This window comes from Artemia franciscana, chromosome 9, assembly GCF_032884065.1.
Source record: "Artemia franciscana chromosome 9, ASM3288406v1, whole genome shotgun sequence".
In the NCBI taxonomy this organism is placed as follows: Eukaryota; Metazoa; Arthropoda; class Branchiopoda; order Anostraca; family Artemiidae; genus Artemia; species Artemia franciscana.
Window position 1 is genome coordinate 12331449 of NC_088871.1, and position 144179 is coordinate 12475627.

The following is a 144179-nucleotide window of genomic DNA, read 5'->3' on the forward strand; positions in this document are numbered from 1 at the left end:
TTAAGGCAGGCAACAATCTGCTAATAGTACGAGTTAAAATCGAGGCGAGCGAAATTCGTTAAGACAGAAGTTTGCGATGAATGATATTGCACTTTAATGGTAGATATCATTGCAGTTAAAGTCACAATGAACAGAGTGCAACTGGCACGTTTTCAATTATAATTATAGAACCACTTAGATTTTGAAGGAGGGGGTGCACTAATCATTGGGCATAACAAGGACCACTTTAGAATCAGATGATCATCGCGAATTTTTTCATCATCAATGTCAACAACACAATCGATCAGGGAAGCACTAGATAAAAAAACGTGATCTAGGTTATATTTGAATCCCCCTTTACTGTGAATATACATGAAGGCCTGGTTTTTCATTGTGATTTGAAAGCCATTAAGAAGTAATTCTAACAAAAGGGTTGATCTGCCTGAATCCTGATACAAATCACAGTTCAAGTCACAGACCAAAAGCCAAATCAGTTTCTTGGAAACTAGACTCTCTTTGAGTGACTTAAGACAGGAGCATTACTTGGCAAATGCAGACAGAGAAGCAATATTGCGGTGAGCCCAAGGAACATAAATGTTCAAAAAGGCCTTATTATTGCTTTGGATAGCCAAGATGTTATCATCAGAATGAATCACACAAGGTTTAGATGTCTCTGCGGAAAAATGTTGCCAAGCCATCTGAAGGATGGCCTTTCGTTTTTTCTTGCCTCATGGTTATATAAATGGTGGGAGGAAGATTCTTTTAGATAGGAAATATTGGGCCTAGTAAGTGGATACTCTTGCAGAAAAATAATGTCATTAGCAAGTACATTATCTAGCTAAAGATCTTTGTCCTTCGTACCATTTATGTTCAGACATGAAAGCTAACGTAAGTCATTTTGTAGCTTTAGGCATAGCTTTCTTTAACACATCGTATCGCAAACTATATGACACAATATGATCTTTTCCGCAGTCAGCATACTTAGGCCAAGCATTGCAAGGCATATCTTTAGCATTGTTATGGAGGCCTGCACACCTAGAGCACTTAATTACAGAGTGGCCAAGCGGACAATCGGCTAATATGTGTCTGGTGCTTCGGTATCGTAAACAGAGCCTGGGAAAAATTTGTATCCAAGACAAGATCCCGAGTTAAGAGCAATATCATGGGCAGCCTGATCCAAAAACTCAAGCCCATAGGCACGTGAAGATCCGATTTGAGTAGCCTGAACAAGTTGTGGGATTACTGCTTCGAGATCGACATAAGTAGTGCCACTAATGACATTTCTTACTATACCGAGTAAATTTCAATCTATCATGAAAAGAGAAATCACCAATGCTACAGCACAAACACAAAAAAAAAAAAAAAAAAAAAAAAAAAAAAAAAAAAAAAAAAAAAAAAAAAAAAAAAAAAAAAAAAAGGAGACAGAAGGAGAAAAGGAAGACTGTTTTCCTAAATTAGTGATTAATATAGACCAGCACTTGAATGAGGCCTTAACCCTACTCATCCATACAATCACATAGGTCAAACAGCATAGCCACACACAATCAACCATAAAGAATAATCCATGGACAGGCAGTCATGTCGTCAATAAGTATAAGTCGTCATTTACCAAACCATAGAAAAAATAATATAGACAAATAATTCAGAGGCAACACCCAACATAAGGGCTCATCAGGAGAATACACTGGCCTATATAGGGTTTCGCCACTCTAAATTCTCTACCCAGCACAGTGTTGTGGCTACCACAGAATATCCATGGCATCCCCGCGTCAGGTATCACCCCCAAAATACATGTCTATGAAAAAAACAGCAAATGTAAAACAACCAAGTAAAACCAAAACAAGCTTATCCTGTTAATATATCCCTCCCTTTAGCAACAATAGGTAAACTAAATATTATAAATTTTACCAAATCACAAATATTAACACATTGCAAAAAACCTGAATGAACTAAACAATTATATAATTCATCTTTACCATGTGGCTAATTTTTTAAAAATTCCGCTCAAATAGAAACACAATTCAAAATAAATGGCGCTGTGACAACATTTCTCGAACCTCCGAAATTAGTCAAAAATTTCTTTAAGTATTTCTAGATGATTCTTTTGATATTTATTTAAAAGTTCGTTATAATGAAAACTAAATTTTTTAAATTGCCAAGTTAATTTATTTGCAGAAAAACCTCTTGATATCAATTTTTGGCTTAAGATTTTACATCTATTTTTAAAATCAATATAATTACTACAAATCCTTGCATAACGAAGTAACTGTGAGAAAAACGCTGAATATGTGATATTTGAGTGTATATTACTTTCAGGGAATGGGAAACTAATCACTTCAAAATCAAAATCATCCGTTTTATTATACATTTTAAAACTTAATTTATTATTATCACAAATATTAATATTTAAATCTAAGAAATGATCTTCATGACCAGCGCCATGACTAGGCTCAAGAATAAGCTCTGATGGATATATATTTTTAGAAATATCAATGAAATCCTTACAATTTAAGACCAAAATATCATCTAAATATCTTTTATTATTTGACAAAGCATGTTTTAAATTAATTGGGTTATTCTTATCCATCATATATTTATATTCTAGTTGACTTAAAAACAAGTCAGCTATAAATGGGCTGGCATTCCCCCCCATGGGAATTCCCATAATTTGCTTGTACAAATCACCCCCAAATCTTATATAAGTATTGTATAAAACAAATTCCAATAACTCAAAAATCATATCCAAGCTGTAACATCTCAAGTTAACTGTAGTATTAAAGCAGTTTGTCCATATGGCTTTTTTATTATAACTGTCTATTTTTAAGAACCTTTTACTAGATAAGAGGAAAGATTTCTTTATAACAGTTTTTAAATTATCTAACACTAAATTGAGTGATAAATTAGTATACATTGTCGCAAAATCGAAAGACTCAATTCTTTTAGCTGAAACCATTGTTAAAGAATCTATCACCTGCAGTGAATTATTAACACTCCAATATGGATTAAAATTCGAAAATTTTTTAATACCAGAACAATAGGTTTTAAGTTTATTTACAATTTCCTTTAAAATTAAAGAGAGGTCAGTAGCAGCAATGCGGGTTGGACATTTAGCTGCTCCAGCAATAAACCGTGGTTTAGGGGGATTCTTATGAAATTTTACAGTCCAATATAGGAAAGGGAACTTTTTATCATTGTCATTTATTTTAATATTAAAATTTTTAAAAAATATTTCTTCAGTCTTTTCAATTAAATTCTCATCCTCTATATTTACCTTTTCATAAACATTAGTTGTGCCTAACTCCCTTTTTAAGATATCACAATACAGCTTCTGACAAATTATGGCAAAATTATTATTAGCTTTATCCACTGGCACAATTACAAATTCATTCTTTAGATTAGCAATTGCTTGTTTAATCTTCGCATTATAAAATAATGATTTAGTGTTACTATTTTTTAAGTTAGAATATATTTTATTTCTTACTCTACTAATAATTAAATTCTTCCAACTTTGAAAACTCTCTTTATTTTTATTCTCTTTCTTACACCACTTATCAATAAATAAATCAAAATCATTTTCCAAGCCATCAAGAACACTCGATGGTTTCAGATGATGAGAAAGACGGAAATTTGCCCCTTTATTCATTATAATTTGAAGATCATCTTGCTTTATTATTGACAAGTCCCCTGTTATAACATGTTTGTAAGTAGGATTTACAAATGGGCCAAGTTGCTTACAATTACAAACCGGTTTCCAATTTATATCGCTATCTAGTTTTTTTAGTATTAAATTATAATTAAAAATAATTTGCCCAATAGTTTTTGAAAATTTATAAGTTAAAACTGGACTATCATTATAATTTAAATTACTAGGAAGGGCCTGTTTCACATGCCGCTGATTTAAAATTTCTGGTAAATTAATATCTTCAATCTGCTTACAAGTAAAATTAATAGGTAAATATAATCTGTTATCCTTATTACTAATCTTATCGAACTTTTTCTTTTTTGAAATAAATTTCGTTTTAGATAGAATGCAAATTGTATCACATATTACTTTAAAATTATAATCAAGAGCTGTATTATTCTTCACAATCCAGAAAAGTTTGATTAAATTCCTCTTGGATAAATTATTTAGACACTTTATTACAGAAATCATGAATTGTGATAAACTGTAAGCGAAACTAGTCTAGTTTTAATTATTAATAAAACAGTATTTTTAGACACTAGTGAATAGTGCATTATCAAATTGTATTATTAACAAGTAGCTTGGATTTTTCAATTGCTGGAGTTGATAGCTGTGACCTTTCAGTGAGTTACAGACTATTTTTGTGAATTAGTATATCAATTGACAAAAATATAGGAGGGTGTAGGCAACATGTATTTTTTAAAATCTAACAGAGATTTTTTCTTTCATTTATTAAAAAAATAATTCAAGATTTTAGCTTAATCCAACATATTATCTTTGGATAAAAATAGTAACTATGTTTTATTGTGAATGGGAAAATTTCAAAGTGAAGAAACTCGTGCAAAATCCCACAACTTATTCTGCTTAACTTTAGCTACTTACGGAATGTATATCAGGTATACTACCTATTTGTAAACAGTTGGCTTTTTACATTATTCACGGATTTCATCCTAGAGGCAACAGAAGAATTTTCATCCAAAAATGTATATTTACTGAGCTTAAGCAAAATGGATTTTTCGAAACTTTAACCTAGTGCTATATGGGTGTATTGTCAAAGAATATGGAAAGAAGGGTGCAGGAGGGAGCTGACTGCTTTTTAATCACATGTTTTAAAGGAAACTGTAAACTTTGATAGCTGATGGAATCGGTCTCTCTTGAAATATTTAAGATCACCCCTTTCCGACGAAGTGCCTAAGGAAAAATATACTGGAGGCTTGAAAGTTGCCAATGAAAGTCAAAGTTGGAATTTCTTAGGTCTACCTGTGATAGAAATCCACCCACAAAGTAAATGAAACAGCTTAGAATCTAGACTACATGTTTCTTTTGAGAAAAATTTCCCCTAAGAAATTTGACGGACATTTTTATAAAAATATGTATTTATTCGTGTATTGAATTTGTGATTTGGCTCATTCCTGGGTGTTGAATTCGTGATGACCGCGCAACATAGCCATCTATTTCTTGAGAAATGAAAGCTTTATATTTGGCAATGACGTATGTTTTGAATCAAAGAAGAAATTAGCAAAATCTTTGAAAAATGTCTAATTTACAAACCATAACCATGGCCAACAGGTCAAAGATCGCTGCTGAAAGATATCTAACTGATATTTCTTCCAGGTGTTGCATCCCTGGATGTCCTACAGGTATGGCTGTAAGGTTTTTTTTTAATGCAACCAGTTGTTTTACTCATTATTTTTCTCACCTGATTTATCAAGCTACTGCATACAATTCACATGAAAATTATTTAATTGACGATCAGGCCTCTTGGATCTAACTATCTAGCAACAATTTTCTTGAGATAATTAAAAGTCAGACCTCAGTTAGGGGAATAGGTAGGCATAGAAGAGTGAAAGTGACCCTGCACAATTAGCCTAGCCCTAGGTAACATTTAGTCTTATGGAATATTATGAAGAAAAAAAATATTAAGACCAAACAGTAGTGCAATTTGATTCTGAATCAATTCCCTTTCAATTCCTAGGTATACTGACTGCTAGGCAACCATGACAATTACACCCTATGCCCCCTAATAGGCTACTGCCAGATATAGCCATAAAGGTAACACTATAGGAGAGAGGCTGCTTTAAAGGAAACATATTAATAAAATAAAAGGGTATAAGTCCAGAATTAAGGCAGTTGAAAAGGAAACATATTAACAAAACAATTCTTACTTCATAATAGGCCTATGCAGAATAATTATAGTTAGTGCATTTTGAATACAATTCTGCTGAACTTTATCCTAACACTGCCCCCACAATATGCAAACATATAAGTTAAATTATATAGTCCCCATGTATTTTACCATATAACACTCTTGATTCAGTCTGTGTATCTAGCCTATAAATTGAATCAAGTGCATTGAAATTTAGAACCAGAAAACACATTGAAAGTATATAATTTCAGCACACCAAGCACCACCTCCCTTCTCTGAAGATCCCATATATACCTACCTAGCTTGAGGTAGCCTATATAGGCTATCTAAAAATCAGATTATCATGTTTCCATAGAGGAAGGCAAAGGGTAGCCTACTTTGTCAGAGCAATGACTTATATTGAAAAATAGCTTAAAACAAGGAATCTAACAGTACTACTTTTATTTTATTAAGATATTTCCTTTAGAAAAACCTCTCTTTTACAGTTTTATGACTTTAAATAAAGAACACTGTAAAACAGGAAAAAAGCCCCTCATCACATTTGTTAAGGATAAAATAGGGTCAAATACTATCTAAACTTTCAGGTACAATATTTAGAAAGATAACTAAAGCTTAAAAAGTAAATGTCTATTCTCAAATACACGTGTTTTTGTTTATGTTAATGTGTTTCTACAAAATTTGATTAGAATATTAAGAGGTAAATAGTATTAATCCATATTTTTCTTGCAACTTGAGTAAAATTATGTTTATAACCTTATCATTAATGAATAGGCTACCTGAAAATTTTCTTTCTTCATTACTTAGAAGGCAAGACTATAATCAATTAAAAAAGTAGTACTATTTCATTCCCCCATAGATAATTTCCAAATATCATAGTTGCTATTCTCACTACACCTCTTTAATATCCTAGATAGCCCTAAGTTATAGCCCAAAATAATATACATCTGAATTGTTGTCCATTTTATGTCATGTCATTTTTCCTAGTTAACAGGATAACACTGTAGAGTTACAGCTTTTCTGAAGGAATTGATGTTGAACAAAAAAGAGTTGCACTGTTTGATGCCATTGCATCAATTAGTGAAAATTGTTATTTTTCAATTTATTCAATCAAAATATTAAAAATGGAATTTTTCAATGAACATACCCCCCCCCCCCCCTTAAAAAAAGAATCTAGGGCGCATGAGTTCCTTTGCTCTCAGTTGATACCATTCATTTTGTAGATCTCTTTTGAATTGAATTATGCTGACAATATTTTGTATTTAAGTAATTCTTTTTCCCATTTTGAAAAGTTTTATGAGATGAAAAGCTCATATAAGAAAATAGGCCTGTCTTTCAACAAGACTGAAACAGAGTTTATTGTCTTCAATTGTAAAGAAAGTATTCCTGTCCCAGCAGCAAAACTTTATGACAAGACAATAAAATCTTTTGTACTTGTACATTATGTAAGAAACACGCAAGAATTTGGATTACAAAGATCAGATGGGACAATAACCAGTTAGTTTGTAATGTATAGAATATAGTGTCTCATCATGGATGCTCAAATTAAGGATTGAGATTTGCCAAGGACTGAAAAGCAGGCAATTACATTATTCCAGGATAAGGAGTTGTTGTCCAAGACAAAACAGTGCATCAATGGACACACCATGAATTTGTACTCTTACAAGAAGCAACATCTTTAGAAGTGTGACCTAACATTCATTAGAATTGATTAAGCTTCACTTCTCAAGTGTTTCTCATATAATACATAAGTACCAACTCTTTATCAAGTATAGTGAATCTTGGACTACCTGTGGATTGTAGTGGTAAATCAACTCATCTTTCATTAATAGGTGATTTTAATAGTAAAGTCTAAAAAGCTTACAGTAGGATTGTATCTTCAAAAGCTTCATACATGTCATGTGTTGATGTTCTCTCCTTTTTGGATTTTCCTATCTGATAAGAATAAATGTACAGTGCATTCTTGTTTCTGTAAAACATACAGTTTTTTTAAATCTGTTTTGTGCTTGCCTCCTTGGAAGCATAACACAGCTATTATCAACCAATATAATTTACCAAACCCATACATGGTTGTTCAGAAAAGACAAGAAAATTTTTATATGAGTTTAACAGAAAATTAACCATAGGATGCTTTGTGATATTAGAGTCCATTCGCTGTTCTCCTTCTATATATTTTTGCAAATTTTGTTTGATATTTTTTTGTACTCTACTAGTGACATTATGTTTTTTTGTGGGAAATAAAGTTCATTCATTCATAATGTCCACTACTCCAGCAATGTGCCAATCCTTGGACCACACTGCTTATCCTGTTACAGGATTTAATAGAGAAAAAAAATGGGTGCATTATATACTGTGTTTTCGCTGTTTATAAAAAATTTTCACTGTTGATAAAGGTCCTAAATGTGGAGTCAAAAAATAAAATATTATTTTATTTATATTATTTGAATTGTTTTTTTTCCACTGTTTTATTTAAGTTATACCCTTTTTTCTTTTAAATTAGGTTCCAGATGTAGCCCTAAGCTAGGCTATATATAAAACTGAATATATACAAGATTCCATTACTGACATAGGGACAAGGTGAACACTACTCAAGGGCTTTTTTATTCTGACAATGGCTTTTTTGTTCTTTTCTAGCTCAATGCTTGAAGCACTTGATGCATCTTTTAGTGCTGACTCAAGTTTATGGCCACATAGGCTTAAAGAACTGTTATTTTTTTTTATAGATTGGCTACATTTGGCAGTGTGAATTAATTGATCAAATGAACAAAGTCAGAAAGTTCTGTATATAGCCTAAGTACATGCATGGCTCTATTAGAGAGGGGGGACTAGGGATTACATGTGAGTGTAGGCTAGCTATTACTAACTATAGAAGTAGCATTAAAATGTACATAGGGTGGTATATTCATATTTTGGCTAGAAAAGCTATCTAAATATCAATAACTTTACTTGTATGTAATGCAAAATGCTTTAATAACAAAATTCTTACATCACAATATTTGAAAATTTCTGTTAATTGTGTTTTAAGGGTCTACTCAACTTGAATTTATGGGCTTTCACCATGTTTTCGAATTATCTGAAATAGTATAATTTGTCCATTATATCTCAAATTAAAAAATGAAATTTGGTTATCCTGGCTCTTCTGAAAGAAACACTATAATAATAAAACAAATCTACCTTGTAGTTCTGTAATCAGTAACTATTTCAAACACAATTCTTGCCATTGTGTCTTCCCTCTAATTGCATAGTTTGAATTGTAGAGGTCGTTCTTCATAGAATTAAAAAGGTAACAAGTTATAGAGATAAACCAAATTTAAATTCTTCCTAGACTTAAAAAAGTAACAAGTTATAGAGATAAACCAAATGTAAATTCTTCATAGACTTAAAAAGGTAACAGGTTATAGAGATAACCTGTTAGTAAAAATTAAACTATTAACAGCATGTACTTGAATTAGAAAAATCCTAAGTTAACCATGCTCTTGATCAATAACATAACAAATACACAAACTGTCAATGTTTTTACAATACATAGTTTGAGAAATGTGCATAGTTCAAGTTATAGAGGTTGTTCTTCATAGACTTAAAAAGATAACAGGTTATAGAGATAAACCGATGTAAATTCGAGTTACAAAATCACTAAATTTACTCCCTACAGCCACTAAAAAGTTAGGAATAACTTTATTAGTGTATTATAAACTTGACGTATCAAGACTTTACTTTCACAAGTCAAGATCTTATAAAGGGGTTTAATTAGTTTTCTTAAAATTGCAATGTATTCCCCCCTTTTCAAAAATTTGATTTATAATCTTCAGTAATTTACTTCTTACTTCACAAACACCATATTTAAACAAGAGCTAAGAGCTCATATGGCACTTATGACGAGGTCGGAAGAGCTCATATGGTATGAGCTCTAGCAAAATTCTAAGAATCAATACATTAATTTCAAAGAAAAATCAGAGGCTTAATACTGGTTGGGTTTTAAAATAAGAGCTCTGAGTCACAAGGTGCTTCTAAATATCAAAATTCATTAAGATCCAATTTACGCACTTGTAAGTTAAAACCACCTCATTTTTTCTAATTATTCCTCTCCCTTCAGCCCCCCAGATGGTCGAATCAGGGAAAACCACTTTATCAAGTCAATTTATGCAGCTATCTTGACACGCATACCCATTTTCATCGTCCTAGCACGTCCAGAAGCACCAAACTCGCCAAAGCACTGAACTCCACCACCTAACTCCACCAAAGAGAGCAGATCCAGTCCGGTTATATCAATCACATATCGATTTCCGATTTCCCCATCCAACTCCCTCCAATGTCAAAAGATCTGTTGGGATTTGAAATAAGATCTCTGAGACATGAGTTCCTTCTAAAAATCAAATTTCATTAAGATCCAGTCACCCGCTCTTAAGTTAAAAATACCTCAATTTTTCTGATTTTTCCAAATTAACATCCCCCAGCTCCCTCAAAGAGAACAGATTCATACCAATTATGTCAATCTTGTATCTATAACTTGTGCTTATTCTTCCCATCAAGTTTCATCCCAATCTCTCCACTCTAAGGGTTTTCCAAGATTTCTGGTTTCCAAGATTTCTGTTTCCCCCTCCAACCCTCTATGTCCTCGGATCCGATTCAAATTGAAAATGGGGCATCTAAGACATAAGATTCTTTTATATATCAAGTTTCATTAAGATCTGATCACCAATTCGTAAAATACCTCGATTTTCACGTTTTTCAAGAATTCTGGTTTTTCCCTCCAACTCCCTTCAATGTCACCGGATCTGGTCGAGATTTAAAAATTAGAGTTCTAAAGCACAAGATCCTTCTAGATATCAAATTTCATTAAGATCTGACCACCTGTTCATAAGTTAAAAATACCTCATTTTTTCTAATTTTTCAGAGTTACTCCCCCCCCCCCTACTCCACCAAAGAGAGCGGATCCGGTCCGGTTATGTCAGTCACCTATCTTGGACTAGTGCTTATTCTTTCCACCAAGTTTCATCCTGATCTCCCCGTATTAAGCGTTTTTCGTGATTTCCGGTCCCCCACCCCTAATGACACTGGATCCGTCAGGATTTTAAATAAGAGATCTCAGTTTCGAGATCTTTCTAAATATGAAATTTCATTACATTACGATCACTCTTTTGTAAGTCAAAAATACCTCATTTTTTCGATTTTTTTAGAATTAACCCCCCCCCCCCAACTCCCCCAAAGAGAGCAGCTCCGCTCCGGTTATGTCAATCCCGTATCTAAGACTTCTGCTTATTTTTCCCACCAAGTTTCACCCCGATCCCTCCACTCTAAGCGTTTCCCAAGATTTTAGGTTCCCCCCCAACTTCCCATTCACCGGATCCGCTCGGGATTTAAAATAAGAGCTCTGAGACATGATATTCTTCTAAACCTCAAGTTTCATTAAGATCCAATCACTCCTTGGTAAGTTAAAAATATCTATTTTTTTTAATTTTTCAGAATTAACCCTCCTTCCCCAACTCCCGCAAAGAGAGCGGATCCATTCCTGTTATATTTCAATCACGTGTCTAGGACTTATGGTTATTTTTACCACCAAGTTTCATCCCAATCCCTCCACACTAAGCGTTTTCCAAGATTTTAGGTCCCTCCCCAAACTCCCTCCAATGTAACTGGATCTGGTCAGGATTTAAAATAAGAGCCCTGAGACAGGATATCCTTCCAAAAATCCAATTTCATTAAGATCCCATCACTCCTTACGTTAAAAATACACCATTTTTTCTATTTTTTCATAACTAGCCCTCCCCTCCAACTCCCCCAAAAAGAGCGGATCTGTTCCGGTTATGTTAATCACGTATCTAGGACTTGTGCTTATTTTTCCCACCAAGATTCATCTCAATCCCTCAATTATAAGCGTTTTCCAAGATTTTAGGTTCCCCCCTAAATTCCCCCAAATGTCACCATATCCATTCGGGATTTAAAATAAAATATCTGAGACACGATATCTTTCCAAACTTCAAATTTCATTAAGATCCAATCATTTTTCCCACCAAGTTTCATCCTGATCCCTCCATTCTAAGCATTTTCCAAGATTTACCCCCCCCCCCCCCCAAATCCCCCCAATGTCGCCAGATCTGGTGATGATTTAAATTAAGAACTCTAAAACATGATATCCTTCCAAACATCAAATTTCATTTTTCTTTTAAATTAATGTATTGATTCTTAGGATTTTGCTAGAGCTCATACCATATGAGCTCTTGACTCTTCTGACCTCGTCATAAGTGCCATCTGAGCTCTTAGCTCTTGTTTAAATATGGTGTTTGTGAAGTAAGAAGTAAATTACTGAAGATTATAAATCAAATTTTTGAAAAGGGGGGAATACATAGCAATTTTAAGAAAACTAATTAAACCCCTTTATAAGATCTTGACATGGGAAAGTAAAGTCTTAATATTTCAAGTTTATAATACACTGATAAAGTTATTCCTAGCTTTTTAGTGGCTGTAGGTAGTAAATTTAGTGATTTCGTAGCTCTGTAACTCGAATTTACATTGGTTTATCTCTATAACCTGTTACCTTTTTAAGTCTATGAAGAACGACCTCTATAACTTGAACTGTGCATATTTCGCAAACTATGTATTGTAAAAACATTGACAGTTTGTGTATTTGTTATGTTATTGATCAAGAGCATGGTTAACTTAGGATTTTTCTAATTCAAGTACATGCTGTTAATAGTTTAATTTTTTACTAACAGGTTATCTCTATAACCTGTTACCTTTTTAAGTCTATGAAGGATTTACATTTGGTTTATCTCTATAACTTGTTACTTTTTTAAGTCTAGGGAGAATTTACATTCAGTTTATCTCTATAACTTGTTACTTTTAGTTGGGAGTTTTTTTTGTGCAAAAGTTCAGAGAGGTAGTAGACTGGTCTTGTATGCGGTATTTTTTAGCCTTAGAAATAGGGAAAGACTAGAGATTGGAACTTACCAAAACCTTTGCAGGATGTAAATTAGTTAAGTACCCATTTAAAACTTTCATTGACTGAACTCAACAGCCCTCCAAGATAGCAAAACTCCTTCATTTAGAAATCTGCTTTTATAATTTTTTTCTTTCAAAGGTTTTAAAAGTTTTGAAAGAATGTATTGAATTTATAAAGAAAAAAAATCTCCATATGGCTTAAAAGCTGCTCAGTCGTTGACATTGTGCTTTCAAAACTTAAGAGTCAAAGTAAAGTAGAATCAGAATTAAGGAAAGAATTTTTACTTGAAAATCTACTTTCTGTTCTGGACAGGAAATGTCTTCTATACAATCTTGAAAGCTTCAAAAAAAAGGAAAGGAGTACAATCCTTTCCTTCTCCCAAGAAAGGCGTTGGGTATAAGGTCTTTTATTCTAGTTTATTCTACATCTGGCCCAGAGCCAGATCTAGGTTTTTGTTAGAGAAAAGGGAGGGGGGGGCAAATGTGTATTTCACCGCCACCTGGCACACCGTCTGCACTGCAGATATTACAATTTCCATGCAGAGTGAAAGTTGAATCTATTTCCTGGGGAGAAATGTTGGTATATATTTATTAAATGTATGTTATTTGTTAAAAGGGCTGGTTTTATCAACTCACAGTTTATTTCCACGACTTTTGAAAGATGCTTAATATTATTTATTGAAAAAGAAATTTACTCTCTCAAATATAGCCAAAGGCTTAACTTATGTAAATTGCAGTGCGTTTGGTTAATAGAATGTGAATTGTAACATTTATGAATTATATATTTGCATATTACAATTATAATATAAAACACAACAAATGTTATCAAAAATATCAATTTCCGAAATGCATCTGTTTTCCTTTTTTGCAAATTCAGTGTTTTGTTCAGGAATGGATAAGGACACAATGACTTTTAACTTTTGCTTTAAATTAAAACTTTTCCAGCTTTTCTTCCAGTAAAACAAAAATACGCGTCTTTGGTACCCGAGTCAGGCCTCAATAGGTCTAGTGTCGGAATAATAACCTTACTGATTCTGGTACCTAAGAAAATTGAAGGTATCTAAAATCATGGTGTTAGTTACTAATTTGGGCGGTCTTGCAAATGGATAAAGTAATATAGGTAACATGATTGTACATTGGATGGGTACCTCTGGAATGACCTAGCCTACTTTTAAAAAATGGTTTGCTTGGAAAACATTAGTCAATAACGTAAATGGAAAAAGAAATACAGAATAACTGTTCTTTATGCACTGCCTCCCCCCCCCCCCCACTAAGAGGCGAAAGTTAAGAAACAATAAAAATTTCTGCCTTCTGCAAAATATTTGTGGTTGCTTCCACTGAGATCTAAAGTTGCTTCCATTGGGATGGTTATGCCAATTAAAAAAAAAAAAAAACTATTTGAAATGCACATTTCTTCTTTATCCTCATCCTAGGCCCTCTCTAACCCTAAGAACTTCTTAGAATAATATAGGCTTTAGATCCATCGCCCAAAGCCCCCCCTCGAACAACTCAACTACTTTCCAATGTAGCCAAAAGTCCTACAATTGGATTCTTTCCATTAGGCAGTATATCTGGGAACACTGGTAAGGGGGACGGTGGTGCCCCCCCCCCCGGAAAACAAAATACGTTAAAACAAAACACACAAAATAAGAAAATGCAAAATATTCCCATTAAAATCTAGCTAAAAACTATGTTTTTTGTAGCCCTTGCTCCCTTTATCCCTTATAATTTTTCCTTGGAGTACTCATAAGTAGAAAATATATTTTACAGAGTTTATAAACTGTTGGAAAATTAAAATTTAAGAATAAGTTAAGATCTCTACCTCCACACCTAGTCCTTTTTAAGGCAAGCTGGCAGTATCTCTTCCCTTTTTTTGTGAATTATTAATACATATTTGAAAAAAAATTGCTCACAAGTTTTTGTGTTTGTTTCAGCAAAAATTTAAAAGATGCTTTGAAAGATAAAAGAAAAACAAACTATAAAGCAGTAAGTTCACACATCTCTGAAATGCAACACTTAACCTGAAATTTGTTAAGTTGACTTCCTGAAATCAGTAGCTCCCCCAATAGAGTTGTAGATTCCCATCTTACTGTATCTACAATGAAAATATTGTTTTATGTAAAAAGATTGATTATGTACAATGGAAAGATAGGAATCAGGATTGTTTTCTCAAGCCTTTGCTTATTATTGTTATGGCTTTTTATTCTTGCAACCCATGATGTCATTTGCATTTCTCATTTGAAATCAACCCATCAGTGCATGCCTTTATTGGTTTGAGGCAAGATTCCCCATATCTTGGTGCACCCTGACTGTTCTATTCATTTTGACGTCCCTTGATGAGTTTTATCTGAAAAAAGTAAATGAAGCCAAGGTCTTAGTGGGACTTACAAAAATCTTTCTTTTTCAGGTAACAGGAATGGCAGTACTTATTACGAACTTTTTGACTTTCCATCCAACCCAGCAAGGAAGAATGCTTGGATTACAAGAATCAAATCCATTTATCTAGATTGGCGCTACCTCCCCTCATCAAAAGTCTGTGGGTTACATTTCCATGAACAAAAACCATCAGCTTTTCCTGAGCACAATGACTTTTGTCCCACTATTTTCCCAGTTCCAGTTGCTGATGAAAGGGATATACCATCTAATACTGAAGGGAATTTGATTTTAAACGAATCACAGGAGAATTGCAACTTATGTCAGTGTTGTCGAGGTAAAGATGCCAGAATACGAGAGTTAAATTCTGCTGCTTCCAGGTATATAGAAGCAAATAGGCAGCTGTCAACAGAAAACTCACAGATGGTGTGCGAGTTGGGCATGTTGAGAGAAAGAATAAAAACTTTTGAAGGAGCTATAACAAAGCCTTGTAAAACTGAGCATGTTCTGAATGTCAACATCAAAATGTTGAAAAAACAATTGATGGAAGAGAGAATGAAAGTGGCTGAGCTTGAGCAAAAATTCGCTCTGAAGCTAGTTGAACTTGGTGAATTGCAAAAAGAATTTGCTAAGTGTAAACAGAAAGAAGCAAAAGATCTTAAATTTGATGAGAGAAAAATGTATGAACTTGAAAATGAAAAGAAAAACTCAATTCAGCTGAAACTTGAAATTCAAAACTTAAAAGAGAATAAAAAAGTGTTAAAAGCAGAAGTGTCTAGCTTAAGGGAAACCATCACCATACAGGCTGATAAGATAAAAAATCTGGAAAAAGAGTATGGGTGCTTTAGTGTCAGATTAATGAGGCAAAGTCAGCCGAATTTGAGAAAGAAAAAAGTTGGGGAGGTCTCTTCAGGAGGTGTCAAAGGGCTAATGAAAAGAGGTATTGTTCTAGAAAAAATAGGAAAACCAACTCAACAATTACGTAAAAGGAAAATCAAATGTAATGATGATGCCGATGATGACCTCATGGATGATGTTGTGTTAAGTGAAATTGTGAAATCAAAAATTAAGAGGGATCCATCAGATGATGAAAGTGAAGACAATAGTCATGGTAAAGATAATTTCTTTACTAAACATGTAGATTTGTCGTTTGATGACAACTGAGGTATCAGTTTAAGTAACAGTTGTGGGTCTGAAGTTTTCAACTAATTTTGGTTTCTCTTTCCCTGCCTGATGAAATTTTATAGAGATTTCTATTATTATTAGTTTTTTTGTTGTCATTAAATAGTTTTGTGAAAAATATCCCTATGGGTTGTACTTCAGTATATAAATTATATATGTATTTCAGTATTTAATTTTGGGGTGTAGGGAGAGATGTTTTGCCCATCGAATGTAATGTACTGAAGGATAAAGACAAATGAAAAAGAAAAAATGTAAGAATAAAAAACTTTAACAAACACAGTGAAACTCCTATAATACTCCTTAGTACTTTCCCACTATCCTTACATATAAAATGCTCATTTGTCAATAGCAAAAATCTTTTGATCATTTGCTGGCAGAAAAAAAATCTTTTGCTCTTCTAATTCAATAAAAAATCAAATTCAAATGTCAAAAACACTTTAAGTGGCTTTCATTGTCACTTGTCTTCTAATCAAGGCTGTTGTCCCAGCGAAGAAGCCGGTTGATTTAAATCATCCTGCAATTCTTGCATTTTCTTGTAACCTTTGGCATACTAGATTGTGTCTCACAATATTTCTTCTAGGAGATCCATAAGGTAACAAGAGATTCAATAATTTAAAGGACGTATAAGGTGTTCTTCAACAGTTTCATAAGGATCTAAAATGTACATTTGACCACATGAAGGTAGTTCAAAATCACCTTCAGGGGTTTGTGATAGAAACGCTGCAAAATTGATTTTGTGATAAACTTTTTCAGCTACTTTGAAACCCAAAATCTTTTGATCATTTGCTGGCGGAAAAAAATCTTTTGCTCTTCCAATTCAATAGAAAATCAAATTCAAATGTCAAAAACACTTAAGTGGCTTTCACACTACTTACATAAATTTCTATATTAAGTGATTAAATTAAGTTACGTTAACCATTCAGACAAAATGAGTTCTTTCATCTTGGTCTTGTGTAAAAACCCATAAAATTATCATAATCATTGTCAAAATTGACCATGAGCAAATTATTCAAGAACTAAAAAAGTGGAATGGACATTGAGATGCAAGCTCTGATCCAGCATGATAGACCATCAAGGAAAAGTGTATTAACTTAATTGGAAAATTTGTTAATTGCTTGTGCAGACATTTCATTTGTTGCTGCTCAATTGACTTTGTCATGATGTAACATAAGCTTACATAGAATGAAGTTCTAAATAAAACTAGAGCAATAGTCGTTCTTGCCTCCCTTGTGCCTGGGCAAAATCTTGGTTTGCGCCCCCCCCCCTGTCTCCTACAAAATTTTCAGGCCAAATTATAGCGAAATTTTCATATAGGCCTATCCAAAAATTATTTTTAATTTATTAATTAGTTAATAATATTTTGTTTAGTTATTTTGCAGTTTATTATTTAAATGTAATTTGATTTTATCAGTTAATAATTTATTAATTATTTTAACTTGTTAATTGCACCCTGAACTTTATTTTAATGAAAAAAGAAATTCAAAAAATATAAAATGATTGTAATCAAAAATTATTTATTGAAAATTTGGCGCCCCTAAAATTTCTGTGCCAAGGGCAAGTACCCCCTCTGTCCACTTCCCTGAAACCTGCTCTGAGCTTAAGTCTACTTGTCTCTGTCTATGTTACTGACAAAATTTGCTCAATAAGATTACATAACGTAAATTCTTAATTTATGCTACTGTGAAAGGATTTACAGCATAGTCTGAAAAAACCATTAACATAATTTCTTTTGTTTTGGAGCAAGTTTGGGCCCAATGCAATAACTGACTAAGTACATTATGGTTTCCTCTATTTCTATAGTCTGCACTTTCTCTGTTCATGTCCCTGCACTTTCACTGTTCATTTGGCACTTTCACTGTTTCATGTCAATGTGCATGTTGTCTGCATTTTCTCTGTTCATGTGGTCATGTTACACTTTCACTGTTCTATATCACTGCTCATGTGTTTTGCACTTTCTCTGTTCATATGGTCATGTTACACTTTCACTGTTCTATATCACTGCTCATGTGTTTTGCACTTTCTCTGTTCATATGGTCATGTGGCACTTTCCCTGTTTCATGTCACTGCTCATGTGTTTTGCACTTTATCTGTTCATGTGGTACTTTCACTGTTCATGTGGCCTGAACTGTCACTGTTAATGTGATCATGTAGCACTTTCACTATTTTATGTCACTGTTCAGATGGTCTGCACTTTTTTTGATTGTGTCTCGTCTTTCCCTGTTCATGTCCCTTGAAGTTTGAATTTAAAGTATTATAAGTAAACAAAATTGGTGTCAATAACTTTTCATAAAAAATAATGATAATAAAAAAACAGCACTAAATATTGTCTTTTCTTATATTGGTTCACTTTCTTGATAGACTTTAAATTGGCTGCATACAGCAGTTTACAAAACCAGTTCATAATAATGTCGTGTTGTAGAACTAATTCGATTTAGGTTACTTTATTCTACTTTAATGTTTACTTTTATCATTCTGAAAGAGCACTTACCAAATTTTACTGCTATGATCTTCTGTAAATAGCATGCAAGCGTTATATATGCCATTTGTATTGAGGGGGCGGGTTCTCCCTTACATTGACGGGAGACCCGGCATAATTGCACTTTTTGTCAATTTTAACTACCACCCCCACCCCCTCGCAAAAAGTTTTCTTGGTGTATCCATTCCCTTTGCTCTTTAAATAGCAAAATAATCTTACCTTTTTCTAAAGGAAATCAAGTGTTTGCTTGCGAGAACTTTCTTTGGCACTAAAAGTCTGGACATTGATTAGTGCACAAATAGATGGAATTTTGAAGCCCGTGAGCACCTGAAATATAAATGCTAGGGTCTAATATTTCTATGGGAAATTCTTTTTGGCTGTAGACCCTCTTTATGCCTGCAAACATACATAGATCCAAAGGGTAGAGACAGGCTACCATAATGCAAGGTACAAGACAGCCAAGCTGCCAACAGAATGTGCTTACTTACTTTAATTTTGACAGGAACTAGACGCTACGCCGCCTCTCCTGGTATCCATAATTTCATTCCATGAGGCACGGTTATGTCTGACATGGGACAGGCTCGACATGGTTCAGTCAGTCACTGTCCCAGAGCTGACCGAAGAGGCAGAAGCCTCCGAGCGGCTCTACGCTGTTTTTTTCATCATTGACCAGCAATCTTTCTTCTGGCCTCCAGGTCTACGTTTCCAATTTTCAAGCAGAGGTGCTTTAATAGCGGACTTCGAGATGTATCGGTAGTCTTGGCAGGGTAGACAATGGCCCAGCCGCACGGACCATCTTCTCTTTACAATTTCCTAGACTGTGTACTGCTGTTTACAGCGGTCACGGATCTCCTTGTTGGGTACTCCTTCATGGCATTGAAAGTGTGGAATATGACAAAGACAGTCGAGATGAAATACAACAAGCTTACTACCATTTTGAGTTTTGACAACCCATGTTTCACACCCATATAGAAGAGTACTTCTGACGATCGTCTCGTCAACTCTAATTTTGTAGTGAGCTTCATGCTTCGACACTTCCATAGTGATTTATTGAGCTGAGAAAAGCTGGCAGAGGCTAGGCGAATATGCCTTTCAATTTCTTGATTAGATTCTCCTTCTGAATCCACAAGGGATTCAAGGTAAACAAATTCGTTAACTTGCTTTGTGCTGTTGCCATCTAAGGATGTAGAAGGGGGACTCTGGGAATGGGCACCCAACACTTTGGTCTTTGATGGATTTATTTTTAATATGACCATTGCAGAATAGTATGCAACTTCGCCCATTATCATTTGGGCTTTCAGTGGATCATCTTCAGCGAGGGAAATATCATCAGCATGGTCTAAGTTAGTGATCTGAACACCTTTTTCGACCGTTACTCCTTCGTGTGTGCTGGTAACTCTTTCCATAATCCAGTCAATTACATTATTGAAAAGGATGAGCGATAAGCCATCTCCTTTTTTTACTCCTACGGGGAAATTTTCAGAATCTTCACCATAAGTCCGTACCCTTATCTGCGTGTCCTCATAGTATGCTTTCAAATCGTGCACAAAATAAGATAAGATATTTAATTTCAAAAAATGACTTTCACAAGCTCCAAAAGACTAATTTGCATTTCGGAGTCACAAAACGATAAAATTAAAAAAGAATCATGAAAATAGCACGACAACTAAAAAATTGGCTAAACAATGTAAAAAAAAAAAAAATTAAGCAGCAAAATATCAGGAAGTTAAAAAAGGAAACTAAAAAAGAGTGAGATAAAATTAGCACTGAAGAGGTTTAAAGGAGAACATATAAATAAAGGAGAAGAAACAAAAGGATCAAACGAACAAAACTTGGGTATCACCAGTACTAAAGAAAAAAAGTAAGTAATTTATTGGTATCCACTCATACAACATGAAAAGTGGAGTAAAATAAAGAAAAAGATAATAATGTGACCTTAATACAGCTCAGCTTCAAAAATCGCAATCATACAAAATATATATCATACAAATATAAAAGGAAAAACTAGCGGTTTATCTTATCAGTAATGAAGGGGATAAAGGTTTTTTAATACCTGGAGGCTAAGCAACGGATGGGGGACAAGAAAGGACTAGGTCCAGAAACATTACGGGGCGGGCGGTGTCTAGATGGGAAGCGTCTTTTGAGCGTGCGAAGGTTTATTATTGCATTTTTTTTTTTAAAACGGAGGCACAAGGTTCCTCTCTTGTGCTCAAGAGTTGCCAGCTTGGCCTTTTTTTAGAAGGAGCGAGTATGGTACCCTAGCTTCTTTAAAAATTATTCTCAGAGTTCTTTTTGAATAGATTCAATTTTTTCTGATTCATCACGGGAGATGCCAGGATCCCAGACTGGACATGCAAATTCAATATGCTGGCAGATAAAGGAAGTATAGATTTGTAAACAATGGGATGGTGGGACGTTAAATTTATTGAAGAGCTTAAGGAGAGACATGGACGCATTAGCTTTATGGACAATATCTTTGACGTGGATATCCCACTTTAAATTGGAGGAATTTGTAACCCCAAGTAATTTAGAGGAAGACATAGAAATATCTGGGAGAGGGGGATAGGGTTGAGGAAAAGGGGTGAGGTTTTAAGGAAACATATTGGCATTATCATAGATTTAGAGGGGATAGACCGCAACGTCATCTGCAATATCATTGTGGATACTCATAGGGCTGCTTACTAAGTTGCAGTAGCAGGTTTCAACAACCGTTAGGTCATCCATAAATTTCTATCGGTCGGGAAATTCCTTAGCGAGGTTGTTTATCATAACGGAAGAAAGGCTGGGAGAGCACTTTGGGGTACTCCATTGTGGACAGGGAGGGGACTGGAATAATGATTCTGATATTTGACTACCTGTGATCTATTTGAGAAAAAGGAGGCAACCAATTTAACCAGGAAAGGATCAACATTGAGATCAGTGACATGTTTCTCAACTAAAATATTGTGGTTAATAAGGTCAAATGCTTTTTGAAGGTCAATAGAAATTAAATTTAGCAAGCAATTAGGCTTTTGAGAATTGTTCCAATTGAATAAATAAGAAAAACAAGGTAATGGGAAGTAGAAGTAGATTTGATGTTCCCGAATTGTCTCAGGTCAGTAAAAGGTAGGATTTTCTCCTTTAGCCATTCCGCAAGGAATCCTTCATATAGTTTAGAGAATATAGGAGTGAGTGAAATAGGACGAACACCTTCAAAACCAGGTTTTCTGTCTTCTTTTTTTTTCAGAAAACCATGTTTCCAAATTCGATGATATTGGCCAGACTCAGAAATCTCATTAAAAATAACAGATAAGGGCTTTGAGAGAAAGTCATTGAAAGCACTAATAAGAGTAAACAGGATATCTAAAGGGCAAACACTTGTTTTTCGTAGTTTCCGAATTTTTCTCTCGATCTGAGACGGAGATATGGAGGGGAAAGCATGTGGGAAAATATCAGTAGGTAATTGATAAGACAACATCCGAGGGCTCTGGACGATAGAAGCAAGGAACTTGTTAAGATTATTAGCAGTAACTTCTGGGGATTCAGGTAGGTTGAAATCAGGCTGGTCTAAACTCCTACCACACAACTTTTTTACCTCGGAATACTATTTTTTGGTTTATTGGTAAACAATTCTTTGACCTTGTTCTTGTAATAAGATGGGCAGATTTACGTTATTTTCTTTTTAATTGCTTTTCTTAGTTTACTAGCTTCATGTAGTTTACCATTTCTGAAAAGATTCAATTTTTTCTAATTAGAACTTTTATGGGCTGATTAATGAATGGTTTGTCACTGGAGCACTTTTTAAATCTTTTTTTCCCAGAAAGAAATTCGAAACTTATCGCCTAGCTTTTTGTGAAAGGTGGTGATTTTTTCATCAAGATCATCCAAGTTATAAATATCAGACCGTAACTGTGAGGACATTCCATTCTTTTTTAGGATACACTAGAGAACATTTCACTCAACTGAATCGAACACTGCCTTGAAATTAATGAAGGGTCAGTGGCAAACTGTATCAATAGTACTGCTTTAACAGTACCCTAAGGATAAAAATTTGCTCGGTACACGAACCCCCAATTCGAAAGCCATCTTGCTCTTTCCTCATTGTCTCTTCTCGGGCCTGTTTAAACCTATCGAGGAGAAGAATGACGAAGAACTTACAATATCGTTGAGAGAGATTCCACAGTAGTTCTTATATTCTGTTTTGTCATCCTTTTTGAAGAGATGAAGAAGGATTGAAACTTTTTAGTGCTTAGGGATATTTTTTCGGTCCAAGTTTAGTCAAACAATGGTTTGAGTTGAGCAGTGACAACCTCATCAGCAGCTTTATATAGATCTGGAGGCAGACCTTCGTCACCAGGAGCCCTGTGGCTCTTCGGTGAACAAAAGTTTTTTTATTTTTTTTATATCGGGGGGCTCGGGAATAGGATGCTCGAAGGTTCGCTGGAGGGGGACTTGGGATTATCCACGGATGATGTGACGAATTCAAGAGTTTTTGAAAATGTTAGATCCATCTTGATACTCTTGGAGACAGGTCCGTTATCTTCTGTCCGTCCTTCAGGCATATGATCTCGGAGACTTGTTGCTTCCTCACAACGGCCTATTTCAGCAACTGAGAGCTTACGGGTATTGGGTGCCTTAGACGCGACTTTCATGGAATCTACCATTTCCGTCCAGCAGTTTTGCCTATCTGTTCTATAAGATTTCTGAACTCTTGTTCTAAGCTTCTTATGCTCGGTTTTAAAGCAAGACGCTTGACATTTGTCGGTTAACTTGATGGTTTTTAGCCGATCCAGCATTTCATTTTTGGTTTTGATGTACCAATCACTTCTCTCGCTGACTCCTTCATTGCTGCAGCAAACTGCTTCTACTTTTGCTCACCGGAACTATGGGGAAATTCCTCGACGTTTTCTTAATCATTCATGGGAGACAGGGTGCTGAATCTATATGACAAGGCCAGGTGGAACATAGCCTTGGTTCTAGGGTTGCTCAAACCTGTGACATCTATTCTGGGGTATATACGGCTTGGTCGACAACCGACGCTGAATTCCAGTAATTATCAGTTCGCGATACGAATCGGGCTTGGAGTCTCTGTTAGCACCAAAATGTGAGTGGAAATCCAATACAGAATTTCTGAATCTAGATTCGACACGCATATAGTCTATCTGGGTTTTGGTAATTCCGTCATGTGAGGGCCACGTGATCAAATGAATAATTTTATACTGATTTGCCTGGAACCTTGGGTGAAAAGTGTCAAAGAAATCCAACACTGAGATTCACTAAAAGTTTGGTAGATGGGTACCTAAAGCTAAGAAGACTTTCCCATAGAAATATTGGACCCTAGCCTTTACATTCCAGGTGCTAGCAGGCTTCAAAATTCCATCTTTATGTGCACTAATCAATGTCCGGACTTTTAGTGTCAAAAAAATTTGGCAAGCAAATAGCCTACTTGATTTCTTTGAGGAAAAGGTTCGATTATTTTAGTGTTTAGAGAGCAAAGGGACACGTCAACAAAACTTTTTTGCTTGGGCTTGGCGGGTTTGTAAAATCAACAAAAGTGCATTTTAGGCTACTATTTTTCAATTACTCCTCGAGGGTCCTTCTCATCTATCTAAGGGGGGACCCCTTTCCCTTAACACACAAGGTATGTACGACGCTTGCATGCTATATACAGAGGATCATATACTTGCAAATTTTGCAAGTTCTCTTTCAGAATGATAAAAGTAAACATTAAAGTAGGCTAAACTAACCTTAACGGTATTAGTTCTACGACACGATATTGCTATAAATTGGTTTTGTGCATTAATGTATGTAGCCAATTTAAATTCTATCAAGAAAGTGAGCCAGTAGCTTAAAATACAATTAATAGTATTTCTTTATCATCATTACTATTATTAAAAATTATTGATACCAAAGTTATTTATTTGTAATAGTTTAAATTCACACTTCAAGGGACGTGAACAGGAAAAGATGAGACACAAACAGAGAAAGTACAGACCACGTGAACAGTAATTCACCGGGCAATTTGACCTAAAAGAGCAAAGAGGATTTTGATGTAAGTTTGGCAAGCACACTGACATCGGTGACAACCCCTTAGTCAGTAAATTTTCTGTGTTCATTCAAATTTTGTTTATCTGCCACATTCCTTTGCTACAGGGGAAAGACAATTTTCACTTCTGAGGTAGAATAAAGTACCACTGAAAAACATTGTGGATCAAGAGACGATGTTGGCGCTCATCAGAGTGAATCAGTGTATCCCCCCCTCACAAGTTTAATATACTTGATCGGCTGATTGGGTGTGTCCGGTGCTGGAAGTGAACAGGAAGGGACACCAAAAAAAATTGTTTAGTTAGGCGTGGTGAATTTTTGTTTTGCTTTTTCTTTCTTTGTTCTTCTTGTTGCCCGGACTCGCCGTGGATTGCTTTCTAATTTTACTATATTAACCAATGAACTATCTAAGATTGGACTGTCAGTTAATGCGTCTAAATGCGAGTTTATTTGTTTTAATAGCCCTTATGCGGTCGCTCCATTCGTTGCTGGGACTGCAGTTCTACCATGTTCTTCTTTAGTTAGTTAGCTGGGTCTGTGTTTCGGCCCAACACTTTCCACTACCTGTTCATCCCTAGTGAATCAAGCCGTGAAATACCTACGCGTCGCTTACGGAAAAATATCCCCAAACAAAAGCCGCTACAACCGCAACGGTTTGTGCATGATTTATAACACTTATTGCGCCCCTGTGCTTTTGTTTTTATCAGGCTCATCTGCTTTGTAAGAAAGATCGTCACCCTCTACGTGCGGCTTATTTCAGATATTGCAAATTCTTCCTCCGGTGGCACCTTCCTAGATGGCACCGAAACAAAAAAAATAATTGCTTGATTTGGCTTAATTGATTTGCCTTCTCAAATTCGGTCTTCCAGTGATTATTTATGTAAAAAATCTATCAACTTCATTCACGTTTATGAACCTCTGCAGCCTTTTTTCCATATTGATACTGGTTAATTAGTCCATGTTGTCTTTTGTTAGTTTGAATTTTTTTTTTCTTCGCTGTTTATCGTTTTTGTTTTTGTTTATTTATAATACTCCGTACTTTGTGTTTTTTATACTTTTACGGGTAATAAAGTTCATTCATTCGTTCTTTTTTTTTAGTCTCGAGTCTTTCAGCAATTAGGTTAGTCTAGCAATTCTTATTTTGTTTATCGTTATTTGAAGTTAACATAAAATTTCGATGTTACTTGGAATTCGAATACTAGTTGTATTCATTTTCATCATTTAGATATTTCCATTGTTTGCTGTTTAACGACCTTGGAGATTTGCTTTTTCTTAATTTAGCTCAAAATCTCTTAGATTAATCAAACATAAAAACGCTTCGTAGTACTTTCACAAATTTTGAGTAGATATCCTATTCTGGTTTAGAAAAAAAGCTAAACAGCAAACAATGATTATCATCCAACAAAATCAGGAGACTAGCGAAAACTGAAATGAAAGCCTTATAAGAGATATAAAAGCTAAACTTAGATTAGCTCTTGAAGGGGAAAACATTGTCTTAGGCACTTAGAAACACCTTAGTCAATCGGCACCAAGAACAGAGGAAGAATCTTTTTTTTTATCGTTCAATGGGTAAACTTGGTTCACACCGATGCGGTGCCGAAATAATGAGCATGTTTCGGTTTTCAAAAGTCATGTTTTTTGGTCAAATCTGAGTTCGCAGCAAAGTTGGTGCCGAATACATAGAAAAACTTCCTGCACCGGGCATCTCGCTAGATACAGAATCTTTCATCATTCGGGAGAAAAAATTCACCGCATCGGTAATAGGTATGTTTTTAAGAATCAAGGACTCATTCGCTGAAAAGTGCACCGCGAACGACGCAAAGCGTCGTGATTGGCAAATTTTGGTTAGCTTTGGCAATATGCGTGCCAATTTTTTCCTTGAGCTGATGGAAACCTTGGTTGTCTCCCACCGGTATAATTAAGATACTCCAAAATTTGTAAGAAAATTTCAAAATAAAGCCATTGAAAAATAACAGTGCTATTTAATGGTTCATGAAAAACAAAGTACCAGGTTACAAATACAAACGACCAGTCAGTCAATACCACTAGTTTAATGTAGCACATATCTAAATTGCAAAATAATTATTAAATAGACGAAACAAAGTCTTTTTCCACATTTATAAGGGGACCCCGGTCCTTCATTTGCCCTCCTTATTAGCTCTACTGAGATCTTTGCATCAAGGTGTGGGTCAAAGCAACCAAGCATGGGGGGAGGGAGATCCCCTCATTTAAACGACTCCTAGATGATACTATACGAATCTTGCAAATTTATTACACATTAATTCTTTATTTAATAATCTTTATTAATCCATAACTTATACTTATCAACGGAGACAAACAACAAACTAAAACAAGCTCATGGTTTATGTGTAACTAAGAACATATAAATTTGTTTTCACCTTTTCTTCAAAGTGGATCTCTGCTGGACCATCTTGTTTAAGTCAATGGCATCGGTGAGGCCGACAAAATGTAGAGTCTATTCGAGAATCAACCATGACAGTTCTCAGTAAATTATTGACAAACTTGAGCTTGTTAAATGTACTTCCCGCATCAGCAACTGCAACAGGTGCTGTCACGGCCAATTGTAAGACGAATAGCTTGCTTAAGCTAATGTTACCAGCGATTGCCCTCACCTAAGACTTCTCTGAAGCAAGTGGTGCCGTGGTAAAACTGAAACAGAACTTCAAGCTCTACTTGAAGAGCAGTAGAATTGAAAGTTTTTTCTTGGTTTTGGAAACATCATTGTTGTTAGCTCAATATATGCAACCAAAGCCCATTTTTTAAAGGAGGCTGACATAAGGAGTAAAATGGCTCAAAGTTGACAGGGTAAGCTCTGAGATTATCTTATATCATTGTAGTCTACCTATCAAGCAGGATTCTAAAATTTTGTCTATAGAAATGATACATTGAGATCTTGGCTTGACTCAGAGCTTGGCTGTCAAAACAAGATGGTTCAAGTCGCCGACGATGATGTCAGATGAAATCTACCCCTGAGTTGACTTCCGTCCATCTAGGAAACACTGGTACATTGTCAATTAAATTTTTTCGAAATGTTTCTTCATAGCTTCAAGCACCTCGATTGCATTTTTGATGTTGATCTCCTCTTCTCCAAATTTCTCTGTTACTATACTGGTCTTGTACTTTGTATTTTTCATAAACATGAGGCAGGTCGTAAAGTCTAAGTTAGAATCCTTTTCAGAAGGCCGCTAGCTTGTACCTTCGTCTTCGCATTGGCGTTCTTTATCTGTTAAAATTCGTCAATGGGAGAAACGATTGTTTCAAGCAAAGTAACGATTGCTTCGAGATTTTGCATGGTTTCTGCCCTTGGAATCCACTAAGCCATGAATTGCACTATGCTCTATAACGGTGTTTGGTCTGTAGGCCTGGCAGAGAATATAAGGCACACAGCAATAAAAAATTCCAGATACTTTCTGCTGGGCTCCATCATATTGACCAGACATTGCACTAGCATAGTCATAAGACTGGAAAGTCAGTTCATCCAAAGGAATTCCCATCTTTGTCAATGTTCCTATTATACTTTCTGCCATACCTTGCTCAGTTTTTTCATTAGCCTCACAATAATCTTTTTCTTTGTGTACCTTCTGAGCTGATAGTGCGGGTTACGACCACAATCTTATCAAAATTAGGAGCATCTGGTGTTGTATCCGCCATCACAGAATAAAATTTTGAATCCAAGACTGTGTTGAGGAACTTGTTCCTGACTTGTAAGTAAATGAATTCGTTCTGAGAAATTGTGCATAAATAGGCAAATTGGTATGGTCTATATTGGGTATCAAGAGCAGCCACGCATCTTATTAGAAACTGAAGAATACAAGCAAAAGATAAAGAGACAAACAGAAAAAATGCGAAAGTGTTTTGGACATCGCAAGAAATCTAGCGAGACAGGGCATTGCCTTTAGGAGAACTGAAGAACAAAGTCGCCATTTTGTCCCTTCGGTTCTCCTAAAGTCAATGCCCTGTCTCGCTAAAATTCTTAGGATGTCCAAAAAAATTTCACAATTTTTTCATTTCTTCATCTTTTGCTTGCTTAGACCTTAGACCTTAGATCCTCCAGAGCCAGGGGTGGCTCATAGGGCATCTACGAAACCTCGCCAGACATCTCGGAGCTGAGCTGCAGCCATGACGTCCTCCCACTGTGGTTGAAGAGACAACTCCGCATTTCTCAGGTCTCGGTCGTACTGTCATCGTAAGGTGTGTCTTGGTCGACCTCTTTTTCGCCTCCCCTCGGGACGCCAATCATATACTGTATTCGGGAGTCGACCCTCTGGCATACGGAGGACGTGGGCAAGGTCCACGGCATACGGAGGACGTCCCTTACGACCGCTGTTATTGACAAAGTGACAAATATTGCACAAAGCTGGTTTATGTGACTTGGAAGAGAAATTACTTGTCGTTATTCCTTTTTTCGCTTTTACTTTGCTCTTAATTTTGTGCCATTGTCACACACCGTCTTGCATTAAAGATTTTTTGGATTAGTTTCTTCAGGGACCAGTGGAGAAAAGGAAACACCCGAAGCGGGAAGAATCTTTCGCAATACTTGGACAGTCTTAAAAATGGCGGTGGAACCTTCAACCATTGGTATAATGTTTTTCAGCTTAGTAGCACAATTAAAAATACCTTGTTGGGTATTTGATCGGAGATGTCTTGTTCTATATTTGACTCCTTCTCATCATTTATGCTGATTTATGGCGTCACATGAAAAATTATCGTAAAGAACTGAAGGCACACATTTGGAATAATTTCTTATCTAATCTCTGTCTGTTATGAGTTTCAATATTGGTTATTGCTTTCGTCCTAGACAAAAATTACCGCCTGACTTGAATGAGCTATCCCAACTCTTCAAAAGCATTCCTGTCTTGGAAAACAAATACTGGGTATGTAGCCAAATCTTGCGTGTCCTTCTCAAGCGTTGTATCCGTCTGAGCCTCGTTTTGTAATCACGTTTTTCACTGTCCTGGATACACTTGCTTTGAAAGAGTCTCTTAGAACTCCTGTTCTTTAAATTATGATTACTTTTCCGTTGTGTTTGAAAATGTCGTGCCTTCTTTCCCACTCGTAGTTAAAGTTCGACAGACACTTCATGTAAGTAACCTGGTTTCTTGCTTTTAGTTTGTTCATACTATCTAGTCAGGCTTCACTTGAACTTTCCCAAGCTATTGAACAATCTAACAGGAATAAATCATATGTGAGTTTAAACAGAAGTTTTTTAAGGCGAGCTGCCAGTCCAGTCCCTTTGAACCTGGTTTAATTTAAACGAATCAATTTAAATTTGGAATTATTAAAAGTAAGAATTAAACGATAAAATAGAACGACTCTATTCTATTTACATGCAAATTCGGTTTTCGGTATCTACGACTGAAGCCATACAATGCTAAAATCTACTATTTCTCTACTGAAGTTAGGAAATCCCAAAGTCTATCCAGGAAAAGGAAAATACAACTTAGACTGTCTCTGACTGAATTGAGCGCCTGGGAACGAGACGAGACCACCATAGACGACTTCTGTGACTTCACAAAAAGTAGGGGCTAGGTCTGAACGACCAGACACAACAAATCATACTCGAGCATAAACATATTTTTATTGCGCTAGTTGCCACCAGTCCAGTCCCTTTAAAGCTGATTTAATTTAAACAACTCTGTTTATAAAGAAAATTATAAAGATTACAATTAAACAATAAAATAAAACAAGTTAATACTATCTATATGTTGATCCAGTTTTCGGTATCTATAACTGAAGCTGAGCATTTCTTTACCAGGAGGTTTAAACAAGCATAAGTCTTTCCCGGAAAAGGAAACTATAACTTAGACTGTCTCTGAATCGTGTATCTGGTACTCGATGAGGTCAAAATAAACGACTTTTCTGGCTTCACAAAAAGCCTTGGGGGGGGGGGGAACTATCCTCCCTTCACCCCTCTTCAAACCATCCTTGTTTGCATCCCAATTCTAGAACCTACAATCTCTGACGATTTGAAAGGAATACAGAGATTAGCCTAAACCTTATCTGTATTGCTACCTATTAAGTATCTGCATATTGGCACTATGTATCTTATCCAAATAGAATATAGCGGTTGACAATTTAGGAGGAATTTAATCAGGTTCATGGTTTGTTTAAAAGTTATGAAGCTTCCGTTGGAATACCTCTAAAGAAGATCTCTTATTTAACTGGCTTTTTAGCTAGCGTATAATCTTAAGCCTGATAAGTCAGTTTTCACAAATAAATTTAGCCTACACATCAATATAGGGTTTGTGAAAGTGTCCAAATCTGTTATTTCCTCCATCTAAGAAACTAATCCGGTAATATTCTAGTTTATCTTCTTTTCACTATCTTGGAAAGGGGTTATGTTAGTAAAATAAACCTTTCAGGCATGGGTCAACAGACTAAAGTATTGTAAAAGACCCTTTTCTGGGAAAGACCACTTTTCTTTGGCATTCAGGAAAAATAGAGATGGGCTTTTGACCATCCCTATTTTACTACAAAATTATTGTTTGTGAATGTAGTAACAAGAGCCCCCCTTTCTTAGTGAAATTTTCACCAATAATTTATCAGCATAAAATAAAAATATGGTCTCTGTATTGATAAGTAATTGAAAAGAAATAATTATGTTTAATATTTGTGATTTATAGAATAAATATCAAGCAATAAAATTTATACTTTTAGAACTGAAAGAAAATCAGCTTTCTGCTAATATGTGAATAAAACTGAAACACTGAAAGGATATAGGCCTATACATCAAAATAGCATTGTATTTTCAAAAAGAGGTCTTTGTAGGTAGCATAAGTCAATAAACTAATAATTTGAAGTTTTGATCTTAAGTAATTTTAATAATAACCATATTGATGCATAGCATAGATTTTTAGGTATTTTTTGATAAGGTATATATAATTCTTCACAATTCCTTTTTTGGTAAAGTGTGAGGGTTTTAGTTTTATATAATTTTGCTCAATTGGATACTGAAGATTTCACCCTAAGTACTGGGAAGGTATTTTGAAGTACCTATCTCCACTCCTTCTCTCTATAGAGGACAGTTACCTTTGATGACCTTTAAAAATCTTTGTGATATGAAGATAAAACCTTGCAAAACATGTGTTATGCTTAAATGAAGTACAAGAAAACTGTTCAGCTTCACAACTTGGCTCAATCTTAATTTATGAAGTTTCAAAGACCTGCAAATACATTTCCCAAATTTAGCAAAAAAAAACCATTGATATGGTGTAAAATTCTACTTAAATAACAGGAATTGTCTTTTCAAGAATTAAGACCAGAGAAAAAGAAACTGATAATCAAAAATTAAGGCAAAATGTTGTTTTGTCAAAATTTTAATTGGTATAGATCTATCAAGTAGGCAAATTTCTAAGACTTAGAAATCAGAACAGGGTTGAAATAGTAGCTTGGCAAAACTTTCCCAGAGTATGTTTTTGGCCCTGGATTTATTACTAAAAGTTTCGTTTCCTAACCTAACCCCTTTTCAAGATAGTGAAAAGTAGCTACACTAGAATGTTGCCATAATCCTAATTAACTTTATAAATTTATATATATGTATATTATATTAGAAGGGAATATATATTATAAATAATATATATATATATATATATATATATATTTACATATATATATATATATAACCTGGAATTTTTATGCATAGGCTATTATGAAGTAAGAAATGTTTTCTTAATATGTGTACTTGTAATCTTTATACACTAACACAGCCATATAGAAAATTCTTCAAAATTTAAGATACTTATGATTCCTCCCTAATATCATATTTACCACCCTTCTGTTACTAGTAACACAGTTCCACTAGTTAATTCTAGCAACTGACATATACTCCTTGCTGTTCAATATCAATAATTCATCTGAATCAGTTTTGCTTCTAAATCTACTTAAAACCTTTAAAGAATAGCTACTGTTTTCAACTGAACTATATAAACCCAGCAGAAATCCATAATATGGATAAAGTTATGTTCTTCCTAAAAGTTCCTAATGGGGCAATAGGCTATACAAAGAATTGACTTTAATGTTGAAAAATGTAAGGTTCTCCATTTTGAAAGAGATAACCCACAACAGCAATATTCAATGTTAATAAATCCAGTGAGATATAACTGATTTCTAAGAGTACCTCAGAAAGAGATTTGGGCATTGTTGTGGATGAAGACCCCAAATTCAATTGCAACACCTATGCTGCAATAGCAGGAGCTAACCAGACTCATGGTATCATTTAGCAAACAATGACTAGTAGATCCCCAGCAATAGTGACTAAACCCTATAAAAGCCTGATGAACCTAGTGCAACAATTCTTATTAATGCATTTATTTAACCCAAGCTCCTATAAAGAAAAAGCAAGCATAAGCATAGCACACACAGCAAGAATAAACACAAGCACTAGCAAAGCCAAGCAATCATAATCACTACATCTCCCTTCTTTTCACTTTAAACTAATTGGTTCACAATACACCAGTACTGCACCATATCATCACTATCTGAGATATCACTAAATTTATTTACATCCCGAGAAGGCGCTAGGCTCACTTCTCTATTGTGTATTCTAAGTACACATAAGGTTTGTTACACTAGTAAAATCTACTATCACACAACACTTTTTTTTTTTTTTTTTTGTTTTTTTTTTAATGAGTACATGAAGGTGCTAGGCCCACTTCTCTCATATGTACTCCTGGTATACACTTTGCATACTTTTCACTTCACACAACTATTTACAGGTTCAATCTCTTTGGCGGGTTGATCACTCTTGTGGATTGTGTTCTTGCACTGACTTGGGGAAGAGGTGCTGCTCCACATGGCTGAATTGAGGCTTCAGATGAGGTGAGCTCTGTCTCCATTGGGTCTAGTGGTGCTGAGGAGCACAGCAGTGATCTGCTGAGCTGATTTCCAGGTGGTGACAGTGATTTTTGAGCTGGAATTTCTTTGTTTGGAGTAGAGAATGGGGTCAAAGATATGATAGTTGGCCCACCAAGGTCTCTAGTCTCCGAGTCAATGCCAAGGCAGCTTGAGAGGTGAACTCTATTCTGTCTTATGACAGACCCGTCATCTGTCTCAACTATGTAGGATTGAGGGGCCTCAGACTGGACAATTACTCTTGCTGGGCTCCATTTGCCACCAGGAGTCTTCTGCACATATACTGATTTCCCTACTTCTACTGACGGAAGAGGCCTAGACGTCACATCATACTGACACTTCTGTTGTCTCCCGAGAGCTGTACGTTTCTCCAAAAACTTGCGATTGCTGACCACTTTCTTTTTTAGGTGGTCAGTGGTACATGGCAGAAGTGTCCTCAATTGACAACACATCAGAAGCTGGGACGGTGAGGCTAGTCCATCCATGGGTGTGTTCCTGTATTTGAGCAGTCCCAAGTATGGCTCTTCACCGTTTTCTAATGCCTTCGTCATGAGGCTCTTTGCTGTCTGGACAGTCTTTTCCACAAGGCTGTTGGACTGGGGGTATATTGCACTTGATGTTCTGTGAGTGAATCCCCATGTCCTGGCAAAATCTTGGAATTCAACCAAAGAGTACTGAGGGCCATTGTCAGATATTAGTATAGATGGGATGCCATATCTGGTGAAATGAGATTTGAGTTTGGAGATGATGGCCTTTGACGTAGTGGAACTGAGTTTGTCTACTTAAAAAAAACGGCTATGATAGTACACTGTTACAAGATAGTCATTAATGTTGAACATGAATAGGTTGGATGCAACTTTTTGCCAAGGAAGACATGGTATTTCGTGACTGATCATAGGCTCTCTTTGGTTTGATGGCATGTTTCTAGCACATGTTTGGCAACTATGAACATACTGCTCAATGTCTGCGTTCAGGCCAGGCCAATAAACCAGCATTCTGGCTCTTTGCTTGGTCTTTTCTACTCCAAGATGAGCAGCGTGGAGATGTCTGGCTGTAATATCTTGGGTATGACCAATCTCTCGCCTTTGAAGATGATCCCTTTGTTTGTTGACAGTTCATGCTGGATATTCCAGAACGGATGTGCCTCTGAATGGCATGTTTTTCTACTTTTCGGCCAGCCTTCATGGATTGTTTTCGCCAGAATCCTGAGTTGGCTATCTTTGGAAGTTTCTTCCTGGATTCGTAGGATTTTCTCATCACTTACAGGAAGATGTCTAGAGATCTGATGAACATACACGTCTATTTCTGTTGCTAGTTTCTCATCGATATCCGGAAGGTGGAGACGAGAAAGAGCGTCAGCAATTGGTATTTCTGAACCTGGCCGGAATTGCAGATGAAGATCATATGGTTGGAATTGTCTCTGTACCCTTGGAGGGGCCTTGTGGATAGGATTCCTGACTATTGTCTCAAGCGGGCGGTGATCAGTGATAACGTTGACGCGTCTCCCATAGAGGTAGTGGTGAAAGTGCTTGCATCCATAGACAATAGCGTACAGCTCCTTTTCAAGTTGGGAGTACTTTTGCTCAGTTTTGCTAAGTGCACAGGATGCATATGCTACTACCTCTCCATCACTACAGAGGTTTGCTCCCAAGCCATGGCTGGACGCGTCGACTTTCAGCTCCACATTCAAACTCTTATAGTTGAAGAAGGAGATGCCTGACATGATTGACTGCTTGAACTCTACCAGCGTCTGGTCATTTTCGGGACTCCAAGAGAGTGGCTTACATTTGAGTATGTCTTGAAGGCTTTTATTTCTAGTAGACAGGTCGGGAATGTATTTTGCGAGGTAGTTCAACATTCCAAGGAGGGTAAGCAGCTCTTCGCGACTCTGAGGTCTGGGCATCTCTTTGATGGCCTTCAGTTTTTCTGGGTCTGGTTTCATGCCATCGGCTCCAATTACGTGCCCAAAATAGCATACGCTGCTTGCACTGAAGCTGCATTTATCCTTGTTGAATTTAACACCCTTTTCTAGTGCTCTTTCCATAATGGCTTGGAGTCTTTCATCATGCTCTTCTTGGTTTGCTCCATACACTAGAATATCATCAATAATGATGGCTACTCCTTCCAGCCCTTCAAATGCTTCTTCCATACGGCGCTGGAACTCATCTTGTGCTGAAAGTAAGCCAAAGGGCATTCTTAGGAATCGATAACGCCCATATATAGTGCTGAATGTTGTCATCTCAGATGCAGTTGCAGAAAGGACTAATGACCAGTACCCTGACCGAGCATCCATTTTGCTGAACACCTTTGCACCATGCAGCTTGGCTGTAACATCTTCTAAGGTAGGTATGGGCTAGTAAGGGTGCTTTATGCATTTGTTGAGGTCTACTGGGTCTATGCGTAGCCTTACAGTTCCGTTCTTTTTTTCAATCATCACCATTGAATTTACCCATTCTGTTGGCCCCATGACTTTTTCAATGATTCCGTCTCTTTCCGTTCTGTTAAGTTCGTTCTGGAGTTTGTCTTTTAGTGCCTCTGGTACCCTTCTGGCCGGATAGACGGTTGGTATGGACCCATCTTTTAGATGGATGTTGCATTCCCCTTCAAGTCAGCCAATGCCTTCAAAGAGGCTTTTGTACTTCTCGTCTATGCTGGTTTGTTCTGCATTAACATTGAGTACCAGTTTGATGAGGTTCAAGTCTATGCTGGATCAATATCCCACTATTGGGGTTGATGTTGAGTCGACTATATAGAATCTGTGAGCACCCCTAGGATACTGTTTGTGGCTACAGGTAAGGTTACAAGTGCCAATGACAGGGATCCTAGCACCACAGTAGCTGGTCAGTCACTGATTAGTTGATTGCAGATTCGGTTTTGGGTCAAGCTTGTCGAAAATGTTTTTGGGAATGACATTTGCTTGGGCTCCTGTGTCAATTTTGAAGTTGACTGAAAGCTGGTTATTTAAGGTCAGTGGGACAAGGGCTTCATCTTTGCCACTACACTTGTCAATGGCATACAGGAAAATTGTTTCTTGATCATCGACTGCCTCTCTGAATGACTCAGTTTCTTCATCAGTGGTGTTTACGTTTTTGTTGCTGCAACAGACCCTTGCAAAATGGTTTGGCTTCTTGCACTGTGTACATATTTTCCCCCTTTGCTGGACATGCATGATTGGTCGAGTAAGATCCACCACAAAAATAGCATTTTCTACCCTTGGTGTGGTTATTAACAGAAGCTTTCTGATTTTGGAAGCTATTCCGGCTTGGACAACGTGTGATTGCATCAACTTCCTGCTTGATAGATATTGGTTTACTACCACTGAATGATTTTAGCTGAGCTTGGGTTGTTTCGTAGGTTCTACATTTTGATACTGCACTCTCAAGAGTTAATGAGTCACACTCGAACAGCTTGGTTTCGAATTCCACAGACAATTCGGTCACGAATCATTTCATCTTGTTCTGTGTACAGACATGGTTCGGCCAATGTTTTTAATTCTGTGATGTACCTTTCAATACTTTCGTTTTCTAACTGGTCCCTCTTCTGGAAGATGTATCTTGCAAACACAGTGTTTTTCTTTGGGCTTGTATAGTCTGTAAAGTATTTGATAAGGGGTTCAATTTTGTTGGCTTCACTCTTTTCCATTTCGAAAGCATTAAAGATCTCTCGTCCCTTTTCTCCCATCCAGATAAGCAGGTAGGCACACTGAGATTTTTCTGTCTTTTCTGCCATCAGTTCTATAAGCATCAACCAGGCATGCTGTTCAAATCGATTCCATTCATCTGCCAAGTAGGTGGCATCCCAGTTGATGGATGGCTGTTGGACTTCCATAGTGCTGTTAGTTTTCAATGCCAAGATCCTGCTTCTGACACCATGCAACAATTCTTATTAATGCATTTACTTAACCCAAGCTCCTGCAAAGAAAAAGCAAGCATAAGCATAGCACACACAGCAAGAATAAACACAAGCACTAGCAAAGCCAAGCAATCATAATCACTACACCTAGATTGGAGTATGGAATGTGCATTGCCACACCAATTAATAAATCAGATCAGATGGCTCTCAAATCTGTTCAGAGATAGGCAAAAAATGTGTAAAGAATCTGAAAGATAAAAAGTATGGATGTTGACTACAGAGCCTGAAGCTACCAACTCTGACATACTGTCAATAGAGAAATGATATGATAGTGACCTATAAGCTGCTCAAGTCTAATGACAAAGATATGCTGGAAACTGTCCAGTTGTCAAGCATGAGAGGTCATTCAGTGAAGCTGTTCTGCAAGCATGCTAAGACAAGAAAAAGAAGCAATTTCTTCTACAATCAAATTATAGGTCTGTGGAATAGTCTAAGCAAGAAAACAGTGGGATCTACAACAATTGATAGCTTCAAAACTTGACAAGGACTGGTTAACAAAACCATTGTTCGCTCAATGGGATGCAACAGGTGTCCCGCGGCCCCATCATCACTAACTGGCATACACTAGATTTGTCCATATTGCTAGCAAGTGTGATTTAATGTAAGTTCCTTATTTTGGTTCTATGGGTTTCATATGCTACATAGTCAAATAAAATGTATTGAAGGGTTTCATGATTACCACTGTTAATACATTCTAGATTTTCTCCATAACATAGGGAAGGTATTCTTTGCATCGACAGTTCTTGGATCTCACTCTAAATAAAAGACACCCCTCTTTCTTTGATAAGTTCTATAGAGTTTAAGGCTTGATTTTGGTGTCAATGATCTTGAACATAGAAAATCATCACCTGTGTCTCTGAGCTATTTGAAGTCTCCCTGCAAGACTTTATGTATGGAGCTGTGTATTTCTGAAATATGTGATGATGTATCAAGTTTAATTTCTCTTCCTTTGATTATTAATTCTTTTGTAGGCATGCCTACTGTTCCATTCTCTCTTATGCTTATTGGAGCTGACAGGGGCATTACTAGCCAAAATGTTGAGGGGGAGGGGGAGTGAGGAAATTTTCCACTGCTGCTTTTGATACCCTGATTTTCCTCTATCAGATCAGTCTTGAAAGAGGTCATATAAGACGTTGTATGTTGCCCTGAGTCTTGTGTTTGCAATCACCAGATCAAACTGTTCAGTCTGAAGTGTTGGACTGTGAGCATAAAAATCAGAATAAAATCAAAGCATGTAATGTGTCAACACAGAATTTGGAATGTCCATCTTATCATTGACATATTCTTAAGCTTCATTATTAATTCAACACTCATTGGCTTGTTTCAAAGCAGTGACTTGTTTTGTTTGACCCATAAAGAAGATGCACGGTTCCTGTTAGAGTTGAAAGTAGTGTTAGAAAGTCTAACACAGTAGTGTTAGAGTTTTGCTCATATGTGTTATTGGACATCTTGTTAAATACCAGACATATTGCTTGCATAATGACAACTTTGAAAGATAAACACCTCTCTGCTTACAGCTTCCTTACCCAAGACTCCAGGAATTTTTGCAGCTGTATTGTACAGGCAAATTTGTGCTTTCTGGCTGCTAATGTGGCAACAGATTGCAAACAACCTGCCCAGCTGCTAAAATCCATTTAGGGTTGTTGTTTTGTGAAAAATGGTATTGATATGTTTATAATAGTCTTTGTTGAATATATATTCATAAACCCCAACACTTCATTTTTACTCATTGTATCCTTAACCCTAGAAAGGTAAGCTTCCCAAAAAGTAAAATACATGGTAAGCTTTTGTAAAAATTACTACTTGAAGAAACGTTGACTTCTAAAATTCATCACCTAAGTATATTTTAAAAGTAAATGGGAATTATCAAAAACAGATCTTCAAATAATGTCTTAGACAGCACAAAAGACTGATGTCATTTCTTAGAGTTGCATTAGAGTTACTTAGAGTTGCATGACTTCACATGGTGTTCACTGCTGAATGGCTTTTTGCAGTGGTTGGAAAAATTGGTAGTCATTTGACAAATGCACACTGGGCAAAGATTGTTCTAAAGGTTTTTCTTTTTCCTTCCACAGACATTATTCAACATGTTTCCCCTGTTCCCTCTGTTGTTTGACTGATAACGAGTCTGATCAAGTACTACAAAAATTGAGGTTTTTAAGCAAGTGACCATATACAGCTAGGCCAACTCTTTGAATAGAGCATTCACAAAAGCCTTTGTTGAATATGGTTTTTCACCAGATTTGGAGATATTGAAGGATAGATGGCATAATTGTTGATGCACTCAATTTGATCAGCCCATAAAATATGCACATGGGCCTCCTGTTGGTCTTCCAAGTGGTTGACATTGAACTACACAGTTGGTCAAATGTTTCAGCACCATCTTTTGCTTTGTTGTAATATTCAATGATTTCAGGCTTCTGGATGGGATATGTGATTCCAGTACCCTCACAACAAGTTGACAGAACCAGAACCATTTTTGAAGGCTTAGCAAGATATGATAGGCCTACTAGAGTTGGCTCCTGATTGAAAAAGAACATTGAGGTTCCTGCAATTCTCCCTTTGCTCACAAGCAACTCTTCTGGAATATTCCCTTTTTTTTTTACTGCCCCAACTGTCATCAGTCAATATCGTTTTTTCAGTAGTTCTGCTGCAAATGGAATGGATATAAACCTGTTGTCAATTGTGACATTTCAGTTTATTCCCCCAATAGGGGAACAAATAGGTTAAATCAGACAATAGCCAGATTCAGCATTTCATATTCTATACCTGACAAAATTTGCTACAGAGCTCGTAAACAAGGTTAGAAAACTGATCTTGCCTCATAGCTTAAAAAGTTAAGTAATTACAGAGTTTTAATAAAAAGCGGTTTTCCTGAACAGTATTACTCTCCCTTAATATCTCCCCTAATAGTTCAGATAATAAAACCTTGGTGAGGGCACAAGAACTGGCTTTTTGTAATATTAGTATAAATAACAGGTGGGTTTGTGCAATGCATCTATTTCCATGGTAACCAAAAAATGTGTTTTGATGTTGTAAAATTACGAATGCTTACCCTTCTAGGGTTAAACTTAACATATCTAATGCCTTCCATTAATCTATTCCTTTGCAGTTGAGATCACTCATCCAGTTCATGTATTTTGTGAAGTTTTAAATGTACACGTGTTCTCTGGGATGGGCATTACTCTCTTTACCACCCATAGTGCTCAATCCCACCACCTAACCTGTTATAAAATGTGACTGCAACTTTAACGCCTTCCAAGTAGCTGGTACTAGTTTCTACCAAATGAAAAATTTGCCCATTCTTTCTAATCAGTAAATCTGGTGTACTTACCAGATGTGATAGTAATTTTCAAAGATATCATTTCAGTATTTTCATGTTCCTCATTTAACTAAATGAAAACTTTTGCCAGTTTACCTAACAAGATTGACATTTTGGTAGATGTTATGTCCTTATTTTCATGTTCTTTATTTAACTGAATAGAAAATATCAGCACCATTCATAAAATCAGTGCATGAGTTGGTACAACCACTGTGTTTATCAACTGAGATCAAAATTACAGTATATGTCATGCCTATGGCTGTTGCACTGGTGATTTCTCTTCTCGTTAAAATTCGCTGTGCACAAACACATAAAAAAAAAGAAAAAAAAAGCAAAAAAAAAGATACAGCAATGGTTAGTTTACGTATTTAATATATGCTATGCTTTACCTCCACCCCACTGATGTGCAAATATATAGCCCAAATTTATTTTTAAGCTATTACAGATTTGTAATGACCCCATATATAGGTCATTTTTAAGAGGTCAAAAAGTGTTTAAATCTGAATTTGCGGTAGAAGTGATTATTATATTTATAAACAGCATAAAAAAAGGCATCAAGTGGTGTATTCACTTTATATGAAAGCCAGTAATACTGTTTGCACCAGTTTTACCCTTTATTCTATTTACATGATTTATCTACTTGTATTTGTTATAAATGGCAATATAAATGAAATTTATTTTACTTACAATTGTCATAGTTTTGTTTTATGGTGTTATGTCAGGATTATAGCTTATGCTTTTCCAGGTTATTTTCACTGCAGTACTTTTCTGCCTCTGTAGCCCCTGTTTATAATACTGAAAGTGTATCCTATGCCTTTGCAACTACTTCTACTGTTCTGCCAATGGCCCAAAATGCAGTATAATCACTAAATACAGATGGCATCACTAAGTAGTCATCTAACAGTAAATCAGTTCGATTCAAATTATACAGGCTTAAGCTCAGAGCAGAGCCCTGAGACTCGGATCTTTTAACTTTAATTGCTTGTTCTGTAATATACTCTTCAACTTTTACTGCCCCCTCACTATTTGACTAATAGTCCTCAGTTGTGCTAAGCAATCTCCTGTTAAATTTCCCTTCTACAATGCCTTTTCTTTTAGGATGTTGTTAAAATAATTAGTTCTTTTTGTACGCAGCAAGGTGCATCTCTGTGTAGTGATACTGCTTTTTCTAATGTGCTTCTATTTTTGTAAATCTGGCTGGTAATTTTTAACAGTATTGTTTCTTTTCATCGTGTAGTTCAGATCTGGCGTCCCCCCTCCGAAAAAATTCTCCCTGAGGAAAATTCCCAATTTTTCATGAAATTATGTTTGGTGTTGAATAATTATACATCTGGTACTAAAAAGGAGGGGAAGTGGGATGAGCATTTTTGAAGTTTCTACAACAACAAATGGCCATTTCAGTATTTCTATCAGATGTGTTTCAGGAAAATACAAGGTGTCTGTGGGGAGTATTCACCCTCTGATCACTCTGAATCTTAAAAAGAAACTACGACTTCTAATTACCAATCCAATGAGCCCCCTCCGAAGTTTATACAATCACCCTTTCTATATATATATATATATATATATATATATATATATATATATATATATATATATATATATATATATATATACATATATATATATATATATATATATATATATATATATATATATATATATATATATATATATATATATATATATATATATATATATATATATATATATATATATATATATATATATATATATGTATGTATATATTCTTTATATGCCCCAGGGCATAACTTGTAATCCTTGCCCTGAGGGCTTTGCGGGGGGGGGGGGGGGTCATCCTCAAAGGTATAATTTCTGAACCTTTCAACTATGTTGAACAAGATGACTCTCCTAAATTTTGATTGGATGTGTTTGGGGAAATGGTGGAGGTGTGAGGGAGGTTAGTTGCCTTCCAATAACTTTCGACTATGAAAAAGGGCACTAGCCATTTCAATTTCCAATCGAATGAGCCTTTTTCGAAGTTTCTACGACAACAATTAGCCATCTCAAATTTCTATCAGATGTATTTTTAGAAAATACGAAGTGCTGGGGGGAGGTATCCTCCCTCCCATCACTCTGAATGTCAAAAAGCACTCTAAAACTTCTGATTAGCAATCCAATGAGCCCATTCCAAAGTTTATACGATCACTCTTTCTATATAAACCTTGTATGCCCTATAGGGCATAACTTACAACCCTTGCCCTGAGAGCCCTGGGGGGGGGGGGTCATCCTCAAAGACATAATTTCCGGGCCTTCAAACTACGTTGAACAAAATGGCTATTTTAAAATTCTATTGGATGTGTTTGGAGAAATGGTGGGCATGGAAGGGATTTTAGGTGCCCTTCAATCACTTTTGACTATCACAAGCTCTTCCAATTTCCAATCAAATGAACTCTTTTCAAGGTTTCAACAACTTCTTCGATACGAAGTGCCCTGGTCTAAAAGAAAAAGAGAAAAGAAAAAATAATACTTTTTGCCCCCATTGCTCTTTGCTTCAGCAGCGCTATTGGGCTGCATATGATGTAATTCCTAAGTATAATTTCTATCAGTCAGGGAAGTTTTAACTATTTCACTTAGCTATTTCTCTGCACTATCTGTTATAGTTTTTAGGTATTATTTTACCAGGAATAGCTGGGATGATGTGGTGTGGATTTGCCCACTATCACTACAACTACTGCTAGTAACTTAGACGTAGTGTTGTAACTGGTAAAATTAGTCACGGTGAAATTGATATTTTACGTATTTTACCCATTTTACGTAATTTACGAGTTTTACCTATGTTACCGGTATTGTACATATTTTAATGACATATTTTACAACGCCTTGCAATTTTTATTACACAAAAGCGTGAAGAGGCTGACAGAAAAAGGATTGAATATGATTTTGTTTTATGCATAGCTGTGTTCCCTGGTTTAAAAGGTCGTTTGTCTGACTTAGGTCTCTGGTTATCAGAACGATAATGTGTATTATAGTACAGGTAATTATAATTTTAAAATGTTGGTTTATTAGCTGAAATAATATTACACTAGTTCTGTGAATTTTTAAAGGTAGAAAGGGCTACAAGCGGGATTGACATAAAAAACAAGAAAAAAAATAACAACGTTAAATAGCTGAGAAAATGAGGGTAATGTTAGCCAGCAGACAAAAAAAAAGCGAAAATGATAGAGGCAGATATTTTGTGAGGGACTTCTGCCCAGCCCTCTTCAGTGCTGAAAAAAAAGAAGAAAGAAAACTGATTTTTTGAATTAATTCTAACTGTGCAGAAGAAAGACTGAATCAAACAAACCAAAAACTCAGCCAGAATAAATGAAAGGCAATTCAGCTATTAGATTGGGCAACAATTCTCTGCTTAGTGATTGACTTAGATTGTCTTCTGACCTAATTTTCATTAAAAGTGTGGTCTGATGATTTTAATCTAAACTGAAGAAAAATTTTATTTGATTCCTTTAATTTTAAGTTATTGTAAATTGGGCTTATTGAAATATCTCCAGTATCTTTATTTAAAGCAATGTATCTATTTATGGATTTTTTAAAATTTCAATTGCCTTCCCAAAAGAATGTGGGAAGCCATTTACTTGAAGTATTGAAGTTGCCTCATCGAAAAGAACTACTTGATCTGGATTTTCAACAATACGGAGGGCCGAAGCAGAATTAATATCCTCATTTTTATTTCAAATTACACATCTCAGAGAATCTTGTATTCATGCCACCTTTTCCCCCTGGGAGCCAGCATTTAGCTCCCCCGGAAAATACCCCCATGGAATATTCCCCCTCCCCCGTGGAAAACCCAATCTATTTTCCTATTAGGTAATTCCAGATTTTCATTAGAAGGGAAATTGAAATTTCTACTCTTCTGTTTAAGTCAGGGGCAATCGTATCGCATTACCTATAGTAAAGACCCATAACCTAAGGGTTCAACGCATTAATATTTGTTCATTTTTTTTTTCTCAGAGGCACTTTGTGTAGAAGGAGGGGGGATCGAATAAGCTTTGGAGGGGCTATTCGAAGCTTAAACTTCGAACAAGCTTTTGCAGCATACATTTCTGCTGCTATCACATCAACCTGTATTCTGCTCAAACTACCTGGAATATTTAAATTAAACCCCCCTTAAAATGCAATAGATTCTTTATGCCTATCGTGGCTCCTCCTCCACTACTAGTTATGCTTGTCTTTTTTTCTAATGACACTAAAAGAGAGAGACAGAGAGGATGTGCTGACCCCCTAAACTGGGTTGATGAAGGAGGAGTATTCTTAACTTCCGAACTCTTTCCAGGAATTGTGTTAAGAGAACCACTAACTTTTATGAACTCTTCTTATTACAGGTTACTCTTATAAACAATGGATCCAAGTGAATCACAGAGTTTATTGATGCAGGTGATTCGTTTGCTGTCAGCTACTGGAGAAAATGACCAGAGAGAAAAGGAAAAGATCAAACTTGAAAGATCATATAGGTAGGTCAAATTCTCTATTTCATTTTGGCTATCTTAAATTGTATATTGGGGCGAAATAAAGATTCCATCCATGTTGCGCTCTGTGATGAGTTCTGCCGGTTCTCTGGCTGCTTGCTATGTCCTGGTTAAGGAGCTGGTAGCCTCCCAACTATAGAGAAACTCCAAATTCAGCCATCCTCTGTCACTCTGTCTACGTTGCACTTAGATGCAGTTGTTGACTCAGTGGATACAGTGCCTTCTGAGAGATTGTGATTTTATTTTATTTTTTTACACTTTATTTAAATTAGATTACATTATTGTTTTTTTACCTTCATTTTTTATTAAGGTTTCCTCTCATTTTTGGGGATTTTAAAGAAAAGTTGATGGCCATCAGAGAGAAAACTTTGTATTGTATACAGCTGATAAACCTCAGATTGACTGTAACTGGTCGAAATAGTTTTTGATTGGATTTACCAATGAAAAATTTCGTTACTGTGTAGATCACAATGATAAAATTCACATTTGCGAAACAGAACTTTCATCTTGAGAGCCAAACAATAGGACAATATTCGCAAGGTGGCTAGCTAAGCTCGCTTTGCTTTCCATCAAATATTCAAGATTTGCAGAAAGCTGCCAGGCTGAATTTTGCAATAGGAAAAGAATTGGCTGAACTTGAAAAGGAATTCCAATGTACTAATGGAAAGTTTCTTATTAAGCCTTTGTAGACTTGAATTCAAATTGTTGCCAACATGGCTTAAAACAACCTATGTATGTCGCTATTCTCTTTATTTTACAGAACCTAACCAATGAAAAAACTGAGAAAACGGGTATAATACTTTAAACAAAGCAGAAGACAAAGCAACAATCTTTAAATAATGAAGAAATCCGAATATTTCTGCTTCAAGTCCAGAAGCTTATATCAAGGAAAAAAATTTAACTAAGCTAAGTTAAACACAACTTATAAAGAAGCAGGAAACGCGGAACGATAAACAAAACATATCTTAATAACTTCTAATATCACCAGCAAATAGCACGGACACAAACAACAGAATGATAAATTAGGTTGTCTCTGGTAGTGTTGGGTGATATTGGATATCGATTTCGATATATCACACCAAATACCGATATCGAAATCGAAACGAAAATATCAATATCGAAGACGGTTTTATTTCGGATTTTTCTTGTATCTACTGCTGAAGGTCCAGCAGAGAAGATCCAACATAGAAAATTGTTTCGTAAATGGCTGAGAAGAAGAATAATATATTCAACCCATTGATTCATATGTGCTGAGACATAGCTTGCACAGCCTTTATCCATAAGTTGGCATATCCTGTTCTCAAACTACGTTCAGTGAAGGTGAACTCTAAAATTTTGCTGAGAACCTCCAAAAGGCTTGGCTAGATAAAATACCTTTCTGGCTTATAGGCCTTGTTCAGATCACACTCCTCACGATTGCCACATACCTCAATCAACTTTTCATGAGACTGTATATTACCCACGAAGATCTTCTCCAAGTCGAGAGTAAAATAGCAAGAGACATGGATCTAGCGTTACTGGAATCTGCATCAACAGATGCAAGTGACGAGGCAGTTCCTGTGATTGAGACACCGCAGAATCAAGTCAGTTTGTGAGGGTGACATGATGAAGTCTCAGTAGTCAATGCAAGTCAGGCTTCGTCAACAGCTGTATCTGTCACGGCTCTCCTGATTTTCAATAGGGAGTCACTAGTTTCCGGTCTTATCAGTTAATCAAATAGTTTGTGGTAATGAACTGTAAATAAGGAGAACTGTAACAAGGAGAAATTTTGATAATAATAGGTACACCAAATGAGTTGGCTTTTTATGCCGACTCCAGATATATAACATTCATCATGTTTTATATACCCATCAAAAGCTATGAACCTGAGGAAATTTGTATGGCTTTCGAGAAAGGGTGGAACGCCCCTAAAAAGTCAAATAACCTTAATAAAAATCGCACCATTAGATTCGACATATCAGAGAACCTTAATGTAAGGGTTTCTAGCTTCCATCTGCAAAAATATGAGATTTTGTATTTATTTTTTTTTGCCAGTGTGAACCGATGCTCATACAAGATTAGGAGGGGGCTTGCTCGAAGATTACAGTTCTACTTCCCCATTTTGTGACCAAAACGATTGGAGGGCACCTAGATTCTCTCCCCTCTGACGCCCCTTTTTTCCCAAAGTCATTGGATCAAAATTTTGAGATAGTTGTTTTGATCAGTATAGTTGAAAGGTCAAGTACTCATGTCTCTGGGGATGACACGACCCTGCAAGTCCCTGGCGAAAGGGTTGTAAGTTATGGAATTTGTCTAATGTTTACATATGGTATTTGTTATTAGGAAGTTAACAGACATATTTTGGGGAGGTTGAATTTTCTGAGGGGATACTTTTCGGGGGGGGGGGGATTTTACAAGGGAGGAAAGGTTGAGAAGTATCTGGGGATGACATTTCACAGGGAAACTACACACGGGAGTGTTTTTTTATTTGACTCACTTTCTCCTTATCAATTCAGTTTTTATGTGGAGCTATTTCGGGAAAATGTCCAGAGTAAGTTTTCAAAGGAGTTGAAATTGTCTGCTAGATTTTTCAGCTGGAGGGGATTTTTCGCGGGAGAAATTTTCTATTGAGACATTGGATGAGAGAATTTCCTGGAAAAATTTTCCACGGAGACAGGATTTCCGGCATGATTCGAAAAATGATTAGAGATTAAAAGAAAAACAACTTTTTGTTTAAACGAAAGTAGGCTAAAAAGATTTTCTGGACGGAATTGTCCGTAAAAAGTTTTCTAGGGGAGAATTTTCAGCAGGCATGAATTTTTCATGCGGAAAATTCCGCAATGAGGATCTTACACAGGAGGAATTATCTTGGATAAATTTTCCATGGAGAAAAGGGTGAAATTTTTGGCATTATTTTAAAAAAAAATCAGAAATTAAATAAAAGTAATTTTTTCAACTAAAAGTAAGAAGCAACATTAAAACTTAAAACAAACAGAAACTATATTGTGTATGAGAGGGAATAGCCCTCCTAATCTTGCTAATTTCCGCTAATTTTCACTTTTTGTACCAATTATTACAACAACAACTCCTGAAACATAAGAGCCGTTTAATTTGAGCAAGGAGATTTTTAGAATACAAAAAGAAACTTCGGCGTGAAGTAAGAGGTATTGAGGAGGGGTTTTCCTCATAAAATGTATATTTTCCGTTTTTTTATGGCACTTGGTATTAACCAAGTGACATATAGCAATCGCAAATTCTGTCGGTCTGTCTGTCTGTCGGTCCCGGTTTTGCTACTTTAGGCACTTCCAGGTAAGCTAGGACGATGAAATTTGACAGGCATATCAGGGACCGGACCAGATTAGAAATAGTCGTTTTCCCGATTTGACCATCTGGGGGGAGTGGGGGGCCCGTTAATTCGGAAAAAATAGAAAAATTGAAGTATTTTTAACTTACGAACGGTTGATCAGATGTTAATGACATTTGTTGTTTGGAAGGATATCGTGTCTCAGAGCTGTTATTTTAAATCCCGACCGGATCTGGTGACATTGGGGGGGGGGAGTTGGGAGGGGGAAACCTAAAATCTTGGAAAACACTTAGAGTGGAGGGATCGGGATGAAACTTGGTGGAAAAATAAGCACAAGTCTTAGATACATGATTGACATAACCAGAACGGATCCGCTCTCTTTGGGGTAGTTGGGGGGGGGGGTTAATTCTGAAAAATTAGAAAAAATGAGGTATTTTTAACTTACGAACGGGTGATCGGATCTCAATGAAATTTGATATTTAGAAGGATATCGTGTCTCAAAGCTCTTATTTTAAATCCCGACCGGAACTGGTGACATTGGGGGGAGTTTGGGGTGGGGGAACCTAAAATCATGGAAAACGCTTAGATTGGAGGGATCGGGATGAAACTTGGCGGGAAAAATAAGCAGAAGTCTTAGATGCGTGATTTACATAATTGGAACGGATCCGCTCTATTGGGGGGGAGGGGTTAATTCTAAAATATTAGAAAAAATGACGTATTTTTAACTTACGAAAGAGTGATCGGATCTTCATGAAACTTCATGTTTAGAAGGACCTTGTAACTCAGATCTCTTATTTTAAATCTCAACCGGATCCAGCGTAATTGGGGGAGCAGTTGAGGGGGATCGGAAATCTTGGAAAATACTTAAAGCGGTGAGATCAGGATGAAACTGTGTGAGAAGAATAAAAACCTGTCTAAGATACGTGACTGACATAACCGGACCGGATCTGCTCTCTTTGGTGGAGTTGGGGGGGGGGTTTTGAAATTGAGGTATTTGTAACATACGAAAAGGTGACCAGATCTCAATGAAATTTTAAATTTAGAAGGATCTTGTGCTTTAAAGCTCTAATTTCAAATTCCGACCAGATCCTGTGACATTGGGGGGAGTTGGAAGGGGAAACCGGAATTCTTGGAAAACGTTAAAATTGGGGTATTTCTATCTTACGAATAGGTGATCGGATCTTAATGTAATTTGATATTTAGAAGGAATTCATGTCTCAGAGCTCTTATTTCAAATCCCGACCAAATCTTTTGACATTGGGGGGAGTTGAAGGGGGAAATCTTGGAAAACACTTGGAGTGGAGGAATCGGGATGAAGCTTGGTGGGTAGAATAAGCAAATGTCCTTGATACGTGATTGACGGAACCGTACTGGATGCGCTCTCTTTGGGGGAGTTGGGGGGAGGGGTTCAGTGTTTTGGCGAGTTTGGTGCTTCTGGACGTGCTAGGACGATGAAAATTGGCAGGCGTGTCAGGGAGCTGCACAAATTGACTTGATAAAGTCGTTTTCCCAGATTTGACCATTTGGGGGGTTAAAGGGAGAGGAAAAATCAGAAAAAATTAGGTATTTATAACTTACGAGTGGGTGATCGGATCTTAATGAATTTGATATTTAGAAGGACATCGTGATTCAGAGCTCTTATTTTAAATCCTGACTGGCGTTAAGCCTCTTATTTTCCTTTTGAATTAATCTATTGATTCATAGAATTTTGTTAGAGCTCATACCATATGGTCTCTTGGCTCTTAGCTCTTCTTGCCTCGTCACAAGTGCCATATGAGCTCTTAGCTGTTGTTGTTTATGTTAATGTGTTTCTACAAAATTTGATTAGAATATTAAGAGGTAAATAGTATTAATCCATATTTTTCTTGAAAGTGGAGTAAAATCATGTTTATACTTACTTTCAGTTGAAAAAAAAACTTTATGGTTTATTTGATCTAATCACTGAAAGGCAGAACCAGGAGAAAATATTTACAGTTGGTGATTTTGAATAGCCAAAAATAGACAGTACTTTATTTTATAGTTACTGTGTTTAAATCCAAATCGGCTATATTTTAGAGCCGAGTTTGAGTAATTCCAGATCTGGGTTTTTGTTATATTGATTTTTTTTTGTATTTTATTCAAAATTTTGAAAACAATTATGCAAAATACTCTTTAATTACAATTTTCTTATTGAATTTTTGGCAAAACCTAAAGGTAAACCGAGAAACAAACTGATCAGAAATATCGGAATCGATAGGTTGATTATCGAAAGTAAAAGTATCGATATATCGTTTAATCAAATTATAGCCCAACACTAGTCTCTGGTACAGTTGGAGTTTGAAATATGTTAATAATATCAACGTGACATAATATCAACATCGACATGAAAATAGCACAAATATACACAACAAAATGACAAGTTAGGTTATCTCTGGTGTAGCTTGAGTGTAGTAAACTGTACCAGAGACAACCTAATTTGTCATTCTGTTGTGTGTATTTGTGCTATTTGGATAGTGATGTTGAATGTTATTAAAATATTTCATTACCGAATTCAATCCCATAATCAATTGATTGACTGAGTTGACCATGTTTTATCAGTCAGCTCATCAGAGAAAAATCAACAGCTTATTCTGGGTTTTTAGGGTTAGGGGTAATCTCCCTTGGAAAGTGGCGTCTGGGCTTCACTATAGTAATTATTCTTAGAATTCCTAATATTGATTGTTTCAAAATAAAAATAATTAGTTAATAATAGTCAGTTGTATACCGGTTTGATATTTTGCTCTTGTAAGAAACAGTTTTGTCTTCTGTTTCATACTTTACGCTTGAAACAGTATTGTCTAACCATTTGGGTCTTATTTTAGGGAAACGGATGCTCGAGTTGATAAATATGTGAACAAATATGCTGACACTTTTGAAGAATCTATGAAAGCCTACAGTGATGCCATGAGCAGAGTTTCAGAGACTTTAGAGAAGATTCGTGATGTGAGATCTCAACTATCTTCATGCCGTGTGAAACTCAGGTATAAACATGATGAACTGAGACGCCTGTGGGAAGAAAGCCAGGAACATGAGACCATGTGTAAAGTATTGAATGATATACAAGAGCTTAAAGATGTCAATGACGAACTCCTGGGACTTATTGATAAAAAACAATATGCAAAAGCATCTCAACTGCTTTGTACAACAGTTAAGGCTTTGGATGGCCCATTGTCACAAATTGATGGTCTCAATGAACTTAGAAAAGAAGTTGAAAATAAAAGAGAAATTATTTATAATGCATTGTTGTCAAATGTGGAAAAATTGGTGTTTGAAGAATCGTGCAAAAGTGTTCTTTTCGGGAATTTTCAGAGAGTCCCCTCCTCTGGCTCGGGTAGAGAAAAACTTCAACAGCTGCTTAATCCTGGGGTTCGAGAAGCGATTTTGTCTAAGGTAGAAACAGGGAGGGCAGAAGAATTTCAAATTATTAAATTGACAAATCTTTGTCAGTCTCTGGTAGAGATTGGAAAACTTCAAAATGCTATTGACAAAATCAATATCAATATGTGTCCGAAATTCAGAAAGATCATAGAAAACACTCTAGAATACCAGTTAAAACAAAGTGATCGAAATATTGGTCAATTTTTAGAACTTGTGGTTCAGCAAGTGCGTCATGTAGTGAACGCTCTGAATCAAACTCGGACAGCCTTCGCCACTGTCGCTAACCAACAAAAACTTAATGTTCAGATGTTTTCAGTTAAGCAAGTGTGGACTGCAGTTCAGGTTGAGATTCAGGATGTCTTACATAGGCATATAACAAAGAAAAATGGGTCCTCTGATTTATTTCCTGTTAAGCATCAAGTATCTTCCTTTGATTTCAATGAACAGTTTAGAAGAAGAACAAATAGACCATTGAAATCACTTTTCACTTTCCGGTCATCAGCAGTTGGGTTAGCTTTAGAAAGCAAGAGTGATAAAGGCGCAGAAAGTAATATGCCGCTGCTCTGTCAACCTGGGGCTGATAATTTAGTTTTAGCTTATATCACTTTACGAGACCTCATGAAAGACATTGATGTGGATATTGGTTATACAAGTGGAAGTCATTGTGAGCTGTATAATTATGTTGCCCAAACTGCCACTGAAAGCGTAATGGACGAGCTCGAGATTGATTTAGAAAACTCACTCAGTGAAATTGATAGAAAGGCAGAGAGTACTTACGCTTTGATATCAGATCCAGTGACTTTAGCTGCTCTTGAGGCAAAAGAGCCTATTTATCAGTGGTGTATTGAAGCTGAAAAAATTGTACGTATTTCCTGTCATTTGGCTTCAAATATTCCAACTGTGACAAACAAGAATGCAGAATTTTTAATAAAAGCTCTTAGTATGTTTTTAGAAAAAGTGCTTTCTAACTATAGATCAACTGTAGATGAGGATTTGGATGATCGTAGAATACTCTCAGCGTCGTGGGTGAAAGACAATGACATTGCTCGACTTTTAAAATCGCTACCAAGCTGGAAAGCTTTAGAGGAGTTAAGTCATGACACGCCTGAACATGAAACACCTGAAGAAGCACTCGATAAATTTGCAAAAGAAAGCAAAGTTTTAATTTCAAATCTGCCTGAATCATCTTTATCTAGTAACGAAATGATAAATGATCTCTTGAAAATGAAAGCGCTAGGTACTCTGCACGAATCTCTTGAATGGTTTACTTGGAAGATTAATGGATACATTCGAGCAGCATTCAAAAATTTGAAAGAATTAGAGTCGGTTCAACGTCAATTCTCAGACCTTTCTGATACCTGTTTGCTTATCCTCCATTTGGAAATACGTATCCATTGTTTTTACCACCTTAGCTCGCAGATGCGTAACTCTAACTATTGGTTACTGAGTGAATCGCCGGAGCCAGATGTAGAGATTACGAAGCTTTGCCAACATTTGAGTAATGTTGATATTTTGCTGTCACCTGTTCTTCAACGTTCGAAGCAGAAATACATAATAGAAGGCGTAGGTCATTTCTGTGGGAGTATTCTAATATCAAACGCTTCCACAATTGCAAAAATTAATGCTGCTGGTGCTCGAAAAATGGTGCGGAATATAGTTACACTTAGTCAGACGATGAACAACCTTAGTGGACGTCGGGAACCTGGCTTAGAAAGAGCTGGGCAGTACTACGAGATGCTAGTCTTGACCCCAGATGAACTTTTAGATAGTATTCTGGAAAAGGGAAAGCTATTTACAGAGCTGGAATATGCTGATGCATTGAAACTCTTGAATAGGAGCAGAGGAGGATCACCTCGAAGCCTCTCGCAACAGTTGGATCGTCTTACTGATCTGTTTGAGGAGGTTGGTGTTGCAGTTTGAAGCAAAATATTGAAGGTGAATTCAGTGAAGAAGTGACGGTCTGTTTCCAATTGTTCTATAGGTGCTAGTGATATTAAAGCTATTTTTTGTTTTGTTCTAGACTGGTTTTAAATTGAAACTGTGGGGGGGGGGGGGCAAGGTCTCAGATACTTTCCTATTATACTTTCCTATATGTTTACCCATTGTTGTTTTATTATTGGTACCTGACTTCTTTTTTTTTTGTTCAATAATTTAGGAATGATTTTAAAGCACAATTCATAATCAAAATAAGCTTAAGAATTGATTTAAAAGAATACGGGAAATTTCCTGTACAGAAAAGAAACACGTTTATCCAAAAGTAAACTGAGGTAATTTTTTTGGGTTGTGGGGGGGGGGACAAAGTACCTAATTTGCTTTATTTGTGTTCTGTAATTTCCTCAGGTTTATTTTCATGGAAGGATGTGCCAATTTGTACAAAAGCCAAGTCGAGACTTTGCATATATTTGATGGAGTTTTTTTTTTTTTTTGACTACTAAAAGTTAATAAAAAAAACCATTAAACTCATGAAGAATATTTTTTCAAGTGTTTGTGTAAAATGGGAGTATATTAATCTGAATATGGGTGATACATATCCTCAGCCTTTACGGGGGAGTTGGGGTGCGGTTTGAAATTTTTAGACAGTTTTTCGATTTAATTAACGTCTATGTTTGCATGTAAATTTAATCTTCTTGTGTTTTCAGTGTAGTTTGTTTCAGGTTTGAACGCTTAGACCTTTTAACAGCCCCCCCCCCCGCCCAAGAAAAGAAAATGTTTCCTGACAATGCCAACTTTCTTTCTCTAGATAGATTCAAATTGTTCAAAATTTTAATGTAGGCTGCTCTTCTGCAACTCTGGATTTACCCATAATTGTATCATCCTTAAGAAAAAGTCTAGTTATATCCTAGCCCTTGGGGTTAATAAACCGCCTTATTTTCTGAGTGTTGCAGCGTTTTGAAGTTTCTATATATCTTGGACCTTGAAGGAGGACAAACTCCCAGTTCGACTTTGACCTGCCCCCCCCCCCTCCTGCTCACCTGCCCTGCCCCTAACAGGTGACCATGACCTGTTGATACAACGAACTACAATTATGAGTAACGTTTTTCAGAAAGTCATAAAAATTTCTTCCATTATTGTTTTCTGTCTAATGAAATTATTCAACTGTCAGATGTACCAATCTATATTTAAATTATAATGCCATATTGTTTAAACTAAGAAATTGTAAAGAATGAGCTACTTTCATGCTTTGAGGGTTAGATTTTCAAAATGGCACTTCCTCGACGTAGCTGAAACGTGATATTTTCCGGCTGCAGCCAGGAACTGGCTCAAAATTGGGAGTCACAAGCCCTTCCCTGTTTGAAGAGCGGTGGCCCTTGAGTACAGAATAAGTAGGTTTTGTGCTGCAATATATTGTGTTTATTGTAATTCGCATATTGTCCAAGATATTTCAGTTACTGGAAGGGAGCTTAATTTTTTTCATAGCAGCAATGAACCTAAGCTTTGTTTTGTTTATGGTTCTCAGCTTTTACCTAAAAGCTGCTACTTACCATAGTGGGTTGGCCCTCAGACTGTTTATTGGGCTTAAACAAATATAAAAAACAGTAAGATAGTAAATTTAGTTGCTTAAGTCTAGATAATTAATAAATTTAATGTAATTAATTAAAAAATCTATTATTAATTATAACTCAAATAATTCATTTCTGCAGCATTATGTAATAGTTGGCAAAATTTATCGTTACCAGATCATCATTAAAACTGAATTTGAATACCAAATATTTTAGATATATAAATAGCCACCTTTTAATTTAATTATAAACTTAAAAACTGATACATAATTTCCGAGTATTTTCTTACATTCGACGGTTGATTATTAATTATAATATAATTATAATAGTTCATCATCAAAACTGAATTTGAATACCAAATATTTTAGACATATAAATAGCCACCCTTTACTTTAATTATAAACTTTAAAACTGATACATAATTTCCAAGAATTCTCTTGCATTCGACGGTTACAGGCATTTACAAACATGAGCTTCAGATCCCAACTGACTATTTCAAGATGGAAGTTGACAAATGAAGGGTAGAGGTTCATATATAGTTAATGGGATATGCCCTTAAAACATGGATTTTTATACCAGTGGCATCAGTTCATGGAAATTTATGGGGAAAAGGCAAATGTATTTTTTTAATCTAGGAGAGGGGAGGGGACAAATCTGTCACTTTTTCGATCTTTTCAATGACAATACCAAAAAGGATATTGTTTAAATCTTGGGGTAATTTTTTTATCGCCACTAGGACTGAATCGTCATAGAAATGTCAAAGGGTTTATTCGACAGAAAACTGGTATATTTATGGCTTCTTTTACAGTAATAAATCACTTTTAGAAGGCATTTTTTTCTTTGAAAATTCCAAAGTTGTGGAATTGCAGAAAGCTTACTGAAAATATAATCCTAACTGAATCCCCAATCGTCAATATTTATAAGCATAATATTTATGAGCTTATAAATCGACCCTTAATTTGTTTGTACTTGGTACACTTTAATGCTGAATTCTTTGTTTAATACGCAACTTTTTATTCCTCTCCATTTGGGATGATTATTATTTTGAATTTGGTATAAAAAAGATTCGACTATACTCATTTTAGTTTTAGAATTTATATTTCAAAAAGTCTTCCATGGACTGGGTCCACTTTAACACTGTATGTCCCACGTATTACAGCGCTTTCGTTCATAATGAGTATCTATTTAGGATTTCACTCCGAAAACTCTTAGAGAATATGTAGGTATGTTCTTTAGCTGAATTTGTTCCTAAGGTCGAAAACCTACCAAAATATGAAAAAAATCCCGTAAATAGGGTAAAAATAAGATTTACCTGCAATTCTGGCCTCTAGATCTGTTTTTAGTACTCATCAACTTCCTTGGTCCCCTCCCCACGAATTTCGTAATTTCTTTATACACATATTTATTTGGGTAGTTTCGGTTATTGCGCGTGTGTCTTAATGTTTAATTATTGGTTGATATTTGAATATATATTACGCTGATTTTTGTCTTTTTTCGTGTTGAATAAATTATATCTCCTCAATTTTAAACTGATTCTTTTTTAAATACTGTTTTTGTGGTCTGATAAATATTAACAGTAAGGTTAAGTTAGTCGTTCCTTATTCCCCCCCTCTCCTTCCCCTTTAAATGATGTTCTTATTGAAAGATTTTTATGCTGTCATCTGCGGGATAGTGAGCTAACTTCTTTTTTCCGATTGGTCTATTTTGGTTATTTTTGAAAGATTTAAAGCCGAATTGGCTAGCCATGATAAAAACAGAGAGAGAGAAATCTCAAGATGATGAAACAAACGGGACTGCGGCCAGTAGAAGATAAAGACAAAACTAAAGCGACATGGATATTTTTTCTGCATAAAACAAGGCATTTCAACGCTAAAAAGCAAAGATAACAACTAAAATAACCTACAGTCAAATAAAACCCAAAACCAAGAAATAAAAACAACAAATATCTATATATATATATATATATATATATAAATCTATATCTAAATATTGTCGCTATGTTAATTGAGCACCAAAGAAGCTAAATAGAGTTGCTTCAATGACAACACTAAAGCAACTGGGTAAAATAAAATGAATATGACATTAATTATTGTGTTGCAAAAGAATCCTCTTGCTTGCTAATTCTGCTGCAATTCTCCTAGGTCTTGCATTTAATTTAGTCTCCGATGTATTTAATCCAGTCCGTTTTATTTTCTTCATCTTGATTTCTCTCTTTATTTTTGGTCTTTTTGTTTATCATTTTCTATTATTCAGATAGCACCTCTTAATATTCGATTATTACTTCATATATGAATAGGAATTGTGGTGATTTTTGGTTCTATTTGCGTTTCATAAATTATTTACTATTTAATCCAAAACTTATTCTGTTTAACATATCTATTGTTTCGTGATGAATAATAAGAAACTTCATAGCAAGCGATATGTCTTCCCACAGCTATATAATTGCTTATTAGTCTAGTCTTATTTGTCTTTCAATTTTTACACCTCTGGTCTGGTTTACAAAGCCTTTAAAATTTACCACAGCAAATTTAATCGCAATTAAAACATGTAGTTCATGTAATGAAAGGTTAGTATTCTTTATCATCTTCTGGGTAGTGCACTCCGACTTGACTCCGAATGGATTCTAAGATCTTGGCAAGCAGAAGGGTCTCGCTGTGTGGAACGACTGGACTTTCTATCAAACCTAAAAAAAAAAATTAGCAAATTTACAATACTTTGATACATACATATATATATATATATATATATATATATATATATATATATATATATATATATATATATATATATATATATATATATATATATATTTATATATATGTTAGCATAATCTTTGTGTTATTCTTTAGTTTTAAGTTACAACGTGGAAAATCAGAAATTTCATTTTTCAAAATTTCAAGTTTAGAAATTATGGCGTGAACTCAATTTCCCCTCCTTATCTTTCACAGAATCATATTTTATAGGATTTGTATTCTTCTTTGATTCGTTTATGTTTCCTTCCTGTTTCCGCTAAACTAACAAGTTATTTCATTTCAGTGTAATTTTAATTTGGGTTCTTACCGCAGATTTCTTAGTGTAACATTTTCGTTTACAACCCCATAGGATTCTCGATGTCGCTTGTTATATGTCTTGCTTTAGCTGTTCGGAAGCCTTCATCATCTTGTATATTCTTATTCAGTTACGTTGTTATATAATTCAGTAACAAACAGATATGCTCCATTGCATATACAGTCTGAAATACTTAAATCGTGTATTAGCCTAATAATCGTCTTTGAGCCCCATGAACAGGAATCTCCGTGGGACAAGGGACAGGAATCTCTGTGGATACTAAATTGGATTCTGATGTACTCCTATCACAGAAAAAATATCATCAAAGCTGCAGTATCTTTTTGACTTAAAAGCTGTGCAGCAGATCCAAACTTGAATTCGTTTAGATGACGGCCTTGACAAATATGTAGAAATTGTTGACACATCTGTCAGTCATAGATAAGATCAGTCATGTTGACAAGCCATTAGATCAGTCAGGACATTCTTGTTCTCTCCATCCTTTTGTTCGAAAGTGTTGGAAAATATCGCGGGACAGTAACAAAGCCAGCCTGGAGTGGAGGAAGCAAAGTCATGAGTACGGAATATAAGGATGCGGTTATCGGCTGGCGTTAGTTTTTCGAAGAAAAATGCCTTTGGAACCGAGCTATATGCACATCTAAAATCGACAAGAATATTTGCTCTTCCTTTCTTCAACGTTTTCGTCGAAAGGTTCTCTACAGCATTAAAAATCATAAGGACGGAACAAGCTTAAAACAGTAACGCTACGTGGAATTTTGAAAGTAAAATACGGTAAGAAGCGGGCCTAAGAAAGTGCCTCATGCATTCATGAAGATTAGAAGCTACTGCTGCGCGGGAACTATAATTTTTTTATCAATATACCCAATTTACCTAAAATACCATATAAAATAAATAGTTTATTTCGACCACTCTATGATGCACTGAATAAATAATTAAGTATTCTAAATGGTCGTGTATAAAAAAAATAGAAATGAATTCTATTTCTTTTACTTGTCTTACTGCTCTATCCACCTTGATTTCACCTTGCAACACGAATATAAACAATCCCGAGTCTTGTTTTTTTTTTTTTACCTTTTTTCTACTACTCGAAGCACATATGAACAACTTTTTATACACAAAGTTCATATGTCCCGTCATTTTTCTCGGACATATCAACGGATCATATACCTTTATATGGCCTAGATTTATTTATGGCCAGAAGAATATGTCAATCAAGCCTGGACTTGGCTATTCGCTAGTTTTAAATGCCAAAATATTGTTGTAAATAATAAAAGAATGTATTTTGATACAAATAACTGATCTTTAGTTGTAAAATAAGCCGTCTTGAACAGCTGCTGTTAAAAGTCTGTATGACTAGGCTTAACTTTTGATTTGAAAAGAAGTAAGAAAGTAGGGAACCATTGCGATTTTTCACTTGTCTCTTAGGGATTTTGAAAAATATGAAGTGGAAACACTGATTTAATGCATTTTATCGGCTCCAAAAGGGGTGAACAGATAGAGAATCGTTACTTTGGAAACTAATAAATATTAAAGCTTTTTTTTACCTTCATTAAGACATTGTCTGACATGTTCAGCTTCGTAGCATAATCCATTGGAGTTATGAAAGTTGTACTTGTGATCTGATGGCGGTAGAGGAAAATCGTATCGTTTATCTGGAGTAACGATTGCCGTTGGACACCAGAACCTGAAGGGAACCTGTAATTACCGAAATTGAGGCTTGAAAAATTTATATTTGTGCTTTTTAGTCCAGTGTATACAGGGAAAAGAATTGTGAATGTAAATTACATATATTTGCAGAAATTTAGTGGTAAGGGGCATAGTAAAACTGGCAAAATAGGCAGCAAATTATACACTCATCATAGAAGAAAATTTAAAATCTATGTTGATGGACCTAAGTGCAGGAAGCCTGTCCTGTGGTGGCGCAGTGGATTTGACCTTAGCTTGGTAATACGGGACCCAGAGATCGAATCACGCTGCCAGAGATCGAATCACGGGCCGACGCAGGGACCATAGTAGTCAAGAAGCGTCGTTAATTCTTAAATAAATAATAACCTAAGTGCAGGACCTGCAATTGGAGGAATGGGTTTTTTGCAACCCTCTAAAATTTTCCCCTCTCCACCCTTATATTTTAAGTTGTTTTTTTTTTTGGAGGGGGGGTATTCATTGAAAAAAATAACAAAAATGGCCCTCTCTCCTGCATTCCAAGAAATGGATTTTTGCAGTCCTCATCTATTACCATGAATTGACACTACAGTCTGGATGCCGAGGAAAGCCTTCTGTATATGCACCTGAGAATCACACTCTCTTTTGCGGAGAGATATACCTGAGAACACTTTCCTCAAAATATGCTGATTCGTTCCTAATCAGTATGATCGAACATGTTTTGCAGTACATGATAAAGAGTGTGAGGTTCAAAGGAATTCTGTGGTTACAGTGATAGCTGCAACCTAGTAAAGAATGAACCACGGTTCATTGTAACCAAATGCTTAAAAATTCTTTAAAACGAATGTTTTGTGATAAAAAATCCCAATTTAAAATTGATTCAGGAATGGTAACTATTACTTCGACTAATTTTAACAGTAGCAGTTTGTCGAGAAAAATGGGAATTTCGAGAAGGGCCTCTAAAATATTATGGCCCAGATTGATTTGAAAAATGTACCATTGGAGTCACCATGGTAAAAAAAACCTATATACGAGAATTAAGCAATTCCACATTGTATAACATTGAAAATCATTTTTTTGCATGGGTTCTACTGACGAGACCCGCCATATTTTGTTTCCACTGGTAATCATATCATACCAGTTGCCGTTGAATGTTGGGAGAGGGCTCATTTCAATGGAAATTGCAGAAACTTGTGCCTTCAATCATGGTTGCCTAAAGGACATTTTTAATGCTTTTTTCAAACAATTTCCTCTTGTGTGATACCAGGATACTTTAGGGTCGTCAAATCCTCGTCAACTACTATCGCTGCTCTTTTTGCAAAGAGAAACTGTGCTTGTGCTTTTTGGGTTAGTATATACTTCCTAATTAGGGGTTTTGCCATGCTTCAATGGTATTGTACTTATGTTTGTTTTCTATAAAAAGGGGACCTTGCCCAACATTTAAACTTAATGAAACGTGTGACTGGATTGCTGAAAAAACATAAGGATGTAGTTAAGACCTGAGGTATTTGAATTGAATCAAACCAAACCACCGGTTTTTTTTTCGGAGGACGACACTAAAAGTTGCATTTTTTGCTCATTTCGACACTTTGGTCCAAACAAGTTGTAAATCCCTATTTTTCTACTAAAAAGCTGGCGTTGGGGGGCGGGGTTTCGGGAGAACACTAAAAGTGTTCATCTTTGCTCATTTTGACACTTGAGTCTAAGTTGCAATATCCCTACTTTTCAACCAAAAAGCTGGTTGTGGTATAGGAAGAGCACAGGGTCCATTTGTGTGCCTAGAAACTTATCAATAAGTTTTATCATCCAAGTAATTATAAAATTATTTAGACTTACTTTTTTGTTTGTGCTTTTAGTACTGGTTAGAGAAAATATTTGCTTACTGTACACTATATTCGCTGGATTTTCAGACAAAAAAAAACTTTTTTAAACAGATAATATACAAATATAACAAATAATAATAAACAGTAATAACAAATAATAATAATAATTATTAATAATAATAGTTATAAATAATTATAATTGTTATTAATAATTAATAATAATAATAGTAATAAACAAATAATAAAAATAACAATAATATTGTTATATAAAATATAACAAATAATAAATAAAATAATAATAAATAATAAACAGATGTGACAAAAAAACTTTGGATTTGAAGGCTCTACAGGTCACAACATGAATATGGGGGTTCCATGCTACCCCTGAACAGCAATTTGTGTCCAATATAGAACCATGAAATCTAAATTTTATTCAAAAGGGGGGTTAAAATATGTATATTATGCAACATGTAAAATACACATGACATACTTCGATCATATTCTTATTCTAAAATGTTCAGGTTATCCGTGGAAAGTATTACAATTACGCCTCTTCATTTTATGAACCAATATCTAATCTGAGCTAGTAGCCTCAATACTAAGATAAACAGGTAAATAGATGTTCTACTTTAGCGTTATTCGCGCTAATCACTTTATCCATGTTATTACACAAATGAAAGATTCTTGTTGCTGTTATTTCAAAATTAAAAAAAATACTAACACACTAATTAGGATGGGGCTTCAGGTGCGTCAATTGGGGCGGGGGGCATTTGCCCATTTAATTTTTTTCCCTTTTTGGTCTTGATTTTGAAAGTCAACTTCTTCGGGATATTTTGTGAGAAAAATACCTTTTTTGGCATTTTCACTGAAGGATTGAAAGTAAAAATTGCCCCTCATAGAGCTTTAAACAATCTTTTTTGCCATACACCTTTTAACAGTTCTACAAATTAACACCACAGCAAGGATTTAGACATACTCCCTTTTATAGCAAATTTTCTTTTTATTCTCGTTGTCTTGATTTTTTTTTTATGGCAGGGATCGGGTTATGCCAATGTACCTTTGAGGTCAAAGAATAATTTCAGATAACGAAATTTCGTAATTTTTTTGCTAAAATTACTAAAATTATAAAAAATTAAATTAATATTATGAATCAAATTACATGTAATTTAACTTATATTATAAATGAATGTATATATAATTCAATCTATATTATGCTATAAAATTATATAATTATAAAGATTTCATAAATTTTTTTTACAGTTTTTGTGTTTAAAAATAAAAACAAATTAAAAAACTGGAAAGTAAAGAAACCATTAGAAATAAAAGATCAGTAATGCGTACCTTTATCGTTCCTTTATCGCCGATAATCAAACCCTCATTAGGCAAGTCCACTTTAGTCGACATTATCAAAGTAGCAGTCCTGTTTCCACTGTATGTCAAAACGGAAGTTGAGCTTTCATCTACCCCAAATTCATTCAAATGCCCAGTTGTTACAATCTGAAATGTATTTCAAAATTTTTATTGAAGAGAACGTATAGCTTCTGAACTCTGAAAGAGTTTTGTCGAAGTTCAACTGTTCAAATGAAGAATTCCCAAATAAATTAGATCGGGCATCAAAAGACAGAACCTTCTTTCATTTTTCTATTTGCATGCTTTTCTTGTAATGCGCAAGCGTCAGTATTGTTGCCGATTATGGTAAAAAGAAACCACTCTTCATACGGTAAGTTGCATTGATGAATTTTTATACTAAGGCTTATGTTCCTCGTGCAAGTTTTTGGAGGTATTTTCAGCCGTCCTGTGGTTTTAATTTTTTTAAATTAAGAGAAACACGTTACGCGATTGGGTAAAATCCGTCTACCAAATTATATTTTTGATTTGCTTTACGTCTCTTTAAATTCAGAAACAAGTAGAAAACCGGGGAAAATCCTTGAAAAAAATTGTTTTTTTAAGCAAGTTTAGATTACTCATAAAATGAAACTCTAAATAAAAAAGTGATTCTAGCTTGGTGAATGGACAGATTTTGCCAATTAAGAATTCAAGTGGTGCAAGTATCTTATCTTTTCTGTGAAAGTTACAGCTATAGGCTTGTCGCAAAATCGCACGTTTCAGAGGGAACATTAGCCTTAAACATATGTTAATACTTACGTTAAGGAATTTCTTGTAACCTTCTAGGAAAATGGGATGTAAGTACTTATCGTACTTACAGTTTGATAGCTTTGACTGTACAGGAAATAACTATGTTCTACTCTGGAAGCCACGGTTCAAGCCTCTCTGTTGCAACGCAATCAATGACATTAAGGACATTTTTAGTGCTCTATTAACACTTTCATTCCGGGTGGCACCCCGACATTTTAGGGTCTAAAGTGCCATTTTTTGCACTTTTGTTCAAATCAAATTCAAGTAAATTGTTTTCGCTCTTTCCTTGCAAAAGACTGTGCTTGCATTTTTATGGTCTGTATTTTCTTATCAATCTTTCAATGATAGACATTTTCTTTGCTTCCTGTAAAAGGACAACCCAGTCCAAAATTTAAACTGGACGAAACACATGACTGAACTACTGAAAAAACAACAGCACAAAAACAACCTAGAATAAGGGGAACATTTTCACGAGGGTGAGAACGGGATAAAAGTTCTACATTTTGCACGGCTTTGTGCTACAACAAGCTGTTTTTATTCTCAAGAATGAGTCCGAAAGTTAAGCCGAAGCCGCAGAGAAGGTTCATTTTGATATCCAGGCTGAGCGAAAAGCTGACACTAGAATTTAAGTTTTTCAAGAATTAATGGTCAAGCTCGGAAAGTGAATTCAAGTTTTGGCGCTTGTTTTGAAGCCCCTTCAGAGCTATAACCCTACAATCTACGTCCTGTGGTGGCGCAGTGTGTTTGACCTTAGCTTGGTAATACGGGACCCAGAGATCGAATCATGCTGCAGCAATGCCCTGCAGGGCCGACGCAGGGACCTTAGTAGTCAAGAAGCGTCGTTAATCTGATACAATACCTACAATCTACAAACCACCAAAAATTTGGCTACTTCCTACTGCGTCATCGGCGTTTTTCTGAATACGAATTACATTACAAATATTTTCTTTTGTACTTAATAAAACAACGAAATAAATAAAAAAATACAGTGAAATAAAATCTTGAATTGATGAGCTTTCAGCAATTAATATTATTATATATCAAATATTCAGTTTAATTTTATTAGTTCTTTCCGAAATTGTTCAAGACGCATATAGTTTCCAGTAAAGTGCCAATGATGTAGTTGGCTTTAGACTTTTATAGTTAGGGAAGGGGAAATAGCCAAGCTTGATTTGCATAATTAATTAAACTTTTACTCGTTTTATTATTTATTTATTAATCTATATTTGTGTCTATTGTACGTTTTGTTTCCTATGAGTGTTTAGTTAATTTCTGTTGGTTTTGGGTTTTATTTATTCTTTAGCAGTAATTTCTGGTCGTTTTGAGTTTGAATTTTATAGATTTTTATTTCTGCTGGCCTTAAGCTTAATATGGCCTTTACTTTTTTTTTATAAAAGCTTCATTTTGATTTTTTTTTATTCCTTTTTGTTCGTTTTTGAATGCCAAAGTTTCAAGTTTTTTTTTAAATTCACTATTCCAAAATAATTTTTTTTTTCAACATCAATGTTTTATCAAAGCATTAACACTAGTTTCAGAGTAATAATATAAGTAACAAGGTATCAAAGTAAAAAAGTATCAAAGCAAAAAAAGTATCAAAGTAATAATAAGCATCTTGCATAACTTCAGCCCTTCCCTGTAAATCAAAGTTATCTGACCTTCCCCATAAATGAGTAAATCTAAGGAAGTGTCTGTCCTTTGATAAATATTTACTCTGAAAAAAAAAAGAAATAGACCACCCCTTTTACAAAAACCTTATATATTAACAATGGAAAACTTGAATTTGTTACATGCCTTGCCCCAGGCGCTATGGGGGATTTTTCAACCTCTAAGTTATAGGTATTTGAATTTTGAACTATTTTGAACAAAATGACGATATCCGAATGTTGATCAAATACATTACGGGTAAAAAGAGTGCGAGGAGGGGAGGGGGACGGTTACCGTTCGATCATTATTGAGTGGTCTTGAGAAATTGCGCCCATCGAGAAAGTTATTGTCTAATAAACGATACAGAATTTACACTGAATTTTGGTTGATCGATATTTCTACTGGGTTTTGTTTGTTTTGGTGGGCTATTTAAGGCTGAAAAACCTCTTTCTGGCTAACTTATATTTTAAGGGCTGGCTCCCTATAGTAGCACAATATTTGTAGGCACAAATATATAATGCATAGGAGGTAATAGGCTTGAGTTTACTTGTGCAGGATTTCGACTCTTGTTGATGAAGACCGTTGTCAAGTACGGAAAATCATGTTTGGAGCAAGATGGGCCTAGGAGTGTATAAAGCCTCCATTCATTCTGGAGGTCCCAGGCGCTTCGGCTAGACTGATGCGTTAGTGCCAATTATTAGGAGTTTCAGAAACTAATATCCTAGGGGGTGGAAAATATGAAATCAGGTGATATAGAACTTATCTACTCAGGCAGGTAGGATGTGGTACATAGGCATGGAATAGGGTTGATTTCGAATAAGAAAGCTGCAAAGTCTTATTTAAGTTAGGAAGGTATTGATAACAGAATATTATTTGCTCATTTTATGACCACCTTGACTTTGATAATGCAGATGATTTGAGGGTTCTAGATTAAAATGCTAACAAAGGAATGAACTTTTGTAGATTTAGAAAGTTCAGGGTGAAAGAACAGGTTTGAAAATCAAGATTAAGAAGACTAAGTTGCTTATAGTTGGAAGAAATGAAGGAAAATAAGTGATGAAGCTTAAAAGGAAGCTCGATCAAATATATAACCTCACTTAACTGGGTAGTAAACACGGTAGTAAGGACTGGGTGGTAAAGATTGGTAAAGACCGTGAATGCAGTGAAGATTTAAAAGTTGAATAGCAAAGGCACAAGGTGATCTTTAATTGTTGAAAAAAGTTTGGATGAGTAGGAAAATAAATTAATAAGCCAAGATTTGCGTAATGGGAACTATGAAAATGATTGTGGTCAAGTAGGGTTCTGAAATGTGGACACTTTGAAAATCTGAGGCATATTAATGAAGTTTTACAGAAACAATCTGAGGTACCTGTTTGACTGACCGCTAGTCAAACAATAAGCTATTCGAAAAATGTGGTTTGATCCTACTTTCTAGGGGTATAATTAAAGAAATATTAAGATAATTTGCTCTTTTAAATATTGTGCTTTTTATACATCCACCGGTGACAAAACGAGAGGTTGTCACCAATTTCAGCGGGAGGAGATAATAAGGAAGGATTTAAAAGGAATTTTAAATTCTTGGGAGAGGGTTAAAGTGAAGTTTGGAATAGATTGAAAAGGAGGAGGAGACTGCCCAGCTGTGTTAGCCTCAGCAAACTTGGTACTGCAGTGAGTTATTACTAATTATAGTTGTAGCATTTGGATAAGTCTGAATTTCCGTTATCGAATGATGGCAAAATTGTTGTCTTTTGCCGAAACAATAAAACTGTAGAACTACAAAAAATTATAAATAGATAAAAACCTTCAAAAGCTGTACACCGAACTTTAACCTCTGCCACTTTATAGACCAATGAAAATTTTGTTTGAATTCTGCTTTGGCTCGTTTGACAATAAATTTTGAATGAATTTTACAGGCCCTCAATGCCAATTAAAGCTATAAGGTACAGATTAAATGAACCATGTACAAAATTACCATCAATTTTTCAAGCATTTCTCATGTTGTAGATCTTCGGTCAGAGTAAGAAACTTTTGCCGAATTTTCCTCGTGTTTTGAGGAAAAGTAACTAGGACAGGAAAGGAAAGGCGAGAGAGGGAAAGGGAGAGAGAGAGAGAGAGAGAGAGAGAGAGAGAGAGAGAGGGAGAGGGAGAGAGGGAGAGAGAGAGAGGAGACAAAATTTCCATACTAACCTTCAGAGGTGTCTCTGACCCATAGGCAAAACTGGCCAATTGAGCACAATAGATCCCAATATCTAAGGTTGCACCGCCACCTAGTTGTTTCTTTTTAACCCGTTCTACATGTTGAATTTGAACTCCAAATGAAACGATTACTTGACTAACTTCACCAACGGTTTTGTTATCAAGCTCCTTTCGAAGATGCAACATTGCAGGAAAGAGACGGACCCAAAGTGCCTAAATTAAGGAAAAGATGATGATTTTCAGGTAGTTTACGAAACATTTTTTATGAAACATCAAGCTAAATAGTGCCAAAAAGGTATTTTCTTTTGCGTTGGCATTCAGGCCACACCCACACTTTGTGGAGGGAAGGCAACTATGGAAAATCCGTTCATTAGGTCGTTTATACTTCTTAAATAGCGTGTAACTTTTTTTTTCTTTAGTGTAAGATGCAAAAAAAGAACCCCCTTTAAAGATGTAGTCTTACTTAGAGGAGGTGGTATTATTTAGAACTGCCCAATTGATCGACAACAGAGAATACATCCTATTCTAGTTGTTTTCATAGGGGCAGTAATACGAATTAGTAACCGGTTGTGATGGGAGATACCCAAGAAACATTGTCTGTTGATACTCAATACGACATTTGGTGAAAACATGGAAACTTTGGTATCTAAACTTTTCTCGATACTAATGTCCTTTTGTAAGGGTTCACACAAAAGGGACTGTCTTTTATCAAGTACTTGCTAATAATCAGTGAAATTCTTGTACCGTAGCCTCAAAAGATTTTTGCAGAGTAGTTGCATCAATGAAGTCTTCGATTTGACTAGTCTACTCACTTGTTTAGTCTACTCTCGATGCAATTAGTCTGCTCGCTAGATTCAGGATCCTTTGTCTGAGAGGGCGAGTGTTCGAATCCTAGTGTACCCAATTATTTAGTTTGGGACGGGGGTCAGTGGCGTGACTTTGTAAGCTCAGCCAAAGTCGACCCAGCTCTAAATGGGTAACTGGAGAAATCTGGGGAAAGTAAACAGGAAGGGTGTGCGAAAGCACAGGATGGTTGGCCCCCAACGCCCCACTGCACTTCCTGGCTGAAGGGCCAAGAAACGGAGATCAGCACCGCCGGTAGGGACTGTAAAGTCTAATGCCGTATTCTCTACCTTTTTTTTTAATCACTTGTGGCCCAATTACTGCAACTTGTAAATTTTTTCAATAAAATAAATAGTTATCACAACAGGTTTTATTTTAGACAAGATACAGAACCACTATGGAAAATAAGTGACGAGTAAAAGCAGCAATACAAAAAAGAATAAGCAACCTAGAACTATGAAAAAGGAAGATCAGATAGAAATAATTAACCATGAGCCATTTTACAGCAACGAATAAAACAAAAGGTACTTGTATGATTTGCCTCCTACCTAATATTCTTCTAATATGTATCTCTGACGCTCAATGCTAATGAAATTAAATAAAAAAAAGAGTTTTTTTTAACTGGAAGTAAGGAGCGACGTTAAAAATTAAAACGAACAGAAATTATTCCGTGTATAAAAGGAGCTGTCCCCTCCTCAACACCCCGCTCTTTACGCTAAAGTTTGACTCTTTTTTTTAAATAATAAAAAATTTAGCGTTTTTTAGTCTAAATTTTTTTATTGTTTTCAAAAGTAGAGTTGTGAGAAAGAGTCAAACTTTAGCGTAAATAGTGAGACGTTGAGGAGGGGACAGCCCCTTTCATACACGGAATAATTTCTGTTCGTTTTAAGTTTTAATGTCGCTCCTTACTTTCAGCTAAAAAAAACTTGTTTTTTTTTAAAGTTAATCAGCCAAAGGACGAAGTGTCAAAGCTTATCACTTTTAACTGGATTAACTGGAATTAACTGGAAGTAAGGAGCGACGTTAAAACTTAAAACGAACAGAAATTATTCCGTATATAAAAGGAGCTGTCCCCTCCTCAACACCCCGCTCTTTACGCTAAAGTTTGACTCTTTCAAAACTCTTTTTTTTCAAACAATAAAAAAATTTAGCGTTTTTTACTCTAAAGTTTTTTATTGTTTTCAAAAGTAGAGTTGTGAGAAAGAGTCAAACTTTAGCGTAAATAGTGAGACATTGAGGAGGGGACAGCCTCTTTCATTCACAGAATAATTTCTGTTCGTTTTAAGTTTTAATGTCGCTCCTTACTTTCAGCTAAGAAAAAACTTGTTTTTTTTTAAAAGTTAATCAGCCAAAGGACGAAATGTCAAAGCTTATCACTTCTCCTCAGAAATAGTAAACGATTAATCTCTATTATCTCACTTGAAAAAGTATAATAATTGAGTCATAATATATGTATAAAAAAAAACCACAAGTGGTTGCTCTATGGGATTTCCTGATGCATCAGTCTGACGAGAATTTGTTTCTTCAATTGACTTGCATAAAACAGCGATTTTTGTAAGCAAAATCCTCTTGTCTTGACCATCAAATTATGGAAAATAATTAACAAATAAGCCTATTCACGCATTTGTGGAACAAGAGACCAGGAGACACAAGTCACTCCCTCCATTGGCCCTTGGAATAGTTGAAGCACAATGTTTTTAGCAATTTTTGAATCATTAGAGTAGACAGTAATAATTTTATTAGGTTGTAAACAATATTCCTGATTGCATTGACCTTAGAAGGAGGAGGAGTGAGTTACACGCATTAAATTATCCATCAGTATAAAGTTCAGAAGATGGTAGCTCAGACTTAGACTTTTTACCAGAATTTTGAATTTAAGACTCAGATACCTTCTGAATCTTCCGAATCTGTTGTCCTTGTTCAAATTAAGCCATACAATAAGGCCCTTAGTCCTGTCAGGGATATCCCACCCTATCTAGGACTGAGTTTAAGAGGGTAAGAGGAGGGGCGGTTGCCTACTTCTTCCACGGGGAACTATGATGAAATTGTGTAAATATATAAATATGTGTATTATAAAAGTGAATCAATAAAATACTGTTTCCATAATGCTTACAGCCTTCAGTAAAATGGCCTATAGCTTAATGAATATTCCTTTACGATCAAATCCTACAATAGCTCGTCCATCCAATCAGGAACAGACAAGGGTATTAGGTTGAAATTTCTCCCAGAGAAACTTATACTTCTAAAACTAAAATGGGAAATTAAGAAGAACAACTTACCTCCATCAGAAATACTTTGTTCTTCTTTGCGAATTCACAGAGCGCTTCTGTTTGTTTCAAATTTAGACAAAGGGGCTTTTCACAAAGCACTGGCTTTCCATGTTCTAACATCATCCTCGCAAGTTCGTAATGAGTTGTATTGATTGAGCCGATATAAACAGCATCTAAAATTGGGTATATTTTTCATATTGTTCACAAAGAGTAAACAATGAATCACGACAGTACCACATTTAACGAGGAAAATTGGGAAAGACGATTTTCCATCAGTCTCAATCTTAAAATTTTCCATCAGTCTCAATCTTAAAATTTTCCATCAGTCTCAATCTTAAAATTTACAGAGTTGTTATTATTAATTATTTTGTAAGTCTTCCTAAATTTAGTGGAAAAGTCGGAGAACCACCCATTTAAGACGAAAATTTTCAAATTTCGAAAATATTTTTTACAAATAAAAAACAGAAACTTGGATCAAAGTGGCTAACACTCGCTTAAAGTACCTTCAAGGGTTACTTTCCCTTTAGTGGACCATGGGCAAGAGTAATCGGCAATCAATACCATTTTTGTCTTTTACAAATTTTATTCTACTTTTTCTAAATAAAATTTAAACGTTAATTTCATAACATTGGAGGTCAAGTGGGAAACCTGATAGGCTACCGCTATGTCCTACCGCTAGAAAAATCCTTCCCGGGGAAAACACAATAAGGGTTTTGAATGTTGCTTTTCAAACGCTCCTTAGTTTAGTTATAGAATTGTACCAACTGAATTTTTTCATCGGCTGCAAATGATAGAGAATTTTTTTTTTTAGCGGAATGGGATAGCTTTGCTCCCATGAATTATGCTCTCAGGAAAGGTGCTGACATTTCATTTAGGATAAATCTGAACTTACCGTTGCTAAGCAACAGAGGGTCGAACAGAATCCCCACAAAAACAATTCAAAAGAGGGGATAGAATAGGATAAATGGTAGAAGATCTCTAAAATTTTGATTTCTTACTGAATATAATGAATATGCTTACCTACTTCAGGATTTTGGGCAACTTCTTTATAATCTGAATAACAATATTTCACAGAATACTGCAAACCAAGGCTTTTAGCATCGTCTAAATTTCTTGCAGCAATAGCTATTATCTCGTGATCTTCTTTTGAGAGAAGTTGCAACGCTGCGCAGAAATCTTGACTAATTTTGCCAGCTGAAATTATCCCCCAGCGCAATTTCATTTCTAATATTTACTAAAAAGGAAAATAAAATTAAAAATATGCCATAATTTAAACTTAAGAAAACGTGATTATTAAGACTATAATGATTATGAAGGGTTGCAACTTGAAGGAGCTAAAACTTGTGAATGGTTCGTTTGGTTGTTAATTTTGACGCCATAGTTGAAATAGTGTAAAGCACTATCTTTTCCGAGTTAATTTTCTCCCCCAGTATTTTACCCTAATACTTTGTGTTTCTATATGTTGCTATCAAAACTAGCAGACAGTGGAACTGTTAATAAATAATGTGCAGCAAAACCTAGTAAAACATCCATGCTCATGAAACCCCCATTCCAAATTTAAAAAAAATATTTACCTTCAAATCTTAGTCTGATTTGTCATTATGAGAAATTAAATTTGAAAGTTGAATACAGTCTTACACCTAAGCCAATTACTTACTTAAAAATTTTCATGGGGGGGGGTGTCTAAGACTAAAAAAAGATAGTTCGAGCAGAGGACAATAACAGAAATTAATTAAAAGCTTCATAAGAATTCCAACAAAATAAGAAGTTCGAGGGGAAGCACCTCGAGTAATATCCCTGACACGAGCCGCAACTGTTGAATTTCTGTTTTTTTTTTTTTTTTTGTTTTTTTTTTTTTTGTTGGATAAAATGCACTCGCTACGTGATTAAGCTTATGGGTTTGAACGCAACCAGTTATAATGTCTGTAGGAATGCCAAAAAAAAACAGAAATTTGCAGTTATTACAAATGATGATTCGATATTTTGACAAGGGATTACAACAATTCAAAAACCTTAAAAATAAAACCAAAAGTTCGAAGCTTAGTAGAAATTGTTGTTAGAAATTAGACTTCCTTTAATAATCAAATATTTTTGAAAATACACAGCAAAAAAAAGAACACCTATTTGAGTGCAACCAGTTATAAAATGTCAGTAGGAAGGCTTAAAAAACGAGAATTTGCAATAATTACAAGTGATGGTTCTCTATTTTGAAAAGGGATTACAGCAAATCGAAAACCTTAAAAAGGAAACCCAAATATTTAAGCTTAGTACATATCGTTATTAGAAATCACAGTAGCTTTGACAATCAAATATCTTTGATCAGACTCTAGTATGATAAGACATTAAATTGCGTAAAGAGCAAAATATTTGTATTTATTTTAACAAGTGATTATAACAATTCAAATACCCTTAAAAAGAAAAGCAAAAGTTTGAACTTAGTAGATATCGCTGTTAGAAATCGGGCTTGATTTAATAATCAAATATCTTTGAAAAGAGGCCATGTGAAAAGACAGCAAATTATCTGCGGTTAGAAGACAAGCGGCATTGAGAATCCAAAAAATGGTAAAAAACTAAAAAAAACTAAAAAGAAAAAACTAAAAAAAAAATAAAAATTGAAAAAATTAAAAAAAGAGAAAAACCTAAAAAGATAAAACGTAAAAAAATAAAAAAGACAAAAAACTAAAAAAAAAACAAAAAAAGCTAAAAACTAAAAAAAAGAAAAAACTAAAAAAACTGGGAATTGCACAAATATTTCAATATATTTTGACAATAGATTAAAGTAATTCGAAAACCTTAAAACAGATACCCCAAATTTTCAGGTTTAATATAAATTGTTGGAGCTTTAGCTTGCTTGGCATGTAAAGATTTTTCCAAGTGTCAATGTTAAAATGAACATTGACAAATTGAAGAAAACAAATCAATAAAAAGAAGAAATAAAAAAAAAGAAAAAACTAAAAAAGAAAAAAACTAAGAAAAGAAAAAACCAAAAAAGAAAAAAAACTGAAAAAGAAACTGTATCTATATATCTATCTATCTATCTATATATATAGATATATAAAAATAAGTTGTCTGTGTGTGGATCTGTGGATCAGGTGACGTCATGTTTGTTCGCATATGACGTCTGAATTATTTCACACTAATACAAAAGAAGAAAAAAACTAAAAAAGGTAAAAACTACAAAAAAACTAAAAAGAAAAAAAAAACTAAAAAAGCTAAAAAACTAAAAAAAACTAAAAAAAGGTAAAAATCTAATAACTAAAAAAAAACTGAAAAAAATAAAAAAAGGCAAAAACTACAAAAAAAAATAAAAACTAATAAAAAAACTAAAAAAGCTAAAAAACTAAAAAAACTAAAAAAAAACTAAAAAAAGGTAAAAAACTAAAAAAAACTAAAAACTAAAAAAGAAAAAAAACTAAAAAAAAGGAAAAAACTGAAAAATAAAAGAGAAAAAGAAAACTAAAAAAATATGAATAGATATATATAAAAATAAGTTGTTTGTGGGTTATGTCTGTCTGTCTGTCTGTCGAGTGACGTCGTGTTTGTCCGCATATGACGTCTGAATTATTTCACACTAATACAAAAGAAGAAAAAAAACTAAAAAAGGTAAAAACTACAAAAAAAACTAAAAAGAAAAAAAACTAAAAAAGCTAAAAAACTAAAAAAAACTAAAAAAAGGTAAAAAACTAAAAACTAAAAAAAACTGAAAAAACTAAAAAAAGGCAAAAACTAAAAAAAAACTAAAAACTAATAAAAAAACTAAAAAAGCTAAAAAACTAAAAAAACTAAAAAAAACTAAAAAAAGGTAAAAAACAAAAAAAAACTAAAAACTAAAAAAGAAAAAACTAAAAAAAAGGAAAAAACTGAAAAATAAGAGAAAAAGAAAACTAAAAAAATATTAATAAATATAAAAAATATAAATATAAATATAATATAAATTAGCGATCAACAAAGCACCGAGACACAAATGACGACCGGGACACAGGGAGTATAAATGACGACCAGGATATAATTAAAAAAAAAAAAACTAAAAACTAATAAAAAACTAAAAAATCTAAAAATCTAAATAAACTAAAAAAGAAAAAAAAGAAAAAAGGAAAAAAATAAAGGAGAAAAACAAAACTAAAAAACGAATGTATATACAGACCGGGACACCGGGATACAAATGACGACCGGGACACATGGAATATAAATGACGACCGGGACACAGGGACACGACTACAATGGGGACGCCGGGGGGCACAGGGGGATATAAATGACGACCAGGACACCGGGACACAAGGAATATAAATGACGCCCGGGACACTCAAAGAGAAATCACAGACTGGAACACCGGGACACAAATGACGACCGGGACACAGGGAATATAAATGACGACCGGGACACAGGGACATAACTACAAAGGGGACGCCGGGGTGCACAGGGGGATATATAAATGACGATGGCGACTCAGGGAATGGTCGATTAGCAATCACCATCAACAAAGCTCAAGGGCAATCATTAGAATCATGAGGTATAGATCTGAATACGGATTGTTTTCCCATGGACCATTATATGTTGCATGTTCAAGAGTCGGTAAACCTGACAATCTATTTATATGCACAGACAATGGGACAGCAAAGAATGTTGTATATTCGCAAGTTTTAAGTAGTTAAAAACATATATATATATATATATATATATATATATATATATATATATATATATATATATATATATATATATATATATATCTATCTATATTCACAGGTGGGACATAGGGACACAACTACAATGGCGCGTAACTAATATGGCGCGTAACGACTTACGCGCGCGGGGGGGCTTGGGGGGGGCGCGAAGCGCCCCCACCAACTAGGTGTTGGGGTGGCGCGAAGCGCCACCCCAACAGCTAGTATATATATATATATATATATATATATATATATATATATATATATATATATATATATATATATATATATATATATATATATATATATATATATATATATATATATATATATATATATATATAAAATTGGTGAAAATCAGGAATCCAATTTGTTGAATCATTTTATATTCACTTGAAATAAATATTAAAACTTAAAACGAACAAAAATGATTCCATATATGAGGGGGACTGTCCTTTCCTCAACTCTCGCTCTTTCCGCTAAGGTTTAAAAGTTTTTAAAGTTGATATTAAGGTTTATTCAAAGTTTTCTCCCAGTTTTGGAAAGTGTGGTACAAAGGGAAATTTTTCCAGAAGAAGAACTTCATTTGCTACCCTATGTTCCGTCTGTATGCTTATTTTCTCTAAAGTCGTGGCAAATTCCGTGTAGAATTTTCAGCAAAAAAAACAAAGAGAACTCACCTTGGATGTTAATGACCAAGACAATCAAATAAACAATTGTTTGAGCATACACTCTTTATTGTCATACACCAAATGTAATTTGAATCCAGAAATCTTATCTCTAAATAGGTATAGAGGTCACAATCATCACGGTGATCAAGTAAAATAATTGTGCTGGTTCATTTTCCCAGTTTGTTTTTTCTCTTTTCAAGCGCACTTTGTTTTAACATGTTTTGTAATGTCACTGATTGATAACAGCGTGAATAAATTTTAGATTTTTAAGTGAGAACTAGAAAGCAGTAATTCTTTTAAATGCATTTTTGGGATATTTCCTTTTGTATGTAACGCGTGGGTGTGGACATGAATATTTCTTATGAGTGTGGAGGGACAAGAATCCTAGCTTTTGGACAAAACCTAGCTTATGCTCACCCTTAAGGCGTTTCTATAGGGAACGAATTTTAGGGGTCACTGATGGATAAACCAGGGCAGCTTTGGCTCTTCTTTGTGCTCCTCTTATTTTAAAAATTTTATATAGAAAATTTTATTTTGAAAACATGAAGTAGGTGACCTTTGAAAAATGACTTGAATAGGTGATTTACAAAAAATCACCGCATCTCCTTGCCCTGATTTTTATATAAAATTCTCTTGTCTCCCAAAATTTCAAAATTATATAGATATCCTTGTATTGTATCAGATTAACGACGCTTCTTGACTACTAAGGTCCCTGCGTCGGCCCTGCAGTGCATTCCTACAGCATAAATTCCTGCAGCCCATAGTAACCAAAAGTTACAAAACGCGGTTTGAAAAACTCCCTAGTGAAAAGAATTGGCATCTGACACTGACTCAGGAATGGTAACTATTATTTCGGTTCGTCTTAAAAGTGAAAGTTTCTTGCATAAAGAAACTCATGGTGATATTGAAAAAAAATCTAAAAAATGGGGTCAGGTCAAAATGAAAAGTATACCATTGGAATCAGCATAGTCGAAAACCTTCTACGGGGAAATTATAGTCCCCCTCCTTGAACAACAAGGAAAATCACTTTTTTGTATCGGTAGCACTGATCTGTCTCCTTTTTTTTCAACAACCCAGCGAGCTATCAGAACATCATAGAGAGATGCCTAATGTCTCATTCAAAAATTATTTCTCATATCTACCTGCTTTTTATAAATTCGCAATCTGCAAGTGCCATATGGATGACACTTTTTGTGCCATTTCTCAAGGAGGGGAACTAGAAGACTACCAGAACATCGTAGACATATCTTTTATAGGTCACATAAAAGATATTTCTCATATCTAAGTCCTTCATATAAATTCCACCATCAACAAGTTCCAAATGGCACTAAAAACAATACTTTTGGTGCCGTGTCTCAGGTGGAAAAGCTGGGGCTATTGGGCTAGCAGAAGTTATAAGAGTGATGTTTCATAGCTCATTCGAAAGCTATTGCTCATATATACAATTTTTTTTATTATCAATTTTACCATTCTAAGTAAGATATAGCACTGAAAACAACACTTTTGGTGCCACTTCTTATGTGAAAAGCTCTGAAGTACAAAACAGGTACTATTGTAATAGTTATGTTCCAGAACCCTTAACTGGAGGTTTAAAAGAACCCAACCCATACACTCCTTCTCTCAGTCCTCTTAGTAAGTTTAATAAATCCTCTGCTCATCAGTAAGCTGCTAAAACACTAACAGGCTACCATACCATCTTAGATAGTGTGATTAATGACTCACACTATCTACGATGGCTCAATTAAAAGCTATCGCTTATATTAACAAGGTTTTTAAAAATTCTACCATCTATTAGGTTTCACAAATTTCAATACTAGTTTCTGTGAAGAATTTACAATGAACTCTTTGTCATGGTTGCAGCATTAGCTGCAACCTAGTAAAGAGCGAGTCACAGCCCATAGTAACTAAAAGTTAAAATATTAATATGGTTTCTTTTTTTTTCTAGGCCTAGCGGGTTACTAGAACATGATGAGAGATGCTTAAGAGCTCATTCAAAAGCTATTTCTCATATGTACCTGGTTTATATAAATTCTGCCGTCTGCAAGTGCCATGTGACACGAAAAAAAGCACTTTTTATGCCGTTTCTTGAGGAGTGGGGCTAGCGGGCTACCAGAACATCTTACATAGATTTTTGATAGCTCATATAAAGCTAGCTTGCTAGCTATATATTATAGCTAGCAAGACGAAAATACTACCTGATAAATCAATCCAATATTTGTGTATACTGTTCAATTACTTCGCTGCTATTAAATCATATTTAATTTTACGCTTATGTTTATAAGATAATTTTCATTGTAAACTGAAAGTTACTGATGTCACAACTGGTGTAAAATTATGAAAAGTTTTATAGATTCGTTTATTTTTGTCATCTTACATACTCACTTTTGACTCCCATATCAATATTCCTGTTTTTTATACTTGGTATTTGTGTTTTCAGTAAAGCGCTAGTTTTCTATAATCCTAAAAGCATAGGGAAACATAATTAGTTGGTTTATTTGTGCTAGTTTTATTGATACATATTAGATAGGCTGCGAAGGAATAATTTTTGTCCGTTTTAAGTTTCAAATTCGCTCCTTACTTCCCTCGGAAAAACAATTTTTTTTAAGTAATTTAATATATAGACATACCCTGATTGTCTAGCATGTACATATGTCAATGTGAGGTAGTTGATCATAAGTTAAAATTAATTAATACATATCGTTACTGATAGCTATCTGGAAAAAAACCTTGCTGTTAATAAGAGACAAAGAAACCCAAAATAAGCTTCCCAGAAGCTCATTTTGCCGAGTCTGATTATTTTCTAATGGTTTAGCGCCACAACGGTTGACTATCTTTAACTGTGGAGCGTCTCAATGAAATCCTGCATAAATGAGGATTAACACCAATAGCCATTGAATATGAAAAAAAATTGAAAATTGACAAAAAAAATTGTCCTTGTATTCTAAGCATTTTTCTGGGATAAAATTTGTCAAGTCTAGTTTAAAATAGAATTTAGTTGTCTTCTTGAGCTCAGTTATAATTAATAATCACCAATTATTTGTTATCACTGCAGGCGATTTCAGGCCATGTCCAACCGAGGTATTTCCAAGATCCTGGTGCCTGCTCGTGACATCTAAATTTTGCGTTAAAAATTTTTTTCAGGTCGTCCTCTAGGCATATTTTATGCTAATTAAAAATTTTGTCCGTATAAAATACTTTTTATATAAGGCATGGCATCATTGCACTACTATCATGCATCTTTTATGCTCTTTAAATCCATACGAATGTGATGACGTTCACATAGAAATGTTTTCCTTTTTCAAAATCAAGGCTCCAAAGCATAGTCAGCCAAAGGGTGCACGTCCTACCTATGACCCCTCAGAATATTACCATGCCAACCAGTGGGGCCTGCATCCCTCGTTTGAAATCACGGCTATAAATGCAGATGCTAAAAAAAAACACTAATTTGGCTGTACTAATTTTCCAATGGGCCCGGGGCTAGGGGTACACAATGCCATGGGTGCAATAAATTATCTCTGAATGTTTTTTTTTTTATATACAATCTGTACTGATGTGATTTATCGGCAAAGTGTCAGGTGCATTCTGCCGCCGCACTGCCTCTTCACAGAAAAGCGATTTTAATTAAAACAACACAGGAATTTCTTGGCAACTTACAAACTATCAGATGTCACCCAAGAATGGGAGACATCAACAATAGGGTGATGCCGAGAGTTCGGTGTCACCTCTCTTATATTAATTTTGGCTCATGAATTGCTTTCTCTTCAGTGCTTCCACCATCCTCGAATTTTCGGGATTTCCCCAAAAATCTCACAAAAATAGAGCGGTAAAAACGCTTAGGCCTAGAAGCATCAATACTTTAAATCCAGCCCTGTAAAAGTGGCTAATATCATAGGCTGTTCTGGGCTTACATAATACGAACTGGTTATAATTTTGCGGTGCTCATTGTCTTGGAAGAAATATCAAACAATTATCATTAATGATAATTCAGTTATTGAACACCAATTTAACAACATTCTTACCCAAACAGTGTCAAATATCCTAGGTATTTTTTTCACTTTTAACCTCATCTGCTGTATAAGTTACTGACTTGGTTAAATTCTCTGAATGGCTTGAATTTTTCCTAAAATAAAAGAATAAAAACTAAGTAAATGTAGCAAAAGTTATGTCCAGATAAACTTACAATCAATTTGGATCAATTTCAAACACCAAAGCTTGACTGATCTTATTCTACTGAAGTTCAAAAGTTTGCTCCTCGTAGTGAAAGTGTATAGGGAGAAAAAGGGTATGGTATCTAGTTTACCCTCCGCAAACAAGTCACCTATTTAAGCCGTCGCCTTAAGCCTCGTCTTCAATATCCTTTCTAGGGGACACATGATAAACTTTTGCCATAGTAACTAGCTAACTAAAATGCATCAAGAAAAAGTAATTTAATGGTAACTTTGGCTTCCTCTCAAAAACTTCCCAGAGATTGCAATCGTAGCAATATCAATACAGCATACATAACCCATTTTATAGTCGTAAATATGCCACTAATGTTGCCGTAACATATTTTTCTTTTTTTTTGGGGGGGGGGGGGTTAAAACACCTCTTTGGAACACGGACTTTGGGAAACAAAAATAGAAGATAGATCTGAATAAAAAAGGGCTCGTCACCCTTTGAAAATTTTTTCCTATTTTTTTTTAATACACTTTTCCTTTAAAAACCCTTACTTGTCATAAAAGAGACAAGTGTCCCATAACCCGATCAATCCATTCTTCAGCGACGATGGTTCGGTTATTTCAAGGGTCTCAACTTTTTTCCTTTTTATGGTACTTGGTATTAACCTAGTACCATATAGCGATCGCAAATTCTGTCGGTCTGTCTGTCCCGTTTTTGCTAGTTTAGATACTTTGGCAGTCGTATCAGGGACCAGACCAAATTGAATTAGAAATAGTTATTTCCCGATTCGACCATCTAGGGGGAGTGGGGGGACGGTTAATCAGAAAAATTAGAAAAAATGAGGCATTTTTAACTTACGAACAGGTGATCAAATCTTAATGAAATTGGATGTTTAGAAGAATATCATGTCTTAAAACTGTTATTTTAAATCCCGACCAGACCCAATGTCATTGGGGGGAGTTGAGGCCGGGGGAACCAGAAATCTTGGAAAAGGCTTAGAGTGGAGAGATCAGGATGGAACTTGGTGGGAAGAATAAGCACAAGCCCAAGATACATGGCTGAAATAACCGGATCAGATCCGCTCTCTTTGGGGGAGCTGGGGGGGTTAATTGAGAAAAATGGAAAAAATGAGGTATTTGTATCTTAATAACGGGTGATCATATCTTAATGAAATTTGATATTTAGAAGGATCTTGTGCTTCAGAGCTCTTAATCTAAATACAGACCATATCTGGTGACATTGGGGGGGGGCTGGAGGGAGGAGCCTGAAATCTTGGAAAACGTGAAAATTGAGGCATCTTTGTCTTACGAATGGGTGATCGAATCTTGGGATAGTTGGAGGGGGAAACCTAAAATCTTGAAAAACACTTAGAGTGGAGGGATCGGGATGAAACTTGGTGGGAAAAATAAACACAATTCCTAGATACGTGATCGACATAACCGAAACGGATTTGCTGTCTTTGGGGGAGTTTTTTTTGGGGGGAGGGTTAATTCTGAAAAACATTAGAAAACATGAGGTATTTTTAACATACGAAGGAGTGATCGGATCTTAATGAAACTTCACATTTAGAAGAACCTCGTAACCGAGATCTCATATTTTAAATCCCGACCGGATCCAGTGTCAGTGGGAGAGTTGGGGTGGGGGGAACCGGAAACTTTGGAAAAGGCTTAGAGTGGAGAGATCAGGATGAAAATTGGTGGGAAGAATAATCACAAGTCCAAGGTATGTAGCTGACATAAATGGACCGGATCCACTCTCTTTGGTGGAGCTTGGAGGGAGGGGGTAATTCGGAAAAATTAGAAAAAATGAGGTATTTGTAACTTACGAACGGGTGATCAGACCTTAATGAAATTTGATATTTAGAAGGATCGTGTGCTTCAGAGCTCTTATTCTAAATTCTGACTATATGGAGTGACATTGGGGGAGTTGGAGGGAGAAACTGGAAATCTTGAAAAACGTGAAAATTGAGGTATCTTTATCTTACGAATGGGTGATCGGATCTTAATGAAACTTGATATATAGAAAGATGTTATGTCTCAGATGCTCCATTTTCAACTCGAATCGGATCCGGAGACATAGGGGGATCGAGAGGGGGAAACGGAAATCTTGGAAACCGGAAATCTTGGAAAACGCTTAGGGTGGAGAGATCTGGATGAAACTTTATGAGAAGAATAAGCACAAGTTTTAGATACGTGATTGAAATAATTGTAACGGATCTGCTCTCTTTGGGGGAGATGGGGGAGAGTTAATTCAGAAAAATTTGAAAAATTTTAAACTTAAAATTTTAAACGTATTTTTAAGTTTAGAATGGGTGGCCGGATCCTATTGAAATTTGAATTTTAGAAGGAACTCATGTCTCAGAACTCTTATTTTAAATCCCGACCAGATCTGGTGACATTTGGGGAGAGTTGGAGGGGGAAATTGGAAATCTTGGAAAACGCTTAGAGTGAGAGATCGGGATGAAACTTGGTGAGTAGAATAAGCGAATGTCGTAGATACGTGATTGATGTAGCCGGACTGGATCCGCTCTCTTTGGGGGAGTTAGGGGGGTCTTGTGCTTTGGCAAGTTTGGTGCTTCTGGACGTGCTAGGAAGATGAAAATTGGTAGGCTTGTCAGGGACCTGCACAAATTGACTTGATAAAGTCTTTTTCCCCGATTCAACCATCTGGGGGGCTGAAGGGAGAGAAATTTGATATTTTAATGAATTTTGATATTTAGAAGGACCTCGTGTCCCAGAGCTCTTGTTTTAAATCCCAACCGGCACCACGCCTCTGATTTTCCTTTTAAATCAATCCATTGATTCTTAGAATTTTGCTAGAGCTCATGCCATATGAGCTTTTGGCTCTTCCGGCTTTGTCACAAGTGCCATATGAGCTCTTAGCTCTTGTTCTCAATCCAGATCTCGCAGGTGTTAACTATAAAAATAAAAGAAAACTTTTTTTAAGCTAGAATTTTAGAATTTTAAGCCATACCAATGTTGTTGTTTTTTTTATTTAGGAGTTGTCTTTGCATAGCCACTGCGGACTTTGGGAGGGCGTTAGCTGTCTACTGTTTCTCCCGCTAGACGTGCATCCTTTGCCAGTGACATCTATAATTGGTCGTGAAAAGGTAAAACCGATTTATGACAAAAATGATTTGAGCAGAACTAGCGTGAATTTGCCGTTTTGTTTTGATCAGTCCAAACTGAAAAATGTACATTGAGTAGTTCATCATCATTTCCGCAATAGATACAGAAGGGCGGAGAGTAAGTCACTCATATTTGCATTGAAATTGTTGATATTGTTGAACAATTGATATTGTTATGTAAACACTATTATGTGTTAAAAGTATCCTACTTATTTGGTGAAGAAAAAATAAAAGAATAGAAAAAAAAAGAAAAAACACTACTTTCCTACTTCAGCAACTGAGCACTTGAGCAAGGTCTCGACCTTGCAAAGGCATTGACTAATAGCTTCGCCTTATTTTGTTTCTTTCTGGAATGTTTTGCCTAAATCGCAATGTGCAGCCGATGAAGGATTTGCGGGTCTTAAAACATTTTTCTTCTTGTGGCCTTGTTATAAAGATCCGTTACTCGTGTTGATAGACTTAACTAGGACAGGGGATACAAATTCATCACAGTACCATGTGAAAAGGGCAAACTACACGAAAATTATAACAAAAGCCATAAAAGTCAAGACATTCTGGAGGTCCCTGTGTACGTGTCTAGTGGGATTCCTTTTAAAGTTCACTTGACGATCCGGGTTTTTTTCCAATAAAAAAAAAGGGAAATACACTTTGTAAAAAAAGAATCCGCTTTTTCTACCTACAGCTTCATTTGCGCTTTACTGAAAACAAATTATATTACAAACACTTTTTTTGCAATTATTACAACATTGAAAGTAAAATTCACACGGAATTAAAATGTTGAATTGCTGAACTTTCATAATTTAATTTCGGCAAATTTAAAATATTTAGTTTAATTTTATAAGTTGCTTCTGAGGATTGCTCAAGGCACATCTTGTTTTCAAGAAAGCGAAAACGACACAGTAAGGTTTAGACCTATACATTTAAGGAAAGGGTTTAACTTGTTTCAAGATTTATTTTTGCTGTACGTTTGTTTTCTATGATTATTTATCTACTTTCTGTTCGTTTTTGGGTTTAACTTATTCTTTAAATGTAATTTCTGGTCGTTTTGAGTTTGAGTTGTCATCGGATTTTATTTCTGCTGGTCTTATGTTTAACATGGCCTTTATTTTTCCTTAAAAAGCTTCTTCTTCAGAAAGTTTTGTTTTAATTCGTATGTTTCATTTTTCATTGCCAAAGTTTCAAGTTTTCCAAATTCTCCATTTTAGAATCAAATTTTCTTAGCATCAAATTATCATTAAAATATAAAAATACGGAAGTGGTTAATTTACATAATTGCATAACTTACATTCCTCACTCACGCTTTTTCAAGATCCTTATCAGTGATAAAGAAAGAGTTTGAAAGGGCAAGAGGGGAAGGGGTGGCTGCCCTTCGTTTTTTCAACTGCCTTTAATGTTTCAACTTAACATCCTTAGCCATTTCTTAGATATTGATGCTGCTTCCTTGTGAAAACTGCTGCAAATAGTGTGCTTTGAATTTGTTTGACATCCCCCTCAAAGGTTTTTTTTTAAAGTTTTACTTTAATATTCTTAGGATTTTTGGAGACTTTGGCTCAAACAAGCCACCTTTCCCAACTAGCCAACTTTGTGTTTAAATATTTGAAAACTTATATAACTTACAACAATAGTCCATGGGCTGCGGAGATTAAGCCATCCCCAGAGGTAAAGTAATTGTACTTTATCGACTAGTTTCAACAAGACTGCTATTCCAAAATCTTGATTAGATATCTTTGGAGGGAGGGCAACTAAACAGGGAATGGGAGAGGGACTGGTTGCCTTCCGAACACTTTTTAACATCTTCCTAGATGTACTCTGAAAGTTTTTACTTATTACCCTATGCTGTTCTTGTGATATTGCAGATGCACCTTTTTGGATAAAGAGGATGCACGTAGTATTGCCTGATTTAGTTTAAAATACCCCGAAGTTCCATGTTAATACCCCTGGTCTTATTGAACACACCAGAATATTAAAAAAACCTCTTTTGCGTTATAATAAACCCTGCAGGTAAAAATGGACAAATTGCACGATTTATAATCCTTATTTTAGGGGCTGTTGGGGACATTGTATCCCTGGAGGTGTAGTTACTAGACCTTAAGAACAAAATGTTTTGAACAAAATCGTTCTATTGCATCTATTGCATTTATAACAAAGAAGAAAAAATACAATAGAATAAATTCGTCGCCTTACAACCTGCCTCTAAGCATGGACTATGCATAAATAATATCTATGTCACTCAGGAGAAAGAGTCTTCAACTTTTTCATAGAGATGAACTAGTATAGAACGATCCACGTCATCAAATGTGGCTACAAAATCACTTTAGCAGAAGCCACTCTTTCTGACAAAGAGATTTTCTTTCAAAAAGCCCTTGGGTAGTTTCTATGATATTCCATTATCGTGGTAGCTATAATGGAAAAAAAGTTAATCTTGCAATAAACGTGACTCTTCTTATTGTTCATGGGAGGTGGTGGTAAGTTTCCTGTATGGGGTTTTCAGCTATCAGAGGCTTTTTGTTTTGATAAATAAGAAAAATAAGTTTTTGCAACTGAAAGTAAGAGCAGTATCCCCATTATACATTTAAAAACAGCCATAGGAGTGTAATTGAAGTTGCAAATTCCTCAAGACGTTGGTATTGAATACGCGCACATGTTTGATACGTAATACTGTGAGGATTTGGTTGTTATGTAATTGTTTATCTATGCAAATGTTTTCTTTGAAAACTCTTTCAAGGTGTTCATATTAATTGTTTAAAACCCAATGAGTTTAGGATAACACCCTCAGGGCCCACCAGTCAAGTGGAAAATCCCCAGTTGTAAATGAGCATGAAATATTGCGTACAAGTGGGTAGTATGTCATAGTTAATTGTTTACCTATGCAAAGCCCAAGTAACCAATTCCAGCAGGGGGGGGAGAGGGTTAACCACTAATCCAAAAGTATGAAAATATACTTTAGAAAGGGACATTTCCCAGGTTTGAAATAATTCTTTTTTAAGTGGAACGTATATTGAACTTTTATATAGGTTTTGACTGAGCTAATGGCTAAAGATGTACTTAGGCTCGAGATACCTGAACTGCAACAATGAAATTTATCGGACATTCATCCGGGAACAAGAAATCTAAATGATGAAGACAAAAACTTTTATGGTTCATGTTTCTTTGTACAAGTTTTATTAATGAACAAATTTACAAACATTATTAAAATTATTTACTGCATTAAATTCATTACTATACAGGTAGGAAAGCGATATATACAACTTCAAAGTCGTTCAATCGATGATTGTCTACATATCTGCTGCGAAATTCGATGTAAGTATACCCACAACATAAAAATATAATATTGCATGAAAACGATAGCTTTTAATCGATATATCTTGTGCTCGCTTCCAATTTCGCCCGAGAACCTTTCTAATCCGACGAGAACGAGTATAAATAGTACAATGCATTCAGCATTTTCTTGAATGAGCCTTATCCTTATATTCTTCAACCGGTAATTATGTATATATTTTCCCCTATAAAATTAAAACCTTTTAAAACATACAGAAATGACCTTCTAAAAACAGAGCAATCCTCTTCTTGCATTTTAGTAATGGCCCTCAAGATTTGAAATGGCTCCTTCCTTTTAGCAAAATATTTGATCTACTTCAATATCTTTTCTTCTTTAATTTTATATTTCCTTATTGTTAAAAAGGTCATAGATTTTAAAACATGTTCTTGAATAGGCCTATTCCTTATCCTCTTCAACCAGTGATTTTATATATTTTCCCCTGTAAAATTAAAACATTCTAAAACACACATAAATTGCCATCTAAGAACAGGGCAAGCCCCTACATTCATTTCATATATGACTTTTAAGTATTTAGATTGCTCCTTACTTTTTTCAAAACATTTGATGTATTTCTATATCTTTTCATCTTTAATTTTATATTTCCTTATTGTTCAGAAAGGCAGAGAATTTAAAACATATTCTTGAATAAGCCTATTCCTCATCCTCTTCAACCAGTTGTTTTATATATTTTCCCCAGTAAAATTAAAACCTTCAAAACCCACAGAAATTACCATCTAAAAACAAGGCAAGCCCCTACAGGCATTTTAAATATGACTTTTAATTTTCGAGATTGCTCATTACTTTTATCAATACATTTGATCTATTTGTATGTCTTTTCGCCTTTAATTTTATGTTATCTTATTGTTAAAAAGGGCTTAGAATCTAAAACATGTTCTTGAATAAGCATTTTCCTCATCATCTTCAACCAGTGTTTTTATATATTTCCTCCTGTAAAATTAAAGCCTTGCTAAAACACACAGAAATTACCACCTAAAAACAGGGTAATCCCCTAATTGCATTTCAGATATGACTCTTAAGTTTTAAGATCGACCCCTACTTTTATCAAAACATTTGATCTATTTTAATATCTTTTTGTATATAATTTTATATTTCTTTATTGTTAGAAAGGAAACAGAATTTGAAGCATATTCTTGAATAGTTTTTGTTTACCCTCTTTGACTACTGGTTTCATATGTTTTCCCATGTAAAATTAAATCCTTCTAAAACACAGTGAAATTACCATCTAAAAACAGGGCAAGCCCCTTCTTCTATTTTAAATATTTCTCTTGAGTCTTAAGATCGCTCCTTACTTTTAGCAAAACATTTGATATATTTCAATATCTTTATGTCTATAATTTTATATTTCCTTATTGTTAAAAAGGGCATAGAATTTAAAACTTGTCTTTAAATAAGACTTTCCTTATCCTTTTCAACTACTGGTCTTATATATTTTCCCCTTTAAAATTAAAACCTTCTAAAACATGCAGAAATTACTGTCTAAAAACAGGGCAGTAGTATAGAAAATGGGGTTTCTGGACCACCTAACTCATCCATTCAGTTTCCATCATTTTTAGTTCATTTTAAATCATTTTAGTTTCAATTATTGCACATTTTACAATTTTCCATCTCTACATTCAATATGAAGAAAGGGCCTTGAAGATGAAGTTTGGTTTTACTTTTCTACTTTTCACTATGTGAATACGGGTTCTAGGCCCACTCCATCAAATTACCCCCTTTTCAATTGAATTCAAACGATTTTGTCAAAATTTCCGAAATTTTATAATTTCCCATCTTGAGCTTTAGAATCGTAACAGGTCTTGTGAAATAAGAATTTGATTATTTTGTAAAATAAGGGTTTAAAATATCCCTTTTTTCTTTTACTACCGCTAAAATGTTATAATTTAATATTTAGTGAATAGCTCAAAATCAAAATCTAAATAATTTACTTTATCTTTTGTTTTTCATTCAATAACCTTCAAGATCATACCTTTATCAAAATTTTTAAATTTCTTTTCAAAATCAGCTGCTTTAGAATTAAAAGGCTTAGGAGCAAAAAGAACAACCATTTCACCTTTAAAATCAATAGTAATAGCAAGAACATTTCCATATTCAGCTTTAACACATTTCATTCCTGTAATAATGTATTCCATTCCAATGTCTAAATCTTCTTTCTTTATAGTTCGATTATATTCATTTTCCATTTTCATTTCGCTGAAAAGTTTCTCCATTTATTGATAAATTATTTTTTAAATATATTTTTTCTGAATCTGAAATATTTTTTTTTATTATCTACGTTTTTCTTAGTGATCTTTGGCTTACTTCCCAAGAATATATCACTCAGTGAAAGATTTCTGGGAAGAAATCCAAACACAGGTCAAAAACAAGTTTCAGAGAATGTACGCAATCAGACTTGACTAATTGGGCTGTGAAAAATTCTGAATTTAGAGCTCTGACGTAACATACAAAAATAATCTAAGAATATAATTAAAAATCAAATAGGGTTACATAGGTTTTATTTGCTAAGAGTAATAAAATTATTAGAAAACCTATTAAAAAAGCACAACACCGAGATAAAAATTTTCAGAAATTTTTAAAGGAGGCATAATTTTCGCCAATTCCTTAATTTCCATGTCATTTGATAAACCGGAAATAAGGTATCTCATTTTTAACTAGAGTCATACTGTTTTCTCCACAGAATGCCAGTCTGGGACATTCTTTAATTAAGTGAAATAGTATTAGGTAGTGTCTGACAGTTATTTCTTAAATCATATATTTCTTCAGACAACGCTCATTAAACTCACTATCACTATAACCAGTATTGTTCATATGTTTTTTTAAAAATAATTCAATAACTATCTTTTTTTTAGCATAGCAGAGAACAGTTAAATATTGAAGATGATTTTCTGATATATCTAACTTCATTATTGCTTCACAAAGGTTGAAGTTCGGCTGCCCAAAATTTTCTTCTTTCAAGGATAATAAACCGAAGACATCTTCGTTAAACTTGAAGGCACCATATCTTCGAAGAGCTCGTAATGTAGATTTCATATTTGCAGGTAACGTTATAAAATTATTAATGCTGTTACTGCTAGCAGATTTTCGATTAAGTTTACTTAATTGGTTTTTTTTTATCAAATTCATCCAATTTATTCCATATTCCAAGAAGAATATCCTTCTCACTTGAATCTAGTATCCCAAGTGGCACTAAATAATCCTTAGGGAACGTAGTAGGTATTGCCTTATTCCTATAATAAAATAGAAACTCGAACTAACTTCCTTGATAAGATCTTAAAATTAGAATTGAATATCGACACCTTCAACATGAATATTCCTATAACAAAATCAAAACTCGAACTAACTTCCTTAGTTAGATCTTAGAATGGAATACGCAATTACTGAGCATAAGTATGTTCCAGAAACTCGCGTGAAATTGCTGTGTCATTTTTTTGCATGAAGCATGCTACATATGCCATGTTTGTTTGGACTGTGAAAAGAAACAAGCCTTTATTTATTTTCCCATCATATTTTTATTTTGTTTGGTCGGGATGATGTAATTTTTTTCAATATACATATCAGATGAATTCTTTTTAAAGGTGGATTCTGAATATGTATAATTTATTAAGTTTAACTAAACCCATCAAAAGTTACGAGACAATTATAAATTATCGAAATAAAACCTTTAACGCCACTACGTGTTTATTTCCGTGAAAAGTTTCTACTTGGTTCTGGAGAAAATATTGCTTGTAGCCTAATTTAAATACAAAGGGGTTATTAGCTTTATTTTATATGATTTTTTTACTCAGGAAATATGTATTATTAAAACCGGGTGGAAAGTAAGAAAGATTTTATTTATGTGTTAAAATCTACAGACTTAACGCAATATTTACAACCATTTAATTTCACTTGTTTCACATATTTTTCACGAGGAAAAACTATAATGTTTTGCGTAATTCATTTCCCCCTTTACTTATTTCTTCAGGAGCCAATTCACCTGATTTATACATAGCAAGCAATTCTAAATAGAACGAATAAGCAGTTTTGTACTCAGCCTTTCTATCTGGTATTCTTATATGTTTTTCAAGTACTTCAATCAGAACTGTTCCAAGACTTAAAGAAGTAAGGGGTAGCAAAGCAAAAGCAGATAAATCTGATGCACTAAATATAAATTTGAATACTAAAAAAGCATTACTAACATTTCCATGATATTTAATACGTATACGATAATATCTTTTGTAATTCTTCTTCCATTTATAGATTGAAAATAAATTTTAAATAAAATTCTGTGGATCCATTTCTTTAAGTCTTATTTTTATATAATCAACACACAAATGACCACAATTCAATTAACTAAAATTTTGGACAAGAGTAAAATGATAGGCAATTTGCTTATTTGATGTATTTAAATAATTGACTATTTCATTTCCAGGTTGAATTCCACAAGAATAATAAAATTCTGCAAATGAGTACTTGGGATCATCGAAATAATAAGTCTAATGAGTCCCAGGCGATCCCACACAGTCATAATTGATTACACTACATTAATTTTTCTTCAGTTTACTTAGTAAGTTATCTCGAGAAAAAATACCTCAAAAATGAAGGATATGACCTAATTCATTCAATATATCAATATTTGTCAACGGTATCATGTGATTTTTGAATCTTTCTGACAGTTCCCCGTTTCTTGGAAGCGAGCATTCTTTGAATTGTGAAATCTCACCTTCAGCAAATTTTCTGGGTCATTCAAGCTGTTTAGATACTTTAACCACTTCTACTTGTGTTTTCTTGGGTGTACCATGTTTTTTGGGTGTTCCAACAGCCACTTCCGATCTAGATCCAACAACTTTGTGCGTACCTGGCAATTTCAAACTCGAGCTTTTGGTAAAGTCCCCAGTAATCCTAAACCTTCGCCTTTAGCGTTTGAAGAATCATTAATTTTATAAACAATTTTATTTCCAGCACATGTAACTAATTCAGCTGCACCATATGTAAGAGCAGCTTTACCTATTGCAGCTGCTAATGGTATTAAAAATGGAAGTAAGGCAAAATTTTGAATTAATTGATCATACGATATAATTATATAGACATCTTTATTCTTTGTTTTTCCTTGCTCAGTTTGTTCAATTTGTTTTCTTGTAAGCAATAGTTTAACAGGTTCTTTACCAACAATAATATTTTCTATTTGAATTCGGCAATTTTCTTTTTTCTTCAAACGTCTGTTATTTTTACTTTTTGAAGAGGGATAAACGAATTGTATGTTCAATAAAGTCAACTTTTTTTATCGGTTTCAAATTTATCAAGAAGAGATAAGAATGATAATCTTGTACGATTCTGAAGTAGTTGTTTGTAGGATAGATCAATATCACATTCTTTATTTTCGTTTTTATATTTTTCAATCTTAGTCACCTGTATTTTATGAATTAATAGTTTAACAGGTTATCATTCATTCCCTTTTGTATACGTTATTCACACTTTATATTTTGTTTTGTATCGAAATATGTTTTTATTTTTTATTTTTGAAATTCTGATAAATAAGTTGTATACTCTTCCATTTATTAGAGAATTATTTTTAAGGATAAAATTCCAAGGTGAAGATTTTCGTAATACTCTTTTCAAAAAAACTTCATAGGCTTGAGTTTTACTTCAACCTTCCTTTCGTTCTCCTTTGAAACAGTTCATTGGGATCTTTTTCAAGTATATTTCTTATAACATTTTCAAAATTGTCTAAACGTTCCGATAACTGTATCAAGCCCTTCAAGTGTACCACTAAAGTTGAAAAATTATATGCATCTGCCCTATTTTTCGGGCTTGCAATATTTCAAATTCTTCTATTTTCTGCATTAATATCTTCTTTTGCTACTTTTAAGGATAGTCCTTTGTCATCAAATCTAGTCAATATATTGTCAGGTGATTGATAAGTTTTAGTTAATCTATTAATATCCTCACTTAAATACTGATTCGTAAGAATTTGTTGGTTAGCAACTTCACGCTTGAAATCGTTTAAAATAATTTTCACATTTTGTAAATTCATAGCATCTTTCTCTGATTTTGGATCAAATAGATTAGTTAATCGTTTCAATTATAAATCAAAATTGCCATCATCATCCAGTAATCTTATTTCGTTACTTGTATACTTCAGGTATTTACCTCCTAAGCTTCTAAACTTGTTCGTTTAGCATACAAAAAATTTATTAAGTGAACTTCCAGGTTCTTTGTGTACTTGAGAGATTCATCATGTGTTTTTAAATGAACAAGTAAAATCCCATGATTCTTTGTTGCCTAATTAAATTAGTTGATAAATTTTTCTTTTTTCAAGTCAGATGCATTCTTTTGTCGGATTCTATCAATTTCTTTTGGATTACAACATTAGAAAAATGCAAAATATGTTACAGTTTAATCGTAAAATTTTAGGTTTATCAAAATAGCTCTGAAAAATATAGATTATTGATGTAAGTTGTTTTCTACCTCTCACAAATAAATCTTCAACTTTTTTCTGATCTTTTTCTGTTGCAAAATCGTCAAAGATAACTAAATTTTGAACCTTGGGATCTAAGTGATCTGCATAAATTACATCACTTTTGTCATTGCTCGCGAAAAAAGACCCATGTCAGTTTTTTTTCTTCAAGATATTGATGTTAATTATTAAATCTTTATATTTATCTTCTTCAAGATCTTTAGCATACACAGAAATTATTGGAAAGCATAGGTAATCATAAATCGAGTTCAAGAGTAAATTAGTTTACCACATCCAGAGTTACCACAAATCGACAGTCAAAATGGTCATTGCGTTGCTAGCAAATGTTTATTTTTTAAATAATCTTTATTTTTTTCCACATTTGTATACTTTAATAGGTGCTTTTCCATCCATTTACTAGGTAACAATTTTCACTAAATAAAATTCAATTATGAAGCTTATAGCTTTGAAGCTTATAGCTTTCAAGCTAAAGGCTTTGAAGCTTATAGCTGAACTTTATTGATTATAGCTTATAGCTTCAAGGCATTAAATCCTCATGATACCGTGTTTACTTTATTTTTCAAAACTTTTCTTTTAATGTAATTAGGTCTAGAGCTTTTTTGTTTTGCTTTTCTAAGAACATTCTATGTTTGTTTGCTATTAAAGTAAAATGAGTTTCTGATAAGTTTTTCACTTTTAAGAATAATACATCTTCATAATTCTATAACGTTATTTCATCTTTAAGGATATTTACTTTGATACCTTTCAATTTTGCCTTTGCTTTGGTTTCATCGTCACCCTCTTTTAAATGAGCATATACTTTTGATATTAAACCTACAAACTCTGACATTTTTGTTCCAGATAATTCATCCTTCATAATACCTATCAATCTTTTATTGACTGCAAGGAAGGAAGTTACAAGGGTTATCTTTCTTATAGTCTGAAATATCGAATTTTTCTTGGAGGTCAGCTTTAATATCTCCATAAAAATCCTCAGTTCGAATATCGTAAACAAAGCTGTCTGTATCCATATAACATAAGCCAATGTTTTCACTATATTTTGATTTCAAGTATTAATAATGAAATTCATACATCAGTAACTTGGATAACTCTAATAGAGCAAATAATAAGAGGTTTATCTAGATTTATTTTGACTTGGCCCTTCTGGCTACCGAGAAATTCTCACTAAAGATTATTCCCAACCTAAAGTTATTTTTTTTTTTTATCTTTGTTCATACCAAGTGATCATTTCAATGCTAGCTCTTTTTCATAAATTTTCCGTGGTTTTTCCAAAACAAGCATTATTCATGAGTTTAAAAAATCTTTCTTCAACTAGTTTCTTCCCTTTTGTCGTAATTTAGTATTATGATTGATATATCCTTTGAAATAGGGTGACACAGTAAATGCTAGTATTCTTTGTACTTTTTTCAATACTAAGCCATGTTTTAAATAAAATTCTAAATTTTTATAATGCAAAACATAATTTATTTTATTATTTAAAGTTATACTTAATTTATATTGAAAATGTTCAGGAGCTAGTGATAAATCTTTATGTAAATTTTGTAACTTTCTTGGATATTCTAAATCAACTTCGTAAATGGCTCCTACATTATACTTATGTATTTCTGACTGAACATAATCTTTTAATTGTTTGTAATAGTCTGAAGTGTTGTTTTCTTTTAGATGGACGGGTATATCAATAAAGGTAGTCTTTTTCAGGTAAATTTTGTGATATTGCCCAACCATATAAAGTATTAATATCTAAATACATTAGATAATAAGAAGATTGTAACTAGTTTTTCATACATTTATTATTTGCTTCAGCATATATTTTTAAACACTGAGGCACGCCTCCTCTTGTTCCTTTTTCAATAAAGGTATACATATCTTCTTCAGACAATAATGGAATTTCAGTTTTAGAGTGTTTGACAAAAGCTTCCCATCTTAGTCCTGGTGCTGAGAAGAAGTGCAGTGGATCTAGTTTATAATTGTTTAAAAATACGTTTCTAAAATTTTCAACGACATCTGTTAAAATTAAAGCATCACTTTTTAGGTATAATTAAGTGTAATCTAATGGTGTTGTACATTTGAATAATTTCCCAATAGGTTTCGCTCTTATATATTCTTCTTCAGAAATATTTTTCCTGTTAATCTAGAATAAAACTTGTCTATTGAAGGTAATTTTGTATCATTTACTTTTTCATAGCTATCAATATATTCATAGCGATATATCCCCTTTTTTTATTATTCCTTTGAATTCTTCAATATTTTGAAATACATTAAAAATTTACTTGAAATTATTTCTTAAACAATTGCAATTTGCTTTACATTCACATTTAGCTAATTTTTCAGAAAGCCGATCTAACGATGAAGCCATAAAACGGAGTGAATCTATGAAACGCATTTTGTATTGGGTTTCATTAATAGTTATTGTTTTTTAAAAGGTATAAAACTCTCTGCTGAATCAAAAATACCGTTATCAGGTACTAATGCTCGTAAAAGTAACTGAGAGTCAGATTTCGAAAGATTATACATTACAATAGGGACATTTTTAGGATTCACGGTCTCCATGAGTAAATCCACGTATATTACAAGTCAAATGGTCGTGGTTCAAATGAAAATTATTATCTATTATTTCCTTTTCACAAATATGACAGCTTTTAATAGTTGTATTACTCCATTTTTCTTTTACTTGTGTATAACCATGATCTTCTGTCTATTTTCAAACTCATTGGCAATTTGTGTACACACTTCTGTTATGGTAGTTACAAAATTCTCGCTAGCATCTTCGCCAAAGTATTAGTAATAATTATTTTATGTTGCATCAAAAGAACAATATACTTAGAATCCATAAGCAAATGGCTTTTGCTCTGCTACTTTAATTGTCTTTTTACCTTTCTTTTGATTAAATTTTTCATTATACAATTCAAAATCAGCTATAACACATTAAGGTACTTCCATTTGTTTCATAACATAACATAATGTTAGGATCTTCATAGTTATCCTTCTTAGAATGTTTTTCAAACTTTTGCTCTTCTGCGAAATGTCTTCCACAGTAGGTGCAAAGATAAATTTTTGATTTATGATTAGTAATTTGAATTCTCAATAGTCTACTTAAATCTTTAATTAAAACATAATCATTATCAAAATAGAGTAAATTAATCACATGTGTAACAGTTTTTCCATTGATCTAAATTTTAGCAATATGAGTTCAATTCATTTTCATGTTTTTGATAGTCTGTCTGAATGATGTTTCGCTGGATGAAGATAAGCGATTATTGACCAACGGAAAACATTTATTATCATTATTTTTCATTTTAATGCAATCTTTTTTATTTTTTACAAATTCAGGTAATTCTTTTTATATACCTGCCTCATAATTTGGTAATCTTGTCATTCGATAATCAATTCTATCGACTCTTTCAAATTGTAAGTCTGATCTGGGTGTATTCTCTATGACTACTGTGTGCATGTTCCTGTGGTTACTATTTGGATGGCTTTGTTTGATGTTCACTATTTTTATTAAAAATCCAGGAGTGGCTATAATAATGAATAGGTTCGAGTTCTTCATTATCCTTCTGAGAATAAAATATTATGCGTATTGTAAATTGAACTCTGTAACTATCTCTATCAGTCAATCTGTCATTTAAATCTCTAATAACAGAGCCAAAAAGTGGTCCAAAATCAGCCCCATTTGAATTCATTGAAATATTAACTATAAGGGAATTTTCTCTAAACCATTGAATACTTAGATTATTATCGTCTTCTTCGTGTTTACTAATATTAACTTTACTAACTTAAATATTAACTATAAGAGAATTTTCTCTAATCAATTGAGTACTTAAGATTATTATCGTCTTCTTCGTGTTTAAACTCATTTATAAATAAATTTGAAACGTCAATATTCTATCCTTTTTTAACACTCTCTCTACCAGTTACATCTTGAATGAATTGTCGATTTTGATCAACATCCTTTTCATTAATTTCTATTTGATTATTAAAATGAATTTTTACTTTATTCTTCATTTCATTATAATTTCCAGCACTTGAAATCTGTTTTGATTTTAAATATTTTCTAAGTTCAGTAATATCTTTATTTCGTACCATATTATATTGAAGCTTTACATCTGAAATAATTTTATTCTTTTCTTTGATTTCATTTCCCAATTTTACTTTTAATTCAGGTTTAATGTTGTATTGATACTGCTTTTTGTCTTTCTCTTTTTACATTTCGTTATCATTGAATATAGTGATCACACATTGATATCTTATTATTAAGATGATCATTGATGGTATTAAATATTTTTAATTTTTTTGCCAATAATCTTTAAATTATGGTTTTTGACAAATGACCGCAATTCACTGATTCTATAGTGCGGCAATTTATTTTTTATCTTGACGAATCTAGATTTTCACTGTAAACAACTTTTAATCACTTCTGCAATGACAATCATTTATTAGGAGCTTATTTTATTAAAAAATTCCAAATCTAAAAAACAGTAAAGCCTGAGGAACTTTATTGCTTGCTATTTACTACTCTTCAGACTTTCTTGAGAACGTAGAAGTCTGTTTGTGTTTATTAATATGTTTAATAATTTCAGTTTGTCTAGTAATTTAAATCTTTAATAAATGGTGATTTATTGTATGCGATGTAAAAAGACTACTGCAACCGAGCCTTTAACTCGGATAGTTTCAAAAAGAAATCAAGTGCCAATGATTAAAGGTATTTGTACATTTTGCGGTTACAAGAAAAATTGTTCTTTAAGAAGGGAAGCAATGAGCAAATACTGTGGATAAAACGAAGTGGTATTTGTGCTGGGAAGAGTAGCCTAGAAATTCTTTTTTTAGAACTCTATTAATCGAACTTTTCAGGGATTGATGATTTATATAAGAAATTAAAACAACATGGTTTTACTGTATCAACAGCTAAAATCATAGAAGTGTTTCAAAATCAAAATAGTTATCCTTTAAACCATCCAGCTTATCATACATTAAAAAGAAGAGGCGTTTATATTCATAATATCGATGACCAGTGACAAGCAGATTTGGTTGATATGCAGCAGTATAAAAGTGAAAATAAAAAATTTAATTATATTCTTACAGTCATCGATTGTTTTAGTAAATATGCTTCGTTTATTCCTTTGAACTGTAAAATGGGTAAGGAAATTATTAATGGTTTTACGAGTTTATTTAAAAATAGAAAACCTAATAAATCACAAACAGATAAAGGTAAAGAATTTGTTATGAATAACGTTTAAGTATCTTTTAAGAGTTATGAAATTCAGTTGTTCTCATCTGAAAATGAATTGAAAGCTCAAATTGTTGAATAGTTTGAACAGTGTTGAAAAGGAAATTAAAACGAGGTCTACATTAATTTGTTTCCTGATGTCGAAGTCAAAAGCCATCCATAAACAAATTCAAAGTTGGTGATTTAGTTAAAATTAAGAAAACTAAGGGTGTTTTTGATGAAGGGTACCTACCAAATTACACAACTGAAGTGTTTCAAATAGCAGCAGTGAAACATACAACCCGTATAACATACAAACTGTCGAATAAAACTGGTGAACTCATTAAGTGCTTTCATTACATTTTTCATACCAAGTTGGTAACTAAAAGACTCGACATTCTGACATTGTTTTACTCAGAAGAGTTTTTATTAAATTTTTGGTACTTAGCCAGCAAATAAAACACGGAATTAAATCAACTAGTTGAGTTTGCTGTACTCAAAAGTGTTTTCATCACATTTTAGATACCCAGTCGCTACCTAAAAGACTAGCTCAGATTGTTACACTCAAAAGTGTCTTTATCAAATTTTTTTTATACCCAGTTGGAAACTAAAGACTCAGAATTCACCAACTAGTTGAGATTGTTGTACTCAACTGTCTTTGTGTGTCTCGGTGGCCGGTATGACTGAGCGTCTGTTTGCATGCCTCTGTGTCTGTCTTTGTGTTTCTGTGTCTCAATCTGCATGTTTGTATGTATTTTTTGTTTCTCTCTATTTGCCTATGAGTCTAAGTGACGGTTTTCTTGTCTTTGTCTCGGTCTGTTTGCTTGTGTTCGAACGTGTGTGTGTGTTTGTATGTGTCTCACTTGGCTTGTTTGTATGCGTTTCTCTCACTTTCTGTATACCCATTTGTGTCTGAGCGGCTGTTTGCTTGTCTCTGTGTCTGACTCGGTGATTTTGTATGTGTTTCTTTTTTTTTCTCTCTCTCTCTCTCTCTGTATGCCAATGTGTCTGAAAGGTTGTTTGTTTGTCAATATGTTCACCTTTGTGTAATAGTGTGCCTGACAATGTTTTTGTTTGTGTTTTTTTCTCTCCCCCTGTGCCTGTGTGACTGAGCGCTGTTTGCATGTTTCTGTGTCTATCTTTGTCTTTTGTCTGTGCATGTTTTTATGTATTTTTTGTCTGTCTATATGCCTTTGTGTCTGAGTGACGGTTTGCTTGTCTTTCTGTCTGTGTGTGTGTGTCTACCTCAGCGTGTTTGTATGTCTCTCTCTCTCTCTCTGTATGCTTATATGTCTGATAGGCAGTTTGCTTGTCTCTGTCTGTTTTTGTGTGCTTTTGCGTCTTCAAAAGTGCATTTATTAAGTTTCTGGTACTCAGCCTGCAACTAAAACATACAGAATTGATCAACAATCTGAGATTATTCTCTTGTATAAACGTAGGAATGGTATAACCCCTTCTACCAACATAGGCTCACACATACATGGGTACTCGATTGTATGAATTATTTCATGAACATGCAAATTGAATTAGGAGAAAACATTTTTTATATACATATATAAATTTTGATAAAAATACATAATTTAGAAACATTATTAGAATACCTTAGCCTTAAAAGCTGATTTCAGCGAAGCAAACTTTCGTAAATTAACCAAAAATATTAGTTGGTGAATTTTTTTTTTTTTTTTTTTTTTTAGTCTCCTGCACGTTTCCTTCCAGCAGAGAAGTTAGGACTAATAATTGAAGGACTTATTGTTTGCGGGTTCGATATATTGTACTACCCTTTTTATCTGGAGGGGTGTGATTAATACATATCGTATCCAAATCAAATTGTTCAAAAGCAGTATCCAAATCATTAAGAAATGACTCAGTAATGCCATTTGTGTCTACAGTCAACACAATAGTAGGAGCATAAGCGTGAAATGAGCTTGCTCTTTCAATATTCAATGGAGGTGAGCGATTAGTGCATATTGTATCTAAATCAATTCCTTTAAAAACATCATTAGTCATTCAGAAATATTTGAATGAGTTTGTCAATGTCTTGTGGAACTTTGCTGGGGCTCATCTTGTATCATAGAGCTCCTTGGGCTGGGGATATTCTCAATTATGTTGATGAGAGCATCCGAAACTGCAGGATTTACATATCCGGCGCAGTATTTCATCCCTATCTTTCTCCACATTGACTGTAGGATTTATTGTTCTTGGTGTTTTAAGTTCCACTATTCTGTATTTGTTGTGTCGTTTTGATAGTATAGAATCTGCTTTAGTCTAAAATAATAAATATAATTTTCAATGCTCATTCATGTTCTCCGACTGTCTATGTAGATGACAAAAAATAGAATGCATAAGAAAACAATATTTATCAATATTTTTAAAAATGTATGTAGACACCCACTTAATCATCACTCCATATTCCCCCAACTCACATTTTCCACTTCTTCTTTCACCATTTATGCCAACCAAAAAATTTCTCCTGGAAATTTTTAAATTCCTAGGCGTTCCTGCATCTTGAATCTCGATTGAATCCTTGAAGATTTTCAAAAAAATCTTTACTTAAGCTATTCAGGCTTCAAAATAAGAATTCCCGGTAAAGTTTCAAACATGGCCTGTGTTACACCCTCTTGAATTCTTGAAAATTTTCTAAAACTCTTTAGCTAGGCGACAGGCTTCAAATCGCAGACAATTCGCGGTCTTTTCCTCAAATGCCATTAATTTCCACTCCAATCCCTTTTAACTCGATCCCATTGAAGTCAGTCCGGTTAAACTCAACTCTCATTAAGCTCAAACTTCGTCCAAGTCAATCCCTGTTTAACTCAATCTCAAGCAGCACAAACCTTTTTCAATGTAAATTTGAGGAACACATATCCAAGAACACCACCAGAAAATTTCCCTAGGGAAGGAGGGGAAAAAGTTTCAATAGGCCTTCTAGGAATTCTAAGAAATTCCATTAGACCTAAACCCAGTGGAGCATGTAAACAGGACTTACTCCGAATTGACTGGGAGAGGATAAAATCAGCATACGAATATACCTAATGCATCGGACCGACAAATTAGATTAAAAAAGCTCGACCGTGTGTTTCTAAGGTTTTTTCAGTTCAATGCGTCCACTTGTTAGAAACAAATTGGATAGACGATTTTATTTTTAATGTAACTTTGATCAATGAAAAATTTGGATTTTCCATATTACCTAAAGGAAAAATAAATGCCCAAATAAGGGTTTAAGCTCTTGAGTATAGGCAAAATTTAGTGCCCAAATAAGGGTCTCCCCTGTAGCTGGAATATTGTAGCTAGAGTAGTGAGATTCTTTTGGTATTAACGTTAATATGGAGTACAGAATATGGAATAATATCTGTTGGTTATAAGTCTTAGTGTTGCTCCTTACTTTCAGTTGAAAAATTATTTTTATTTAATTCCTGATTATTTTTAAATAATGCCAGGAAATTCACCTCCCTTCTCCGTGGAAACCTTCCCACATGAGAATTCCTGTGGCATAAATTCCCCCCCCCCCGAAGGATTCCTCTGGACAATTTTACTACCGCTGACAATTCTCCCAGAAAAATTTCCTGCGGACAGTTTTCCCCTGAAAGATTCTCCTAACTTTCTGATCGTTATTAATTTTCTGATCGTTCCTGATTCTTATTTACTTCCGATCAGCACAATAGCGCTGCTTAAATAAAGAGCGATGTGGGCACAATGTATTATTTATTAATATTATTTATTTCTTTTAGACCAGGGCCCTTCGTATCAAAGGAGTTGTCGAAGAAACTTCGAAAAGGGTTCATTTGATCGGAAACTGGAAGGGCCTGTGCCCTTTTTAATAGTCAAAAGTGATAGCAGGGCAACTAACACCCCTTCCACGCCCACCATTTTCCCAAACAAATTCAATCAAAATTTTCATACGGTCATTTTGTTCAACATAATTGAAAGGTCCGGACATTTTATCTTTGAGTATGACCGCCCCAGAGTCCTCAGGGTAAGGGTTGTAAGTCATGGCCTGGGGGCATATATGGTACATATAGAAAGGGTGGTCGCATAAATTTCGGAGGGGGGTCTTTAGATTGGTAATCAGATCTTCTAGTGCCCTTTTTAAGATTCAGAGTGACCGGAGGGTTCTAACCCCCCCCCCCCCTGCCCCACACACACACACCCACACACGCCTCATATTTTCTCGAAATGCATGTGATATAAATTTGAGATGGCCATTTGTTATCATAGAAACTTTGAAAAAGCCTCATTCGATTGGAAATTGAAAGGACAGGCGATCTTTTATTAGTCAAAAGTGATTGAAGGGCAACAATCCCCCCCTCCCCACGCCCATCAATTCTCACAACACATCTGATCAAAATTTTGAGATAGCCATTTTGTTCAGCGTAGTTGAAAGCTCTGGAAATTATGTCTTTGACAACCCCCAGACCTTCTCAAGACCAGAACATAATTTGCACTTTACTGAAAACAAAATACATTTCAAATGTTTTCACTTGTTTAAAATGTTTTTACTAGATATATGAAGGGAGAGGTCCTCCCCCTTTCACTCCAGTTACAGCGCGTTTGTCTGTTGCCCTTTTTAAGAGAAACAAGAGATTAGAGGGTAAGCAGCCCTTCTCTCTGTCCATTCATTTTTCAAACGCATTCTGTCAAAGTTTTGAGACAGTTTTTCTGCTCAGAATAGTAGAACGGTCCAGCAACTATGTCTTTAGGGATATTAGGCATGTCAATTCCCCACAATTATGGGCAATTTGCCCATTATGTTTTGAAACTAAATGTTGCTTTAAAACAAATCAAAAGGCATTGCGTTTATGGTTACCAATAAGACACCTCAGCCATATATCGAGAACGACTGGGGGTATTAAGTTGAAACTTTTGGGAATACTACTAATACTACTTCTACTCTTACAATTTAAATAAATAAAACGAGAGTAAGTTTATCCAGGTTGTCAAAAAGCATAAATAGAATCTTCTGAGACTGATAATAAGTTTTATTTTTCAGGTCAACTTCAGAAGCTATAAAATTTAATAAAAAATTATACTATTTGTGCCAGGATTAAAAATCGTGGAAAAAGTTTCTCTAACATGCAATTAGCAACCCATAATATGGATTCTTATAGAAAAAAACGAAAATATATACATTATTTTTTCCATGAAAAAGTCAGTGTCTCTAACATACAAACAGAAATTAATTTAAAAAACGTTTTCCATAAGACAAGTTTTTCTAAGAAAAATAAAGAGCTCCATTAAGCCAAGAAGGAGCAAAAATGATGTCAAATAATCTTCCAAGCAGAAAACTACTACAAATCACGGTCAATAAATAAATGAAATTCAAAAAGAACTGAACTTAAAATATGTAGCCGAGTCAAACCCAAACCAGCAAAAATTAACATGAGTAGGGCTAGAAACCCCCATGCCTTCTCAAGACCAGAACGTAATTTGCACTTTACTGAAAACAAAACACGTTTGAAATGTTTTCACCTTTCTTACCTTCATAAATACAAAATTATCAAAACCTTAAGGAACAAATGTCAGCATATGTCAATTAAACTGACTATCCACGGTCATTTGTTTAGTATAGCACAAATTGTGTTTTGGTCTTGAGAAGGCATGGAGGTTATCAGCCCTACTCATCTTAATTTTTGCTCGTTTCAAGTTTGACTCAGCTGTTTATTGTAATTTCTGTTCGCTTTGAGTTTCATTTATTTGTTGATAGTGATTTGTAGTAGTTTTATTCTTGGAAGATTATTTGACTTATTTTTTGCTCATTCTTGGCTAAACGGAGGTCTTTACTTTTCTTTGAAAAACCTGTGTTACGGAACAAGTTTTTTTAAATTAATCGGCATAAAAAGACAATCCTTTTGATGTATCTATTGTTGCTAAAATTTCATTTTTTAGAGTTGCGGTTAGCAGTTACTACTGGGTCGAGTAGCTCCTCACTTAAGAGTTTGCTGCCAGGAACCATTTGATAATTATACTGGGTAAATATATATTTCATGAAAGTTATGCTTTGCATTCGATTCACCTAACCCATAATTATTTTTCTAGACTTTAAGCTATATTTGAGAGAATGAAGTTTTTTTTTACTGGATGATATTAAACATATTACAAAAGTAGCGCAAATACGTAGTGGGTTCACAAAACTACCACTTTGATAAATAACACATATGGAATAAACACGCATAAATAATAGTACTTTTTTCCCCGATGAAATATGTTCAAATTTACATTTAACGAAAATTGTAATATTGACAGTATTGATGGTGCGACAGGGGGCGGCAAAACCTACATCTACCCCCCCCCCCCCTGATAAAACTAGATCCAGCTCGTCAGTGCATTTGAACAGCTTTCCTAGGTGTTCAATTACTGTTGATATCGTTTGTCAAACTATATCAATATATCAACGATATCAAACGATATCAAAGGTAGCATTACTGTTTCGTCAGTGCATTTGACCAGCTTTCCATGGTGTTCAATTACTGTTGATATCGTTTGTCAAACGATATCATTATATCAACGACATCAAAGGCAGCATGATTGTTTCGTCATTGCATTTGAACAGCTTTCCATGGTGCTTTTCATCCTGAATCATATAAAAACGGATCCACCAATCACTACAATCGGAAGAAATTTTATGCCAATGAATAGATTCAATTTTTAGGCTTCAAATATATTTGAACTGTTCTTTTTAATTTTTAATCGCCTAGCGTGTGAGCATTACAGAACATTATTTGTGAAGGTTAGTTTAGTCTACATTTTCGAAGTATTTTATTCTTCTTGTTATTTTCTTTTCTATTTTTATTGTTAGTCTTTTTTAATTTTTCTCTTCTTATTCTTTCCAAAATATTTATCTTTTCTACACTGAGTCTTATTTTCGTAAGGGGCGAAGTATATCATGAGGATCTTATGAAAAGCGTACCTGATCTAGAAAAGCGTACCCGATGAATAACGCGTAGCAACGACAAGGTTGTAGAAAACAATTTGCTTGAGCCGATATAAACTATCAACAGCTTTGATAGGACATTCACTCCAATATGATCAACTAACTTGAAATTATGTTTACTGAAACAAAGGGCTTAGATCTCTAAGACTGTTTACGTTTACGCACTATGTTCTTAGTATTATGTATTTTTTAGACTGTTTACAGATAGTCTACTGTCCACTGAAATACAACCCTGGTACACATCGTGGCAAAAAAGATTAAAGGCTCTATCTAAAAGGTCTAAAAGGGAAGAAAGTTGTATTCACGTGTTATGAACCACCCTTTGATTACCCCGCCTCTAAATTACAAAATATACCTTTTTTGGGATTTTTAATTAAGAATACCTTTTTTTGGTATTTTTGTTGGAACAGTCTAATGCTCGGATTTAAGCTTCATGATTTTTGCAGGACTGCACATATTCTTACTTTATTCCACCCTATTTAATGCATCTATTTGGTGTACCTCCAAAGAGATCCGCGATGGGTTATTTTTATTATGAGATGTTCCAGATGATTTATTATATAATGCTTTTGGATGATACTTTTGGATAAAATGAGGAGAGTCTACGATGCACTACTTTTTCAACAGCCTTGGAGATGACGGGAAGAAGAGAAATAGGTCTGTAGTTGGAAATTAGAGATGAATCACCTTTTTTATGCAAAGGTACAACAGTAGCAAGTTTAAAGTAACCAAAAAATTCAAAAAAAAGGGAAGAAAGCCACTAAAAAATAGAAATGACCCAATTATTACCGCCAAGACCTTTTTTAAGCCGTCCTCAGCACACAAAAAATTTAATTCGAAGACTTCTGAAAAAAACAACAAAATAAAACAAAGAAACTGGTAGCTTCGAAATAAAAATCGTTTGATTGTTTGTCATATTTGATTTACTATCTTCGTTGTTCTACATTCTTTCATATTTTGCTTTATACTTTTCACTTACAAATCTGCCCTCGCAGTTCTAAAAATCCCAATCCTAAAAAAAAACAAGTAGCATTTGATGTGTAAGTTTGGATAGTCCGTGCTTTTGAGTGAAAAACACCGTTCTCTACCACTTCTCGCCACTGCGGTCACCCGAAACACACGCTACAAGAACAAGCTGTACTGCAGAACTAATCGCTTCAGAGATTGATTCGTTCCTTGTGTTTTTACTAGTGTGATATATTGTAGTTAACGTTTATTATGTTGTAAAAGTTATAGCATCGACATACTTAGTCAAGGTATCAATCAACATACGTTTAATTGAACAGGATATAAAAAATGTTTCAACCCGTCAATGAAACAATAACCATCAAAGAAAGAATCCGTTAAAGCATATTTATTGCTTTAATATCCAAAAACAAAATGTAACCTTTGGTTCCCATTCATGTGATTTTTTTAGAAAACAAAACAGCATACTGATATTAGATGAAGAAAAATCGCAAAATTTTTTACACAAAAACGCTTCACTGCAGCCGTTGAAGTGCAAAAAAAAATATTGTGAGATACTGAAACAGAAAAACATAATGAACATAATATTTTTATCTCATAAAAATATTAATGAGATATTTTAACAGCAAATGCATAGGAAGACGCTAAATCAAGTTCTAGAAGCCAAGAACAATATTCAAAGGGCTAACCTGTATAGGTATAGGCTAGCTATACTCAATAAAAATATAATTCTTATCTTGTATATTCATTTCACTGAAAGTATTCCCCCATGTAGGAAGGATTAAAATCATGGACTAAAAGGAAGTGACCCTCAAGTTTTTTTGTCAAATATTAATGGAAAACTTAGGATAAACATGACTAGTTTCTCAGTTACTTGAAATTTATGGTTCTAAAAAACTTTAGATTCGGAATAACGGATGGGATTTTCAACGGCTCATTAGAAATATTTCATCGCAGCCAATGGACCGTTATGAGGTATAAACTTACAACAAAAAACAGAGAGAATTTGTTGGTTCACGCGAAAACGGCCATTTTGCGAGAAATCACATCAGTGGGAACCCAGGGTAAGGTACAACCTTCAGTAAAATAACCAGTTATAAAAGTAAAAGTAGAAACAATTATGATTTAATTCACTGACTGACTTGAAGGACGCTGACAAGGGGTGAGAAAAGAGGTCGGTTGTGGAGACAACTTTCAACGTCCGAAAGCTCATTGAGAAAGTACTGAAAAATGTCCTTTGTGTTGAAAGTTTCATATTCGCTAGAGCATATAGAATGCACTTTCCGCATTGCTTGTTCCTGAAAGAGAAAAAAAGAGAGAGAAAGAAAGACCGACCTTAATGTTGACAGAACTCAGAAGATTAGCAAATTCCAAAAAACATGTTTTAAATGCAATGTACTTAATTTTATGCAGGTTCCAGACTTTTGATATTTTTTAGGAGGTACTACTTCAATTTCCGAAATTGTCCCCCAAGGAAGGATGTGGCTGAGGCAAGCCCCCTGTTTGTTAAAAACTAGTCACAACTTAAAATGTTTGAATATCAACTGAATTTGCAATTCTAAAAATATGTGACTCAAAAAGGTGTGGGGTCATCAGGGCCTTAAAAAGCGAGATAAAACAGACCAGAAGAAAAAATGATTGGGAGCCAAAAAATTTGAAGTCAACAGTAATTGGACTCATCTAAATGTTAGAAATATTACTGATGATTTCACTTAGCAGTCCAATTCTCTTTAAAAGATCTAGTAAATTCTTCTTCAGCGTTGCTATCGCTCCATACTTACTTTTAATAGGGCTTTTGCTTGATATCATCATGATCATCTTCTAAAGTCTAGCAATCTAATAATGTCTCTTCGCTAAAACCCACCACACTATTTTCAGAGAGTTTCGCGTGTAAATGAAGGCTCTACTGACGAATTAGCTCCTACTCTTTAAAGCTTCGACAGTCCTTCCCAAGGGGTTGGCGTGCCGAACATGCAATCCAGTAAGCCTCAAGGTAGCGCTTCGAGTCCTGGTGTCGCTGATTATTTGGTTGGACTAAGAATCAATGGTGTTACTCTGTAAGCTCAACAAGAGTCAACCTAGCTCCTTATAGGTGCCTAGAGGATCTTGGAGGAAAGACACGGGAAGCGTGAAATGATTTGCCGATGGTTCGAAGGTAGAGAATCAGGACATCAGTACCTACGCTACGCGGATCATTGTTTGCATTCGAAAAAGTTTTTCTTTTTTTTTTAAGTGTCAGTTTCCTTTTATCAAGAGCCGTGATTGTCTTAAACCGGCTATCTCAGAAAAAGGATGACAGGCTAAGTACACGTGAGAATGACGCTTATCATAAGAACATTTTATTCACTTTTGCTTTCCTTTGTTTGGTGAAATAGTCGAGGAAACATAAAAATTATAAATACCGCTAGGGAGTGAATTCTCAACCCCAAACGCATAGACTTCTAACAAGATTTAAAACCTGAAAATCAGAAAACCGAACAAAATTATGGAAAAAAATGTTCAAAGGCCATGAAATGTATAGACTTCTAACAAGATTTAAAACCTGAAAATCAGAAAACTGAGCAATAGACTTCTAACAAGATTTAAAACCTGAAAATCAGAAAAATGAACAAAAACACGGAAAAAAAAACTTTTAAAGGCCATGATTCCTGTGAAGATGCTTTAGAGTGGGAATCTGGGGAGGGATGTTCTTCTCCCCCTATCCTTCCCCAACGTGCAGATATGATATTGAATTCAGCTCTTCCGACATCATAGCGCTAGTCTCTTGTGATCATTACTCCGTTTATTTTAGGTTTAGAAACAAAAGCAAACTAGCTCTACAAAAAAACATGTTCTTTTTTCCTACCACTTAGAGAGTTTGGCTTCTGCGGGGTGGAGCACAGGGGATGGTCACGAAAAGACAAAAGACAAATTTTATTTAAAATAAACTAAAAAAGAAAATGGTTTCGGTTGAAATAATCGAAGTTCATACTTTCTCTACTTTTATATTATTCTCTACTTTCTCTACTACTTTTACTACTACTATTCCTCTTGTTTTCATATGACACAAAAACTTCTCGTACTGTGGGATTGAGGAGGGGCCAGACCCCCTCAATTACGAAATTTCCGTCCCTTTAAAGTTTCTCTTTACTTTCAATTGCTCCTAAGGTTTAAAAGTTGTTCCTTGGTTTTAATTAGAAAAATAGATCTATTTTCATTTAACAGATAATAAAAGACTGAAGAAAAGTATACTATACCGAGCCACAATTTTTGTTGTTTTTTTTCCTGATACTCATTGATGGAGCTTCCCTAGACAATTCTCCTTACAAAAAGATAAATTATTTTTATCCCCTTCAGCTATTACACCATAATTGAACACATATTAAGCTTATAACTTAAGAAGTTAGTCTTTTGATGTAAATTAATTAAAATTCAATCTTTAATTTAGTTCCCATTTATGATAAAAACAAGAAAAATTAGTAATTTAATTACTTATTAAAGTTTTTCGTTTTAACTGCATTATAAACTAAAAAAGTAGCATAACAACTGCATAATTACATTATAACTTAGATCACAAAATCAAATTTTTTGGTTTATACACTGTTAAAAATAATTTCTTATCACTTTTTCAAAAAAAAAAAAAAAAACAACAATAAAAGAACAAAAAAGCTATTGCGCTCGAAGAGTAAGAAACGAAAAAGAGCAAATAGAAGACAGAAAAATAAAAATGAGAAGAAAAGAAAATTTTACAACCAAGTCCGTCGCAAATTTTTTCAAAGTTAATTAGAGTGAGAATTCGAGCGAATTAGTCAGAGAAACACTTACCTGTAGGTAATGTTTAATTTTAAGAGGCCTTGCATCTTCTATATTTCGTACGTTCACCAATCTCTGCAAAATGTCTTCAACATCTTTCATACCAAAGAACGGCACATTCCTTGGTAATGCAGTGACAGCCAACGAGACGTCAGAAGACACTGAATCTGTAAAACATAAAATAAGAGTTGATAACAAAAAAAGGCAAAAATTGATTTTCAAAAAAAAAACTTTTTTAAGATGTCTGGCATATTTTTGCTGAATTATATGCTTTAAAGGTCAAAGATTCTGAATATGAATCCTCTACCATTACATCATGTATCAGATTTATTGGAAAAAAATGCAATAGCTAAGTATATGCATTTTCTTATAATTAATAAAAAAAGAATATTCTGAATTTTCCTTTTTTTAGCAGCATCACAGCTTTACAGCAGCTAACGGAATATGGCCCTTTTTTTCTAACTTTTATTTTCCCTTACATTCTTCAATTTCCTCTATTTATTTTACTTTCGAAAATCTCGCTTCCCCTCACTTTGTTTTTTTTTTAAAATATTGCTTGTATTTTCTATTAGTAATTGTAAAACAAAAACAAAATAGTGAGAAAAAATGGCAAGAGAGAAAAAGAAGGAAAAAAATTAAGAGGAAATGGTAAAAACAAACTGAAAGGCAAACCAGTCATGCCTATCAAATAACAAAAATGCCATCTGTACACAGGGCTGCAACCAAAGAGAAAAAATACTAGATTTTTGAGATTTTGGGGTTCATTTAGTGATTTTCTTCAATAGTATAGTGATTTATGTGATTCTTTTGTTTAGGCAATACAAAAAATCACTAAAAATAGTTATAAATCACTACGGGTTGCAATACTGTCTGTATATTGTAAAGGACAGGCAATATGAAAGAGCCAACAAAGACAAAATCGGCAGTAGCACTGGGAACCGACCACCCTCATCAAATGTCATCAAATGCAGATACCTCCAGCGGTTCAGTTGCATAAAATGACTACGGGATGTCAGAACAATGTCTACTAAGCCTCCCGTTGCCGTCGTGGAGAAAGCAAGCCGACGATGAATAAATCTGGTTATATATTTCTAAATCTAACTTGGAACCCTTTGGCAGGTTCAACCTCGTCCCACTAGATAATGAAATACAATAGAAATATAATTAATATAATAATCCTCGTCCGCATAAATAGAGAAATATAACGAAAATACAATTATACGAAAACAATAAACTAATAATGAAAAATAATTAAATATAGTGCCTCTTTATTTCTGATTTTAACACCTCCCACTACTAGAAAATTACTTTGATATCAGTTAGAGGGATGGATGTATGCGCTCCTACATAGCAAGGAGAAAAAATGGCAAGAGAGAAAAAGAAGGAAAAAAATTAAGAGGAAATGGTAAAAACAAACTGAAAGGCAAACCAGTCATGCCTATCAAATAACAAAAATGCCATCTGTACACAGGGCTGCAACCAAAGAGAAAAAATACTAGATTTTTGAGATTTTGGGGTTCATTTAGTGATTTTCTTCAATAGTATAGTGATTTATGTGATTCTTTTGTTTAGGCAATACAAAAAATCACTAAAAATAGTTATAAATCACTACGGGTTGCAATACTGTCTGTATATTGTAAAGGACAGGCAATATGAAAGAGCCAACAAAGACAAAATCGGCAGTAGCACTGGGAACCGACCACCCTCATCAAATGTCATCAAATGCAGATACCTCCAGCGGTTCAGTTGCATAAAATGACTACGGGATGTCAGAACAATGTCTACTAAGCCTCCCGTTGCCGTCGTGGAGAAAGCAAGCCGACGATGAATAAATCTGGTTATATATTTCTAAATCTAACTTGGAACCCTTTGGCAGGTTCAACCTCGTCCCATTAGATAATGAAATACAATAGAAATAAAATTAATATAATAATCCTCGTCCGCATAAATAGAGAAATATAACGAAAATACAATTATACGAAAACAATAAACTAATAATAAAAAATAATTAAATATAGTGCCTCTTTATTTCTGATTTTAACACCTCCCACTACTAGAAAATTACTTTGATATCAGTTAGAGGGATGGATGTATGCGCTCCTACATAGAAAGGTGAAAAATCAATTTAGCGCGACTAAATCTGGCTGCCACTAACAGAAGTATAGTACCAGAACTACGACTTCAAACATTTTGGCTGATAATGGTTGATTACCATTTTTTGCTGATTCATGAAAAAAATAAAGAAATAATGTTGATTTATGGAAAGTTCCGACATATTCACAACAACATAGTTGGTTTTGATTTTCTTGATTCCATTTCTTTCCTTTCTGTAAGGATCAAAAAGAATATACTCGGGTCTGTTTTTCCGCTTAAGAAGAAGAAAAAAAAAGCTCGAATTAACTTAATTGAAACTCGAGACATCATCAACTGAATATTAGCATCGGTCTGGAATACCCTGACTCGGAATTCCATTAGCGCACGCAGGGTAGAAGAATAATTTTAGCGAGAAAAAAAATTACGTTTCAGGACTCCTTCAAACAGCATATATATATATATATATATATATATATATATATATATATCGCCAAAAACAGGAATTTGCAGTTATTGCTTAACTTCACTAGCCTGACCGATTAATTTAAATTGAACATATTACCTTTGTATACGAAACCTTCAACTCCATTGAAAGTAAGACGATCGTCTATAATAGCAGAATCATCTGTGACTAAATTCGCAATGCCATCCCATATAGCTTCTGAACAACTTCTAGAACAATAAATGTTACAAATTTCCACTCAAGAATCTTTTACTATAACTATCTATTAACCAACGGAATGATAATATTACAACTAACAGCTTATGGCAGCACTAGGCCACCTGAGACCAACACAGCAGCCTACGCTCCTTCTCTACCCTAGTATGTTCAAATATTCACTCTTTGTTTCCAACCATGAAGTTCCCCTTTCTTCTGTCACCTTTCTTAGATTTCTTCCCACTCTGTTTAAGGAGATACTAATTTCCCTTTGGCCTCAATATGGATTTTCATAAAGCTTGCTTCTTTTCTTACAACGAGGTTATGAAGGGCGAAGGACTGATATTATAAAACGTTAACGTGAACCAAGTAGATGGGCTCCATTTAGTCTGGTCGCATTACTAGTATGGATGGTGTATGGAATCACTGTTACTGAATGAAATGTTCCTGAATGAAACTGTTACTGTTTGGAATAAAAATGTGAAAGTAGAATAGACAGGCCCAAGATATTTTTTTCGCAGTAGGAAAAGTTTAGAAGAATAGATAATCCAGCATTAAAATTAAGATTAGGATACTAGAAGCCACGGCAATGACAGGGGTTAAATGTGGCTCTGAACATGGACACATAAAAAAGTATTTGAAGGTAGGTATGTATTTGAAGGTAGGTAAGTATTTGAAGGTAGTATGGAATGTAGGGTTAGACCCATCGTTTGTTTCTATACTAAAAGAGAAATTACGATGGTTGGGTCATTTTAAGCAAATGAAAGATGTTAGGTTGCCAAACATTGTCCTTAGGTTGGCAAACATTGTCCTCGGCACATTTGTACATATATGGTTTTCAGACTGAATTAAGAAATTCTGGCGTGAATTCTTACCGAATTCTTACCTTCTGACCGAATATTTTGCTGCGCAGACATTTTCGTTTGCGATTACATATAATCCTCATTGTCACTTGTCTTCTAACCACATATTGGCTTTTTCAACATTTTCATAGTTGATTCATCGTGATGCTTGTTGTCACATGTATTCTAGCTGCAGATCTTGTTGCTTTTCATTTTCATTTATCATTCCCACAGACATTTTTCCTTACCGTTTGCTTTAGGCGTTCGGATTCATTCATTATCTTGTATAATTTTGCAGGAGGTCATAGATACCATTTGATGTAGCATTTTTTGTAGTTAGATATCGATTTGTTCTTTATTTTTCTTGTGTTTGTGTATTCTTTTGTAATGTGTTTTTTGCTTTTTTATCTTATACTCCATCTGTTTCTTTTGATGGGAAATAAATATATACATACATACATACATACATACCAAAAAACTTCTTTTCCAGCTCTTCTCTAGTAACTATATTTTTTTACTTATTTACGTTGTTACATAATTCAGTATGAAACAGGCATTTTCAATGGCACATACTCTCTGGAACACCTAAATTATGCAGAAGCATAATTATCGTGTCACTTGTTTTTTAAGTCATATGGTGGCAAATCAGGAATATCAATTAAATTAAGAAATTGCGGCGTGAATTCAATTCCTACTTTCTGTTTATTTTTCACAGAAACATGGCTTTTACAGGATTTATATTCTCGTAGGAGGCGATCGACCAATCAGCATTAATCTTACTTGATTCTTGTTTAAGCAACACTAAAACAAAATGTGGATTCATTTGTCACCTTGCGTAATTCCGATCACCCTCGGGGTAAAATGACGTAAGTTGCTCTTCAAATGCATATAAATGCAACGTCATTCACATGAAACTATTTCTTCAAAAATAAGTCTCTTAGCGAATTTTCCCAAAGTTGTGACCAATCTAGATCATTTTTTCAGGCAATGTCATTGTGCCAATTTCCATAAAAAGTAATGGAGCTAGTTTTGAGCTTCAGCCCACTTCAACTAAATCATCACACGAAGAACAGAAGAAAAAGAAAAGAAAACAGAATTACCCTCTTACAGATAGAATTTTCATATAATTTGTTCTGAAGGATGCAGAGCTTTTAAATTTTAAGGAGGCAGAACTTATGAGAAGAAGTTAAGAGTAAAACTTTAATAAAGAAGCGTTGGTAGCTCTTTTCGCCGTAGACTTCAGATTGAACTTTAAGATTGACGGATTGATTAGAATCTACTTCCTTGGCATGGAACTTTTAGATAATTAAATAAAAAGAAAACAAGTTTTTTTCTTCAAGTAAGGAGCGACATTAAAACTTAAAACGAACAGAAATTATTCCGTATATGAAAGGGGTTGTCCCCTCCTCAACGCCCCACTCTTTACGCTAAAGTTTGACTCTTTGTCACAACTCTACTTTTTAAAACAACTAAAAAACTTTAGCGTAAGGAGCGAGGCGTTGAGGAGGGGACAACCCCTTTCATATACGGAATAATTTCTGTTCGTTTTGAGTTTTAATGTCGCTCCTTACTTGCAGTAAAAAAAACTTGTTTTTTTTTGTAATTTCTGAACGTTTTTAAATTAATACATGTTTTGATTTTGGCTCACCGCACATAAAAAAATAAAACGAAATTTGCATATTAATTTTTTTGCTAAATGGCTTTCTCATAGTTTTGATCGGACGATTTTGATAAGAAAAAAGGGGTGGCAGAGGAGGCCTAGTTGCCCTCCAATTTTTGGTTACTTAAGAATGTAACTAGATTTTTTTTTTATTTTCTTCTTACAAAAGTTTTTGTTAGTAATAAAAATACGTATCTTACGAATTAACTTACGTTACGAACTTCTATATTTGTGTATTTTATTACGTATATGAGGGGGTTCGCCCCCTCGTTAATACCTCGCTCTTTACACTAAAGCTTGAATTTTGTCCCAAATGTTTAAGAATGACCCCTGCATCACAAAGGCCGTAGAATAAACAGTTGAAATTACTAAAAATACTTTAGCGTAAAGAGCAAGGTATTGTGGAGGAGACGAACCCCCTTATATACGTAATATTTTATGTTCGTTTTAAGTTTTAATGCTGCTCGTTACTTCCGGTTGAATTTTTTTTTTTTTGTTTATTTTCACATTTTGTTTTTAAATAATGCTAGAAAATCCTGCGCCCCCTTCATGGATATTCTCTTCTCTCATGAAAAATTTCTCAATGGAAAGATCCTCCCACGTAACCCCTCCCCCCGATCTACCCCCCCACCCCAACGTGAAAAAGTCCCCCTGTAAACATGTGTACACCTCATAATAGCCATCACTATATGTAAACAATGGTCAAAGTTTGTAACTTGCAGCCCCTCCCCCCTCCGGGGAATCTGGGACATAGATACATAGTATACAGACATAGATATTAGGTTTTTGACTAAGCTGAACAGAATGGCTCTCACAATTTCGATCCAGTGACTTTGGGGAAAAAATTTGCATGGGAGGGGGCCTAGGTGCCCTCCAATTTGTCTGGTCACTTAAAAAGGGCAATAGAACTTATAATTTCCGTTAGAATGAGCCCTCTTGCCACATTCTAGGACCACTGGGTCGATACGATCACCCCTGGAAAAAAAAAAAAACAAACAAATAAATACGCATCCGTGATATGTCTTCTTGGAAAAAATACAAAATTCTACATTTTTGTAGATAGGAGCATAAAAATTCTACAGTGGGGTTCTCTGATGGTGTGATTTTCGTTAAGATTCTATGACTTTTAGAGGGTGTTTCCCCCTGTTTTCTAAAATGAGACAAATTTTCTCAGGCTCCAAACTTTTGATGGGTAAAACTAAACTTGATGAAACTTATATATTTAAAATCAACATTAAAATACGATTCTTTTGATGTAACTATTGGTATCAAAATTCCGTTTTTTAGAGTTACGGTTACTATTGAGCCGGGTCGCTCCTTACTACAGTTCGTTACCACGAACTGTCTGATTTTCACGAAGGAAACAGAGCTTTAAACTTTTAAGAAGCTGGATTTTATGAGATGGAGCAAAGAGCAAACCTCAGAATAGAGCAGCAGTGGTGGCTTCAGATTGAACTTTAGGATTAAAGGATTGAACTTTGGTATCTTTTTCCTTTGGATTAAACTTTCAGATAATTTTTCAGAAAAAAAGATAGCTTTTAAAATTTAACAGAGCAGCACTCACACACCTAATAAATCTGAAGAATCAACACCACGACCTAAACTTATCCATTCATGGAAATTTATTAAATTAAGTACATTATAAAATGGAATAAGAATTTTAGCTTATAATTTAGAGAAAGTGTTTTAAGGAAAGAGATAAATTAATGATAGTTGCCTAACAATGGATGAATAAGGAAATGAGTTTTGCTACCAACTAAAAAGATACAAAATCAAAAGTGGAGCCATACAAAGGAAGATAATAAATTAAACAAATTAAATTCTAAAGAAAGACACCTCTAAAAAAAAAATCTGATGGCAATTTTTTACTAGACTAAACCAAAGTTCTGAATCCTTTTCTGCATAACCATAAATGAATGTGGAATATGACACTGTTCAATTATCCAAAAATTACTTCTCCATGGGGGCAAATATAACAAACAACTTAAAACTTTCAAATGGAATTCTGGTAAATAACTGGCACTATGGTAAATAAATGGTAAATAACTGGCACTATGGTAAATAAATGGTAAATAACTGGCACTATGGTGATTCAAATTTCTTTTCCATTTACATATATTTTAGCATACATTTTGCATATATCTTTTTGTTTTTAGTAGTCCTATAAGCAAAAAAGTAAAAATAAATATTTCAAATAATAATTTATAATAATAATTTACTCCTCACGTCTCTCAATACAAAATTTCCAAATAACTGACACCTCAAAGTAAAAATAACATTTTTTTTTGTGTATTTTTGCAATATCTTGGATGACTAATATAGTCTACCTTTTAAAAATAATCACCTTTCCACAAAATATATGTTTAAAACGAACGGTAGTAACAGATACCATGTGTTAAACAGTAAAGGTAGTAACACACTACCTTTTGAATTGCCGTCGTCAATGTCTGACTTTGTACCCATCCTCCTTAACTATCTTTGTTAAAGTCAAAATAATTTTTGTTTTGCAAGTATAGTTGACCTTTTTTTTAGTAGATAAAACAGTTAGAGCAAACTAACGAGGAAACATTTCTGTTTATGATAATCAGACGATCATTTCTCTGTGACGTTCCTGTAGTCGATGTGGTTAAGTCGCCATTTTTTTTTAATGGTTTACCTTTCTTCAAATGCGTATTTCACACAGTTTATATTTTTATTCTTTTTACACTAACCCCAGCTAAACGGAGACCTCTGACGAGACGTTTTCATCATTTTCCAGTTTTCACTGGATGAATTTCTTCCTAATTTATTTGTTCAACGTTTTTTTTCTTATTCTTTTCTATTAATCCTGTTTGTTTCTTTGTCATTTTTCCTTTCATTTCAAAGGTAAAAAAAAAAAAACTGGTACCCACCTAAGTGTAGCTTAGTGGTATAGCTTAGGTTGGAGGGTACCCGACAAAGGAGCGCAAGCTGTTCTGTTGCAAAATGAAAAGGAAACCTGTAAAATATAGTAAACAAAGAGAAAATGTTTTACGTATACTAAATATATCTAAAAAAACCATACATTAAATACATACAAAAACTAAAAATATAAAAAAAAAATTAATGCATAAATGAGTAAAATATATTATATACATTAAAAATGATGGAACAGAGAGAAAATAAAAACAACACAGACTTAAAGTAAAAATGAAGAAGATAAATAAGAAAATAAAATAAACTAAAACATAATTTAAAAAAGAAGCAAACTTAGAATTATAAAAAGAGAAAAAATGCAAATGAGTTACTTTTCTCAAGTTCAGAGCTTAAATTATTATTTTGCTTGCTTTGGTTTTCTTTTCTAGAAAACGATAGAGAAGAGAGAGAGAGAGAGAGAGAGAGAGAGAGAGAGAGAGAGAGAGAGAGAGAGAGAGAGAGAGAGAGAGAGAGAGAGAGAGAGAGAGAGAGAGAGAGAGAGAGAGAGAGGTCTTACGATTTTCTGATGGTAATAGGTTCACTAAGGGTCTCGGCTTCTACTTTAGCAGACATCATTAATTGTTTGAACATTTTGATTTCAAGCACCCTCCATGGATTCAATATGCCCGTTACATCCTCAACAACCACTGCCCAACCGGAATAGCTATTCAATGGACCAACAATACAGTCTTGAGTCCTGGACAAGAGGCAAAAACAGATATATATTAAAACTTTCAATGACATCTCAAAACTGCAATTAATGATAACGAAGTAAAACAAACAAAAAATCGACTACAACATACATACAAAAAAATAAACGAAGTAAAACATAAACGAAGTAAATATATACGAAGTAAAACAAACAAAAACAAACAAAAAAATAAAACAAAACAAAAAAGCGAAAAAAAAATCAACACTGCGGCAACACTGACAATATTAAGCTAAAAAAAAACTGACGTGCATTAATACACAATTGAAATTGAGTTCTCAAACGTCTCATTGTTCCGACAAATTGGTTTATGAACTGATAATTTGAGAGCTTAAATGCGCTCGAACAAAATTTTGGTTCTCCAACGCAAGAGGCGCTTGGTTGCAAGACCGGCCACTGTGATGTAAACTGCACCACTGCAATCACTTTGATGTAAACATTAGTTCAAGGGCGCCCGCAGAAAATTTTCCAAGGGGGGGGGGACGCCGAAATAGCAGTGGTGGTTGGGTGACAGGGAATATATTTCAACATATTTTTTTGGTAGCAATAAATTTATTTTTAAATACTTTTAGGAAAAAACTCTCAAATAAAGAGAGCGAGTAAATTGCATGCAAAATGAAATAAAATACGGCAAATTTTAAACGACAAGGATTCCTGGCAAAGGGATGAATTTATTTAATAAATAATGTATTTAATTATTATACATTTAATCTTATAAGAAAATCAAACTCAAACCAAAATTACAGAAAGATTTATTGCTTTGGTAGATTATAACAGATGTTGACTTGTCTTAATGGAATTTCCTACGCCTTAGAACAGTTTACAGAAGGAGTAGAGATACTCAAGAATCATTCTGCCTGCATAGATACCACGTTTTGATTTTCTAACGGCCATGTAAAATGTACCTCTTCATAACAGGACAATTTCCCCCCCCCCCCAATTCTCCCCTTAAATCTCTTACAAATTCAGAAATGAAAAAAAAAAAATAGAATAGCAAACGAAAATCAAAATTCAAACTTAACTATCTAGCTTTCAAATCAATCCTCTTTCTTTTCCTATTTTCTAATCCTTTTTTTATTTCTAATCTTTTTTCTTTTCTTTCTTTCTTTCTTTTCTTTCTTCTTTCTTTTTTCCTCTTTCTTTTCTTTTTCCTCTTTCTTTATTGTCCTATTCAATTAAATAAAATGAAAAGGTTAAAAAAATTTTCGCCACTAGAGAATCTTATCAAATAGTTTGTGAAAAAAAACTGGAAGTAAGAAGTGACTTGGACCAATATTCACCAAAACTAAAAATGGAACTCTCATGACAATTGCTACACCGGCAGTATTATCTTTATATGCTGATTCTAATATATAAAATTGTTTCAGTTTATTGTTACCCACCCAAGACCAAAATTAGAAAATTTGCCTGATCTTTGAAAAAAGGGGAAACACCCCCAAAAAAGCAAGCAATCTTATTGGAAATCCCTTTATTAGATGCATCATAACAGAGAACCCTACCACAGAGGTTTAAAACTCCAATCTTCAAAATATGGAATTTTGCTTCTTTTTTTTAGAAGAAACATCGCCGATGTATGTATATTTGTTTTCTTTTTTTTCTCAGGGGTGATTGTATCAAACCGAAGGTCCAAGATAATTAGGAAGGAGCACATTCAAAGGTAGATTTAAAACTCTGTTTTAAGTGACTATACAGATTGGGCAAGGGGGAAGTTTTGTTTTCTGCCATTTTAGGGCGCTAAACTACGTTTTTACCCCAAAGAGGAAGAATTTGCAATCAATTTAAAATTCTGAAAAGTTAATTGATTTAAAAGCATTAATAACTATATTTTAGGCTTCCAAGTTGCCAAAGAGGTAATGTCACACGGTGGCAGTACTGGATTCAAACAAGTTTATTCGCTTTATTTGTATTAAAATTAGGCTACGTTTGGTGATCTGTAATTGCGTATCAGCTATAATGAGGGAGGGGAGTCATTGTTTAGGTGGGGTAGGGTAGATTCCTGAAAAAGTACACTTTGCTGGACAAACTGCTTACTCTTCATGAGGCTTCAGATAAATGTTGAAAGAGTTAGGGGGAGTAGGAATTAATTAAAATGATTCTCTATACAGCTAAAATGTTATAATCCCATATCTACCAGCATAGAGGTGGAAAAAGCAAGGCAGACCATCATCAACCCCGCCAGGAAAGTTCTTTGGGGTAGCATAATACTGTTAGGAACTTAATTTTCTGCAATTTTAAATGGTAATATCTTTCTTTTTCTATTTATGTGAAGTACTTCAATGTATTTAAACAAATATTTGTAATAAATATATTAAATAATATATGTAAGATCAAAAGTCTCAGAGAATTTCCATCCATACAAACAATAATACTCCTTTTCATCCAACCGAAATTCTTTTGCAGTAGTATTAACAAGGACTTTTTACCAACATTGCTATAGGTCGGCGATTTTTAAATGTGTTGAAATTTTATCCAAATTGAAAATGCAAATTTAAACGTAGGACGGGATGAATCAACGTACAATTACTGATTTATACATTTTAAAATCAACTAACGAGGGATTTAAGGGACCGGTACCACAAATTATATCTTGGTTAGGCCTGGGTATGATTTAGAAAACAATCAGAAATTAAATCAAAAAAGGAGCTTTTAAACTGAAAGCAAGGAACAGATCTAAAACCTATTTGAACAGATTATTCTTTATATGAAGGGGGATGTCTCCTCCTTAGCACCTTCTTCTTTACTGTTAAGTTTGGCTTTTGTCCAAAATTTTTAAGAAAATTTGCAATTGGAAAAAAAGATTTCTTCAAAGCACTAAAAAACTTTAATGGGAAAGGTGTTGAGAAGGGATAAGTCCCCCTTATATACAGAGTAATTTGAATTTTTTTTAACTTTTAAACTTGCTCCTTACTTTAGTTGAAATTTTTTTCTATTTGTCTAATTACATTTCATAAGACTGTAAAGTTTTATGAATACAATACCTTTGGTAACACAGAAAAAACCATCAATATTTCAATGATCTCTGTTTGGATTTTGAGGGGCAATCAAAATTTTAGCGGTAACGAACTGTAAGTAAGGAACGACCCGGCTTAATAGTAACCGAAACTTTTAAAAGCGGAATTTTGATACGAATAGATATATAAAAAGAATTGGCTTATTATGCTGATTCTAAATATATAAGTTTCATTAAGTTTAGTGTTACCCATCAAAAGCTACGAGCCTGAGAAAATTTGTCTGATTTTAAAAAGAGGGGATAGACCCCCTAGAAGTCATAGAATTTTATTGAAAATCATAACATCAAATTCAGTGTATCAAAGAACCCTGTTGTAGAGTTTTCAATCGCATTTCTGCAAAAATGTGGAATTTTGTTATCTTTGCCAGAAGAAAGATCACGGATTCGTGTTTATTTGTTGTTGTTTTTTTCCCAGGGGTGATCGTATCGACCAAGAGGGTCTAGAACTTCAGGAGAAGACTTATTCTAACGGTTCTGCTACCCTTTTTAAATGACCAAAAAATTGGAGGGCAACTAGGCCCCCTCCCATACCACTTTTTTCCCAAATCATCCGGTCATAAATTTTGCGATAGCTATTTTGTTCAGCAGTTGAAAGAAGAATAAGAAGTTTATTATAATTCAATACAATACAATACAAAATACAATTCAAAATGGAATTACAATACACTTATTCCCCCTCGAAAGGCTCCATGGCCAGGGATACAAGGGGGGTCAATAACTATGTTTTTGGAGATATAATGACCCCCTACAGCCCCTGGGGAAAGGTTTTTAAGTTATAAAATTTGCCGATTGTTTACGTATAGTATTTGTTATTTGGAAGCATGTATACATTTTTTGGGTGGGGAGGGGAGGATGAATTTTCTGCTTGGAGGATTTTTCACGGGGAGAATCTTCTATGAAGAGGGATGTTTCCAGGGTGTAAACTTAACAAGGGAAAATTTACACTAGGTGAATTTGCCAGAATTCCTATAAGAAATTTCTCTATATGTATTTCTTTTTCTTAACAGATTCAACTTTATGCGTGGAGATGTTAAAGGTAATTGTCCGGGGTAAATTTTCGCCCGGATTGAATTATCCAGATGACATTTCTGTGGGATGAGGATGTGGAGCCAGATGTCCTGGCGTCATATAAAAACGGTCGGAAATTAAATAAAAAAACAAAAGTAGTTTTTTCAACTGGAAGTAAGGAACAGCATTAAAACTTAAAACAAACAGAAATTATTACATATTGGAGGGGAGTTGCCCCCTCTTCAACACCTTGGGGGAGTAACACCCCGAAGAAACACAAGGGCCGTTTAATTAGAATGATAAGTAACTTTTTTAAGTGCTACTGTAGGGTGAAGAACTAGGTGTTGAGGAGGAGACAACGCCCTCATCAATATCGCAACAATTTCTGTTCGTTTTAACTTTTATTGTTACTCCTTACTTTCAGTTTAAAAAAAATGTTTTCTTTTATTTAATGAAGCTTAAAGACAAATATTTTTTTTAATGGTAATGGAAAAATTATGTCAACTAAAGTGAAAGTATACAAAAATGAAAAGAGTAAGTAATTACAAAAATACATAAAACAATGGCCTACTTAAGATATAAACTCCCAGCATTCAGTTCTGTTGAGCAACGCCGAAGCGTTGGACGGATGTTTTTTTAACAATATAGACAGTTTTGAACTTGGTTATCAAACACCAAAATATTCAATCCCTTTGGACTCAGTGTTTGTAAAAATCAACGCATTATCAAAATAGTTTGTTCAAAGTAAGACCTTAAAACTAAGATTAATAAAAACAAATAAACACTTTTAATTCAATATTTTTAATTTGATTTTGAATATAAAAAGAAAATATATTTGACACCTTTATACTTAATAACTGTAAAAAATTAAATCTTTTTCAAAGTGACAACTAGATAAATACAATCATTTCTGGAAAAAAAAATGATAATAAAATACAAAAAACTAATTAATATTATCAAAATTATGTATTTGTTTTTAGACCAGGGCACTTCGTATCGAAGGATTGCAACTAACACTCCTTCCATGTCCACCATTTCCCCAAACACATCCAATCAAAATTTTGAGATAGCCATTTTGTTCAACGAAGTTAAAGATTCGGGAATTAAGTCTTTGAGGATGACCCCCCCCCCCTTAGAGCCCGTTGAGCAAGGGTTATAAGTTATGCTCTGTGGGCATATAAGGTATATATAAGAAAAATAATCGTATAAGCTTCAGAAGGGGCTCATTGGATTGTTAATAAGAAGTTCTAGTGTCCTTTTTAAGATTCAGAGTGATCGGAGGGTGGACAATCCCCCCCCCCACCACGTACTCTCCTGAAATGCATATGATGGAAATTCTGAGATGGACATTTGCTGTCGTAAAAAGTTCGAAAAGAGCTCATTCGATTGGATATTGAAAGGGCTAGTGTCCTTTTAATAGTCAAAAGTGATTGGAAGGCAACAAACCCCCCTTTCAATTTCCAGTCGAATGAGCCGTATTCGAAGTTTCTACGATAACAAATGGATCTAATATATATTAGATTATGGATCTAATATATATTAGATTATGGATCTAATATATAGTACGATTAGTTGAATCTAATTTGTTGAAAAAAAATTGATCCTCGATAACAGAAAAAAGAATATAAAAACAGAAATGGTTTAAACACAGATAATTTCGAAGACGACACTGCCTTTCCATGACGATAAATAAAATTTCGAACAGGGCTAGACGGTTTTTATAAACAGTGATAATTCGCAAATATACTGGATATTTCGGTAACATGTGCAGAGAACGTCATAAGCGGCCAGATTCTCCTGATGACAGTCAATAGACTTGTGACCAAAATATCCAGTATTCTTTGTGAATTATCACTGTCTATTAAAAGAATTTAAACCTATTCGAAATTTTATTTATCGTCATGGTTTAAACAATCTTGTAGAGTATTTATACTTAAAACGATTTGAGTGTATGGTGATAAACTTAAAAAATATGACTCAATTAAAAAGACTGGCCGTCGATAACAGAAAAAAGAAACCAGGATAAAAATAGTCACAGAAATAATCACAAGAAGAAACCGAGATAAAAATAGTCACAGAAATAGTCACAAAAATAGTCACAGAAATGGTTTAAACAGTTCATCCCTGAAGTTCGACTGCATTAGCGTCTTCAGAGTTATCACACCCAGGACATATGCCTGATGCAGTTTCCAAGTTCTAAATACAGGAGTCAGACACCCAATAGGAGCTCATAACAGCTTGAATGCTAATAAATAGCACTTCACAGTCCCTATATATGATAAAAAATAATGTTCTTACCATATGGTCAGAAATAATTTCCATATGGTATTTTATGGTAAAAAAATTCCAATTTTACGGTAAAGGATAATACACCACAGTCAAGTTCGTCATCTGCATAAAAGCATAAAATTGACACAGAGTAGCAGGTGAACATCTAGACAGAAATGATAGTGAATAGACAAGGGTCGTATCCAGGATTTTTGTTTAGGGGAGGGGGGTAAACAAAATCTTCTCGTGGACGTGCATTACATATATTTTACACGTATTACATGATCTCAAGGTACTTCTCAGTGAATCAGAAAAAAATTTCAGGGGGAGGGGGTATTCGAGCCAGAGAATCTCCCACCTGGATAAGGCCATGGAATAGACTTACGTGTTTGGCTTTGGATTGTTAAGCTTCCATGAAATATCTGCAAGTTTTACTGACAGAATCTTATCTTCAGTAGCTGAATTTGATACAGCTTTTGTGTTACATGCCTTGTTCAAAAATTTATCGACACGTATCACATCCTGCGTATTATTTTTTCTGAAAAAAAAAAACCAGTGAAATTCACATACGACTGGAGAGTCTCTCAGATAAACTCTCATTAACTAGTTATATTCTGTTTCTTTTATTTTGGTCTTTACTTATTTTGTTTACAGTAATTATTTCGCTTATTTATATTTTTGTTGTATGCAATATTCGCATGATTGCAGTTTTGCATTTTTAAGTTTAATATTAAGTTCAATTGTTTAATTAATTTTAATTAAGTTTAATTGTGCCTATTAATAATAACTATATCTTACTACTACTATTATTAGCAACAACTCATTGCAGTACCAGTCCACCAACACAGCTCTGCAAGTTCCTCCTCCATCCCGGTCTATTTAAATATTTCTTCTTTAAATTCTCCCAAAAAGCCCAGTTTTCTTTAAATCCTTTTTTACGGCATCTTCTCACCCATCCCTCCAATCTTGACTCACATACTTATCTTCCTCTTTTTCCAAGCTTTTTTTTTCAATTGTGCAAAAATATCCTGGGCCTTGGCTACTCTACTTTTAACATCTTCACTGCATCCACCATATTTAACAATATATATATACTACCTGTGTAAGTGTGTAAGTGAATATATATACTACCTATCTAAGGATAGTTGTTCGTACTTGTTTGACTGACCGTGTATCAAACAATAAGCTATACAAAGAACCCGTATTCCATCCCCCTTTATAATAAGAGAAATATTGAGACGGCTAGGACACGTTTTGCGGATGAAAGATAACAGAATGCCAAAGATAGTTCTTTTCGACCATCGATCTATGACCCAACGAGAAGCGTGCGCTGTGTGTTAGTTTCAGGCCGCTTGGTGCTGCACTGAGTTGTTAGTAGTAGTAATAGTAAGTGTATGTTTTTTTATGGAAAGGTCAACATGACAGTAACAAAATGGAATTTCTGGGTTATCCACTAGTAAATTTTGAAAGTACATTAAGAAAGTTTCTTAGAAAGCCTTTTACGCTTGAACTTTCATCTCCATTCCAAATTTTTAAATAGTTGGCTCATGGTGATTTTAAATGATGGTTATGAGAGAGAAATACGGGTTTATTAATATAAATAGCAAAACAAAACAAGCAAATGGCCCGAAGCAAAGCTTGTTTGGGCTTACAACCCCAATACACATACAAATAAAAACAATACAGAAAAGAAGAAAAAAATAAAAAAGAAAAGAAAAGGAAAAGAAAAAAGAAAAGAAAAGAAGAAGGAAAAAAAAAAAATCAATTACCCTGCATTTCAATCGAAACGGAATTACACTTCAAAAGAGACAAAACAAAAAGACACTAAAACCACTTGACCAGTATCGCCAAAAGCAAAACCAACATCTTGGCTCCACTTGGAGATAGAGTTTTACTGATTTTACTATAGTCTAGCGCAGAAGGACTTACTAGAAGTGAAAAGTTATAACTAAAGTAACATAGATGAACTATTTAGCATGGGAAATCATGCACACAGTTTGAGAGCCACTTAATACTTTTTATAACAATAATTTAAATAAGGTGATTAAATGACACTCGAAACAAAAGTGTACACAGGCCTATTGTAATAAGTTAGTGCAAAATCAGTGCCAATTAGTGCAAATTAATGCAAATTAGTGCAAAATTAGTACTTTTAATTGGTGCAAAAGAAGCTTTACTAGAAAAAGACCTATTTATGAGAGATGATACATTTAAGCAATATTTAGGCAAGTAATGTTTAGGCAAGTAAAGTATTTTTGAAAAATATTTGCATTTTCAACAGCGTATTTTAATTTTCCAAAACATGGACAAAAAAAACTACTAAAATAATCAAAATAATTGGAAAGAACTATTAAAAATAACTGAGTGTGCAATATGTAATGATGGTAATTATTGGAAGTCTCAGCAATTCAATATTAAAGATTTTATGTAACAGGGACTTTTATTTTTCAATATATTAACTATAAAAAATGCAAAACATCCATTTGGTTTGGAGTAAAGCGCAAATAAGGCAATAGACTTTAGAAGTTTTAAAAGTTGGGGAGGGGGAGTAGCCAAACTTCTGTTTATAATAATAGTAAGTTAATAGTAAGGTTGTAGTAAGGACATTATTTCTGCTCATGCTAAGTTTCAATATGGGTCTGAATTCATTTTAGAAAAACATCTGTTTCGAAAGTCTTTTTTTAGTTAATTTCTGTTCATTTTTTATTTTCAAAGCTTTATTGCTGGTTAATATTACAAATATTCTCTAGCTTATCAGGATTTTGCCTTAAGAATTAAACTACCAATTTCTAACTTAAATTCTTAAGTTGCATAATGCTATCTGAGCGTTGTCTTTGATTGGATTCAATATAATTATAGTATAAATGTCGTTCGAATTAATTAGTTCAAGTTCTTGAACTAAGCTTTTGATTCAACGGCAAAATCTGCACAATAGTTTCGAAAGAAGCATCCCGGGAGAATACTCAAAAGATTACATGTTAATGGAAATGGAAAAAGAGAATAATTGCGACAGATGTACCACTTAGCTCCCTTTACTTCTAACTCTTTAAACTTTTTCATTTGAGAATTTGACATGAGCATTTTCTTGGTGTGGCGTGGAATAGATGGCATCCTGACAAAGTGGATGCACATAACGACATTTGATTGGTATAAACATCCCCCTCAACATTCTGTAAACAGCCAAACTTAAAACCCTAGCCATTTCTAAGACATTCCACATCCTCCGTTTTGACAACCTGAATGCACGTAATGACTATTGTCTTATTTCAACATCCCCCTCAACACTATCTTAAAATTGCAACTTAAAACCTTTATAGTTCCGAGATATTGCAGAAGCACGCTTTTGATAACCTGGATGAACATAGTATTTATTGATTTAGTTGAAAATACATGTCAACATTTTCTGATAGTTTAAACTTAATACGCTTAGCCCTCCTTGAGTAGCTTCATATTAATAGCCGTTTCTGAAATATTGCATACGCAATTTTGGCAATTTGGATGCACCTAGTGTCTTTTGATTTAGCTCAACACCCCCTTTAGCATTACCTGAAGTAACAATTTGATATCCTAAGTCGTACCTGGGATATAATAGATACGCCCTACTGATAACCTGGATGCAGATGGTGCGTTATGATTTCGCTCGAAACTCTTCAATTGAAATTTGTCAGTTTGTCAAATCTTGTCAGTTTCAACTTAATTACCTTGACTATTCCTAAGATATTCCGATACCCTATTTTGACGACCAGGTTACAAATACTGTCTTTTGATTAAGATCACAATCCCCCCTAACATTCTCAAAGAGTTGCAAATTAATACCCTTCATATTTCTTGGAGATATTGCTGGTAAGTTGCTTTGACAGCCTAGATGCACTCAAACACTTCTGGTTCAGTTTAGTTGTAGTTTATTAGTAGTAGTCAAAAATAGCAACAGTCGCAATCACAAGTAGACAAAGTTGCAGTCGCACGTAGTCGCAGTCGTGAGTACTTGCAGTCGTAAGTAGCCACAATCACAAGCAGTCGTAGTTGTAGTCACAAGTATTAGTAGTTGCAAGCAATCATACTCACAACAGCAAGTAGTCACAGTCACAGCTGAGTGTAGTCTCAGGTACAAGTAGTCGCAATCGCAGTCACAAGAAGTCGTAATCACGAGTAGTCACAATCACATGTATTCACAGTCACAAGCAGTGGAAGTCAAACTCACTAGTACTCACAGTCACAGCCGCAAGCATTTGCAGCCACATTTTGCCACAATCGAAAGCAGTGGCAGCCGCAAGCAGTTGTAGTCGCAAATATTCGTGGACGAAAGCAGGTGAAGTCACAAGGAGTCGCAATAACAAGTAGTCACAGTTGCAAGTAGTTACAGTCACAAGTAGTCACGGTAACAGTCGCAAGCGCAAGTAGTCGCAGTCTCAAGTAGTCGTAGTCGCAGCCCAGGCCAATAGTAGTGGAAGTCTCCGTCACAATTAGAGGCAGTCATACTGAAAAGTAGTGGTGGTCGCAAGCAGTCGCGGTTGCAAGTAGTCGCTGTCGCAAGTTGTCGCAATAGTAGTAGTATGTAGCAGCAGTAGTTTTTACTTTCAGTAATAGCCCTGAAATTTTCAAGTTAATACCCTTGGCTGTTCCTAGGATATTGCAATAGGTAGTACCATCTGTGGCGAAAGGCGTCAAAGAGACAAGAAAGCACTATTGATAGATAGTAATTACCAGCAATCACAATTTAACTATACGTTTTAATTTTTTAAATATTTCATAACCGTCAATTTATTTTCAGATAATATATTTTTTTAATGTTAGTTGTTATTTTTTTACCTTTTTAAAGCTTTTTTTTCTAAATTCAAAAAGAAAATATTTCGATTTGAAGAAAATAGGAAGGGCATCAACTTTGAAAATATATGAGAAAGATAGGAAATTACTAGTGGATAGAAAATTACCTAGTTTCGGTATTGCTAATATGCTTTTCCTTGACTTTACTCTGAAAGCTGAATTTTTCTTCATTACTCAAATTCTTCCATTTTTCGCTAATAATTCTTCCTATGGCAAAAAAGTCAGCTCCCGGATTTTCATCTGCAACTGTAATAAAAAATTAGACACACTTATTGCGCATAATTTTAAGTCCCACATGAGGAAAATTCCGCAGAGTCTGAAGGCATATGCACACAAAGCCAAAACTGATTTTTCTTCTTTTTTTCTAGCATAATGTTTTGGAAAAGGAGTCAGAATCACACAGAAAAAAATGGTCAAAGCTTTCACTTCCCTACCCAGGAAACGTCTCAGACCAACATTTGGATAATTCCCCCTCCCCCATTTGCTGAGATATGCAAGGAGGAAAAAAATGTTTGAGACAACAATGATGAAAAACTTCTCCATAGGCATCGTACTGTATATTTTCAAAGAATAGACAAATTAAATAACCAATTATAATTAATACAATTGGTTAAAAAGCTCAACCAACTTAAAAAACAAATTAAAAAAAAACTAATTAAAGATAATATTCTCTCCTATTCCCATGGCCCAATCCTTACTGTGAACGAGCTTTGAAAGCCCCTTTTGGAAATCTCTTTATGGACGGCTATGATTATTTTTCTTCTGGATACAGTTTATTCTGTACAAGAGGGGGGGGCCTGAAAACCGCAAACACCGACAAAAAAAACAGTCGATACTTTAATTTTCCAAGCCAGAAAGTGTTTCAGATCAACACTGGGACGGTCCTCCCTCCCTTTGTGTTGAGATTCGTCAAAAGAGAAAGTTCGTGCACCCGAACAATGAAAAACTTTTCCACTGGTATTGTTTGCCTAAGAGGTCCCTTTAAAGAAAAACCAAATATTTTCAAAAAAGGAACTAGATAAAAAAAAAGCCTAGACTAGACAAAAAGGCTCGCGTCAGTTTATCATATCCCATTCAAATTGACTTACATGTGAAGAAGTCATAAGCCAATACGAGTACTCTCAAATACCAATACTAGCAAAAATAATTTTGTATAAGAATTCTTGAAAATTCCCGGACTGTATAATTTCCCCTGAGAAGTTCACACCCTGGTAACTTCCCTACCCTGAAAAATTCCCCCGTGGAAAAACTCCCAGTAGAAAAAAAAAAACAAACAAGTAAACACACATTCTGATCTGTCTTCTGGTCAAAAATACAGAATTCCACATTTTTGTAGATAGGAGCTTGAAACTTCTACAGTAGGGTTCTATAATATGCTGAATCTGATGGTGTGATATTCATTAAGATTCTATGAGTTTTAGGGGTTGTTCCCCCTGTTTTCTAAAATAAGGCAAATTTTCTCAGGTTTGTAACTTATGATGGGTACAACTAAACTTGATGAAACTTAAATATTTAAAATCAGCATTAAAATGCGATTCTTTTGATGTAACTATTGGTAACAAAATTCCGTTTTTTACAGTTTCGGTTACTATTGAGCCGGGTCGCTCCTTACTACAGTTCGTTACCACGAACTATTTGAAAAATCCAGAATATCTTGAGACTAGATTGGAGAAAGCACGTGGCCGAAAGCCCCTAGCCTACATACCTGCCTAGTCCCAGTGTTTGAACCTCTTTCAGCCCCCAACAGGATCTGCTGAACAAATATTCCGCATAAAATCATCATTATAATCCCCAAGTCCCTATTTTGGAACTTGAAAATTTGTGTAGAAACTATCTGGGTCATTTAGCGTGCAGTTACTCACTGCAGCAGAAAAAAAAATTGGTCCTAAAATATCCGAAAAGGATTTTATCCACACAGTAAAAATTGTCTAGCACACAGTTTGAATTAATTCTTCCCTCCATTGGATTTTGGCCAGTTCATTCCACTTTAGGCTGCTAATTGGATTTTGACCATTTCATTGGAATTTGGCCAGTTCATTCCACTTTAGGCTGCTCGTTGAAAATCAAGTTTTCCCTTCCACGATTTTTTTTCTTGAATTTACACAAATGAACTTAAAACTATAATATTTTCATTTACGACACCATCAAGAAAAAATCCCGAAAAGCAATATAAATAGTAATGATAATAATAATAAGTGTAATAATAAAAATAATAAAAAATTAAGTGACAAAAAATAGTTCCTTCAGAGCCATGCGTGACCCATAGGGTATCTATAGATGTTTTTTGGGAATTTATTTAACCAGGGGTTCCCTTTTCCATCAGACAAACAATAGCATTCCACAAAATCATACCTTTCACGTGTTCCTCTCTACAAAATGCCGTATAAGCAGTATCATTTTCCTTGTTCATTGAATTTCGAAGATTTCTTCCCAACTTTGACTGAGAATACTTGTGAGCTCCTTGTTTCTGCATGTTGCTGTTCATAACTCGATCTAAGCTATTTCTTCCATTGTGAATACCTGGGGTGAAGATTTCAAAAGGCTGGAAAAAAGTCAGTCTTCCTGTAATTTATATCACCTCATAACAAGCATGCGAAGGCCTAAGGTCTCAGTGGGCATAGGGAGGTTGGTTAAGGAGATAGAGAAGTCGACATCTCCAGCAGACAAAACAGTTTTTAAATTAAAGAAAAGATACTTGTTGATGCATGGGCGAAAGTTACTATTTCTTTTCTTTTTTGATATGCACGGAAAACCACATGTTAGAGAGGTTTTCTTGGAAGACTTCAGGGAATTCTGCTATTAGTTAGACACATCAGCCGAAATTCACCAACATCATCTACATATGAGCTCATCCTCAGATAACACAGGTTTTTCGTGGGTAGGATTTTCGTTGTAGATGGGATGCACATAAAGTACATGTTTAGACTCGAATTGTAAGATTTAACTGATATGATGGTGTCTCTTGCTTAATGTGGTTAGGAGAGAATACCTCCCCCCTAAATAGTATGATATCAGGGCAAAATTTTCAAATGTCCTATGAGAGGTTCCTGGATCGTTAGTGAGGTCGAGGTTACCCTTTAAATTTACCAAGCTAGGATGGTCAATATTTGTGTTAAGAGATTATTAAAAAAAATAGTCATTGTTGTTAAATATTTATCACAACGAGAAAAAGAACATGGCATGGAAGATGCAGCTCAGAGCTATAATAGTAAGATATAGCACCGAGACATTAAAAATTGAGATGAAATACTCAGTCTGAACTTCTCCTGGCTAAAGATAGGAAGGGTGCCTCAGTGATAATTAAAGAGTTAAAGAGAGATTGGTAGAACATTTCGAGAATTTACAGAGCCATGATAAATTGTTTGAGATGATATCAAAAAGAGCGAAAATTTTGTCGAAAATTTGGATGCAAAGAAAGATTTATTTTAGCGAGGATGAGAAATAGTGCTAAAGGGATAGAAAAATAATAAGGCTTAAGACACTGATAGTGTGATTAACATAATTTGAAATATAGTAGTTGTGAAGTTGGAGATGTGTTACTGAAGATTATAAATATCTTAAAAAAGGGAGTACCTATTAATTTTCGGAAAAATCTAATTAAAACAAGGTGTAAGAAATGTGATAAAATGATTGTAGCAATTACAAAGGCATAAGCTAAATTCCGTACCGTTATGCATAAACGTATTCAGTCCGCTTTTCTACAAAATGGAGTTTTGAGTGCTATCTAGGATCTTTTTTTTTCTGCGCCGATTGGTATATTCGACAAGTTTTTTAGTCCATTAGTACCGAAGCTAGAGATTTTGCATTTACGTGCCCAATCCCATTTCGGTCAGTTGTAATTAAGCATAAGTGTGTTCAGTCCACGTAAACCGAACCCCCTCCCCAAACTGAGTAGAGAATATGAACCTGAATGTACCAGAACACCGGAACCTGAGTGGACCAGGTTCAGAATATGAACCAGAACGTAAACCTGTCTTCGAGAGTAATGAAAAAATGCTGACAGAAAACATTTTTAAATCTCTGAAGGAACAGGGACAGTGTACCAGGTTCAGAATATGAACCAGAACGTAAGCCTGTCTTCGAGAGTGATGATGAAATACTGACAGAAAACATTCGTCAATCTCTGAAGGAACAGGGACAGTGGACTAGGTTCAGAATAAGAACCAGAATATAAACCTATCTTCGAAAATAATGAAGAAATGATGATAGAAAAATTCATGAATCTCTGAAGGAACAGAGCTTGAAAAAAAAATAAGTTGAATTACTCATCCTGACGAAAGAATCGAAAAACCAACGAGAAGAGGAATGAAACCGAAGGGCATTATTCTTGCGGAGAAAAAAAATGAAGCATTCAGGAAAAGAGTACACAAACTATAGATACAAAAATTAAGGTACCATATAGTTTAAGAGTATAAAAGACTGTAGACTACAGTGTAAGCAAAGAATAACTCACAATACCCGAAGAGATTTGCTCATGTCGTTCTGGGACAGTACAGACATAATACTGCAACAGCAGTACCTCATATCATTAATGCAGAAGCAGGTTCCAAAGCATTAAAGAAAGAGAAGAGAGAACCCCAGAAAAGGCCCAATAATTTTGTATAACCAAGTTAAAAAAAAAAGGTTTCCAAGAAGTATTTTATGACAGCGTTTCTCATCGATAAGAAGAGAGTTGGGAACTGTACAATCTAAAAGCTCAGATAAAAACATAATATCTTCTAATTCTCCAAGAGAAGCAATAAATAAAACGTCTTCACGAAGAAATACCAGCAAACAATTCTTGTGGCATATTAAAAAAAAAATTATTCAGCAATGTCTGTCATTAATGACGAAGCTGAAGAAGTAGTAAGAACAGAAAAAAACACCCATAACTCTGCTTTTGTGACTTATTATCAAAAAGAGCAGCAAAACTTAGCGAAGGAAAACTCATTCAAATCATAATTAATGATGATCAAACAAAAAAACGTCACAAACCTCCGTCTCTTATTATCTTTAGTTATAGTCATTCATCAGAGTTAAACCTTAGTTTTAAGGGTAAACAGAGTTTACCCTTAGTGTTAAACAGAGTTTACCCTTAGTGTTAAGCTTTCTTTTTGACATCCCCAAAAGTTTAGCAGTGCTATTATTTACTATATTAGCATAGCCAACCAGGGAGGAGGTTTAGTTCTTCTAGGTGGGCGACAACTTCACCCAGTATAATTTTAAGGAAAGCTAGGTGAACATATTTTTATCTAAACCTATATTCTTTCTTTTCAGAAATCCCGGACAACCTCTCAGTCCCCCTTCCCTCCCCCGTTAATATATTACTACAGTCTAAGTGTTGATGTAAATATATTTAAAGAGAGAAGTGGGACAAGATAGTTTTATCGTAGTCAGTATAAAATAAAATAATAAAAATGTCAATTATTTTTGAAAAAAGACCTCTACAAAGAAAAGAACGTGGTTATTACTTAAAAATAACACTAATATTTGTACAAACTCTTAGGATAAAAGTAATCACGATGAATGAAGGCCAACAATAAAAAAAAACAAAAAAAACTATAATTTACGAGACAAGCCATTAGGCTTACTGCTACAGATAATAATAAGAAAAATATAACATTATATATGTTTTGTTATATAATTTTAACCTATCAAGATACCATCTATCCAATCTAGCTCCAAACCAAGGAGTATATCTGACTATTTTTCCGAATTTCAGAATTTTTTCGACTATTATTTTGCAAGGAAAGAAATTAGCTGTCTTTTTATTCCTTGCCGATATCAACCCATGTTCTAACTGAGGTTGAGGAGCATTTTAAGTCCATAGGCGACTTCTCTGCCTATCTCAAGCACATAGCTGAAACTACATTGCAAAGTAGCAGTTTAACCCCACAGCAGGCTATATAAATCAGTGTAAATCAAATAGCTTATAAGTGAACAAACAGAAATCGGAAGTTTTACTATTCAATCCACTCAAGCGGGATATAAAGATCTCATAGGTGCCCTTTCCAACTGTCTCCTTTGCAACTCTTCTAGACGTTTCATTTTCAAGTGATTAGTCGTTTGAGCTGTATATATATAATATTATACGAAAAACCCACTCCTCAACCAAGAATTTAACAAGCATGTGTAGGATAGGCTTCTCAGATAATGGACTCATACTTGCCTATACCAAATATTTCAACCTATCCTCGGACACTACTATCCCATTTGGGGTCTCCAAACTGAGAAACTGCTTATTTGTCAGTGGGAATTGGCAATTTTAGTACTAAAATCATGTTACAACCCCGTTATAGCAACTACGAAAGTGCCCTTAGTTCTTAAACTTGTCCACTTTGTTCGATCGAAGATCTGATCAAGTAATGAAATTCGGAAAAGCTATATTAACAAACGATAAAAGTCGACCTATTCTTCCCCCTTCCACACCAATCGGCTGACTCCAAGTCATATCCAGGAAAAGTGGATACAGAGTTCAAATAACCCCTCCCTTGAATGTTTGCCCAGCTCATAAAAAAAAACGTAACAAAATGTCAACAAATTTTCGTTTTTTTTTAAATTTTGTAAACCTCCCCCCATCTCGAAAAAAAAAAATCCTGGATGCGTTCTTGGTTAACTAACACGGCATCAGAACAAAAACAAGCCGTGAAGTGCCTTACGAGCAGATTTGCCACCCTTTGGCGCTCTACTTCGTTAGCGTACTTGAGAAGTGACACTGTTTTATGTTTTCTTTATAATTTTAAAAGTAGCGTAATTTCGTGTTCATTTTCGAGTGTGAGTGTAATTTAAATAAACGAATAAGAAAAACAAATCATTGTAGTCACAGAATTTTATCGTGGGTATTTATTAGGTGTACTTAAAGAGACGCATTGAAAAATGTTGGAGATATCTGCCATTATTTGGATACAAATTTTAAGGCAGCTCTGATTCAAAGACAACTGACCATGGTTTTGCGTGATGACAAAAATAAGACCATATTATTCAACTACATGCTTTAATTTTAACATTGCTTCTTATTTGAATCCTTGAACAAAAAATTGTTCCGAAGAAGATTTTAAAATTATGTTTTAGCTTTTTGTTTTGGCCATGACGATCTATATTCTAGAACTACAATGACATAGAAGGAGAACTTGCAGTAAACTTCCTCTCATCTCCTTCGTCTCGTATTCACTGAAGAAATTAAGTAATTCTTAATTAAGCAGGGTTTTTAGATTTAATTTTTTGTGTATGCTATTCCTAAGAGATAGCCACTCCCGCATAAATACCGCAAAATAGAGAATATACATCAAACACTAATAAAAAACGGTTAACATAATGAAGATCGAAATTTACCTTAACTGTTCCTCCAAGAGAATTACCCCTGCTCCAACCCCTTGCGTCATAATCTTGATGTCCTGATGCTGAACCATTTACACTAACAGCAGCTTTATTCCAATCTCTTACGTCAAGCAGTTGATTAGTTGAAACTGCACTTCTTGAGACAAAAGAAGCATTGTTCCAAATTTTTATGTCAGGTGGCAGAGGGGCCAAAACTGTGTCGTCTGAAGAAAAAGCAGTGTTGTCAGGAAAATGAAGCCTTTCTTTAGGATATATATCTTCTTCACCATTTAAAAACAGATCGCTTGCTTTTTGATTACTCAATTCATTTTCAAAATTTTGATTAAGGTCTCTGTTTATGTAACCATTAAAAGGAGCACTGGAATTGGTATCAACAGAGCTTTCTAGAAATAGTGGTCCAGTAGTAGAGAAATCTTCATTTCCAAGAAGATTTGACTGATTTTTGCATAGTTCATTGAACATTCCGTTGGTATTTAGACTAGGTAGAAATTGACTACTGCCAGAAACGGCATCAAAGGTCTTGGGTTTGAAGCAATTTATTGGCTCAAAGGAACCCAAAAAATTACCATTTTTGAAGTTGCTGCGAGCACAATCTTTATTAGGAGAAGAAACTGAACAATGGCTTGCATTGATACCACAATCTGAACTAGTAAAGCCAGTTAGATCTATCACATCTTTCTTTCGCAATTTTCCATCATTACTAGAATTCCATTCAACTTTCTTGAAATGTAATGAGCTATCTATCCACTCATTACTTATGTGATTATCTTTCTTATTATGAATGTTCTTCCTTGGTGTGTTTGACATGGGCTCATTTTCACCCGTATATGCTTGAGAGGATCGCTGGGCTAATCGAGCTGCAGTGTTGAGATCAACTATTTCCGGATTTTTAAGTGTCACTTCAGCAGCGACAGGCACTTCATCAAGAAGCGTCTTCAAAGACTGGAGAATTTCCTCCTAAAAAAACTCGATGGTTACTTTTTATTTTCTAAATTTTAGCCTATGGCTAATACAAGGAATCAATGGAAGGATCTAAGTCCATGTTCTCAAGTTTAGTGCAATTTACTTTGAATAGATTTATCTCAATCTAGGGATCTAATACTGGGCCAAAAACACTGGAATACCAAAGAGCATGTGTCACTTCTGTAGTAACAGATATTTTCTATCTGCAATTTCTTTATCTTTTGATACACATTTATTTTGAGTAGTAAGCCCAGAATGAAATAAAGAGGGCATTTCCAGGTTATAATGTTTTAATGGCAAATCACTTTTAATGATAATTTCATGGTACTTTAATAGCAATTTCATCCATATACATTTAAGAGGAAAACTGTGATAATAAATTAGTAGTGACAGATATTTTTCATCTGCAATTTCGTTATTTTTTTTTTATACACATTTATTTTGAGTGGTAAACCCAGAATGTAATAAAAAGGGCATTTCCAGGTTATAAAGTTTTAAAGGCAAATCACTTTTAATGGTAATTTCATGGTACTTGAATAGCAATTTCATCCTTATATACTTAAGAAGAAAATTGTGATAATAAATTGCTGTACTATGGTAAATTATTCCGGATTTTTGTCTCACTTCTGCAGTGACACGTATTTCACCGAGAAGCGTCTTCAAAGATCGAAGAACATTATCCTAAGACCCTACACGGTTACTTTTTATTTTCTAGACTGTAATTAGTGATTTTCGTTAAAAAAAATATCTTGCTGAGCAGATGTGAAAAGTTAAAGTACTTATTAAATTATTTTCAAATAAAAACATGTTTGTCAATACGGTTACGGACTCCCCGATCCCTTAGCTTTCATCTCGATCAGAAGGGAGAACTTCCTAAAGTCTTTAGACACCGCGGGCAATATGTACAAAGCAATAGTCAGCAGTTCATAAAAGTTGTCATTTTTTATGTGCATAGTGACATAGTTTTATATAGTTCATAGTTGTCTTTAATTTAAAACAACAATGTATTGACGCATTAATTTAAGTTATGTGTTCATTAGTTGGGTCTGCTGTATTCTTTTTATTTTTTCATAACTGCATTCCTTATAGTAATTGTACTTTTAAATATGGGCAATAAGATTCATTCATTCAATTAGCATTATATTCAATTCAAGATATTTAGTAGATTACAGAACATAAGGATAGATTTGTGAAACAAAAGTTGATCAAAATAAATTCAAAACTAATAAAATTATCTAAAATTAACTAATTAACAATATTAATTAGAAACAAAACAAGTTCCTGAATCAATGTTCCTTTAAAAGTACTGTGTTTAGGTTTTTGTCCACCTAGAGATTTACCATTTTTTACTAAGCTGGGTAAAATAAAATAGTGATTTTGAACAGTTGCACTATATAGGTTTTTTTTTTTTGGGTCCAAAATAATAATAGTGTACGAAGCGTGAACATTCTAGGTTTATAGTGAGGCTTCTCAATTTTAAGTTTCGAAACTCTCAATAAAAAGAAAAAAATATCCGATTTCACTTATTTCGAATTTCAGCACATGGAAAAAACTTATTTTTTAAAGGCTTACAAATGTACCGGCTCGTTTTAATATAGATTTGACTGCTTAGAAGAAATTTACATATGAAAGAGTTTCAGGAACATCCCAAATTTCCAAACATAATGCAGTCTAATGCAAATTATTTGTCAAAAGTAAATAAAAAGCTAGTTCCTATCTCGTAATCCCTTAAAACGCAGAAAGTCGTGCTTCCCTAACCCGTAATCCCTTAAAACCCAGAAAGTGATGCTTTCCTAACCCGTAGTCCCTTAAAACCTAGAAAGTCGTACTTCTTATACAAAAGTGCTCCTACGTTGAAGACACATAAGAAAATGTATATTTACAATTGGAAAAAAGAAGTATCAAGGGTTTTCAAAGGCTTATTCTCCTTGATTGTTAGGTTTTATTTTTCTAGCACATACCAGAACATAGCAAAACATGAAATTTGAACTTTTAAACCCCAATATATAAGACTCTTAGGTACCGAGAGCAGTGAAATTGAGACCTGATTGTTCGAATCGGATAAGTGAAAATTACACAACCATTTGTATCTTCAAATCAGGTATACAAATTTTAATGAAAAAGACCTCTATATGCAGTAGCTATGAAGTTTTTGATAGTAACGTGCAATAGACTGAAATGTTTTCGAATTTTTCCATTCTAGTATGAATTGTTTCTAACTGGCAACTCCAAACTTAGTAATAGGCATAAATCCAGATTCAGCACAAAAATTAAGTATTTTCTCACTATTTAACATTTAAACAAATTAACTTTGACACCATTTTGTTTAGTTAAAATCCATAATTTCGAGTTCAGTGCGACTAAAACATATTTACAAACCGAACAGAATTAAAATTATACTCATTTTATTTTTATTTGAGATCTAAAGAAACAATAAAACATTTTTTTTTTCCTAAGGGAAACAACCTTGAAAACGTCGAGACTCGATGCAAAAAATGTTAGAACCCTATTATTTTTTTCTTTATATTTCGTAGCGCAATTATTTTGAGATTTATTTGGAAATTTTGATCCTTTATAATACTACTAATTATAAAAAAAAAAGAATAACAATAACAAAAACAGTGATGATAACAATATTACTGATGTTAGTAACATCAGTAACAATAAAAGAAAAAATACTCGTTCTAACCTATTAAATGTCAAGTTTGGATATCTTAAAACAGGTTTTTTCCTTATCTAAAAAATGTTAGCTCTCCAATTTTTTAGCTCCTGTCCCCCTAAAAAATAAAGTTTGAATTCAATATACTTAGCAGATACCTTTTCTTATACTGACTTCGAAGTCCAGAAATTTTGAACCAAAAGTATGATTATTTTCATTACCTATTAGCTTCACTATCCTGCGTTAGCGCAGTGGATTAATCTCTGCCTGGCAATATGCAGCCAGCGATTTGATCTCAACTGCCGTGAGGATGGACGACAGGCCTATTCATCGTTTCCGTAAAAAAAAAGACCTATCAATCAAATCGTCGACAATTGCATACATTTTATAAACCATCAATGGCTACAGAGGGTCTTCATACCTTTCGTTTGTTTAATTTTAGCTTCACTTACAAATAGCATTATTGAATTTCCGAGTTAACAAAAATAAAAGTATCAGTACTGCCAATATGAATTTTATATAGATTTCTTTTGAATAGTAAGCCCAAAATTTAATAAAGAGTACAGAGTCAAATGTAAAATATTTAGACTTTATAAAAAAAAAATCAGATAAAGCAAATAGTTTTTTTATGTCAAATTTTGAAACTTAAAGCCCATACAGACAAACAATCCAGACAAGCGTTGAAAATTCATAGTCCTTTTCCTTTTGTTTCAAAACAAACAGTAAAACACTTGGGGAGCATAGCCTTCCTGGAAATTCGTTTTTTAAGACATGATATAGTTCTTGGTCAGATAGAGAAGAAAAAAATTGATTTTTAAACAGTCAGTAAAGTATTGTCCCCTCTAATCGGCTATCGTTTTTTCTTCAATTTCATAAGAAACTAACTGAAAGGGTAAACAAAAGCTGTGTCTGATCAAACATTTTGATATTTTAAAGAAAGTACCTGAGCCAGGTATCAGAATTCAACAAAGATATCCATTTATGAAAAATCTCTGGAAGTTTCATTCACCAAGCCCAGTCACTACAAATTAAGATATTACAGAAAATTAGTCCGAGAAGCGATTGCTTAACCTAAAAAAAGAAAAAAAAGACGTATTATATATTACAAAATGAGTTAGTTCCCATAGAATTGGATAAGGATAAAGAACCATTGGTGGCGTAGCATGATTTTTGACGTTTAAGTTGCTGGATCTTTTTTACATGAACGAGTAGCAAACCTATCGCCCAGCCTTAGAGCAGCTGAGACCAAATACAGGGCCTTGCATTGGCAAGCAGAGATCAATCCACTATCATATCAGTGGCGGTCTTTGGGGGAGGGGAAAGGGGTGTGTTCCCTATATTTACCCCCACTCCTCTCAAGATTCAGAAAAATACTATTTCTGTGGAAGGTTTCATTGAAAATACCTTTTTTGGTATTTTAATTGAATAATTGGAAACAAGACAAATTTACCTCCTCCTCCCCCTAGATATTGAAAAACACATTTTCTCCCTAAATGTTCGTAAATTGATGCCACCGTATCACAGGTTAACCACCTCAAATATCCACTCCTTCTATCTTCAGTAAGCTTTATTCACCAACCTATTTATCTTTAAAATTCTAAAGAATGTCCGTCCGGAAACCGATCGTTCACCCTATATAGTAAAAGAAAGAGGACTCACTTCACATTTTAGAAGTACTTTCATTTTATTTGGCTCCAAGTTAACGTCTATTTCGGACGGCGACACATTTAGTGATACAACAGCAACAGGATACTTCTTCAAACCTTTTAAATGGATGCTAGTGTAGTTATGTAGCATCTAAAATATAGAAACTCTGATAGTGTGCTAGCGTTAGGCTGGCGTGATGGCCTATTCTGAGTCCATATCTAGGTGGAATAAGAAGACTGTAATCCTACTATGCTGAATATTAGTGCGATTTGGGGAAAAGTTTCCCTTAAAAAAAAAAAAAAAAAAAAAAAAAAAAAACACACAACAAGAACGTTAAGCAGTTGAAGCAGTCAACCTTCATCTGCGAAATAGTTTCAGTAATATTACGTAGTTTTTGGGTTCTGAATTTGTTTGAATTTTGTAAGGGGAAAGGCAGGGGGGACGGGGTCTTGAGCTTATGCAGCATAGTTGACCTTTTACCTTCCCTAGTAAAAGTCCTTAGTTACCCTGTAAGCCATCCACTCAAAAAAAAAAAAAAAAAAAAAAAAAAAAAAAAAAAAAAAAAAAAAAAAAAAAAAAAAAAAAAAAAAAGTCGATGCCAATCACCGATGACAAAACAAAAGTTGAAGCTCAATACTTGCAAGCTCATTCATTGCAGCAGATATATTAGGCAATTATTCTATAGCAGTCATATCTAAATGATATCATATCTAGGAGGAATGAGAGAGCTTTAGCCCTACTGTATTAATATTAACTCATTTGGGGAAGAATTCCCCTTCTTCGGCAAAAAAAAAAAACAGGGAAAAAAGAAACAGCTGAATACAAATGACAGTCATAGCACAAGAGACATCTTCATTCTGTAAACGATAAATCAAACATGAATCAGTGAACATCATTAAAATATTACAGAGGATTATCATATTTTGTATTTTTCTAAAGATCACATTCAGACAACTTGTTTTTTTTTGTTTTTTTTTTTTTTGAAGAAAGAAGTCCAAAACACAGGCTGCTTGCATTTTAATTACATAGAAAGTTTCTTTGAATTTAACCTGAATTTCACGGAAAATAGCTTTC

At 34.3% G+C, this 144179-nt stretch overlaps 5 protein-coding genes across 10 annotated transcripts in view; 2 read left to right on the top strand and 3 right to left on the bottom strand.

Moving 5' to 3' along the window:
* Window positions 1-5153: 5153 nt before the first annotated feature.
* On the top strand, window positions 5154-16418 carry LOC136031009 (uncharacterized). The gene is made up of 2 exons (XM_065710175.1): window positions 5154-5301; window positions 15151-16418. The coding sequence occupies exons 1-2, from the start codon at window positions 5196-5198 to the stop codon at window positions 16278-16280; spliced, it is 1236 nt and encodes a 411-aa protein (XP_065566247.1). The 5' UTR covers window positions 5154-5195; the 3' UTR covers window positions 16281-16418.
* A 14449-nt stretch (window positions 16419-30867) lies between these two features.
* On the top strand, window positions 30868-57098 carry LOC136031010 (exocyst complex component 4-like). Of its 3 annotated transcripts, none has more exons than XM_065710177.1 (3): window positions 30868-30913; window positions 45247-45375; window positions 51514-57098. In XM_065710177.1, exons 2-3 carry the CDS (start codon window positions 45263-45265, stop codon window positions 53987-53989), a joined length of 2589 nt encoding a protein of 862 aa, XP_065566249.1. In that variant the 5' UTR covers window positions 30868-30913; window positions 45247-45262; the 3' UTR covers window positions 53990-57098. The 3 variants fall into 3 exon arrangements, with proteins under 3 accessions (XP_065566249.1, XP_065566250.1, XP_065566251.1); XM_065710178.1 differs by having other exon boundaries at window positions 30883-30920; XM_065710179.1 differs by lacking the exon at window positions 30868-30913 and adding an exon at window positions 30932-31018.
* LOC136031569 (uncharacterized) lies at window positions 39816-40202 on the bottom strand. The gene has a single exon (XM_065711239.1). The coding sequence runs from the start codon at window positions 40200-40202 to the stop codon at window positions 39816-39818; it is 387 nt and encodes a 128-aa protein (XP_065567311.1).
* Window positions 57099-58075: 977 nt separating the features above from the next.
* LOC136031011 (trans-1,2-dihydrobenzene-1,2-diol dehydrogenase-like) lies at window positions 58076-76701 on the bottom strand. The gene is made up of 7 exons (XM_065710180.1): window positions 76557-76701; window positions 72230-72443; window positions 71219-71382; window positions 68088-68309; window positions 63462-63617; window positions 60180-60330; window positions 58076-58252 (listed from the first exon to the last, which is right to left on the bottom strand). The coding sequence occupies exons 2-7, from the start codon at window positions 72429-72431 to the stop codon at window positions 58137-58139; spliced, it is 1011 nt and encodes a 336-aa protein (XP_065566252.1). The 5' UTR covers window positions 72432-72443; window positions 76557-76701; the 3' UTR covers window positions 58076-58136.
* Window positions 76702-107011: 30310 nt separating this feature from the next.
* LOC136031012 (PMS1 protein homolog 1-like) overlaps window positions 107012-144179 on the bottom strand; it is an 83824-nt gene continuing 46656 nt past the window's right edge. The window contains exons 8-16 of one of the 4 annotated variants that reach the window (XM_065710182.1): window positions 143118-143255; window positions 137831-138793; window positions 132872-133061; window positions 130627-130765; window positions 126081-126233; window positions 119218-119397; window positions 113169-113275; window positions 110525-110679; window positions 107012-108018 (exon numbers count right to left, since the gene is read on the bottom strand). In XM_065710182.1, the coding sequence (XP_065566254.1) occupies window positions 107851-108018; window positions 110525-110679; window positions 113169-113275; window positions 119218-119397; window positions 126081-126233; window positions 130627-130765; window positions 132872-133061; window positions 137831-138793; window positions 143118-143255 (2193 nt within the window). In that variant the 3' untranslated portion in view covers window positions 107012-107850. Of the gene's footprint in view, window positions 108019-110524; window positions 110680-113168; window positions 113279-116549; window positions 116742-118657; window positions 118744-119217; window positions 119398-126080; window positions 126234-130626; window positions 130766-132871; window positions 133062-137830; window positions 138794-143117; window positions 143256-144179 lie in introns of those variants that run through there. The other 3 variants (XM_065710181.1, XR_010618412.1, XM_065710183.1) reach the window with 3 other exon arrangements.

Coding starts and splice junctions, on each gene's coding strand:
- LOC136031010 (XM_065710177.1), top strand. CDS start 45,263: ATGGATCCAAGTGAATCACAGAGTTTATTGATGCAGGTGATTCGTTTG. Junction 45,376..51,513: donor AAACTTGAAAGATCATATAG/GTAGGTCAAATT, acceptor GTCTTATTTTAG/GGAAACGGATGCTCGAGTTG.
- LOC136031009 (XM_065710175.1), top strand. CDS start 5,196: ATGTCTAATTTACAAACCATAACCATGGCCAACAGGTCAAAGATCGCT. Junction 5,302..15,150: donor CATCCCTGGATGTCCTACAG/GTATGGCTGTAA, acceptor TTTCTTTTTCAG/GTAACAGGAATGGCAGTACT.
- LOC136031011 (XM_065710180.1), bottom strand. CDS start 72,431: ATGAAATTGCGCTGGGGGATAATTTCAGCTGGCAAAATTAGTCAAGAT. Junction 68,310..71,218: donor ACAAAGTATTTCTGATGGAG/GTAAGTTGTTCT, acceptor TCCTTAATTTAG/GCACTTTGGGTCCGTCTCTT. Junction 60,331..63,461: donor GCGATAAAGGAACGATAAAG/GTACGCATTACT, acceptor CGGTAATTACAG/GTTCCCTTCAGGTTCTGGTG.
- LOC136031569 (XM_065711239.1), bottom strand. CDS start 40,202: ATGACAGTTGGGGCAGTAAAAAAAAAAGGGAATATTCCAGAAGAGTTG.